This window comes from Antedon mediterranea, chromosome 7 (assembly GCF_964355755.1).
Source record: "Antedon mediterranea chromosome 7, ecAntMedi1.1, whole genome shotgun sequence".
In the NCBI taxonomy this organism is placed as follows: Eukaryota; Metazoa; Echinodermata; class Crinoidea; order Comatulida; family Antedonidae; genus Antedon; species Antedon mediterranea.
In genome coordinates this window covers 908,601-1,035,747 of record NC_092676.1, presented here as the reverse complement: position 1 = coordinate 1,035,747, position 127,147 = coordinate 908,601, and the positions used below count along the sequence as shown (strand labels likewise).

Below are 127,147 nucleotides of genomic sequence, written 5' to 3'. Positions count from 1 at the left end.
TTTTTACCTTTTTATTTTTCGATAAAACTGGTTACTATAGCACAATTGACAAGCGCAGAACCCATTATTCGTCTCTGCGCATGTTTATTATGCTATAGTAACCATTTATGTCAAAAAAATAAAAGGGTCGAAAATCGGTCATTTTTTGAAAATTTTCCTGTACTATAAGTACAGGGATTTTTTCAAAAAAATGGCAAATTTTCGACCTTTTTATTTTCGATACAACTGGTTACTATAGCATAATTGACATGCGCGGAACCCATTAGTCGCCTCAGCGCATGTTTATTATGTTATATTAACCATTTTATGTCAATACTGGTTACTATAGCACAATTGACATGCGCAGAACCCATTATTCGTCTCTGCGCATGTTTATTATGCTATAGTAACCATTTATGTCAAAAAATAAAAGGGTCGAAAATCGGTCATTTTTCGAAAATTTTCCTGTACTATAGTACAGGGATTTTTTCCAAAAATGCCCAATTTTCGACCTTTTTATTTTTCGATAAAACTGTTTACTATAGCACAATTGACATGCGCAGAACCCATTAGTCGCCTCTGCGCATGTTTATTATGCTATACTAACCATTTATGTCAAAACTGGTTACTATAGCACAATTGACATGCGAAGAACCCATTATTCGTCTCTGCGCATGTTTATTATGCTATAGTAACCATTTATGTCAAAAAATAAAAGGGTCGAAAATCGGTCATTTTTCGAAAATTTTCCTGTACTATAGTACAGGGATTTTTTCCAAAAATGCCCAATTTTCGACCTTTTTATTTTTCGATAAAACTGTTTACTATAGCACAATTGACATGCGCAGAACCCATTAGTCGCCTCTGCGCATGTTTATTATGCTATACTAACCATTTATGTCAAAACTGGTTACTATAGCACAATTGACATGCGAAGAACCCATTATTCGTCTCTGCGCATGTTTATTATGCTATAGTAACCATTTATGTCAAAAAATAAAAGGGTTGAAAATCGGTCATTTTTCGAATTTTTTCGTGTACTATAGTACAGGGAATTTTTCCAAAAAATGGCAAATTTTTTACCTTTTTATTTTTCGATAAAACTGGTTACTATAGCACAATTGACAAGCGCAGAACCCATTATTCGTCTCTGCGCATGTTTATTATGCTATATTAACCATTTATGTCAAAAAATAAAAGGGTCGAAAATCGGTCATTTTTTGAAAATTTTCCTGTACTATAGTACAGGGATTTTTTCCAAAAAATGGCAAATTTTCGACCTTTTTATTTTCGATAAAACTGGTTACTATAGCACAATTGACATGCGCAGAACCCATTAGTCGCCTCTGCACATGTTTATTATGCTATACTAACCATTTATGTCAAAACTGGTTACTATAGCACAATTGACATGCGCAGAACCCATTATTCGTTTCTGCGCATGTTTATTATGCTATAGTAACCATTTATGTCAAAAAATAAAAGGGTTGAAAATCGGTCATTTTTCGAATTTTTTCGTGTACTATAGTACAGGGAATTTTTCCAAAAAATGGCAAATTTTTTACCTTTTTATTTTTCGATAAAACTGGTTACTATAGCACAATTGACAAGCGCAGAACCCATTATTCGTCTCTGCGCATGTTTATTATGCTATATTAACCATTTATGTCAAAAAATAAAAGGGTCGAAAATCGGTCATTTTTTGAAAATTTTCCTGTACTATAGTACAGGGATTTTTTCCAAAAAATGGCAACTTTTCGACCTTTTTATTTTCGATAAAACTGGTTACTATAGCACAATTGACAAGCGCAGAACCCATTATTCGTCTCTGCGCATGTTTATTATGCCATATTAACCATTTATGTCAAAAAATAAAAGGGTCGAAAATCGGTCATTTTTTGAAAATTTTCCTGTACTATAGTACAGGGATTTTTTCCAAAAAATGGCAACTTTTCGACCTTTTTATTTTCGATAAAACTGGTTACTATAGCACAATTGACAAGCGCAGAACCCATTATTCGTCTCTGCGCATGTTTATTATGCTATATTAACCATTTATGTCAAAAAATAAAAGGGTCGAAAATCGGTCATTTTTTGAAAATTTTCCTGTACTATAGTACAGGGATTTTTTCAAAAAAATGGCCAATTTTCGACCTTTTTATTTTTCGATAAAACTGGTTACTATAGCACAATTGACATGCGAAGAACCCATTAGTCGCCTCTGCGCATGTTTATTATGCTATATTAACCATTTATGTCAAAACTGGTTACTATAGCACAATTGACATGCGCAGAACCCATTATTCGTCTATGCGCATGTTTATTATGCTATAGTAACCATTTATGTCAAAACTGGTTACTATAGAACAATTGACATGCGCAGAACCCATTATTCGTCTCTGCGCATGTTTATTATGCTATAGTAACCATTTATGTCAAAAAATAAAAGGGTCGAAAATCGGTTATTTTTCGAAAATTTTCCTGTACTATAGTACAGGGATTTTTTCAAAAAAATGTTCGACCTTTTTATTTTTCGATAAAACTGGTTACTATAGCACAATTAACATGCGCAGAACCAATTATTCGACTCTGCGCATGTTTATTATGCTATAGTAACCAGTTATGTCAAAACTGGTTACTATAGCACAATTGACATGCGCAGAACCCATTATTCGCCTCTGCGCATGTTTATTATGCAATAGTAACATATATGTAAAAAAGTAAAATCGGCCATTTTTCGGAAATTTCCCCGTACTAAGGGTACTATAGTACATGGATTTTTTCTAAAAAGGGCGAAAATTGCCACTTTTTAAAATTCAATTTTTATGCCATATATGCGCATATATTGTGTTATCATCATCTTATATAGCTGTAGTAACTAGTTATGTCAAAAATAAAAGGGTCAAAATTTGGTCATTTTTTGAAAATTTCCCTGAACTATATTACAGGGATTTTTTTCCAAAAATGCCCAAAATTTCCGCCACTTTTTAAATGGGTTTTCAGAAAAAATACCTATACTAATTAGGCCTATAGTACAGAAAAATTTTCGAAAAAATGACAAATTTTGACCTTTTTTTTTTTTGAAATAACTAGTTATTATATAATATTTTGACTTATGCATGTAATAAATGAGGTCATCAGAAAGGAGGTATGTATAACAGAAGGGTCAACGTTTTGGCGTGAAAAATCATGGGATTTTTTTTGTTTTGTAAAATGGCCAAAATATTTTTTCAATAATTGAATTTCAAATATCATAATAAATTGAATTTGACTCTGTTTAACATTAAACATAAGATGTAGGCCTACCGTAAGTAATTCATAATGTTGACCTATACGAACAAAATGAATGAAATGAACCTGAGACAATTATATAAATTCGATTAATATTCTGTTAAATAAACATGACATTGTTGTAATCCCTAGAAAGAGTTTTGATTGCGTCATTCATACCCTATTGATTGTAAAATGGTGACCGATATAATCTGAATCAATATATATTTCAAGTTCATTGGAATTCCCAATAGTTTTAGAATAATTAAAGCGAATATTGTTATGAACGAACGTTAATCATTAATGAATTTTATTTTAGATTGCAAAAGAGCAAATAATGCACAACACAATTATTTAAATGATTTTTAATGTCGGGATTTTTATGTCGATAAATCAGAAATTGGAAATCTGCAAAATTTTGGAATATATTAACAATGAAAACAACAACAACAATTTGACGCGTGCGTGCCAAAACGGATAGAAATGTACGCGCGCGTACGTATACAGGGAAGTATATTATTTATCTGTCCGTTGCGACGACTGTGCGTAATTTAGACTGTTTACAGTACGACATTTTGATATCTAAATAACCTTGATAGACATTAGACATTATACATGTTTGCTTCCTATTATGTTATGTTACCATGTAGGGCAATATAACGTTTAGGTATGCTCCTCGGAACGATAGTCATGTGATGCGATTTCGACCAATCACGTTTTCATATTTAAATAGGTTGTACTATGAAATGTAATTATAATGCATTCGTTTGCTGTGCAATAGTTTTCATTTGCATTTTTTTTAATGAATAGGTTAGATTTTATAATATACGATGACGTCATTGTATTACAAATATCAGGTCAATCGTATGGTATATTTATAGACATTTGACAATACTAAAATATTTGTAAATATGAGGATTATTGCGCTTTTAATATATTTTAAACTTTAGAAACTTCTGTTTTAAGTTCATTTATCAAAATGCAATGTTGAATACCGTACTTATGTAATCAAGTTCGTGATGTGACCTACTTTGGCAACTTACTCTGTAAATTTTAATTACACCTGGTCCAGGTGAAAAGATTACCATTAATTGGGTTATAATCACCCTTTAATGAAAGAAGGGTTTGATTGAAATACAAATATAATTTTCAATTTAAATTCATTTTATATTGACCATTATTAATCTAGAGTGCAATTATCAGTTTTTGAATTAGAAACACTCGCTCTTGACTGATTGCAACTTATATTGCTACTTAATTTGGTGCTAGGCCAACCGGAACTTTGCTACTTCAATTGGCAGACTTTCTAATATTTATATTGGAACGTGAATGTTACAAGTGGTACCAGTACTTAAATTGAAAATTAAATGAGTATATACTATTCGTATATTAATTTTTATATTGGTACTTAAATTGGAATATTTTGCGGTACTTAAATTGGAACTTATATTGATACATAAATTGGCATTCCTACTTGTATTGGAACCTATATTTATAATGGAATTTAAATGTGAACTTATAGTGGTACTGGTAGTTAAATTGAAACTTATATTAGTACTGTATACTATTATTATTGGTACCTAAATTTGAAGGGTAGATTGTAATTTGTTGATAATGTTGTTGTGCTTTCCTCCTCATATTACATCACAGGTACATTTTGTGGTAAAGTGTTTTTGCCATGAACCTAATAGTGACGTAGGCGCTACTATGATTGCCTCGAGTCCCAAACGTATAATGTAAATATTATATATACAGTTAATAACGCAAGCAAGGATTATACAGCATCACCAACACATTATATTACATACACTACGCTAAATTAATAGCCACTGCGGACGTCATAGGACAAAAGAATGAAATGCAATATCTTTCGACTATTCAACGCCGGGTGAATATTTGAAATTGATATAATAACATTTTGTGAAACTTCTTGCGTTATACATTAACAATAAGCGTTGGTGGGGGAGGAAAGGTTTTAAAGAAAACTAAATGAGGGATTTAATTTGTATCTCCTATTCGATAACAGATGACTAGTAATAATTCAATAGTGTCTATTATGAAAACCAACTCGTCAAAGCGACAAATATCCTAACATAATAGTATAAAACCTAACTTAGAATACAGTCCTATGATTTATGTTACTATAATCAGGAGTAGGCACTTATAAAAATCATAGTCAATGAAATTAGTAACATCTAAAATAACAATCCAAAAATAAAAATGACGATAACAAAAACGGCGACGATGCGGATGTAGGTAATAGATAATAAATAAATAAAAGACTGATATTGATAAATGAAAAATATTTACGTGCAACAATATAAACTTCATATTGAAGGATATAAATAATATTTCAATTCATTCATTTCATTTCATTTTATTTTTGATAGTACATTCATATACAAATCATACAAAACAAAAATAGAAAATTTCACCAGTAAATTAACAATAGCATCTTCCACAAAAACAACCTAAAATATCAATTTGTAGGCCTACCAACGTTGATGCAGGTTGGATTGTTTTAATTGGACTATTAAAATTAGTTAATTAAGAAAAAAGGACATACAGTGAAAATGAGAGAAAGACACTGGGATGGGGATCTTGGAACAAATCCAAGCCTTTGGCCAAAGACCGGGTTCACCACCGGAGAAACGATGTGCAGCCTTATTGGCCAAATCACCTGACAGGATAGGTAAGGCAGGTAAATAAGTTAATGAAATTGCACTCATGCGTAGACCACATGGTTTTAATGTTATGCAGAAATGTCGCTGATATGTGTGAACATAAATGTTAGGAAAGTTAAACAGAATATTAATTTAAAAAGAGAATGAATAGTTGGAATACTATGCTGAAATCGTCATAAAAAATGGGTGACTCGTTTATAGATTCTGGATTCTTAATCTCTTCTATCTCATTATAATTCAATATACATTCTTAGTAGTATTGACTGTTCTCCAACAATTGTTATTACTGTGAAATTACTGCATTATTGATCCTACACAAGCTAACATTGATCCGTCACTCAATTGTTACACTATATGAACACTATAAAGATTAAATAAATACCATTTATCTAATACTAAATGCCAATTCTGTTGATATTTATAACTCATTTGAATAGGCTATATGGTAGAGATGAGATATTTGGATTACACATTTTGGTGTCAAGAATCCAATCAGTCCAATCGTCTGCTGACACAGAACAGTTTTTTCCGTGACGTCATTTATATGAATTTGATGATGTTCTGGAGTTTTTAGAAACTTTGACATTTGAATTTTGTTCTATTCGAATTGAAAATGAAAACAATTTAACAACGAACAATTTCCAACCATTTTATTTTCGATTTCTATCGATAAACATAATTAATACTTCAGATGGAACAAAAAATATATGTAGGACTACCTCTCCATCAATGGAATAATCCAACGACTTTGTGATTTTAGATAAAATCCATCAGTTAAATACTGTATGTACTGCACTTCCAAATAGGCTAAATGGAAGAGCCCAACAACATTTTTAACTTTCATAAAAATCAATTATCAAATATACCTCTCTGCAAATGGAACAATCCGACACTATCGGCAATAGTTATAAAAGAATTAAATTCAAACAACCAAATACTTTTGTAAATATTCTTTCTTTTGAACACACGTCGTCGATTCAAACAACGTGGTAACAATTCGTTGAACGCGTTCAATTCGTTTGTTCGTCGTCTGTAAGATATTGATTTTCATTTCAGAAGAAACATTTGGAATTTATCAAGATATTTTATTTCATTAAAATTAATGTCAGTTTAAAAAGCTTGGAGGTTTTCTCTCTCTACTGTTATTTTCTGCAAGTTTTATTCTTCTGTATTTCTTACCGATACTGAAATGGGTTTCCTTGCATTTTTCTTCCTGATGATCGTTTTGCCTCTTTCAATGCAAGGTAAGCTAATGATCAACTTACGTTTTATGTTAATGTTAGTTAAAACTGGAAACTTTTCTTCCTGATAATTATATTATACATCATTCCATGCAAGGCAATATTAGTTGTCACGTTAATGTTAGTTAAAACTGGAAATTACTTAAATAAGATACATTTACGATCTTATATGTTAACTTGGAATTAACTTGTTTAAATACCTGTAATATCCAGATACTTAGGTGTTCCTATAAAGTACGTTTGCTAAAGAAATATTTTATAATTGTGATACACAAATATAAATATATCATTCTATATTTCCTCAGGTTTAAAAAATAATAATAAAATAATGTTTATACTAAGAATGTTATTTGTTCTTCATCATATTATCGTGTTATTTGTTCTTCATCATATTATCATGTTATTTGTTCTTCATCATATTATCATGTTATTTGTTCTTCATCATATTATCATGTTATTTGTTCTTCATCATATTATCATGTTATTTGTTCTTCATCATATTATCATGTAATTTGTTCTTCATCATATTATCATGTTATTTGTTCTTCATCATATTATCATGTTATTTGTTCTTCATCATATTATCATGTTATTTGTTCTTCATCATATTATCATGTTATTTGTTCTTCATTAGTTGTGCAAGTCTCGTATGGTGAGGAAGAGGTTGGGCTTTGTATCGGACAAAATGGTGGAGTTCATTCTTGCGCTAACCATTGTGGGAAAAGACAAGATGATACACATCAGTGTAACTGCGACTATCTTTGTACACAATATGGGGATTGTTGCTTAGACTTTGAATTGAGGTGCAATAACAACTTTCATCATAAAAACGCATCTTTGAACAAACTTTTAAGTCAAGAGTTGGATTTTATTTCTAATGAACTTAATATACGAAACTTGTACAGCTGCGAATCGAACCCAGAGACTTGGAATATGCCAGGGTTATTAGAGGGTGTTTTGATGATATCGAGTTGTCATTCCTGGTGGAAGGGAACCCGACTGGAGAAACGATGCATATATGAGTCAAATAGCACTCACCCAGCTGTGTATGTAACATCTAAAAAGACGTTTTTCAGGAATGAACATTGTGCTATCTGCAACGATGAATCATTACTGTTAATGCAGTCGGATTTCTCGCTATACGAACTTGAAATTGAGAACAACCTTTTTGACCGACTTAAGTTTACTTCTAACAACGCGCGCAGTCCTCCGTACATTCGGCCATGTGATCTAGATATTGTCAGTGATTGCCCAATACAGACACGTGATGATTTGAGGTTTTCTTGCAAAGGTTACTCAGCCGTTTTAAAAGTAGATGGAATCATCTATAAGAATCCGCATTGTGCTATGTGTAACTGGGTTTATCCGTTTTGGAATATGACATGTCCAAGGAACGAATCCTACGACCCTTGGGAGAAGCCTCTGATGCCGGCAACCGTACCACTAAGCGAGTTGTTTGCGTTTTCTGGCAGTGCGATTGCGTTATATCCTCCTCAGTTGATGATCTGCCAAAACAATACATTTTACGATGAAATACTTAATCAGTGCGTCAAATGTGAGAATGGTACAATGGTGAAACTTACCAAAGATATGTTGCAAGAAAACGGGACGTACATTACACTGCCTGCTGGTGAAGAAGGAACAGAATCAACCGAGGTATTTATAAACTTGAATAACTATTTCAGTGAAAGTTTCTCTTCATCGCTTTCCGAATCATCTGGATCAGACCCTTACAGCGATTCGTTATCTTCTAATGTCTTTTCAACAACTGGAAATGATAGGTTTATTTGTCTTCAAAGTTGTCAAACCAAGTCAAACGGAACAACTAGTAAAAGCAGCGATGGAAGAACTGAAAGAGAAAATGTTAGCCAGGTCACGTGTACAATTTTGAAACCATCTGGCCGAAGTTCTGCTGCTCCACCCTCGTCTAAGTTTGACGTCATCTTGTCTTACATCAGCAACGTGCTATTATCATTCTCCCTGTTTTGCTTACTTCTTTCCTTTATAAACTCTTGCATATTTCCATCTTTACGGAATCTCCCCGGAATCTGTCGAATGTGCATGGTAACAGCTCTGTTCTTTGCACAATTTATATTCATAGCGTTTGCTGACAGCACTGATACACCTACATTTTGTGAGATCATTGCCGCGATAGTGCATTATTTCTGGCTGTCGATTTTTACTTGGACAAACGTCTTGGCTTTCGATCTAGCCAGAGTGTTTGTTTTCGACACCAATCGTGTTCACCAATCAAGAAGCACCAAACTTCTTGTCATTTATTCGATGTACGGCTGGGGACTACCTCTACTCATTGTACTCTCATGTGTAAGCCTGCATATCACTTTTCCAAAACATTTTAGATATGGAGGCGATACTTTTTGCTGGATACAAGACAAACAGCAGTTATTTTACTCATTTGCTTTGCCCATTGCAGTGTGTCTATTGCTGAATTTTGGCATGTTTTTGTTCACATCTTATAAAATCATGGAAGCAAGAAGGATATCAAACTTCGCATTGGGAGTCAAAGTAAAGAAGTCAAGAAAATTCGACGACGTCTTGTTGTATATCAAGGTAAGACATTGTGACGTCATGACGTATTGAAATGTTTTCAACAAAAACGTTAATAAAACATCCATGTTAAACGTTAGTGTAGGCATAACATTTTTGCATTAACCACTAATATTTTGACAGGAACATAATGATTAATATTTTCAACTCAAGTTCCGATAATAAAACTAACTCGTAACTTAAGAATTGTAGGCCGATAATTGATAAACACGGTAACTTTAGAATTTTGCGTATAGGCCTACCAAATTTAGTACCAACAAAAACAGGTTAAAACCACCTAAAATGATATTCCTAAATCTTGTTTCTTAATGGCAATTTTGATTATCTATTTTCAGATATCTTGTTTGATGGGCTTTACATGGGGATTTGCATTCGTCGCTTCATACGCAAACGTCCCAGCTCTTTGGTACGTGTTCATCTTCTTAAATGGGTTACAGGGCTTCTTCATCTTTCTTGCATTTACGTGCAACCGCCACGTACTGAAGCTTTGGCGCGAACGTCTATCATTGGATAAGGAAAGTCAGACGCAGACAACACGATGCGCGCGATTTAATCCGCCAAGGGTCACCGTCAGGTCAGCATCTATTACGCGAGCAGATTTAAATGCAACGGAGTCCAAGTTGAGGCATTCCTCGCCATAACAGCACACTAGAAGGTGCGACTTGGAATATGGACACATACCGAATATATATGGACATTTATCTGTTGGACACTGGAATACTTGAGTAATATAACCGTATGTAGGTCAATGTATAATGGGCAATTTATGCTGCTAAATGGCCAAAGTGAAACAATATATACCTACTTACATTCACAAATTCATTACCTAACAACACGGTTCACCTATTGTCACTTACTATGGTAAAAACACACACTGCGTATTTAATTTTCTTTTTGGCATTTGCAAATGACAACATGTAGCCTACGTATCTGTAGAGTGTGTTGCTTTAAGCTATGGGCTGCTAATATATCACTATCGTCAGTTGCGTGGCTGATGCTACGTCGTATATGTAAAATAGTCCTACATTATTCGTATGTAAGAAACATTTTTACTTGTATGAATGTGTATAATGATATTTTAAATATTTATTTTAACATTGTAAATAATTATAGAGCAGTATAGTATATTTAATTAAAATGATGTGTAAGTTAGGTAACAATATTCTATATAATGTCTGATGAATAGATTACGTAATCAGACACACCAGCATTCAAATGTACGGCTTTTATGCGCACACGTAAACTTTATGTCACTTCATTCATATTATGTACGACTTTTATGCGCACGCGTAAACATTATGTCACTTCATTCATATGTACGGGTTTTGTGCACACGCATTTTATCCTCTCTTGGTTTGCATTAGGACGCAACGCAAGGACGTAGGAGCAGCGCAAGCGAGTTGACCAGTGACACACGACAGTTTGAACAATTTATCCGCTTGTGATTGGTTACAAGCAAGCTTTATGTACGGGTTTTGTGCACGCACTCGTAAACTTTATATTGTTTACTTGCTTGTTTCCCGTACACTTGCCCCTTCTCATAATGTACGTCTTTTGTGCGCACGCGTAAACGACGCGACGTTAACGACAGTGAATTCACCTCATATTTTTCGCCCCAGTCCCAACGTTTGTAATTGTTCACAAAGCCATGCTGTACATTTTACCCATACATGTATTTGAGTGGGCAAGTACGGATGTATACAAAATATCTGTGCTGTATTTACAATGTGGTTCTAGATATTGTTTTAGTTTTAGGTCCAAAAGGCAATTAATACCCAGTATGACGTGCGGAATGTGACAAAACGATATAAAATTTATGTGAACGTCTTTAATTACCAAATGACTTCAATACAAACAAGCTATTATTGTGGATTTATGGTAATAAAATATATTTGAATAAAGTTATTGAAACGTCACAGACATTGAGATTTTGTTCAGATTCAAGTTAGATATTGATCGTATAATTACACGTGGAACAATACATACAAAACGATTTATAGTATTACCGGATTTAGCTCTTAAACGATTATTATAAAGCCAGGACTAACATGCCGAAAATAAACCCTGATGCATGGTCTTAAGCACAACCCACGTTAAAAACTCACTCGCAATGGTTTAATATATTAATGCATGTCGTTTTGTACAATTATGGATTCGGATGAAAAACCGTAATAATTTATAAAGTTTCTGGTTGAATATCACTACATACAGCAGAAATAATATCTCCCGTCGAATTATGGAAAACCCCACAAAAATGCCTATTAGTGACGCGACCACCAATTGTTTTTTTTTAATAATATGCTATTGTTAGTGATTATTAAAATATTATAAATTTATAGAAATACAATACTTAACATCTGCTACGTATAGCATTATCATGAGATGGGACATTTATCCTAAATGTCAGATTGCTATAGTAATTTCTATTCATCTCATAATCTATTCCCCAGACCAATACAGCGTTATAAGCAGTTTTTAATGATGACATTCAACATTTTCCAGATCAGTTAATAAACACGGTAGCTGTTATACTGTAGCGTTGAAGCGATGTTGACAAATTATGTTATCTTTTATTATCATAAAGCAGTGTAGCTGAAGCGACAAATAGTTGTTTAATGTGCTTATCAACGGGTGTGTTAAATGTGCGTAAACTAACGCACGCTTAAAGTATGCGTGATCTTACGCACGCTTAAAGTGTGCGTGATATCTCACGTACGCTGTGATAATCTCACAATTATTATTACAAACCTTTGCTTTGGTTTGGTTTTATAGTTCATTAATTACCACTATTACCCTGTAGGTCAAATAAGTGACGATCCACAATTTTAAAATAATAAAGAAGTTTAAACACCATTGGATCTAGACGTGACAATTCAAATACTGTATTTCACTTCACGTTTCTTTCAAATTAGCCAGGAGCCAGAAATATTGACACTGTTGTACCGCACAAGAACTAGTAGCAAAATCAAATGATATTTGTATTTAATTTATTAACAATAAAAGTCGTCTAAATCTAGGCTATCACATGACATACAATATCTACAAAAATACGTAAATTTAGTAATTTAAAAAATAAAACAACCATCTGTATAATGTAAAATTATTTGGTTTGTGCTATTATCGACAATTTTGCGCGCACACATAATCACAAGCACATTTCCACGACTCCTATTTTATTTTGGAATGTTCATTAAAACCAGTGTACCGCCCTCTGTAAATTTATGACAGATGTCGATCGTACATACACGATATGTTCATTAAAAAGCGAGTAATTATACATCTCGTTACATGTAGTAATGCTTCTAGTTATACATAGTGAATTAAAGCTAAATTACCAGTGTACCTGTAACCAGACTGAAAAGGAAACCCTAAGCTAGGTATAAAATAGGAATGTATTATGGAATAACGAAAAAGATAGGATGAATAGAAACTGTGTAGGACATGATTGAGGAGCAACAAGCGTGTGCAACCATTTAACGTGAATTAAACAAAGGAATGTATATAAATGTTACCGTGTCTAAGAACAGTGTACTTAATAAAACTAATAAATATGGAAAAGAGATAAATATTAAATAGGGGCATCCATTATACTATATGAATATAGCTGACCGGCAGTATAGGCCTACGATGGCAATAAATAGCTTCATTTCTGTAAGTTGTATTTGTGCGATCTTTTTATAACGGCGTAGTATCGGTGGTTTCGCATATGATAGCGTCCAGGTTTATCTGTACCGATGTCTCGGACTTGATCCTTGACCGCCGATCGCCATTCGACTCGGCGGCATTTCCTGTTTCATCAATGAACTCTTTATCCTGAAATTCTGGTTTCTTTGGAGGATTATGTTTTCGAACGTATTCCGAGAGATAAGCGATGGTTGCTCTATACCCTTGCTGTTAAAACAAAGAAAAACATATTCATTTCTATTATTAATTTTAATTTTCAAAGAACTGAATTTCCTTTATTAATTATATAACATATGGCTACTCACCATGATATATTCAAGGTAATAGAATATTATTTTTATGAAAAGACTTGCGGTAAAAAATAATTTTCTTAGAAAAGGAAGTGGGTATGCCTAAATGTGACTGAATGTTTTCTTTAGCAGGGAAGTACTTGCGGTTCTTAAAATTACCAATTATTACTACCGGAATCTTTCTACCACAGGAAAATTTATTTTGTACAATAGAAATGAATAGAAGAAAGTAACCTTTCGTTTTGACGGCGCGACAATCGAAAAGCAGCCGTTACGTCGACACAAATTTATTCCGAGTATGCACGGAATGGCTCTTCAACTTGAAAGCTACGTTGTCGAATGGTGCGACGTGAAAACGAGAGGTCGCTATTATTACTTATATTGTATTGTTTCATATTTATGTCTCGTCATATTGTATTTTTGTGAGGGTCCCTATAATGATCAGCTTCGGCTGGATGGACCACCCTCGTAAAATATTGTTAAAATATATAAAAAATAACTAAATAAATATAATGACGATATGAAGAAAACTTACCTCAAACAAAAAGTCGCGGTCTTCTTTTTCGATCTTGAAGTCAGTGCCTCGAATGTAGTGAGAATCTACCCCTATTGTTCGCTCATAATCATCCTCCTAGCAACACAAGTGGAGAAAATATCAGATCCGGATGCGAATATTATGTAATCATACGCTAATGCACGGTTCTCAAAGTGCCCTAAAGATTTCCGAACCACGCAGTGCATAGTGCTTTACCGTTCCCGTTATTATGTTGTTACGGTTTCCGCGCATCTTCGGATCCAATCGCTACAATAACATGCTCAGAAATAATAAAGTATGCTCTGCGCGCTTTATTTCACACGCAAGTAGTGGGCAACTATATATAATACGGGGCGCCGTTGGGGACATTACTATTATTTTTTAAAAAATGCATTTATCACACATCGTAAATTATACGACAGTGCGGACGGTGACGGGATAGTGACGTATTTCAACTTACACTGACAAACTCCCTCATCGCATGATTGAATACACTGTTTTGAAGCGAAACTACGTAGTCTTTAAATGAATTGATCTCTTGTCGGTCGTAACCTAGGAAACGTGCCGTCAGATGAAGACCTTTCGACTCGCCATACCGCAGCAACTCTAATGTGTCAACCTGAACAAGATGATAGAAATAAAATTACAAAAACTACACGACGTATCATCCATGTGATATTGTTTGACAGGCAATGGCGTAACGGCTATAAGCGCTCACTGACTGAACACAGGGGCCCATGTGCTTATGGGGGCCCCTGAGCAGGTCCCAGAGGAAGAAAACAGGCATTAAAACATGTCTTAAGGCTAAAAACGTCAGAAAGGAGGAAGGGTCCCTAAACCATGGGTCTCACGTCTCTGCGTTACGCCACTGTTTACAGGCTGAATTTACTGGTAATATGAAAAGAATTTATAAAACACTGACTAAGGTGCTCAGTGACACATGGATTGAAAAGGGAAAGAAGTAGCTGCTCAACGGAAATGTTTTGAGCGTGTGTTTATTTTCATAAATTATTACCTATCGAACTATTACTGTTGAAGATTACTTACGGTTCCATTACCGTCTTCGTCCAATCGCTCAAATACGGTGTTGACGTCACTTCCTTTACCAAACAAAGTTTCAAAGTCTTCATCCGTAAACTTGTCTTTGTTCTGTAAACAAAAATAATTTCTTTGACCGTAGACCTTTGGAAAGGTGGGACTGTACTAGAGGGCACAATGGCGAGTGCTTGGTATTCAGCCTTGAAACTGATTCCATACAAAGCATAACAAATAACTAGTATTACTAGTCTTACGGATATAATCTTTATTTTCAAATTGACTGACCTCAAACTAATATTTTGTTATAAAAGATTCTTTATAGGTCCTTGATTTTCTTTTTGGCAATTAAGTATATTTATATAAAATGCATTCAAACAGATTAAACAGAATGTATTAAACAGAATGTACTAAACAACTCCATTTTAGTATTTAATAAATAAAATAAAATAAATAAAAACTTGCTCCAAGTCTTATTGCCTTTAATGTCTTATGTACTGTATTCACCAAATCGGCTTTTCGTCAGTAAACTAGATTCTAGCACGTATGAAACGCCATTTGTGCCAAAATATTCTCTTTTTAGCAATAATATTATTAAGAAATCGGCTAGCATGTTACCTGTTTGATAAGGTTTTTAAACTCTTTAAAGTCGAGCGTTCCACTATTGTCCACGTCGTGTTCTTCCAAGAGGTCAAAGAAGCGGCTGAACGTTGATATTAGTTTCGTGCTAACGGTATTCTCATCAAGTGCGTCTTGGACAGTCTTTCTCCTTTTCCTACAATATTAGGAATATAATCAAAATTATTAGGTGTAAATTATTGTAGATTTAACCGCGTGCAACCCAGTATTCATTTATTTATTTTATATTTTATTTCACCTTATTTATAGAGGGTGACCCTAAACAGCGTATGCTGGCATATCAAGGGGCCCTCTTGATGAGTTATGACCGTGGCTGTGTGTATACTAGTACACCAAGGTAACTCCCTAATCGTCTAAAAAGATGTATTAGGTTCTTCAAAGTGCACATCATCCAGATGTGTACACTGAATTCGGTTTATAGTCCTTATCCAAGAATACCATGGAGCGAGTGAGACTCGAACCCTTGCCGATGTTAATATGGCAGGGTATTACGGTTGCAGGGTATTACGGTTGCAGGGTATTACGGTTGCAGGGTATTACGGTTGCAGGGTATTACGGTTCCACTGTCTTAACCGCTTGGCCACACTCACTCATTGGTGGTAGATGATTTTTACGCGTCGATTCCGTTTTCTCTGCGTGTCGTCACATACGTTAAGATGAATCGAATTCTTTTCTTTGTCAAATTATTGAAATATTGTTGAATTGATTTTATGATTTAATACATTTGAATAATCTTCACATAATGAAATTACCTTGCTAGTTTTGTGTTTGGGATTTCCGCCATGTTTCCATTATACCGTTGCTTGAAGTAAAGTTGCATGAGACTTGATTCGTCTGCTGTGTACTAAATAATGTGCAAACATAGACGTTCCATTAGTTATCGTTGTACGAAAGTACAGTGTTAATGTTATATTATCAATGCATCATGCTAGGCCTGCTTTCCGTTAATCCTGGTTCTCACTAGAGATGTAACGAATTTATGCAACGTAATCGAGTTGACCAATGACAAGCGACAGTTCGGATAATCCATCACTTGTGATTGGTCATTAATCACTTACGTTACGCTTACGTTCTTGTTAGACTGTAGTTTTTATATCAATAAATTGGTTAAGTTTCTTACCAAACACACACCAAGCGTTTCGTTATTTGTAGGTTTAAATCGGTTGTTCGTTTCAAAAAGACGAGGTACTTCTGAAACGGGTCGAAGCCGTCTGAAGTAATTATCTTCCGGTGCCATCGATAACCACCAACCTGAAACATAACATTATTATTTATTTATTTCAATTCTGCCTAATGATTCTCCGCAACTGGTGGGCACATGGTATTAAAAATAAACAGTTAAACAGTGTAAATAAATGACCTTGTTGGTAGCCAGCAAAAACAGGACCAATTAAATGGCGTTCTAAGCAATCGATTGCGTCTAAAGCGTTTTATATAACACCTAAATAAATTCCTGTCATTTGATTGGACGATTGTGATTGATGAAAGGTTATTATTTTAACTCGGCTCGCACCTCGTTGAAATATAACCTTTCATTATTCACCTCATGCCATTATTTGTACCATTACACTCATAAACATTCATTTGTATAAAATCGTGCTACATACACGGTGGCAGACACAATGAAGTTTATCGTTTGATCGTTTTGACCGCGCTGACTCCTACCTACTTACCGTCGTAGACATGTATTGGGAAATTGCAGAGTATACCGCCATCTACGAACACGTCTTCCGTGTCACGGAGCTTATATTTCACAGCTCCAAGTAAAACTGGAAACAAAAGAAGATATAATGTTTAATTGTCATAGTGCTTCATCAGTATTGGCAAAGTTCCATATTGTGGTCTACTATAGTCTATAGTACTACTATTAATAGCTTAAATTAAATCCCCTTTGGATAAAATTCAAAAGAAGAACTTCGATCTACAATCATCTTTTGAAGTAATCAAACAAGAATATTTTCAGTCAAAATTTAAACTTTCGATTCAGTTACAAATTACAATAGGCCTAATTAATTAAGCAAAACGTACTGTGCACATTGATTGATTGATTAACATTGTTTCTTTTTTTTTTGTCCCTTTTTTATGGGTTGGTATATTCGTTTACTTCTATTTCCGATCTCTAAATCAGCTCATATTGTTACCATTTAACTTTTGGTAATCTAAACAAAATAATAAAGCCTTAATAGCGTATCATACCTGGTAAGGACATGGACATTCGTAATGCTAAGATGACAGGCATGTCAGGCGTGGTTTTTACGTGGCAATATTCGGCAGACATTTGGTTTAGATTGGTAGCAACCGTGCATAGCTCTTTTCCTGTTCGCTCGTAGAACTAAATTAAAACGGTAATATTATCATATAATTAGACAATTGTGAAATAAATGAAAGGCAAACATCATAACAAAATTATGTACGAAAGGCAAACACCGTCAAGTGGACAATTATGTCATCAAAAATAAATAAGTTGATAATGAAATGCATGGAAGGCACACAATAATAAGTAGACAAATGAATGTATGGAAGGCATACGCCGTCAAAAGTAAACAATGTAATTTATGGAAGGCAAACACTTCCAACAATACCACTCCATACACTCTTGCTTCCCGTTGAAAGTAAATCACAATAAATATAGTGGAGGCGTCCTCCGTGCGTGACGTGTAAGGTGATCGAATGATTGTATTGTTTAATACCTCTCTGAATGTGATATTCCTGGAGCCGGCATAATCCTCTAGGTTCACCTCTAACCACTCTTGATATGCTGTGGCTGGATGCCATCCAAACGAACGTTTAATATTCGGTAACAAACTTAGCAATCCAAACTTAGCGTCTATGTAAATTAAACGAATTTAGAGCAGATTTATGTTTAGTTTTTATCAATATTGAAATTTAAATATTTGGTTATACTGTACAATGCAAACAAATAGACAGAAATACGGCCTTGCTGGGAAATACGATTTTGAGAATATCGGAAAGGAAACAAAAATCTGTTGTGCACGACGTAAACAGGTCGAATTGGAATACGAGAAACGGTAAATATCGGCACAGATATAAATATCGGCACAGATATAAATATCGGCACAGATATAAATATCGGCACAGTAAATACCGGCACAGTAAATACCGACACAGTAAATACCGACACAGTGTATACCGACACAGTATAAATATCGACACAGTATAAATATCGGCACAGATATAAATATCGACACAGATATAAATATCATCACAGTATAAATATCGACACAGTATAAATACCGACACAGTATAAATACCGACACAGTATAAATACCGACACAGTATAAATACCGACACAGTAAATCGGCACAGATAAATACTGACACAGATAAATACCAGCACAGCAAATATCGGCACAGATAAACACCAGCACAGCAAATATCGGCACAGATAAATATCGGCACAGATAAATATCGGCACAGATAAATATCGGCACAGTAAAACGTGATACTAAAACAGAAACTAAAATGGCCGATTTTTTTAAATTATTATTAATGCAAATCCGTCTTATCTGAGCCATCTTTTCTGTATTGTATTAATATTAATACTAATACCAGGGAGTTGTTATTTCTAATACCAATACCTGCTAATACTGTAGTGTGTTACGGACCAATAAAAACTATTGCAAATAAATTCGTCAAATCCGTTAGAGATTAACACAAATGTGTTATTTGTTGCTATTCAAAAACCAAGGTTAATCGTCAAAAAAAGAAGAAAAGAATACCCGGATATATCTTATAAGTGTCTACTGAAAGAAATATATTAGTCATTTCTAACCAAACCTTTTTGTCGAAATTATCAAGAGTCGGGACCAACTTCTCTTATTAGGCCTACTTTGACGCACCTTTTCAAGTTGAAGTCACATTATTCTAACTTTACTAAACTAATTTTCACAAATTAATTTCTATACGCACCCAACAGCATGCTCTGGACATCTTTGCGGACCTTTTCTACCTCCACGATGATGTGTCTTGGGGGGATTCCGAGCGCGGCAAAACACGCTGTCAGGGCGCCTAGACTTGTCCCTGCGTAGCGAGTACATTGGTCCAAAATTCCTACTTCATGTAAAACCTATGAAAAATATAAACATTATGCTTTTAATTTCAAACAAATTATATACATATAGCTTGTGGTTTTCTATAAACCTAATGGATGTGGTTAAAATAACAATTGTATTTAAAATAAGATACCGAAAGAATTACTAACATCAAACAATTGTCAAGTGTGTGGTGTTATTTTAACCGAGGTCTAACTACCAATCCCATCCTGTACAAAGGATATATATAATATATTTGAACTGAAAAAAATGTTTTATGTGCAATTTTATATCTTCCTAATTTTACATTTAATAAAAATAGAATTTTTAAAAATGAATACTGTACATCGCAATTAAACATTATCCCAGTTAAAACAAAATTTAAAGTAATTGCTTAAAATCAGACGTTGTATAATAATATCTAATTAACTATCCATAATTCTACATTGTTTGTACCGTATTGTCATTTCCTCCATTGTATCATTTACGATTGACAAGTGGTGGTGTTAAATGCCGTGACGCGTACACATTACATGGCTGGCAGAGTTTTTTTAAATAAGCATGTTTAATAGCTAGTGTCGGATTGTTATGACGATAGATTACGTAAGAGTACAATAGTATGTGCAGGTCACCTAACACCTTAGCACCTTGATATTACGTAACATGCAGTAGGCTACAATCGTACGCAGGCAAGCCCAACACTTTTCACACCTCACAGTACAATCGTACGCAGGCTAGCCCAACACTTTTCACACCTCACAGTACAATCGTACGCAAGCTAGCCCAACACTTTTCACACCTCACAGTACAATCGTACGCAGGCTAGCCCAACACTTTCACACCTCATAGTACAATTGTACGCAGGCTAGCCCACCACTTTCACACCTCACAAGCAAGCCAAGTACTGTCGTTACAGTATTTTGTTTCCACATACATAGTTCATAAATTTATTTCCATTTTAATTTTCACCGTAAACCAACGGATAGAACACTTAATTTCTGTATGTTGATCTTTTCGGAAATAGTAGTTCGGAAACATGTATGCTCGTATCAACTACATAACATGTAACGGGGATATCCCATTATTCCCCAGAAAGAACAGACCGTCAAAACATAATAGAAAGTTAAAATTTACATGGCTGCCCACGATACAGTACAAATTACTGTTTATTAAAACATACTTAAATATATATATATCTGTCTGTCTGTAGTTTACATAGAACACTACCGCAATATTGGTCGGTCCTACTAAACACTAAACGGAACCAAACGAGATTAATGTTGCAAATATCTACCAAACGAGAGTAGATAATTGTTAATTAATTATGAAAACCCAACTTTTATAGCAGAAGTCGGTTCTGTTTTCTCCATGAAAAAAAAATAGAGTAAAAATAAAAAGCATTACCGCATGCATACCCTCACTTAGAACTAATCTAGTGTAAAAGATAGATCCATCTATACATTGCAGTGCCAGCCTCATGTTTACGGAATGTAGAATTCCCTCTTTTTATGAATTGTTAAGAATATCAATATATGGCCTGATGTGTAGACTTAATGCAAGCAAAAATATTTTAATCTCAACGATTATAAGAACGTCTTAGTTAAGTCGAAGATACTCTCCAGATGGAATGCCATCCTGAGATGAGTAGGCCTAGTAGTAATTTTGTTTATTTTATTTATTTCATTTATATGTAATTTACTTTCTATGGACCAGAGTTTCCGAAATAAAAGATTGAATGAATGAATGAATGAATGAATTACACAGGTTCACACCGTGTACCCATTGCTCTATGTTTACCCCCATACATAATAGTTTCTACAAAAATATTTCACACACATGCCTACCTCTAATGCACCCGTGTAAGCGAACAGCCTGTTTCCGCCGCCTCCAAACACTAAGTTATGAAATGGAAAATCATATTGAGCAAGTTCAAATAACTCTTCACGAAGATTAGGAGGAATGGTGCACTTTGGTACTTCTACTCCTCTTCGTTTAGCCAACGCCTCAAGTTCGTTCAAATTGGCTAATTTCGATTTGGAGTAAAACCTACTGCGAACATTTCGCCGTCTAGATACGTTCACACCCATGGTATCACACTCAATACAACTGAACTTTAGTAGTTGACAAAGTTTACGACTGAAGAATAGCCAGCTTAGTTCCGGTATTTATCCAAGGTCAGGAAATCGCCATAGAAAACAAAAAACTTGGCAAAACCTCCAGTAGGAAAGAGGGCAGTACATTCATTTCTTTCAATGAATACAATCTCAGTAAAAACTGAGCAACAACTCTGAATAATAATAATAATAATAATAATAATAATAATAATAATATATCGTGATTGATCATTGCTTTTGGATCAGTACACGTTCTTAAAAAATAACTATACGTAATATAATGTATTAGAATATATATTCGGGCACTGTGTTGTCAGTTGTATACCGTACGAGAAAAGTGGCATTTTGTAATGCTGTGTATATTTTATATGCAAATGACAATAAATGGAAGTAATTTTCCACTGATGAATGAATTACTGTGTCAATTAAGGACAGTCCATGTAGGCTTAGGCCTTGATTCACCAGGTGAATAAATAATATTACATCAAACAAGGGAATTAGTTTAGGTCATTCATCCATCAGCCAGGACGGTAGGCCTACAAAGATTTTTTTTTTATTAAGGAAATATTTCCTTCACTTTATTCCAAATCACAATTTTTTTACTTAACAATTTTAAAACAAATGCAATAATATGAAAAGGAATAGGGCAATCACGAACAAGCAAAGCTTTACAACTGTGGCACCCTTTAAAAATATAAAACAAATTATTTTAATAGTATGCATGAAAGAATCGAAATTTAAAAACAGTTTTTTTTATAGTACTGCAAGATAATAAATATGAAACTACTAACTTATATTGGACGGGGACAACGATGAAAGAACAATAATGCTGTTTGGTACGAAGGTAGACATTTACATTTAGGCCTATACATTAAAACAACAAAATAAAACTTACTAAACGATTAAGTAAATAATTATAATAAACCAAAATATAATTATTAACCCGAATATAAGAGCCATTTTATTTCACTTTACTAAAAAAAGTAAAAAAGTTTGAGAAGCCTAAATGAAAGCATCGCTTGCAATGAATAGGCTCCTCAAGTATTTATTCTAGATTACTACTGAAACTACTGGTATTATTATTTTTTATGTAATAAATTTACAATCATATGAATTACCAGATGAACCATAAAAATCTCGTAATGTTATTGACGAATGGAGTACTTGGCCACAAGTGACAAATAAACCAAGTTCGTTATAGTTTTAAACTCCAATGTGGCATTTTTGTGGAAAAATGTGGGTAAATTCCGATCTTCGACTTTGATCAGAACAAACATCGTATTTAACAGCTCTTTAAAAATGTTTATACGGTCGTCGCGAATATTAATTTTACATTAAGGATGAAGACTTGAACAAATGATGTATGTTGATTCGTCACTTCTAAAGCTCCCTAGAATATTCCCACCGATTTATTCTTTTGAGTTTTACCACCAAACAAGTGTTATCCGAAGGACCATTTTCAATGGATAAGTTATCGTCACAAAAGACTGAATGTATACTAGCATCGTTCTCCATGACAATAGTAAATAAAAAGTAATGTATTTGACCTTTCCAAAGGTCATTTACGGATATTGACCTCTGGTATACTGTAGAAGATTTTGGGGTTTTTTCTTTTGGTACAAAATAAGAAATAAATACCCTAAAACGTGCCACCGGCGGTTTATTGATGCGAACTGAGATAATTGTTCATGGAGTGAGCAGTGTTTAAACACAATTAATTTGGTACTGTATTCTAATAAAGTAAAACACTGAAGCAAGAAAAGGTGTGTAACCAACGTGCGCACAGAGGAAATGTTTTAATCTTTTGTATGTCATCTTTCGGAAATAGAATTTGGTGCTCAGGTAGGCCTACTCCAACTGGAGGTATAAAATTAATGAATGTTAATACCTCCCTTCTAGCATTCCACGAAAGAAGAGCAGAAGGTACGTTTCAAAGACCGTCTAGACGTACAACATCAGTGTCTGACAGGGTAGTAACAAAGTGCGAGGCAGCGAGGCACGCGAGGCAGGGAAGGCATGCGAGGCAAGTCAGAAATTTATGCGAGGCATCGTTTTACCATCATCAAAAAATGCGAGGCATCATTTTATCATTTCTCAAAATTGCAAGGCAGGAAATCACCGAAATTGAAGTAGCCTAGGCCTAGCTAGGCCCGCTAGGCTAGTTTCCTTTTGCACCTGCCTTGTATTTTAACCAAATTTATCCTGAATACCACAGCTTAGAATTAGTAGGCCTACTTTAATGAAGAAAAATCACATAAAAGTAACAATAAATCCATTAAATTGGTGATTTTACAGACGTTGTTTTTCTCGCATTTCGCACACTCAATGTTCAATATTTTGGTTTCTATGGAACGCAAAAAGAGCAAAATTAATTAGAGGGCTAAAAACTCTGTGGAATCAATTTATATTTAACGCATTATTTGGTGAAAATCAAGTACAATTTCAATAGATTTTGTCACTGTCAGTAAGGAAAAATGTTACTGTTCACCGGTGTACTGTTGATAATGTACACGGTTTCGGTAACCTTTTAAAGAATAAAATAGAAACATTCATCATAATATCCTTAGTAGGATGTCCTAGGTCTAGACTAGGTAGTGATGTTGATTTAGGATCGATTATTATTCTTGGAAAACAGAACAGTATCAGCAGTAACATATTATAGCATTTTTATTGACAAATTAACAAATATATTGAAATAAAACGTGTTTTTCACCAATAAATGCATGAGAAATTGACGCATTCCGCTGAGTTTTAGTCCTCTATTATCGTTGCTCTTTTGGCGCTCCATAGAAACAAAAATATTGAACATTGAATAAGTGAAATTCGCGAACAGTGTGCGAGAAACACGCCTGTAAAATCATTAATTTAAGGATTTATTTGTTACTTTTTATGTGATTCTTTCATTAAAGTACTCATGAGGTATACTTCTAAGGTGTGGTATTCACACGATAAAGTTAGTTATCAAATTTGGAGTAAAAATACAAGCGAAGGAAACTAGCGCCAGGTTTATTAGTACGTACATGGACAACAATAAATAAAAATCGTTCGTAATATACCTAGCTTACTAAAACAGGAATAGTGTATCATTATTAAATATTACACCAATTATTGTTATATCAAAATTGATTAAATTATCTTCTACATAGGCCTCTTATCTAGGTTAGGGCTAAGCATATTAGCTAAAGTTTAATTTTAGGCCTAGTATTACAATTGTCGGACGTAAGTCTTTTTTCACACGCGCTCCAGAATTCTGTCGCAATTTTTTTCTTTGCGGCATGTTATTGGATCGGCATATCAGTTACCTTTTATTCACCGCCAGTTAAGCCCCTTTCTCACAGAGCTGAGTGCCAGGAATATGGCGGGAATATACCATTACCATGCCGGTATGGATTTCTGTGAGAACGGGTCGTCTCGGCATCATGCCGGCACCGACATGACCTGCTTTAGACCTAGTAATATTCTAGGGATATTCCCCGCAATGCCAGACGGGCATTCTGTGAGAACGTAACGCCGTTATATTCCCGGGTTCCCTGTCGAGGCTTCAGACACCTTGCGCGGTAAAGTGTATGGTTGTATCACTTTGGCGCCGATTCAATTCAATTAACAATAATAATGTCGAACTGGAGGGATAATGAGATAAGAGAGAGAGAGGGACAAGAAGAAATTTGTAGCATAATCTATAGCAGGCCTTGGCCATATAGCTCTTTGTTGGTGCCTTACTAGCCTGACCCTTCGTCGCCTTGTAAATTGTACAGCCTTCTAAGGTGTTTTACAGATTGCCGATGACGACTAATTAATTGCTGTACCTGTATAATATATGCACAATATACTGTACATAGCATTTATTGCATAAATATGCTATAAAGGAAGATAATAATCTGTAACTTAACATTCGCCGCCATATATCCCTAGACAAAAATAATAACAATAAAGGACGCCCTCAATAATTATTTTGTCAGAGACTTTTTATTGGCCGAATATGCCCGACTCCTTTCTCACAGAAAGCCGGTATATACCGGTTATATTTCCGGCACGATAGTCCGATGAGAATGGGTATATGCCGGTAACGATACCAGCACGACGCCAGCACTGTACCGGTATATTGCAGACACATCTGTGAGAAAGGGGCTTTTATTGAACTTTTCCTGGCAATCGCTGTTCACCTTATTTGCGAGAGAGGTACACGTGTTGTTCCTAGAGAATGGAATGTCAAAAATGTCTTTGGCACGCCGCTCAGAGAGAAGTCTGTGCGTTGCTGCTGAAACCACGTGCTATAGGAGGGGAATGCACCACAATCCTCTGAGCTGAGGGCTGAATCATTCCGCTACCTGCTAAATAGTAAAGAGGGATTTTCCATCTCTCGGGTCTATAGTGTAGGCCACTATGTAATTTCGTGTCATTTTTTTGTTAAAAGCAAAATTCCAGCTGATTTAGTGTCTTTAGGATGTAAAGTAATGAAAAAAATATGTTGCCATTTTTTTTAAAAAGCTTAAGGGTGTCAAATCCAAGATGGCCGCCAATACGTAAAATATCCAATAAATGTACCATATTGGACAAAGTAACACCCATTATGAATAATATTTTAAGTTCATATGGGTTCTCTGCTATATAAGAATTATTATAAACCTATATTCATTAGTATTCTGACATTTTGAATTTCAAAATGGCCGCCATTTTTTAAAAATGGATTAGATTTCTTATTAAAACATGTGCAAGTTATGACGTGGATTGAAATCACATAAAATGATAGGCCTATGACAACAACATTGATGATTAACACAAAATGGCGGCCATTTTGAAATTCAAAATGGCCGCCATTTTTTAAAAATGGGTTACATTTCTTATTAAAACTTGTATAAGTTAAATAAAATTAGATTGAAATACACAAAATGATATGCTTATGACAACAACATGGTGATTAACACAAAATGTTGACCATCAGGAGCTCTACAGTACTGACAGTACACTTCTTCATATTAAAACATCTTATAAACTTCTTCAGTTAAATGACAACTAACTCTGCCAAAGTCCTTCAATGAAATATTTCTAATCTTGAATGCGATACAGTAAGTTGACCTTCCTTCGTTTTCTACTACTGTATCCATCAAACTTCCACAGACTGATCTGCGTTCCCAACAACCTTGTTCAGAAACAAATTGGCAAAATAACTGAAATACCTCATTTCACCGGCAAATAATCTCTATAGGAGTCCTCTTTTACTTTGATAAGTTTGTGACCTGTATTCACCGTCATATATATTTTTTGCCAATATTCGTCTTTTTATTAGGATACCATATAGACAGTTTGCCTTCTACAAGACTTTTACCAATGCCTCAAACATTTTCTGTCCAATTTCATCATGCCATGGCCAACAAACACCTGCAGCATTCTTCAATCGAGATATCATCTCTCTTTAAATGTTTAAATGATTTGCCAGCTCTGATGAAATCATTAATTTGTGTTATTCCAATTATACCACGCTCAATGACCCTGATCAATTGATGATGTAAATCCAGCAAGTCCCACACATACATGTCCTCTCATATACATATATAGGGATATAGTTTAACCACATCATTAGATTTCGTCGACTCTCAGTATTCAAGTTAATATCTTTATGATCGGCGTCTTTCAAACAAAATGATACTTAACTTAGAATCTCTTTCTCTGTCTGCATTTGTAGAAGCAAGTTGTAGAGAGAAAGCAGAATTAGTGTGCTTTTGTCCTTTACAGATGTTTTCCATTTAAGATATTTGTGGCATAGGTAATACAAGTTCAGTTTCAACAAAAGCACTTGCCTCAACACTATTTTCACAATGATACATGTCCAAAAGCCATATAGTTCACCGGGTCGACATAATAATTGCTTTTCGATGTCATCTCTGTCCACCTCCACTCATCTCGGGCAAGAGTCATCACCAGGCATTCTTGTCTTTCCCTAGTACATGAGTTTTTATACCACAACCATGTGCACTCATCAAACGAGTGTATAATGCTGGTCTGTCTGTAGGGGGTAGGCCTACATATCTAATGAAATTGGTTGAGATTGTAGAAGATGAGAAGTAGGAGTTCATTCATTTACAAGGTTATTTATAGGCAGAGCTGTATCTGTATTTCTTTCAAGCTTCTACCAAAAGTTGACAGGTTGAAAACTTACCAACCATACTGGTGACTATGGCCCTGAAGGTTCAGGCATTGAATTACATAGCAATAACGCATTTATTATTTAACATATTTATACAGGATTTCACAATAAGGTATAAATGCACTTGTTTTATATTGTGGTCCTGTCTCCTGTCAAGTTTCAGTTTCATGAAAAGAAATGAGATCTGCAATTTAGAATCTATATCTATATATAAATTTACGTAAGGGCAAAATTCGGTAAATCGCGCCTTACTTTTAGAATTTTTACTCGATGGTATGTAAAGTTGGTTCGTACTTTCGGTACTGATTTTAACCACCTGATGTAACCCTGTTTACTAATTAAATTAAGTTAGATAATTAGTTATTGACGATTAAAATATAAATTTACGTAAGGGCAAAATTCGGTAAATCGCGCCTTACTTTTAGAATTTTTACTCGATGGTATGTAAAGTTGGTTCGTACTTTCGGTACTGATTTTAACCACCTGATGTAACCCTGTTTACTAATTAAATTAAGTTAGATAATTAGTTATTGACGATTAAAACGAATTTAGGTTCAAAGATTTGCCCCAAATAGGGGTGTTTTCCGATCGTGGTATACACTGTCTAATGGATGTCCATCTTGAAAAATACCCGCCACAAAAATGCGAGGAGGCTTCGCATTTTTCTATCTCCTCCTACGATAATTGTTTTTAATAGCTGAAAACCGGTTGAACAGTTCGAGTACAGCATCATAATGTTGAAGACAGGCCGATTTTCTTTAAAAAATACTATTTTGATACATTTAATATACGTTTTTACAAATGTATTGATTTGTGATGAATGGAACATTCCAAATTATTTGGTTTAACCATACAGGTATAGATTTAGATTTATGGGCCTCCTTGGAGAATAAACATAAATAGTATTGCAATGCTGTACAATACTGTTAAGGTATTAACCACTTTTGATCGCAATTTGAATCGCAAATGTCTTACTGTGAGTGTTGGTACTGTTAGATGTAATATAAAAATATATACAAATAAACTTTATTACTGTGAGTGTGGGTAGGCCCTACTGTTAGATTATAAACATATAATATACAAATAAACATTCCAAATTATTTGGTTTAACCATAGAGGTATAGATTTAGATTTATGGGCCCCCTTGGAGAATAAACATAAATAGTATTGCAATGCTGTACAATACTGTTAAGGTATTAACCACTTTTGATCGCAATTTGAATCGCAAATTTCTTACTGTGAGTGTTGGTACTGTTAGATGTAATATAAAAATATATACAAATAAACTTTATTACTGTGAGTGTGGGTAGGCCCTACTGTTAGATTATAAACATATAATATACAAATAAATAAACGTTATTACTGACAGTTGCTTCTCAACGTTTGTATTAATTAATAATTTAAAAATATATAAACGTCGTAGTGGTGTATCGTTACATGTACTTTACTATTTCAATCGACTATGACAGTGAGAGTTTTAACAAAGTACCGTATTAAATCGTAAATGTTTTACTGTATTTAGTGGTATATTATTTATAGGCCTATAAAACATTAAAAACAATATTTCGTTACTGAGTGGATAAGAATAAATTTTAAAATGTTTCCTCTTTGTACCTATCTTCTTCCCCCATCCCTCAACCCTTAATGTTACATACAAAACACAAATTGGGTTTGTTTAAATGAGTCCAAATAAAAAAAATTGTTTCTCTCTCGGAAGTAATTCCCAGGGTGCTAATTTTGGTTGACTACATAAATCATTGTGTATATTTATTCGTTTCTGTAAACGACAATGTATTATAGTCCTGCGGTACGTACATTTGAAATCTCCATTTTTTTCTCGCTGGAAATACTGTGTATTCGAGAACCATCTGTGGGCACGACCTAGTATATATAAATTATGGTTAATTCTGACATAGGCGAGCACAATGGAAAAACTTTGGAACAAATGTCTGCCTTGGATACCTACCTGAACTATCTTAGGTGTACCGCAAAATGTAAAACAGTTTTCACTATTACGATATTGTTCCATATTTCTATCTTAGGAATATATTATAAAGAGTTTTAAAACAAAATTTCTGATTCATTGGTAGATTTTCAACTCAATTTCAATTGTACGTGGTCAAAGTAATTTCCGGATTCACGATGAGTTCACAGGTTCACCTTGCAACAACTACCTGGTTTCAGTTAAGTTGGTCGTTAGTGGCTATAGCTATTTTAGTTTTTTGTTTATTTTCGGATTGGACCGCGCGTGTGAAGGTACAGTAGTTAAAAAATAAAATCCCGATAGCCGAGTTTTATTGAGTAAGCTGGCAGGAATAACTGTAGGCTATCTGTGTCCCATTAGGGCCCATATTGCAAGCCGTCTAAACATCTTCTTTCTTGGGCCGAAACGGCCTACACTGTCGCGGAAGTTAGTTTCAAAAGATGTTTAAATTAAATAATGTATTATGATGGTATTTATTTGAATAAACGCCTCCCCAATAAAACATCACTTTGAATAATAATTGCCTACACCCCCCCCCCCTCCACCCCTCGGGTGTTAACTATAATTTACCAAGCATTTATTAAAATTTTTTACCACTTTTCATATCTATTAGAGGATTTTATTTGATTATAAATGTTACAATATTATTAAAACTAAAAAATCCCTTGAATAAGCATCTCCCTCAAATGAACTCTGCCTCCCCACCTCCACCCTATAAAACAATAAACACTATACTTTAAAATGTTATTAATCATCTAAGACACTGTGAAACAGAGTAGGTTTAGTTTTTCGAATGTCAAGCATTTTCAATAATGGTAACCGACAGAAAACGTACAAGGAGAACGTCCTTCTAAATCCTTTTTACCCGAGTCATTATCATTCCGAGAACCTTCGTTTACACTTCCTAGAGGGGAGCGAGCGAACTAGAGGTCTAACCCTCTAGTTAGACGTAATTGTTGTTGAATATTTGATATAAATTGTTAAGTTGTTCCATACTTTTGCAAATCCAACTTTGAACGATTATTTAATTTAATAGTCATAGTGGGGTATTATATATCTGTTATATAGAGGACATTGACAACTTTAGACAGTCTTATATTTACAATTTACAATCCTGTGAGAAGTGACAATTTTAGAACATTGTGTACAAACAACAATTTATGCACACATATTTAAAAAAAATTATTTAAAGAATTTAATTTTTAGTGGCGGCCATTTTGAAATCCAAGATGGCCGACAGATTATCGCTTTACATAGTTAGGATTGTATAATGGGTACAGTAATACCATCAAAACGGACTTGTTCCACATTCATAATTTGTATTATAGGTGATATTCTGATTTTTAATAGGGTTATTTGAATGTTGGCGGCCATCTTGAATTTGGTCCTTTAAATGTCCTTTGAAAAAATGGCAACATATTTTTTTTCATTCCTTATATTATCAAGATATGAAATAAAGTCAAAGTTTGCTTTTAACAAAAAATATACACGACATTCATATAAACGACATACCAGCCTACACTACTACTGGATCTAGGCGCAGGGGTGTGACCGTGTGACAAAATATTATTTTCACTCTGCTTTGTTCGAGAGACATGTGAGTGAACACGCTCGAAATGCCAACAAACATTGCAGTCATTTGATGAGTGTGTCGCTATAACAATTATTGTTTATCGAAAGTTGAAGACTGTCGTTCAGATTTTTGAACCGTAGTTTGGGCACTTTTGTAAAAGTAAAATTTGACACGATATGACTTGAATGAAAAAACAATCGTTACATAAAAATAAACAACATGATGAGTGTATACACGAATCTATTTAGATACGCTTGTATCGATTGATTATTAGGCCTATAATATAGCATAATAGCACGTTAAGATATGCCTCGCACCTTTTTGAAATTGTAAACTATATGCCTCGCATGCCTCGCACTTTTGGAAATGATAAAATGATGCCTCGCACAAATATTTGGCATGCCTCGCATGCCTCGCTGCCTCGCACTTTGTCAACACTCATCGATTGATTATTAGGCCTATAATATAGCATAATAGCACGTTAAGATATGCCTCGCACCTTTTTGAAATTGTAAACTATATGCCTCGCACTTTTGGAAATGATAAAATGATGCCTCGCACAAATATTTGGCATGCCTCGCTGCCTCGCACTTTGTCAACACTCTGTCTGACATGTAGGCCTACACAAGGTTAAGTATCGCATTTCATTTCATGAAGTGTTTCATGTACTGTACGTCTTGTTTAATAACAAAGCATTTTAGCCTTGATAAGAGGCCTACAGCACCTTTATACATAAAATTAATTGATATCTTTGCAACAATGAGTGGTGGTAGGGGTGCGTGTGGTGTTATTTTTGTGGAATTTGTATGTAAATAATTATTGTTTGAAAATCACAGTTTACGATGTGGAAATGCTGATTCCAGAGTAGAAAGAAAATTATGTTTAAACTTTCCTGCTGATTTGGTGATGTATGTGGCGGTACTGTACAGTACATTATTTCCACTCCCATGGTCAAGAAGTTTTAGCTGTAGTCCGAATAGGGATTTATCTTACTAGGCGAGTAATGTACATTGTGTTAACCAGTTCTCACAAGAGCATAATCCTATTATAAAACTGATACAAAAGTGTACTTAGTACCAAAAGAATGTAAGTCTACACTTTAAACAACACCCCACGATTATGCGTGCTAAATCGAATAAATGGACAAATTTGTTTAGTTTTCCGGGATGGGCTAAGTATTAAAAATCGATAAATAAACTGAAGTGGTACGTCAGTCAATGACATTCCTTTATTTGAAGTGCCAAATATACGCCTGTTCTAAGTATTAACTCAAAGTTTTCGGGGGAAACATACCTCAAGTGCGCCAGTGTAAGCAAATAACCTGTTTCCACCTCCACTGAAGGCTAAGTTCTTAAACGGGTACTGGTACTGAGCAAGTTCTTTAACTTCAGCTTGGAGATCTGGATGAACAGTAAAGTTAGGATCTTTAATTCCACGACGTTTAGCCAAAGCTGCTGTGGGACTTAAACCCGCCAAAGCACCGTCTTGTATTATTACACTACGTCTTCTATTCTTAAGTGGTTGACAGGTGTTCCCCATCGTGTAGACGGTACGTAAATAACCAATATAATAGTTGTTAGGATTGCGAGATGTCAGCTTACTGTAGCTGGACGAACTAAACAATGATAATCCTTTCTCCGAGTCGTGAGTCTTGACCTAGATAATAAGCACATGCTGGTATTGGGTTAGTAGGCCTACCACTGATGGCGCACTAACACAATACAGTCAACACTTTCACAAACCCTCTGTTTTACCATGGAGAAATAAGTATTTCTCCATGGTTTTACGGACAGACGTCCTCAATGATGTCATAATTGCTACATTTTGTCCAACATTTCTTTCGTAACTTATACGTTTTATGTGAACAAACTTCAGTTATAACCGTATTGAAGTCAGCTATTTAGCTATCGCAATCAATATAATTGAAATATTTACTTCTTAATCATGAATTAGTTATCCGCAACGAAATCACACTCAGGATAACTCCTTGTGATTGTACGAAATCATCATCATCTTTTTTTTCTTTATCTTCTTTCATTCTGTATTTGATTCATTATTATTGATTAAAATGTATTGATTAATTAATGTAATTTAATAATTGATAATACATGTTTTTCTTCTGAACATTTAGAAACTTTCTCAATTGCTTTCAGAGTAAATGAAAATGTCGTCTGTAATTTTACCAATCACTACGCGAGTGATAATTCCCCCAGCCTAGGAGGAGCAGTGTACACAAAGTGAATTTCGAATAAAGTAACTGTAAGATGTTTATGTTCTACGCATCTACAGTACGTTACGTCAGACGAAGATAACTTAAACTAAGCCAACTTAATGAATGCCTCCAGCACTCCGGTATATCCAAACAACCTGTTCCCTCTGCCACTCTGAATACTAGATTATTGAACGGGTATTCGTCAGGCCCGTAGCCAGAATGCATCAGAGGGGGGTTTTCTTGACACCAAGTATTTTGCGAGCGCAGCGAGCAACTGTAGGCTGGGGGCCAGGGGGCCGCCAAGGGCTCCCGGTCGGGGTCCAGGGGGCGAAGGCCCCTGGAAGCTTTGGCTCTCAGAGCAATTTCGGTTGTTTTAATAAGCTTACAGAGACATTTTTTACCTACTAAAATCTGAGTTATGCAGAGAAATTATATAGTACAGTATTATGGAAGTTAGTAGTACTGATCATGAAATACAGCTTTATTGTTGCAAAAAAGTATATTATATTAGGCCCTTAAATAATTTCTTATCCTATAAACATAAAAAACAAATAGTACCGTATATTCCTTTGTATAAGACGCACCCATAACGGAGACTAAAATATTAGTATTTTTTATGTAGTCGATGCATGTAATTTAAACATTTTACAATCAAAACAATGGTATTTTAATAATAAAACAACGATATTTGAGACATATTTATTAGAATCAAATGATATAATTTTGTTTGATTGCCTTTATTACATCGTAATCAGTCTCTACTTCAACTACTACTACTATACTACTTAAACTGAACATTCAATGAAAAGGGAAATCCCCATATTGTTTCAGTTACGATGCACTGTGTGGGTAGGGCTAGCCTATGTCATTTAAGTAACTTTAATTTCATATTATTTAAATATATACCTTCTTATTGTGTGTATGACCATTATAAAATCAATCCAAATGATGTTCAGTTTTTTGGGCTGATAATGAACCAGGAATATCATGTTGGGTAGGCCTATATGAAAATCTTTCCTATTTCCATGCATGCATTACAGCAATATGAGGAGAGGAGAGCACTAACCATGTGCTCCTTGCCTGGTGGCCAGCACTGTTGGCCATATACACTATGAGATTAGGGGAAGCTACTTAACACAATAACAACACACTCTTTTAGATATCGCTTAACATACGAACTATTGCCTACATGATTATAAAATTATGTGATTGTTGACATAGAGATGTAATAAAAATAAACCACCGTGATCAAGGGAAATAGTTATTGTGTAATTAAAATGTGACACCACCGTAATTAATGGACTCTTCCATAAATGTGTTGCGCTGTGATGCTGCTAGAATACACACCGGCGAATTCAGAGAGTATTACTAGGCCTGGCTAGAATATCTAATGCGTACTGTAATATTAATTAAAACAGTCGAGGATGACAATTTACCTTAACTAAAAATTCAATAAACTTGTTACCACACTGTGGTTAGACAGGAGTGAGTAACTAGCTAGGCCTACATTGCAGAGTAGTACACTATTTTTAAGTATTAGTAGGTAATTAAATTAATTAGGGTAATATTTAGAGGTCAAATTTGCGTGTCAAAAGTGCGTCTTATACACCGAAATATACGGTAGGCCTACGTACACGTACCAATTTAACTCAGCACCATTTTTATTCAAGTTTACACAGTGAAATTCCTTGGTTTAATGAAAAATATTTCCAGGAAAAAAATAAAAATCCCCAAAAAGATTGAACTGAACTGAACGTGATCTTGTGCGTTCCGAAAAGCCCGGCCGAAGCACGCGATTGGTCAGTCCATTTTTCTGTCATATTTATAACCATCATCTCTCAACAATCTCTCGATCTCACGCTCAGCAGTGACTTTGACATCGGACAATCTGTATATTCGATCGATTTAAACATAGTCAATAGAAGTAAAATGACCAAAAAATCTGCTATAATTGATAATTAATTGCACGATTTTGGAAGTGGGGCATTTGTTTTTCAAGGGGGGTTCGCGCAAAATGGGGGGTTCGCCCGAACCCCAAAAAACCCCCCCTGGCTACGGGCCTGTTCGTACTGTGCCAATATCCTAACTTTAGCCTGTAAGTCTGCACTAACGCTAAACTTTGTTGGTTCTCTGATTCCACGCCGTTTACATAATGCTGCTACATCGTCTAATCCATCTTAGGACCCTTTTGACAAGTTTACACTGCGCCTATTCCTCTGTTTCTTTAACTGTTTTGCAGTTGCATTTCCCATTTTGAATGAGTACAGTGTTTACAAGCGGCAAAGAATTGTGTTAAAATAAACGTATTAACATGAGTATTAAGTCGTGACGTGTACACACACCTGCTGACTGTAATTGGTCTGGTTGCATGAATAATAAGTAGACAAAACTATTTCACTTGGTTTGATATATTTATACAGTTCAAATGGTTATACAATCAAATGCCTCATTACATATGATTAACTTTAATTTGGCTTCATATCACAACCTTCTTAATGTTTAATTATATTATACCAGTCACCAATTATTATAAGTAAACGTTATTGTAATATAAATTAACTTCGGTAAAGTGGCTATTTTGAGTTTTTTAAAGGAGTTCACCAAACAGTGACGACGAGAGCGTAATCTGACGCGGTAACGGTTACGACTACTGCATCTCTTACACAGTAATCGTCACACTCAATTGTAATTGTCTTAACTCTCCTGTTCGTAAATTTCTGGAAAGTGCATATAGACAAATATTATTACTGATAAACATAAAAGATATATGTACCTTTAAAAATACAGTAACACCTGCTTAGGGACTCAACAAAGTGTACATTTAAAGGGGTCCCTTAATAGGGTTTAATCGTTCGGTCGTTTCATAGGAAAGTATCCCCTTAATAGAGGTATTCCCTAAACTTGACCAAACCCCGTTTTCTATTGTACAACTATTCTAACATTTTGGCCACTGAATGTTCGGACAAACGTCGGAGTGTGAATAGCTATAATACAAAAATTGTGTGAAACTCAGGAAAGTAAACGTTTGAGTTGCAGTATGTTTAATATGCCACACAATTAAATGTATAAAGACATAAGACAGATGAATGTATACCCTACAAACATGGTACAACATTAAATGTATAAAGACATAAGACAGATGAATGTATACCCTACAAACATGGTACAACATTAAATGTATAAAGACATAAGACAGATGAATGTATACCCTACAAACATGGTACAACATTAAATCTGCCCCCTCCCCCCACCCCGCCCAACATTCTATTACTATACTTTTGAAACACCCCTCCTCCTCAACCCTAATGGCCGCCCATACTCCTCAACCCTAATGGCCGCCCATACTCCTCAACCCCACAAGTGGAATATACACACTGACTTATCCAACCATCATTCCTCTAATGTGGCCAACTCATTGCTGTACTCCTTTACATCAGTGAATACTATGTGCGATTTTCTTTTTTCTGTTTGTCTTTTGCCGACTCTTTTTCTTCGTTTCTGCAAGTTCTGCATCGTAATGTACTCAATAAGGTAGCCGATGGTTGCACGGTAACCTTGCTGTAAAAGATAATTTAGAAATATTTGTAAGGTTTCACTAGGTCGACGTACTTTTTATTAATGCTTGTCTTGCTAACCGTTCTCATTATTTCATATTTTAGTATATTTTAATTGTTGTATTTTATGCCAAATTAGGATATGTTACGGATGAACGTTACTAATTTAGTTATTTCTTTCCCTGTTACGATTTTAATTATTGTCAATCGTTTTGCTAATACTTCCTATACCATCTCAGTTGAGTAATAATATAATATTTTTAAATGTATTTCCTTAAACAATAATAATGTATACTATTCCTGCTAACAAGATATCAACGTAGAATTTATTCATAACATTGCATAGTTTTTATCTTAGAAAAAGTCAGACTCCTGTATATGTTCGGTCACGGGGACAATATTAGTTTGCACATGATGAAAGATAACGATTTAACTTAATAAAAGGCTTAATAGTTTATACCTGGAAAATTTAAATGGCAAAGATATTTAATTTAAGAAACGGTGTCTTTCATCTAGATAAAGGAAGCTCGGATTTGCGACGAAGACCTAGGAACTAGTTACGTCATGCTGCGCATGCGAGGACAATGGAAAGTGCATCCTCCACCAATTCAAAAGTTGTAACTAGTTTTTGCGGTTCTAGGTTCAGGTATTAAGGTCATAGGTCATATAGTAAGGTCATAGGTAGTCGTTGCAAATAAAAGCTCCTTGATATTAAATCGTAATCAAACCTCAAATAAGAAATCTCTGTCTGCTATTTCTATGGTAAAATCAGTTCCTTGTACATAACATGTATCAATACCAATTGTACGGTCGTAGTCTGTATCCTGTAACCAAATTAGTATATGAATTATAATATATCAGGTGGATTTCATCTTTATCATCTTTCATCCATTATTATAAAAATAGTAGTAGGCCTACACTCGGAGAATTTATAAACTATACACATATGGCTATTTATATGCTTAACATATAAGATATTATCTTTATCGAATTGTATTCTTTATACAACTTTACAGATGCAAAGGAAAGAATTTTATGTTAAGTGTTTGTTATGTTGGTATGAACTTAAAACTCTCAAGAATACAATTGAAGTTGGTATGCCAGCAAACGAGATTATTTGGTACAATTCTTGCATTACATTTGAAAATAGGCAAATTTAAAAAATGGATAGAAAACGGGATCGTTTATATCAAAGATCTTTTTAATAAAGATGCAACATTAAAGTCTTTTTCACAACTTAAAGAAGTGGTGCAAAGAAAAGAATCCTTCACCATAGAATACTTTATGCTTTTTAAGGCAATTCCAAAAGAGTGGATTTATGGTAACTATAACAAAAATTGTGACCAAGCACTAAATTCCCCTGGATTTTACACAAAGAATCAATGTGTAACAATAGAGTCACTAACAAATCTATTAATAAGGTATGAACTTATACATAAATATTTCAAACCACCAAGCAGTCAAGTGTACTGGCAACATCGTTTCAAATTTTATGAATTTAATTGGGATGATATTTGGAACAATCTATGCATAGTCTCCCAATACCCTAGAGTATTCTCCACAAAATGGAAAATCCTGAATAATTGTTACCCAACAAACATTTTACTGAAAAAAAATGGGAATATTGTAACTTCTGTAATGCACACTGATAGATAATATAGAACATTATTTATATCTGTGTCCCAGAGTCTCCTGTTTATGGGATGAACTGAGACGAAATATAATGATAAATATAGAGTTAGAACATGTTATGTTTGGATTTTACGCACAAAGAATGAATTGTAAATATATAAATAAAATTATTTTTATTGCTAAATTCTCAATATGTAAATTTAAACACAGTAACCATAAAAACAATCTCATTAATGTCTTTCATAATGAACTAATCACAAGGAATGTGCAATATTTGTACTAAGATTGGGAACATAATATACGACATTTTATGTAGTTAAATATTTTATGGTTTTTATCCTATATCTTGGACTCACTAACTATTTCATGCAACATTCGCTATGTTTCAAGTAAATTTTATGTAACAATAAGGCAAAAGAAACTCTGTTGAAAAGTGAATTTATTTAAAATAAAAAGCAATGTTAATATTTTGTTAGTTTAAATAGCTAGTAAGTAGTAATTTACAGTTAAAAGAGAGAATATGCATTGTTAATTAAGTATATATATGTTTGATCGAAACAAATGCAACGGTAATAGTATACTATGATTGTAAATATCTAAAAAAAATGAAAAAAAAATGCTAAGAGAATGGGAAAGGGTTAGAATAGATTATATGTATACAAAAAAGAAATCAGTACTAGTAGAAATTATATAAGAATAGATTATGAAATGAATACAACTGATTGTTCTAATCAGAAGAAAAAAACAAACATTGTTAATTGAATATTAGATGTTAAGTAGGATGGATTTATTTAAAATAACATGTGTTAATAGAAAAAAAAGTAAAACTACTGAGGAAACGGAAATGTATTATATATTATATGAAATGAGAGTATATACAACAATTGTAATATATTTATTAAAGATTGAATGATGAATAAAGGTGGTGGCTACCACAAAAGATAAAAAAATCTTTATCGAATTGTTTATGTCCAAAATATTTTGTCGACAAAATTAGCATTATCCATTTTGTCTATAGTAAAAGAACCAATTTTGTTACCTTTACAAACTCTTTCATGGCGTGGTTGACTACACTATTGAACAGTGCTTGTACGTATCCTGACAGGCTACTGATGTCCTGTCGTTCGTAACCCAGCAGCTTTGAGTTTACGTGAATTCCTCTAGTTTCAGCAAAGCGAACCAAGTCATAAGCAGCGATCTATAGAATATATTTATATTTTATCTGTCGGTATATCTGTCGTAGGTTATTTTGTCAATTCGCTCTTTATCTTATTCGTCTCCTTTTGTTAGTTTTCGTCCGTTCGTATTTGTCATTCGTTTGTTTGTTTGTTCGTCTCTTTATGCTTACTCGTAATTCCGTTAGATTTTCGTCTGTTCTCTCTCTTTTATTTACTTGATTGTTCATCAATTCTTTTTCACTCAGTTTTCAATTTCAATGTGAACATACATGAAGGTGAATCGCTTACCTTGCCATTTCCATTTGTATCAATATGTTCAAAGGCTTCATCGATGGAGATATTCTTCCCAAAAAGAAGTTCAAAATCATTTGAAAATGACAACCTGTTAGTCTAAAGTACAAACATTAGGTTAAAAAAACATTTCAATCTCATACAAAAAAAGCTCTCAGCAAGTTGCGCTACGATGTTATTGAATAACACCATGGGAAGAGTAAAATTGAAAAATTGATGTCTCAGGTGTGTAAGAAGTGACACAATTTTTGATTCCACCCTCATTTGATTTTGTGGTAGAATAAATGTGCATCTTTCTCTTGATGCAGTTCATTTTGCTAACTATTCCGCGTACCCCACGACAACTCTGTACGTGAATAGTATACAGGATATGCTGTTTAAAAACGTACCGGTACCTTTTGGATAAAATGTTTAAATTCTTTGAAATTTAGGTATCCACTTGCATCCATGTCTTGATCTTTGAGAAGGCTAAAAAAGCGAGCGAATGCATCAACACGTCTTCTTGCGAGATTGTCTTCGGCCATATTTACTCTCCTTGACCTAGAGAAAGTAAGGGATAATTCTACGTAACAGGATGATGACTATGCAAACAAGAAAATAATTTTACGTTCAGCAAAATGTGTCGTCGCGCGTACATCTTTGCGTTGCGTGTCCCAGTTGAACCAATAGAGAGCTTTCGATTTGCGACGACCGCCGATTCATTGTGCGCATGGGAGGGGGATGGACGTGTCTTCGCTCCTCGCCTCAACACAGGTTTAATAGTTTCTATTTTTCTCATCGTGACCTGACCTGACCTAGGTCAGTCGTAGGTCGCCGCAAATCGAAAGCTTCCTAATGTTAAAATATGTGTTAAAAGTTTTCGTTTTTACGTACCTTGCTAATTTAGTATTTGGAACTTTGGCAAAGCTGCCACTATAGCGATCGTGTAACAAACTTTGCATCAAAGTCGACTCTGATGCCGTATACTATAAAATAAAAACATTATCCCAAAAGTTACCTCTAGGACGCATAAAAAAAAAGACGTAAGCGCAACGCAAGCAAGTTAGCAATTGACAAGTGACAGTTCAAAATAACCCATTTTATAGCGTGTGTAGTTGGTCAAATTACGTTCGGTTCAGTACGTTCGGTTCAGTACGGTACGGTTCGCTTTTACTCCTTTAGTGGGAAAAAGCCTAAGGAATAAATATTGGAGAGACATGTCTTTTGGCGATAGTTGTCTTTGACAGCTCTTGTCTCCCCTCAGTGCTCCCTTTTTTATGTTTCACTAAAAGGAATAAGTAAATAAAATAAATTCTTACACTGCAACCCATTATCTTACCAGAGATATACCAAGCGTTTTATCGTTTCGCGTTCCAAATCGCTCTTTCGTTTCCATCATCTTAAATGCGTTAACAAATGAGTTTAAACGAACAAATAAGTTATCACTCTTATCCATTGAAAGCCACCAACCTATAAAATACAAGAAATATGTTATTTCTTGAACATTATACTCATTGATTCAGTAAAATAATTTATATGATTTTTATGTTTGTTATTTGTTATATTTATTGTAACTTTAATTTGTAAATTATACAGAACTGTGGTATATTAACATACATACATAACACATACACACACACCTGCACGATCCTACTTTATAAGTATGGGGCCGGGCAAGTTTAAACGAATTATAAAGAGTTTTACCGTCAAAGACATGAATAGGGTAGTTACACAGGAGACCGCCATCTACGAAAACATCTTCTTCTCCATGCATTTGATGTTTTACAGCTTGTAAAAGTACTAAGGAAACAACAACAAACTAAGTGTTACATCCTACTAAGCTAGTTCCCAAGTTGAAAACGACGCAGCGATTAATCTATAGAACTTGTGATTGGTTAAATGAATTGCACTGCGCGTACGTTGTTATCATTTGGACACAACGCAAGGACGTGTGAAGCCCTGTCTACACTATCAAACTAGTTTGACAAAAAAAGTGTGATGTGCCCAAATATGGTAGTGATATACTCAAATTATGGTAGTGATATAACATCATCATGTCCATATATGGGCACATCACATTATTTTGTCACATGAAGTTTGATAGTGTAGACAGATCTTAAGCGCAACACAAGTAAGTTGACCAATCACAAAGTGACAGTTTTTATTATCCGTCGCAAGTAAATCTGCGTCGTTGTGTTTGCGTCATAGTGAGAACTACACTTCATGTGAGAACCAAGCTTTCAAAGGCTTACTTGTTTACTTGTTTCCCGTACACTTTCGTCTACGGGATCGAGGCGAATCACTCAGTGCTTAAAAGCCCCTCTAGCAATAAAATCATATTCTATATAGGGTGAAAACTTCAGCGGGTGGTTAGACCATGCGACGTTAAGTTTTGCTTTGAACAAGTTCACCGTAGCGCATGAAACTACATCCGCAGGCAGAGCATTCCATAAGAGAATAACTCTCCTGGAGAACGTGTCCCTCCTAATATTAAGACGAGAGCTTTTAAACTTGAGTTTATATAGCTTATCCGCGGGTGAATTGTGTAAGTTCTCAGTACAGTTACCTTTAATGGGTAAGATCAACAACTTTAACGGGTTAATAACTAATCCTGAACCCTACATAATTATGACTGGACTTACCGGGTAAAGACATTGACATTCTCAATGCGATGATAATTGGCATATCTGGTGTGGTTTTCACGTGACAATATTCAACAGACATCTGATTTAGATTCGTTGTCACACAGCACAACTCTTTTCCCGTCTTTTCGTAAAACTATTACAATATAATGAAATACAACATATAACGACTAATTCGTAACCGATTTTCAGCATTGCCTTTACTTACCTGGTTTCCGCTGTTTGCGCGAGTTTACGGACGCACCGCCGATTGTAGTCTAGGTTCTAGACCGATATTAGTAAAAAGATAAATATTGTTGGCACATATGGCGTTTAATACGTATAATGGTGAATACTTGAGCTTACATTTTATAGTTTTCAGACAAAAATCAAATATGCTGATAATTATGCCCAAATGTGCCTTGAGCACTCTTGAGTGGTATGTGCGCTATAAAAATCCTGTTATTATTTATTATTATTATCATCATGTCCATATATGGGCACATCACATGTGTTTGTCATATAAACTTTGATAGTATAGACAGAGCTGTACTCACCTCTCTAAACGTAATATCTGGCTTTCCTGCATAATCTGACAGATTCAACTCTAACCATCTCGCATAGACGTTGGCGGGATGCCAACCGTATCGTTTCAGCGTGTTTGGAATCAAGCTCAGGATACCCCATCTAGAATCTGTAAATAGTTCGCAAATTACAGCATCTGTCATTTGACAAAATACGACGCAACGTAACGCAACGCGGCGACGCAAAGTGCTACATTGCCGAAACGCAAACGACGTGCTGCAAACTTCATCGCGGGTTTGATTTCCCGTAGGTGGGGACAAACATAGTTATTGGAAGGGCATTTTCTTACGTTGCGTCACTACAAGACGTAACGCAAGGACGTCGCGCAATGCGCGTATAACATATTTGACCAATCACGACGCGATAGATAATGATTCATCGTGTCGTAATTGGTAAAGTTGCGTCTCAATGGGAACCAATAAATTATTTCCTTTTAACATGCGTGCGTCCTGGCGTTACGGTCCAGTGGACAAGCCTTGGCCGATAGGACATTTTCATAGATAGAAATATCGAAAAAAAAGCATTACCTTTTAACATTTTTCTAATGTCTCTTCGAACTTTTTCTACCTCTACTACCACCTCTCTAGGATGCACACCGAGGGCAGCAAAGCAAGCTGTAAGGGCGCCTAAACTTGTCCCAGCAAACCTTTTGATGTTCTTAAGAATCCCAGTTTCATGCAAAACCTATATATTTGTTAAACGTCACAACATTTTTAATGTTACTGTACTACGTTCAGGAAGTTGTAAAACATTTTACAAAATTCTCCTGTTGTGGGCTTAATAGAATTTGGTTCCCAATAGCGACGCAACACAATGACGTAACGCAACGTAAGTGATTTGACCAATCTCAAGCGATGGATTATTCGAACAGTGGCTTGTCATTGGTCAACTCGCTTGCGTTGCGCGTACGTCCTTGCGTTGCGCGTACGTCCTTGCGTTGCGTCTCTAGTGGGAAGCACGCTTTAAGCTTGGTTCCCACTAGAACGTAACGCAAGGACGTAAACGCAACGCAAGCGTTTTAACCAATGACAAGCGAAGTTATAGACAGTTAGCAATCACAAGCGAATAAGCCATCGCTTGTGACTAGTCAATTCACTTGCGTTGCGTTACGTCCTTGCGTTGCGTCGCTAGTGGGATGCACGCTTTACATGGGTTGCTGTACTTGTGACAGTACGTGTCATTGCCATACCGTAGGTATAAAACGTATTCAAAAACGAAATAATAAAAAGGAACAGTTTATTGTTTAACACACATCTTGCTTTGTGTTTTGATATTATTCATGGCTAAAAATGAGTGAAAAGCATACAATTATATTATTATTACAATGCCATTGTAAGTTAGATGTGGTTGTCCTACTCTGACGGAGTGTACAATGCCATAGTGCAACTACATTATTCTTAGTAGGTCTACAGAGTCACTCCGCTCCTATACAAGAGAGAATCTATTATTCGGTCTCATAAAGCCTAACAATTGAAATATAACAACTATATTATATAGTAATTATAGACATTTCATACTATGGGTTGGCCATCAAAAACTGTTCTCTGAAGCATATTTTCCTTATTGAAACATTTTATAGCGACACAATTCAGCTTGACAGTAGAGGAAATACAAATAGTAGTTATGTGAGGTCATGGCGCCCCATATCATTGTAACATTAATTTATGTTCACTTTATAGTAGCCTACTTAAAACACAAAACTGAACTCGTATAAGATATTGTTTAAAACTACCACAAACAGGAATTAAGTAAGTTGGTAAAGTGAATGGGAAAAGATTGCATAAATTGTCAGTATTTTAGGTTTCCTAGCTTTTTATTTTATTTCACCACCAATTATAATGTAAAAATATGTAAACAAAATCGCAAGCAAAGTTTCCGTATTGGTCAGATGTTTTTCCCTACTCTGACGTCATTGCACTTGCTGCTACTAAGCTATCTAGATAAATGTGATCAGTCTGTCTGTCTGTCTTACCTCTAAGGCCCCTGTATATGCGAACAGTCTGTTTCCTCCTCCGGCAAACACCAGGTTTTCAAAAGGATAATCATATTGGCCTAAATTATCAACTTGATCGGCCAGACTAGACGGAATTCTGAATAAGGGTGGGTTGATTCCTCGTCGCATTGCCAACACTACGTACGGGTCAAATCCACTTACTGTTCCCGTATAAGCCCTGCTTCTGTCTCTCATCAGATCAGCCGAGCTACGGTTTCCCATTTTGACGACGTACGTGCTACAATGTTCTCACTATTCAGCAGCAGTCTGTGTGATACAACGCGACTGTCTGTGTTGTTGCTATTGTTCGGCTACCTGTAATTCAATAATAAAAAAGGGTCAAACAGGACACGCTAATACATTAAACAAATATAACTACCTACGATCAGGAAACAATACGTTTTTAAACATTTTTGTGACAATACTATACATGGTACTAACCTTATACATCGGTTCTTTGAAATGTCGAAATATATGTTGTGCTTGGCCGGGTCAACATAAATGTTTAAGTGCACCCCTTTGCTTTTGGTATCGTTATTTGTTATTTTTGTTATGGTTCAGCAAATAAGTCAAATTCCTTCACATTTTTCAAGTCTGCTGTGAGTAGGCATAAAAGTCAACTCCTATAGGAATTATGGGGGCACACAACATTGCGTATTTGACCTTATTTTTTAAATATATTTATCAGGTCTGTTTAGGATAGAGTGAGGTTTATATTTTGCCACAGCCCCCTAGAAACATATTTTTTTGTACAATAAAATGTAATTTTCAATCTTGCAACAGACTGAAGTTTGTACTGTAGCCTACTATGTCAAAATAAGCCACAAAATGCGCACCTCCTATTGCCAGCGTTTTATGTATTTGCGCGTTTGTATTTTTCGGGTTTAAAGCGGGTTTAACGAAAAAGACAAAACAGGTGGAAAAACATTGTTTGGCATAATCCACAACCTGTTGTCCTGACTTGGTACGATGGTTCACGAAGGAATGACGTCAATGGTTAATGACGTCATAATGATATTTTTAAACAATCATTGAATTTAACTAATCAACCAAATTATACGTTCATATTATTCAGCTTAATCAGTTTGATGTAACTGGTTAAATTTAGCCCTGCTAATTTCAACTGTCATTTCCAAGTCCTTATAAGGTAAATTGAATAAAATTGAAATAAAACTGACTTGCAATTTAAAAGATAAAATAACACCCATGACGTACTCCAACGGGACTCCCAACTGTAAAGATTAAGAGCTCTTATATCATAGTGTATAACATGCAAGTGAAAACAATTAACTGTTTAGTATGACAAACAGACACACTGCAAAAAGAAATCATATTTTTACAGGATTTATTTGAAAATTCATGATGCAAAAATGATGATGAAATACCATACGGTAGCTACCATAGGCTGTTTCATTAAGACAGAAACTAAAGCACAATCAAACTTTATGTTAATGTATATAACTTCAAGATGATGCTGTCCCAGAGAGGTTGAGGAAAACAGCAAAAAGCGATAGACGAAAAGAAAAGATATGGCGAAGGAAACGAAATTGAACAAAGGAGTCAGTAATGCCTAAATATTTATAACAAATATTGAAAAACAAATGGTAGTTAGTGGGTTTACTGGCATACTTTGCCAATTCATTTTATATTGGTTTTTTTCATTAAGTGATCATCTTGGTGCATTGTTGCTGGTGTAATTAATCAATTGTATCACATTTACAATGAGTCGAATTATTTTGACATGATCCCTAGAAATTATGTGTTGACTTATGCTGACTTTATATTTGTTGTTTACTGTGTGAAGTTTTTGTGTATTTTGGATGCACCTTCCTCTTGGTCGAGTGCCACTGTTGTAAAAGTGTAAACTCCAAATAAATTATTATTATTATCATCATTTTATATTGAACACTCCTATGAATTCTTATTACAGTAGTAGTCAAATTATCATTCGGTTAACATCATATTATTTCACATTTTCTAAAATAAAAATTATCATAACTGTGACAATAATCATAAACATGGGATTTAGAAGTTAATCAGAGTTAATAATAATGAATCAGAAATATTAATTATTTTTTTGGGATGCTGTTTTATTTTTCTCCATTTTCGTCAGATGTATCAATCCCTTGATGGATATCAATTATGTTTTTTGAAAGCGTTCCATTCTTGTACTCAATATATCGCGTTCATAAGTGAAGTCTGCATATTTCTTCTGAAGTTCTTTTTCTCGTTCCGTTTGTCGCTGCGTGTCCTCTTTCAAAGACTGAAATATAAAAATATATAATAGTGTTAATAATGTATTTAAAAATTGAAATACAAAAATAAATAATTGTTAGGTTAAGCTCTGTCTACACATCAAACAACAAAATGTGATGTTCCCATATATAGACATGATGATGTCATATCACTACCATATTTAAGCATATCACTACTGTCATATTAAATGTTGTGATTCTCTGTGTTTAGAGAGGGATGCTTTAGACCAGGTCCGCCTTATTATTAGCCAATCAAAATCGTATAATTTTCGGAGGGAAAATGTTATCCTCCTCTGAAGCCTAAAATTTGCATATCCAGTATAAAAGTAGAATGTAATAGATATTAGAGGAGAAGAGAGAATAAGATCAGAGTAGATAAAAGAAGAGAGAATAAGATCAGAGTAGATAAAAGAAGAGAGAATAAGATCAGAGTAGATAAAAGAAGAGAGAATAAGATCAGAGTAGATAAAAGAAGAGAGAATAAGATCAGAGTAGATAAAAGAAGAGAGAATAAGATCAGAGTAGATAAAAGAAGAGAGAATAAGATCAGAGTAGATAAAAGAAGAGAGAATAAGATCAGAGTAGATAAAAGAAGAGAGAATAAGATCAGAGTAGATAAAAGAAGAGAGAATAAGATCAGAGTAGATAAAAGAAGAGAGAATAAGATCAGAGTAGATAAAAGAAGAGAGAATAAGATCAGAGTAGATAAAAGAAGAGAGAATAAGATCAGAGTAGATAAAAGAAGAGAGAATAAGATCAGAGTAGATAAACGAGAAGAGAGAATAAGATCAGAGTAGATAAACGAGAAGAGAGAATAAGATCAGAGTAGATAAACGGAAAGATGATAAAGAAAATATTAAGGCTTGACTGGTAGTGGTAGAAAGATGTATTAATCGAATTACGAGGAATAAAAGTTCTAGTTGAGTTAAATATACTTTTTGTATGAGTTATCATTCAGTGACAGCTGTGTACGTCGCGTGGAAATATATACGCCTGAGAAAGCTCGGAACCAACTAAGATAAATTCACTACAACTACCATATTTAAGCATATCACTACCATATTTGGGCACATCACAAAAATTAGTTTGATAGTGTAGACAGAGCTTTAGATTAGAAGCAGAACAAATGCAATACACACACATTTTATTTGCCATTGATTAAGTGATGAAAAGTTAATATAAGTTTTAGTGTATAGAGACCAAATCAAGAGTTTTATATAATCTACTAGGTTTAAATCTGGCAACAGCTAGGAGCTATATTCTGTGGTTACTTTTTGGGTTGTAATCAAATTGGAGTTTTTTAACTAATTTTTTTTAATTCAATATTTTACACAGAGGCTTCTCACAGGGTGAAACCACCTTAGAAAAATTGCAGTTCACTCTCTAGTTAAATATATAAGCTCTTTGGGCCTATTAAATGGATTTTAAAAAGTACAAAAGAAACAAGAATATAATGGTAACCTCAAGTCGACGAGGGATAGCAGTATTCTCATTTTTCTCAAGATCCTCAAATGTCTTGAGTTCAATCGTTGTTTGTTCGACAGAATCCCAGACATCGCCAAATTGTTTGATGAGACCAAGCGCCCTCGATTGGTAGCCGCCAAGTAACACCTTCAGCTTCTTTTCTAGCTTTGCTGCCCTCTTTGCTTCCTTTGTCATGAAACTGCGGTTAATCTGCAAACAAAATTATGAAGATAGATTTTTTGTACGTAGTTCACTTACAGCCTTATTAGCTTTGACAGTGGTGATGAACAGTGGCATAACACAGAGACCAGGAACCCCAAGTGGCCCTCCAACGCTGTTGGCCTCAAGTGTTTTTAGCCCCATTTTAAAGCCTGTTTTTTTCTCTGGGCACTGTTCAGGGGCCTCCATAAGCTCCAAAGCACCGGGGTTTAGCCAGTGAGCACGCATAGCCGTTATGCCGCTGGTGAAGACATTCTGATAAAGATAATGATAGCCTACCTCTAATTTCTTTTCTGAGGATTCAATTCTCTCCTTCTTACTGGCCAAGTTAGCCCTGGTGTATCTGTTCTGGGATGGTAGGAACAACACCTGTTTGTTACATTCTTCCCACACCTGTAAAAAAACAACAAAGATGCTGTTATAACCATAGTAACAAAATGTTTAAAAACCATACCAATATGCAATATCACCTCTATGGGTTGTCTATGCTATTTTTTAGTCTGACACGTACAGTAATACATTCTTTCAAGTTGAAAAATTGATAATGACCACTATACAAAAGAAATGATAGAATGACATGCAATTGATATCAATGTGTTTGGTACCTGGGAGTACGTGTCCAAGGTCAGGTCACCATGTCCCATTCCATTCTTTACTACTTCCATCTCCTTTTTCAAAAGCTCTTTAGCCTGTCAAAAATAAATGTTAAAAAAAAAGAAATGAAAGCATAAATATGTACACATTCACAAAATTGAAAACAAAATAATTTATTTAAACAAACTTTTTAAACAAAACAAACAAAAAAATCTTAAATCTGTCTAGTATACCACCCTTTCATCCTAAAAATTCTTTTTACTCTATTTGAGACTTTATATGAGGATGCCGCGCTCCAGCCTGAGATGCTAAAGAATAAAATTCAAGGTAACCCAAGGCAGTGATCAAATTCAATTCTATAACATTATTCATAAATGGTCTTTCACACCTGTTCCAGACGGTTCCGGCGCCGGCAAATCAAAAGGCAATGTTTCATTTTCATGCAGCTACATTCATAGCGATTGGTGCTTAGCCGCGTGGAGTGTCATGAAATCGAAACATTGACGATCGATTTGATTATCCGGACCAGAACCAGATGCTGGAATTTCTAACTTTTTGCTCTTCTTAACAAGTAAATGATTAACAACTAGCCAAAAAATCCCATTTTATAAAGTTAAATATTAGAATGCCCCTTGATTTTGTTATTTAAAAAAAAAATGTCATACACATCCAACAGCCAATTACAGGATGGATAAACTATTTTAAAATTTATAGTCCTTATAAACTAAGTCTCATTTGAGGCTTAGGGGGGGGGGGGGGGAGTTGAAAGAGTCGTGAGTTACAACACTGACACTAGGTCAGGATTGAACCCTAAAGCTTTGAATTGGAAGGCAAGCATGTTAACCACCAAGCTACATCTCCATTAATTCTAAAGTATCATTACCATCTCTATATCTTGTTCATCAATTTCTTTGTAAGGATGTGCCTGTAGGTAAGCCTGATGGGCAGCTTGCCCCATCTTAGTTCCTGTGATGCTTTTCCTATTTGATGTTGCTGCTGTGGTTTGATTGACAGTTGGTTGTTTCAAAGCATCACGATGCAGCATCACAATCATCTCCTCTTTTATCAGCTCCTCAGCCTATGGCCAAATGTACATTTATTAGAAAAAATAGATTTTGGCTTAGTTGGCTGTCCATACAACTATTTTAAAGCAATGGTTTATTTTATATTTTCACTCAATCTATTTAAAATGTATTCATTTATTTACTGGAGTGAATTAATATGTTAAATAGGAAATAAATATTATAGATGATAAATGTATTAATTTATTGGAGTACATACTATGCTAGTAGTAGAATCCCATTTTAGACACCCTCCCTTATGGAGATGATAGAAAACATTTTACACTGGTAGCCAAACACATAAGGGGTTACCCATCCTTACAAACACTTATAAAACAAAATGACTTAATATATTACACATGGCCATCATCATAAAGAGACACTGCTATTGAGAGGACAATTTTGGTGGTCTAAGATCTTAATAGTAAGTCTACTATTGACAAAACCAAAATAACATAAACAAACAAAATGCATATAGACACAAATAATGTACCCTCTGCATGTGCGTCAGTGGAGTATCGTAATCTTTAGGTCGTAGAATAGTGGCGTTTATTTCTGATGGTCTTGGTAAGTTCCGCTGCACAGATTGTGATTGTCGTCTCCATTCTCTTTGACCTAAAATAAAAAATATACGTAAGTATATGTTGTTAATGATAAACAATTGTAATGACCACCCAACATGATGTTCATAGCAACAATTATTGAATTAATCTTTTCTGTAGTTCGTCATTTATTTTGCCAACTTTCTTTCTATTTCTAATTTTGATAAGGATTTAAAAATTAAATTACCTTTAATACTTTGTTAATATTTTAACTTCCTAGTGGGTATGTAATTATCATTATAACAATGTTTAAAAATAATGATATTATAAAGAACAAATTTCAAAAACATAAATTGTCTACGGATATGGATAATGGATGAAAAGTAAAAATAAGGTTTGCAGTATCATCTGGTTCCAGGAGGATTCCAGAAAACATTCTTAATTATACTCCTCATTTAGGAATCGCTAATTTCCTAGTAAGCATGTGAACTTAAGAACGCGCTCTTACGTTGTTCTGCTCTTAGTGCTTGCTCAGTAGCATCAACATCTGATGCATCTGGTACAAAGTTAGGGTCTGTTTTACCCTCTTCTAGGGCATTGTCTTTGTTCTCTGGGATGACAATTTCAAAATCATTCTTTGGTGCGGGTAAACCAGCCAATCCTTGTCTCAAACTCTGCTTCATTTGACTCTAAAATTTAAATTAAAACAAAAGTGGTAAATGATAATAACATTATTAATACAAACAACATGCAGTGATAAAATCGATAATGATGAAAATAATGATAAATGATTTATGATAAAAATACAATAAAGACAATGATGATTGGTATGATGATAAAGATACTGATGATGATTAATATTAAATGTTAATATAACTTGATGGTAATATTGATTGTAATAGGTAATGTTGTTGATATCATTGATGATGGAATATATTAATATGATGAAAAAGAATGACAAATAAATTACTGAGTAAATTATCCAAGTAAATTAATCAATTTACATTAAATTAAAGGAAATATCAATATGATTGAGAGGGCGTATGGCACAGTGTGTTGGACGTTGGACTACTGATCTTGAGTTTGAATCCAAAGCTTCTCGCATTGCTTGTATCCACCCAGGTGTATAAATGGGTACCTGGCATATAGGTAAAAACACGAATGCGCTGATTACTGGCTGCAACATTATGGATGTATGTTTCCAGACGTGTTTGATCCAAACATGACTGGGGTAATAATGTGAAGGGCTTAGAGGCTTTGTGCATTAGGCGCTATATAAGATTGTTGTATTATTATTTGAAGATGGTGGTCAATTCTAATGTTTGAGCACGGCAATGCTCAAAATACCAATATTATAAACATTGATATACATACCAAATTATAATATAAATAGGACAACTGTTATAGGCCAATTGAAATCAATAGGATGTTAACAATGGATGTCGTTTTTGTTATACCAATCTAATTTGGATGCATGCCCAAAAAGCTGCTGTGATTTCAACATACACAAAATATTACCTAAAACCAAATTTAGATAAACCAATAAGGTTGCACTGCAACTACCTGAGGTCTCATTTTAAATCTGTTGGTTAGAGCATTACAATATCTATTTCAAAGATTGACAAAGTACCTGATGATTTTTGCCAAAATGTACATCATCTATGTCCTCCATTGCGTCTTCTGTGTTGATGTTGAGCCGATCACGTACCGGAGTCTGCTGTGGGGTTTGTCCCGACACCTTCCCTGATCTTGGAGTCATCCCCATCCTTGGAGTTCCACCTGACATAATTCATATTTGTACATTAATAAAATGCATATGCTTTAGAAAATAAAATAAATAAAAACTCAAAAACTGTATCAATTTTTATTTTTTACTTGATACGTGGTACAGGTTTAAAAATTATTATTCTTTTCGGGCAAATAAGCTACATTTTACAAAAAATAAACAATTAATAAAACAAATTAAAAAGACATTTTGTTTTCTTTTATCCCACTGAGTTGGTATCAATGTTACAATGTATAGGAATACCAATACTAATAGAAAACCATCGTTGTAAGCAGGCTATAGCAACATCTGTTTGGGCATTTCACTGTATGTAGATTATGACAAGAATAACAATGCAAATAGTAATACTAATTCACAAATAACTATATGAAAATTCCCAAATAAATCAATTAGTAACAAGTTCTTTTCTGGTACTGTACATAGAATCCTTCAACAATTTGTGTGTACACCTCAAGATACAGTAAGTAGTCATAAGCTATTCTACACCCCTTATCCATGCATTTCTATTTTCTAATTATGTAGCCTAAATGATAATACTATGTTCTGTTTTGTATTCATATGACCATTATGAAATAAATGTTATTGAACCTGAACTTCATAATTATATCATTGTAGTATTAAGGATAGTAGGAATGACAGCTTGAATTGTCTAATAAATCATTGAAATTAGCCAAGCTTGATCCACTTAGTTGTAACTTACTTTCCTATGTACAGTATTATTACCTACTTATCGTAAAATAAAGTATTTTCTTTTTAATTGTTTACAGATGACAGAAAAAAAAGAATTTCAATTTTTAGACAAAAATGATCTTGAATGTGCAATTTGTCTAGAAAGATTTACAGAACCAAAAACACTTGAGTGTCTCCATAGTTATTGTCTTCATTGCCTGCAGAGTTTGATTAAAACAAGCGGCAAAATAAAATGTCCAAAATGCTGTAAGATGTATGATGACCTAAATCAACTTGATTTGAAAGATCTTACAACAAATGAAATGTTAAGTGATCAAGTTGAGTATGTTGAGAAGATTGAAACTGAAAAATTTGCAACATGCTCAAGCTGTGATAACCAACCTGAATACTACTGCTCTGAATGTAAAATTTATCAATGTGGACAATGCATCAAACTGCATGAAATAATTCCTTCATTGAAAAACCATTCATTGTACACTTTGGATAAAGATTATTTGCCAAATAAATGTAAATTTCACAGAGACCGCATGCTTGAATTTTTCTGTAGAACTTGTTCCAAATATGGATGTAAAAGATGTGAACATGTTCTTTGTTGTTATCAAAATGAACATAATGTGATTCCATTCAAGACGGCTGTAGATGAGTTTAATCAAAATGTTACAGATGTTATGAATAGTGCTAAAGAAATTAAAGACAAACTAAAAGAAACATGCAATACAATCACTAAAGAAAGATCAGACATGGAATCTGAATTTAAATTATGCAGAACAGCGATTGAATTACAAGAAGAAAACATAAAAAAAAAAATTCAGGAAAAAAGCAGAGCTCTGATAAGAGATCTTGAAAAGATTTACAAAGAAAATAAAAAAGTGGTTGATGATCGAATTAGAAATATTGACTCTAAATTGATGAAGGTTAATGAGATGTTGCCAATAATTAACACAATGATGAACAGACAAGAAGAAAGAGGAACACTTAAATCTTATCAGACAAATGTTAAAGCTTTTAGAGAAGAAACTCTGGAATCAAACCTCGATGAATCAATATTCAAGAGGATTGTTACACCTAGTTTCATCCCTTCTAAAAAGTTGGATAGAATGATGAACTTAGAAGGTATTGGTAAAATTGGTGAATGTGTGTACGAGGTTGATAGACATAATGAGGATGATATTGATGAGATTTTTGGGGCTGTAACACCTACAGTCACAGAGGGACAGTCATATGAAGTGAAAGTTTTAAGTTCAGCAGGAAATGAGACTTCTCTGTTGTCTGCCATTTTGATTAACAAATCAGGTGAAGAATCAGCTGCTGAAGTGAAGCATATGGGAAGTGGAGAGTACAAAGTAACAGGAATATGCTTTAAAGAAGGAGTTTGGATGATGAAGATTACTGCAAGAGGAGAAGAAATCAAAGGATCACCAGTTTATATTAAGGTGGAAGCACCAGGACTTGTAAATACTATTGAAAATATAAACAACCTTAAAATGCACAACAAAAAGAAAAAAGTAAGAGACGTATTACTGGACAAAGATGGGGGTATATTAGTATCAAGTTGCAGTCAAGATTTGCTAAAGTTTAACAAAGAATACTCTTTTGTTGGCAGGATCTCAGTACAACATAAGATAAAAGTTGAATACATGCACCAAATGGGTGATGGCCACATTGTTTATAGTGACAGCTTTGGAAAAACTGTTATCATGTGTGACGATGGTTTCAACAAACTGCATACATTTGGTATAGGAACATTAAAAAATCCATGTGCCATGACAGCAAACACAAAAACTAGAATCTTGTTCATTGCAGACAGTGAATGTCATTGTGTCTTTAAATTCAATGTTGATAATGGTGAACTTCTTGGTAAAATAGGTTCACAAGGCAGTGAAGAAGGTCAAATAGATCAACCATATGGTGTCACACTAACAAAGGAGGGGAACTTGATTGTTGCAGACTGCGGAAATCACAGAATACAAATGTTTGATTCAAATGATAAGTTTATGAGAATTCTTGTGGATAGTGGTTGGAAAGATGGTTATGTTGTTGATCCTCATTATGTAATCATAGATTCTGAAGAAAACATACTGGTATCAAGTATTAATAAACTACAATTATTTAATAAAAATGGGGTTTTTATCAAAAGAATAGATGTTAATGGTGGCCTAACTACTCCTCTTGGAATTGCAATAATCTCTCATCAACCAAGAAGGGTAGCTGTAGCAAACAGTGGTGCAAACAATGTAACAATATACAACTATTAAAGATCATTTCACATTTTAAACTTTGGGCAAGTATATATTCAATTTTAATATTTACTTGACTTTCTTCTTTTTTTATTTTCCCAAAGTGGAGCTGTTGGTGGTTAACATGCTTGCCTTCCAATCCCAAGGTTCGGGGTTCAATCCTGACCTACAGTAGTGCCAGGGTTGTAACTCGCGGCTCTTTCAACTTCACTACCTAAGCCTCAAACTGAAACTTAGTTTATAAGCATGATAAAGTATTAAATAGTTTATCCATCCTGTAATTGGCGAGTTACTTGCTGTTAAATGGTACCAGTTGTGTTTTGATACAAATTCTATTGTATAACATATAACCATACATTATCTCTTGTAATAAACTTAACATTTAAAATTTGGTAAATGTTATGCACAGAAGGAGACCAAAGGCGAGCTAATGCTCATCTGGTCCACCTACCATAATATTTATATTAATTTTGTCTGTTTTTGTTATTATCATATATTTCTCTCACTATTAAATATACAGTGATTGGTGAAATAAAGAATACTGAGGAAACTGATGAGTACATTTAATTGTAATTTTTTTTTTAGAATGCAAACATCCTCACAACTGTGTTGATTTATTAACGTCGCTGGAAACGGTTAAATCTGTTCATACACTTCAGAGTCAGCTACTGTATTAAATCATAAATAGGGAGCTACTAAAGCCCGGCGCACACTAGAGCTTTCGGCTGAGCCAACTGCCACGAGTAACACCAAAGATTGTATAGCGCCGCGCAAGATAGGTAACTGTTGCCAAGCTCCTATCTTATAACACTACGCGCCCAGTAAATTCATGGACGTCATTCGGCCGGACAGGTTATTATTGTGATTTAAATGTAAATGGTTTAAATTTTGCGGTCCGCCTCGAAGTATCTGTGGTTAACCATCTTGATGATTGATTCATGGAAAAGGGAAGAAATTATGTAAACAAAGTAAAATAAAAGTTTCTTTGGGATCTGGACACTTTCCGATTAATTCTGTGTGTTTACATTGATATGTTTGGTTAGACAACTTCGTTCTTTAACCGAAACATCGTGGATATTGCCTTGACAACGACTTTATTCCGGTTCAAATTTGTCCGCCGGAATGGCGTCCATGGATTACAAAGGTCTCACCCAGTTTACCTATCTTGCGCCGCGTAGCGGCGCTATATAATCTTTGGTAACACTTGCCTCACAGTGTGCGCCGGGGATTTCGTGAGGAATTGGCCACGCGTGCCGCTGAGGAAAATATCTATCGTGCATGTTTAATATTTTTTGGCACGCGTGCCATTTTCCTCAAGTGTGCGCCAAACGTGAGCTTCCTGCTCACTAAAAAATTCCACTGCGCATGACATTTTCTGATTTATTATGATATTTCAGCGCGTGCCGTATAGCGTAGTAAGTAATTATCCAATCAGAAAATCGCGTACTGGAGGCGTTTAGTGTGCGTCCAATAGAACGCGATCACAGTTTGCGGCAAATCTTTTAGTGAGCCAAGTGTTACTCGTGCCAGTTGGCTCAGCCGAAAGCTCTAGTGTGCGCCGGGCTTTAGGAACCCTATTGTGTTGACAAATAGAATTACATTGTTGCCATAGCAACATCTGTTTGGGCAGCCATACTATATGTAGACTGTAATGTATAGGAATAACAATAGAAGCAAACGGCATTATAACTACAGTATATGGAAATTCCGTTCGACACCAAAATTAATAATACTGATACAGAAACATCCTCTTCACTGTAGCATTTTTCAACAATTTGTGTACAAATATTCTCAACAGTCAGGGAAAAAATGGCAAAAGGTTTCGTACTTTCTAGGATTTTTATCAGATAATCTATATTGTAATATGACGACAGTCCTGATTTTGCCATTGTTCCTTTAACTGACAATACAATACTGCCAAGATAAAGTTAGTACAGTAGTCATTATTCATACAATTACCAATCAATAAAGATATTCAAGACCTTGTAAATAGGCATTACCTACAGTATGAGTATTGTTATATTATGTAGCCTAGTATATATTCTGTAATGTATGATGTACTGTATGGATATGTCTTGCTTGCTAAGTATGTACAGAAATTACATCTGTTGGCTAAAGTGAATAAACATAATGTACAAATAATCCTAAGATAACTTCATCAATGTACACTGCACATTGAACTGACTATTATACAGAGTAGACTTTGACTTATTTGGACACCGACATTGTTTATGAAAGCATATTGAGAATTGAAGAAACCAAAAGGCAACTGTATAACAATTTCTTGACACCCTGGACCCGCTCCACTTTTTTTAAGGTAATAAATGTTGTCTAGCAATACCAATGGTGTACTTTTCTCCATATAATACAGTTAACTTTGCACCCATCCAAATTAAATCATGCATACAACTTAGTTATTAGGTTAAAATGATTCTGCACAATCTTAGTGACCTTTGCTTAGGAGCTGTCTATGGCCCTGTTTCTGCTGCCAACTAAATACCGTATATTATACGGTATTTTTTGAATACCGTATATATACGGTATATTTTTGGCAGCAGAAACTGCGCTCATAGAAAATATACTGTATTTTGTATACCGTATTTTCCCCACAAAATTTGTGGATAAAATACGGTATTTACAAATTTATACCGTATTTTTTGGACCCGTTTCTGCTGCCAATAAAAAATACCGTATTTTTTTTTACATGACAAAAGGTCACCATTCGTGTTTTTATTTTCTGTCGCTGTCAGCTGCTTTATACACGTGTATTATTCGGCGAAAATGTGGAGCGAAGACGTCACAGTTTTACTAAATAAATGTGTGTGGGGAAGCTAAAATGTCTGGCCAACTAAAAGGTAATAAAAGGGACAACCACATTTATAAAGACATTTCTAAAAAAATAAAGCAGGAGTATGGAATAGACTTGTCTCCAAAGCAAGTAAACTCAAAGCTGAAGAGCCTGCGAAAGCAGTACAACATTGCAAAATACAATAACTCGGGGAGGGAACGAATTAATTTTCCCCATTACGATGCTTTCTGTGCTCTCACAACATCTCTATCACTAGGGCTAGGCTGTTGAAAGTGAGACGTAAAACTTCCTTTATTGCGACTTTTAATTATCGATCAAATAAATGAATGGCAATTGGGGTAAAAAAGATGAAATTTAACACGACCACCCAAGAAGTATTGTTAGCAGAAACGGGGTACTAAAAAATACGGTATAAAAAATACCGTATTTTTATACCGTATTTTGAGCAGTTGCAGCAGAAACAGGCCCTATGTTTTTCTTCAAACATTTATAAACATTACTAGTTAAGATGATAAAGAAAATTTCAGGAAAAAAGATCTTGTAGTAAACTTGTCTGATTAAAGTTAACAAATTCAGTTGAAAAATTCTTAAAGAGTTTACCAACAAATAGTCAATCATTTTGATTTTTTTTACAGATGTCTGAACAAAAAGCATTTCAATTTTTAGACAAAAAGGATCTTGATTGTGCTATCTGTTTGGAAAGATTCACAGAACCAAAGACACTTGAATGTCTCCATAGTTACTGTTTTCATTGCCTGCAGAGTTTGATGAAAAAAAGCGGCAAAATAAAATGTCCAAAATGCTGTACACAGTATTATAGCATAAGTCAACAAGATTTGAACAATTTTACTATTAATGGAATGTTAAGTGATCAAGTTAAAAATGTTGAGAAGATTGAAACTGAAAAACCAGCAGAATGTTCAAGCTGTGACAATCAACCTGAATACTACTGTCCCGAATGTCAAATTTACCAATGTGGACAATGCATCAAATTACATAAGATAATCCAGGTATTGAAAAACCATTCATTGTACACTTTGGATAAAAATTATCTGCCAAATAAATGTAAAATTCATGGAGCCTACATGCTTAAGTATTATTGTAGAATTTGTTCTAAAAGTGGATGTAAGAAATGTGAACATGTTCTTAGTTGTTATGAAAATGAACATGACATCATTCCTTTTAAGACCGCTGTAGATGAGTTTAATCAAAATGCTACAGAAGTTATAAAGAGTGCTGTTGAAATAAAGACAAATATAAAAAGAACGCTTCATAAAATCACTAAAGAAAGGTCAGACATGGAATCTGAATTTAAATTATCGAGAACAGCGATTAAATTACAAGAAGACAAAATTATCAAAAAGGTTCAGGAGAAAACTAGAACTCTGATCACAGATCTGGAAAAGATTTACGAAGAAAACAAAGAAGTTGTTGATGATCGAGTTAGAAATATTGAATCAAAGTTGATGAAAGTTAATGAGATGTCACCATTCATTAACACAATGATGAACAAACCAGAAGAAAAAAAAACACTTAAATCTCACGAGGCAAATGCACATGTTATTAAAGATGAAGTCTTGGAACCGAATTTTGATGAATCCATTTTCAAGAGAATGATGATACCTAATTTCATTCCATTTAGAAACTTGGATAATGTGATCAATTTAGAAGGAATTGGTAAAATTGGCAAATGTGTGTATGAGGTTGCTGAAGGTGACAGACTTATTACAGTTACAAAAGGACAGCTGTTTGAAGTTAATGTTTTGTCAAATTTAGTAGGAAGTGAAACTTCTCTATTGCGTGCCACTTTATTTAATGAATCGGGTGAAGAATCGACCACGGAAGTAAAATACCAGGAAAGTGGAGACTACAAAATAACAGGAAGGTGCTCTAAAGAAGAAGGATGGAAGATGAAGATCACTGCTAGAGGAGAAGAAATCAAAGGATCGCCAGTCAATATCAAAGTTGAAGATCTAGGATTTGTACATACCGTGTTTAACATAGAAACGCTTAAAGTAGATAAGAACAAAGTAGTAGACGTAATATCAGATAAAGATAGATCTTTGATTGTATCTAGTTGTAGTAAATATTTATTGAAATTCAACCAAGAATATTCTTTCATTGATAAGATTGAAGTACCAGACAATGTACATGTATTTTGTATGCATCAAATGGGTGGTGGCCACTTTGTGTATAGTGACTTCAACAAAACTGTTGTCATGTGTGATGATCAATTTAAAAAGATCAGTACATTTGGTAAAGGTACTCTAAAAAGTCCCTGTGGACTGACAGTGAATAAGGAAACTAGAACCATGTATGTTGCAGATAGTGAAAATCATTGTGTGTTTAAATTCAATGTTGATAATGGTGAACTTCTTGGTAAAATAGGTTTACATGGTATCAAAGAAGGCCAAATGAATCAACCATATGGTGTTACACTGACAAAAGAGGGGAACTTAATTGTAGCAGACTGTGACAATAACAGAATACAAATGTTTGATGCAAATGATAAGTTTATGAGAATTCTTGTAAGCAGTGGTAAGAAAGATGGCCATGTTCATCATCCTCATCATGTAATCACAGATTATGAGGAAAACATACTGGTAACAAGTAATAACAAACTTCAACTAGATTTGAACTCGTCACTACGGACGAGTTAGGTTATCCGCAGCGCAAAGGCCACGTGCACGTCATACGTTAGAATTTTGCGCGCAGAAAAACGATTAAGGCATTGAAACAATTTCAGTGTGCTCTCTATTTTTCGTCACCTCTAAGTATATACGGTATACACTATATACTGTATACGTACTACATACAGTGCAGAATAGGTGAAAATAAGTGACCAAATTTTATTGACGCTTTTGAACATGATGACGTCATCACAATTTTAAAAATGGTGAATCGTGCGAAAGATAATTGATTGACCTAGACAACATAAAAAAATGGGGGGGAAATGGAATACAAATAAGTGGAGATGCGCTATATTAAATGTGACGAGCTACGAGGAAAGAGACAAAAATCCTATATTTTATATTCGAGTGGCCATACGATGACGTCAGAATGTCCGGTTAGCCATATTGATGCATTATTTGATATCTGCAACTCATCTACTACCAGAATATGTAATTATAAAAAAGTTCACCACGTAGTTTAGAATCTATGACTGTTTAAAAAAAGACATAATTTTGACAAATTTTTGAACTTTTTCATCAAAAATGCGCGTAAATTGTTTAATTCTACGTGCTCGTATGACGTGATTTTAAGTCGAAATTGTTTGAAAGCTGGTAAATTTTCTAAAAAAGACAGGAAAAACAAAAATCAATCAAAAAAATGATGTTTTTGCGCTACGTGCGCACGTGCGCGTAAAAAAATTGCGCACGCGTGGGAATTTTTGAAATGCTCAAAATGACATGAAACGCGTAGAAAGTTGATTAGATATTGATTTTTCGCATTTTGAAATTTTAAATACGCGTGCGCGCGTAACTTTTTATGAAACATGCCATTTCTAATCCATAGAAAGTTTGCGCATTATATGACTTAAATGTTCACCAAGTTTCAATACAAAATGACTTTTAGTTTTTATTCTATGATCAATCATTGAAATTCACAAAATCGCGCGTAACTTACGCTGCGCGACTCGAAATTTGAAAAAAAAAGTTTCTTGCACATCTACAGCTACATGGCAATCTTTTGACAAAGTTATACAATCATATGTTGGCCAGAATTAGAGATACGCTGCGCACAAAAAATGGGGGAGAAGGGTGGAAGGAAACAAATAAATACTAGATTTGAACTCGTCACTACGGACGAGTTAGGTTATCCGCAGTGCAAAAGCCACGTGCACGTCATACGTTAGAATAGTGCGCGCAAAAAAATAAAACGATTATGGCATTGAAAAATGTTAGTGCGCTCTCTATGTTGCGTCGCGTCTAAGTATATACGGTATAACACTATATACTGTATACGTACTACATACAGTGCAGAATAGGTGAAAATAAGTGACCAAAGTTATTGACGCATTTGAATATGATGACGTCATCACAATTTTTAAAATGGTGGATCATGCGAAAGGTAATTGATTGATCTAGACAATATAAAAAAATTGAGTGAAATGGAATAAGGATAAGTAGAGATGCGCTCTATTAAATTGACGAGCTATGACGAAAGAGAAAAAAATCCTATATTTTATATTCGGGTGGCCATACGATGACGTCACAATGTCTGGTTAGCCATATCAATGCATGATTCGAGAAAAACAACTCATCTACTTCCAGAATCTGAAATTTTAAATATTTTCACCTCGGAGTTTAGAATCTATGACTGTTTTAAAAAAGGCATAATTTTGACGAATTTTTGAACTTTTTCTTCAAAAACGCGCGCAAATTGTTCAATTCTACGTGCTCGTATGACGTGATTTTAAGTCGAAATTGATTGAAAATTGGTAAATGTACTAGAAAAGGCTGAAAAAACAAAAATCAAGCAAAAAAAAGATGTTTTTGCGCTACGTGCGCACGCGCGCGTAAAAAAATTGCGCACGTGTGGGAATTTTTGAAATGCTCAAAATGACATGAAACGCATAGAAAGTTGATTAGAAATTGATTTTTCGCATTTTGAAATTTCAAACGCGCGTGCGCGCGTAACTTTTTGTGAAACATGCCATTTTTAATCCATAGAAAGTTTGCGCATGATCTCACTTAAATTTTCACAAAGTTTCAATACAAAACAACTTTTAGTTTTTATTCTATGATCAATCATTGAAATTCATAAAATCGCGCGTAACTTACGCTGCGCAACTCCAAAATCGTCCAAAAGCTTGGCTGCACATCTACAGCTATAGGTCAACCTTATGACAAAGTTATACAATCTTATGTTGGCCACAAGATAGAGATGTGCTGCGAACAAAATTCGGGGAAAGAAAGAAGAATAACATAGAAAAAAAAAAAAAAAAAAAAAAAAAAAAAAAGATCCTGACAATAACAAGGGGTTATCCGCCAAGTGCGGATAACCAATTATTTGATAGAAACGGGGTTTTCATCAAACGAATAGATGCTTATGGTGGCCTAACTACTCCTCTTGGAATTGCAATAATCTCTAACCAACCAAGAAGGGTAGTTGTAGCAAACTATGATGCAAACAATGTAACAATATATAATTATTAAAACCAATGCATTCTAACCATGTTTAACTTTAGGAAAGTGAAAAATTTAACTTAAATTTTAACTAATTTTTACAAATAATGTCAATACTATTATTCTCAAATTAATATTAAATAACAATAAAGCTGTTAGATATTTTAAACATTCATAAATTCATTATCAATTTTCTAATTAATCATGTAAAGTGTTTGTATGTGTAATATTAATTGTTAGTATAGATGGCGACTTAATATTAGGAAAAAGATAAATATTTTGGCACATATGGCGTTTCATACATTTTGAGCTACAATTGGAAAAATTTGTGATGGCAGCTGATGTTATAATAAAACATAAAAAGCTGCTAGAGAATTGGGGCAAGTCTAATGTATTTGTACAATGTGTAATAACAGGTATGTTAATTATACACAATACTTGAATGATTTATCTGCAGATTCTGAGAAACCTTGTGGGACCCATTAAAGCAAAAGGTGGGGGAAATGGTCATAGAATACACAACTGTGAATATATGACACTTACCAGTGCCTAGCCCAAAGTTAAGATTTTCATCTCCTTCTGATTGGTTAGTAGGTAAGCGTATATTTTTACCTTTCTTCATTTTAGAATTGTTTGCTTTTAAAAAAACATGTTAATGGTTTTACTATACAGTAGTTAATAGTTTTTTGCTAGTTGTTTGTTACGCAATAGTAGCCTAGTGTCGTTAATGACTTGATTACTGATATGTTATTTTAAATAGTAACACTGTTTTTGTTATATCTCCTTCCGACTGGTTACTAGCTACAATAAAAGAATTTAACTTTTTCAAATCAAGAATTGTCTTTGTGGATGATTTTATTTAGTTTTTACAACTTAGTTGCAGATAACCTATGTGATTGTAAATATCTTTTTTTTTCTTCTTCTTTGTTATTCTTCTTTCTTTCCCAGATTTTTGTCCACAGCATATCCCATATTGCTTGTCAACATAACTTTGTATAACTTGGTAAAAAGATTGACATTGAAGTGTAGATGTGCAGCCAAGCTTTTTGACGATGTCAAAGTCGCGTTGCGTAAGATACGCGCGATTTTATGAATTTCTATAACTGATCATAACTTTAGAACCAACAAATATTGTTTCATGAAACTTAATGAAATTATAATTCATATCATGGGTCAATTTTCTATGGATTAAAAATGGCATGTTTTACAAGAAGTTACGCGCGCACGCGCATTTAAAATTTCAAAATGCGCAAAATTAATTTCTAATCAACTTTCTACGCTGATCATGACATTTTAAGCATGTCAAAAATTCCCACACGCGCGAAAAAAATTACGCGTAATGTGCGCACGGAGCATGAAAATCATGTGTTTTTCTCTTGATTTATGATTTTACAGCCTTTCTTAGTCATTTTAAAAAAGATTGACATCATTTCAAATTAAAATGACGTCATACGAACACGTTGATTTACACCATTTGCGCGCGTTTTAGTTGCAAAAGTGACAACATATTGTCAAAATTAAGCCTATTTTTAATCTATTATATCTCCTCAGGATCATCCACGACCCCCAATTTTTTTAATTTAATATGTAAGCAGATATGTTGTAGATATGAATTCATGCAGAACCTTTACCACTCGGATGTTATGACGTCATCGTATGGCCACATGAATGTAAAATATAGGATTTTTTACTCTTTTGTTATTGCTCATCACATTCAACAAAGCGCATCTCGCTTATACGTATTCCATTTCCCCCCGCAATTGTAATATTGTCTACGTCAATCAACTATCTTTCGCATGAATTAAAAATATTTTAATTTTTATGACGTCATCATGTCTAAAAACGTAAATAACTTGGGTCACTTATTTTCATCTTTACAGTAAATTTCAATCTGTTATAGCTCGTCAGATTAAAAAGTGATAATCATTATTAAAACGTTTCTGGAAGCTATTGGATTGTAGATACGAATTGATGTGAATATTTTGCCAATCAGATGTTGTGACGTCATCATATGGCCAGTTGAATTCAAAAAGTCATATTTTCATCTCTTGCGTAAAAGTTCATTGCGTTTAAACGAGAGCGCATCTCACTTTTACGTTCCCAAAATTCTTCAAATTTGTTTTAATGTAATTATTTAGATAATTATCTTCTAAAATTGTTATTTTTATATGTCAATTTGATGACGTCATCGTGTTAATAATTGGATTTAAAAGATGAGTCTCGTAATTTCTTCTATGCTACACTGCATATAAAATACAGTGTATTCTGTAAACACTGTAATATGCTGTATGCTACAAAATAGGTACAATTCAGCACTGTAAACACGTTTATTTCATGTCATAGGATGGCATAATAATTGTCGAGGTTCATATAGTTTAAAGTATGTGCATGTTGCGTTTGCGCGGATAACCCAAACTCGTCAAAGTGACGAGTTCAAATCTAGTTGTGTTTGTGTCAGTGGTGTACAGTAGCGCCGGAAAATACTACGCGATACAGCTATGACACTAGTAGTACGAACCTGTTACAATGGAGAAATATCTTGCTTAGCAGCCACTTGCAACTGCTAGAAATGTATTTGTATGTGTTTTGTTGTTGAATTAATATAGTGTGTACAAATAAGCAGCAGGTGGTTTTAATTATGTATTTCACATGAAAGCAACAGATCAACTTGGTGGCCTGGACACTTCTTGTTTGATGCAAAGTAGACTACAAAAAATCCTTCACTTATACATTTGGATTGAAGTACTATGGATATTCAAGAAAAACGAGCATAATATAGAAACGTAAGTACTGTAACAATACTAAAAATATACCTTTGCATGTGATAGTGCCCATATATGAACATGATGATGTCATATCACTACCATATTTGACCATATCACTACCATATTGGGGCACATGACACTTTTTTGTCACATAAAGCTTGATAGTGTCTAGACAATTCTTTAGAATACAAACATCCTCACTGCTGTGTTGATTTATTAACGTCCCTGTAAAGGGTTAAATCCATTCATACACTTCTGAGTAATCGTTCCATCAGCTATTGGATCATAATTGAGTTCAATATCCTCATGGACAAATAAACAGGGGGTAGAGTAGTAACCTATGTAATGATCATACGATGATGTGTAACAACAACTAAGTTACAACCAATCAAATCATGTGCAGTAAACATTATAGATTTGTAAAAAAATGAATGAAGCTGTTACTGATAATATATTGATTAAATTCAACTGTGTTTTACAAGGGTACTGAAACTCTAACAGATGTACTACACAGCTAAGAGGCCCTCTTAAAAACAATACAAAATTATATAAACAACATTCAAACTTAAAGATAAAAGTTAATAATTTATAAAAATGTTAAAATTCATTAAATTTAATTAAACTATAAAACTTTAAAGTTCATTGGTACCAACATATTGCTTATTTGATGTACATAATACTGTATACTACTATAGTTCTCTGTATTTCATTTTAAAGTTTACTTTTTTAGTTAATAAAAAGGATGGATGTTATCAGGCATAGAAATATCAAAGCTGAACACTCAATTAATCTACCGATTTTAGGAAACCAAATTGACACGTTTCAGTATATTTTCAAAACAAGTTTTTGTAAATAGCTTAAAACGTTAGTGTGGGTGTTGTTCGAAGGTTGCAATGCGTATGAATAACAAGAGATGCAAACTGCATTACTAATTCCTGGTGTGACATATCACGCACATTATTAACCAATAAAAAGCTTGTTTTGGAAAATCCCAAAGTAAACAATTCAAGTTAATAGTATGAACTTCCTTCCCATTTCCTTTATGATCAAGCACATAAGTACACACTTTAGTACAGTGCACTCTCAAGATAAAGTAAGTACTTCTAACCTTCACTTTTGTTAATATTTTTGAAATTTGCAGTTTTTATAAAACAGTTACTGTTTTTTGTAATGATTCTTTTATATTAGATATAGTAAACCAGGTTTGAAAACATTTAGTTGCAAATATGCCATGGATAAATTCTTCATGATAATACTAAAAAAAGGTAAATCTTAAGTAAAATACAATTTTTTCTTTCAATTTTAACAGATGTCAGGACAAAAAGTATTTCAATTTTTAGACAAAAAGGATCTTGAATGTGCAATCTGTCTAGAAAGATTCACAGAACCAAAAACACTTGAGTGTCTCCATAGTTACTGTCTTCATTGCCTGCAGAGTTTGATTAAAACAAGCGGCAATGTAAAATGTCCAAAATGCTGTACACAGTATGATGACATTAGTCAACAAGATTTGAACAATTTTACTATCAATGAAATGTTAAGTAATCAAGTTAAAAATGTTGAGAAAATTGAATCTGGAAAACCATCAGAATGCTCAAGCTGTGATAACCAACCTGAATACTACTGCCCTGAATGTCAAATTTATCAATGTGGACAATGCATCCAGCAGCATAAAATCATCAGTTTGTTGAAAGACCATTCATTGTACACTTTGGATAAAAATAATCTGCCGAATAAATGTAAAATTCATGGAGGTTGCATGCTTGAATTTTTTTGCAGAAGTTGCTCTAAAAGTGGATGTAAGAAATGTGAACATGTTCTTTGTTGTTATCAAAATAGCCATAATGTGATTCCATTCAAGACTGCTGTAGATGAGTTTAATCAAAATGCTAAAAAAGTTAAGAAATGTGCTGAAGAAATAAAAGAAAAACTTAAAGGAACACGAGATACAATCACTAGAGAAAAATCAGACATGGAATCTGAATTCAAATTATGCAGGACAGCGATTGAATCACAAGAACAAAACATTATCAAAAAGGTTCAGGAGAAAACTAGAACTCTGATCACAGATCTTGAAAAGATTTACAAAAAAAATATGGAGGTGGTTGATGAACGAGTTAAAAGAATGGACTCAAAGTTGATGAAAGTTAATGAGATGTCACCATTAATTAACACAATGATGAACAAACCAGAAGAAAGAGAAACACTTAAATCTCATGAGACAAATGTCAATGTTGTTAAAGATGAAGTTTTAAAACCAAACTTTGATGAATCAATATTCAAGGGGATTGTGACCCCAAGTTTCATTCCATCTAAAAACTTGGATAATGTGATCAATTTAGAAGGAATTGGTAAAATTGGTGAATGTTTGTATGAGGTTGCTGAAGGTGACAGACGTATTACAGTCATAAAGGGACAGACATTTGAAGTGAAAGTTTCAAGTGCAGAAGGAAGTGAGACATCACTATTGGCTGCAACTTTAATTGACATTGACAAATCAGGTAAAGAATCAGCCACAGTGAAACACCTGGGAAGTGGAGTGTATAAAATAACAGGAAGATGCCCTAAAGAAGGAGAATCGAAGATGAAGATAACTGCTAGAGGGAAACCAGTAAAAGGATCACCAGTGAATATCAAGGTGAATGCACAACTTGTACATACCATTGATAAAAAGCAGCTTAAAGTACTTAATAAAGAAAAAAAAGTAAAAGATGTACTACTAGATAAAGATGGGTGTATATTAATATCAAGTTGTAGTCAAGATTTGCTAAGGTTTAACGCAGCTTACTACTCTTTTGTTGGTAGGGTATTAGTAAATCATCGTGTGAATGTTGCTTTTTTGCATCAAATGGGCGATGGCCATATAGTTCATAGTGACACCTATGGAAAAACTGTTGTAATGTGTGATGATAAACTGAAGAAAATTCATGCGTTTGGTAAAGGATTATTAAAAAATCCATGTGCTATGACAGTGAATAAGGAAACTAGAACCATGTATGTTGCCGATAGTGAAAATCATTGTGTGTTTAAATTCAATGTTGATAATGGTAAACTTCTTGGTGAAATAGGTACATATGGTAGTGAGGGTCAAATGAATAGACCATATGGTGTTACACTGACAAAAGAAGGAAATCTGATTGTAGCAGACTGTGGAAATAACAGAATACAAATGTTTGATGCAAATGATAAGTTTATGAGAATTCTTGTAGACAGTGGTAAGAAAGATGGTCATGTTGTTAGTCCTCATTATGTAGCCATAGACTCCGATGAAAACATCTTAGTATCGAGTAATCACAAACTACAGTTATTTGATAAAAATGGGGTTTTCATCAAACGAATCGATGATGGTGGGTTAGACAATCCCCTTGGAATTACAATAATCTCTAACCAACCAAGAAGGGTAGCTGTAGCAAACTGGGGGACAAACAATGTAAAAATATATAATTATTAATTAACAATCTATACTGTAATACAGCAATAATACTAATAAAAAACAACTGTTTACAAACTAACATAATTTGCTAATGAATAAATACTGTACTGCACAGTAAATGATATCAAATATCAAAAATTGTTTCAAGAATAAATCTGTCAGTATAAAATGAGTGTAGTGTTTGGTACAACCGTCAGTTGGTTTCAATCTCAACAAATCAGAACATGGCTGGACTTACCCTGCTGATAATCTAGTAACAACAATCCTCAAACTTTGTCTTTGGAAAATAAATAAAAGATTAAAACTTATTCATCAGTACTTGTAAATAACTAATACATTGAAAAAATGTATATTCTGTACCGTAGTGCACATATCCACTAAAAGTGCTCCAATTAGTAGTTTAATAGTACACTGTATTTAGATTTAGAAAATCCTTATTGAGCATATATATCATAGACTTTTGAAGGTGTAATGTTAACCGGATTATACTTAATTATGTTGTACTACATTAGGAGAGTCTGTTTATAGCGATATTTTTATTGCTTTTTGACAATCTGCCAGAATGGGTTTTTGTATTGTTATTCATCATGTATAATTGGTTTTTTTTTGCGTGTGTTAATTATGTTTTACTGAGCATTTTAGTTAATTATATAGTTTTTAAAATGTTAAAATGATTAAAGTAAAGTTTTGCTGAAGAAAATAAACTTTTTTGATATTTCATACTTCCTTTTTATTTTGTGGGTGGGTTTTCGCGTTCGTTCTGTGTAGAAATTTCTCCAGACAAATCCGCATACTTATAATATCCTCCTAAAATGTCACCATCACGGACTCTGCCTGATTAATATTCTTCTATTGTCACATGGAAGTCCTTATTATGACTCTCGTAATTAGGCCCGTAGCCATGCAGGAAAGGTTTTACGAGCTAGGCCACGAACGATTCGTACAAAGTACACCGTCAGACAACCGCGACGATACGCAGCTCAAACACGTGCAGGTAGCCTTTCAGAACGTTTACTGTATATTAGTTTAGTAAATAAGACGACGTCCGTTTCCAGCCATGGAAAAAACGATCGTACGTCATTAATTTGACACACATAATGCATATTTTAACAACCAAGATTTTTCGTTAACTATCTCAACACTCAAAATACGCCGTTAAATAAGGGCCGGAAGGTTAAATCAACGGAAAAACTATATATACTCAATGGTAAAAGTCCCAACCGAATATGACATTGCTACCTCCCTGGTCAGAGTGGGTCCCTTGTACGATCCAATCTACTTTTCCCGGTTGAAAATGGCCATATTGAGTGGATTTTGACGATCTTCAATGCCCCGTTTAATTGAATTTCGGTACAAAATATTGTCGTAATGCCGTCTAGCCAGGGAGGTATAGCAAGTTTCTTTGAGGTGAAAAATGTTTTCACAAGAAAGCCCAAATTATAGGCCTAAACTTGTTTTTAACTGAAAAGTAATTTTAGTACGATTGCAGACATTGTTCAATTTACAAAATTTAATTGCGCTGGCTTCGCTAATCGGATGACTGTAAACAATTCAACGTACGACCGCATCCATCTGTCTGCTGGGTTCCCTGCTCTCTGGCTAGAAGTCACGTGAGGCCGGCCACCAACGCATGAAAGTCAAGTGAGTTTTAACCGCAGATGATTGATAGATGATAAGGAACCTAGGCTGGGCCTACTTTCGTTAGTAGTAACAATCGTAATCCAATCGTCGTGTAGTCTGTACTTCAGTTCATATAAAATTCACCGATTCACCTAATAATTCGGCGTATCAACATTCAATCTTGGTAGTTTTCAAAATATTATTTCATTATTTTTTTTTCATCATAAAATATTTTGAAAGCGGGACAATTCAAGGGTTGGGCGGGACAATTCAAGGGTTAGGCGGGACAGCGGGCCAGAGCATAAAAAAACGGGACAATCCCGCTGAATCTATGTAATACAAATAACTACTTTTTTATCGCACAGAATTAAAACTACTACGGTAAAAGAAAAATGATCATATTAAAATAAAAGAAATGTAAGAAAATTTTCAAAAAAAGTTGTTAAACATATTGACAAACTGAAACATGTCACAGCAGACCTAAAAAAGATCAGAACATAGAATCTGAATTTAAATTATTGAATTAGAAAAAGGCATACAGTAATTGTATATGGGAAAAATGTGTTATTCAGTAGACACTGGCAGACTAATAAAAATGTAATTGTATGTGTTTTGTTGTTGAATATTATAGTGTACAAATAATCAGCAGGTGGTTCTAATTATGTATTTCACATTGAAAGTAACGAATCAACTTGGTGGCCTGGACACTTGTTGTCTGATACAAATACAAACTAGACTTTAGACTACAAAAAATCCCCCACTTATGGCATTTGGATATTCAAGAAAAATGAGCACAATACAGAAATGTAATTATGAGTAATAACACTAAAAAAGCAACCACTTTAAATAAAAATTTGTATTTAACAATTTCCTTTTACTTTGTTAATACTGAAAACAGCTTGGATGTTGCAGGGAGATATGTTGTATCAATGTTGTACTGTATATGTTCTTATTTTAATTATGGAATAAAAATGTCGATGATTGATTGATGTTCTCATGCATAGAAATATCAAAGCTGCATCCTCCACTTATCTAGTACTGTACTTAGGAAACCAAATTGACAAGTTTTAGTACATTTAAAAAAAAAGTTTTTGTAAATAGCTTAAAACATTAGTGTGGGTGTTGTTTGAAGGTTGCAATGCGTAGGAATAACACAAGAATGATACAAACTGCATTTCCTAATATCTAGTGTGACAATGACATACACAATTATCAACCAATAAAAAGCTCAATTGTCTTGTAAAATCCCAAAGTAAACAATTCAAGTTAGTAACTTCCTTCCCATTTCATTTATGATACAGTAATGCACAAACACACACTTTGTACGTAATTTTAACCATCAATTTTGTTAAACATTAATATATTTCAATATTAAAGTTTTTATAAAACAGTTATTTTTTAAATGATTCTTTTATAGTAGAGAAAGTTCTGTAAACCAGGTTTGAAAACTTTTTTTTGTAAATATGCCATGGAGAAATTCTCCACGATAATATTAATTAAGTAAAGTTAAATCTAAAGTAAAATACGATTTTTTCTTTCAATTTTAACAGATGTTGGGACAAAAAGCATTTCAATTTAAATTAGAGAAAAATGATCTTGAATGTGCAATCTGTCTAGAAAGACTGACAGAACCAAAGACACTTGAGTGTCTCCATAGTTACTGTCTTCATTGCCTACAGAGTTTGCTTGAAACAAGCGGCAAAATAAAATGTCCAAAATGCTGTAAGATGTATGATGACCTAAACCAATTTGATTTTAAAGATCTTACTACCAATGAAATGTTAAGTTATCAACTTGAGTATGTTAAAAAGATTGAAAAAGAAAAACCATCAAAATGTTTAAGCTCTGATGATAACCAACCTGAATACTACTGCTCTGAATGTCAGCTATATCTATGTGGACAATGCATCAAGCTACATGAAATAATTCCTTCAACGAAAAACCATTCATTGTACACATTGGATAAAGATGATTTGCCAAATAAATGTAAATTTCATGGAACCTGCATGCTTGAATTTTATTGTAGAACTTGTTCTAAAAGTGGATGCAAGAAATGTGAATATGTTCTTCGTTGTTATCAAAATGAACATAATGTGATTCTATTCAAGACGGCTGTAGATGAGTTTAATCAAAATGTTACAGATGTTATGAAAAGTGCCAAAGAAATTAAAGAAAAACTAGAAGAAACATGCAATACAATCACTAAAGAAAGATCAGACATGGAATCTGAATTAACATTATCCAAAACAGCGATTAAATTACAAGAAGAAAACATTATCAAAAAGGTTCATGAGAACAGCAGAGCTCTGTTGACAGACCTTGAACAGATTTACAAAGAAAATAGAGAGGTGGTTGACGATCGAGTTAACAGAATGGACTCAAAGTTGATGAAAGTTAATAGGATGTCATCATTAATTAATACAATGATGAACAAACCAGAAGAAAGAGATACATTTAAATCTCACGAGGCAAAAGTCAATGTTGTTAAAGATGAGGTTTTAAAACCAAACTTTGATGAATCAATATTCAAGGGGATTGTGACCCCAAGTTTCATTCCATCTAAAAACTTGGATGTGATCAATTTAGAAGGAATTGGTAAAATTGGTGAATGTTTGTATGAGGTTGCTAAAGGTGACAGACGTATTACAGTCATAAAGGGACAGACATTTGAAGTGAAAGTTTCAAGTGCAGAAGGAAGTGAGACATCACTATTGGCTGCAACTTTATTTAATGAATCAGGTGAAGAATCAGACAATCAAGTGACACACCAGGGAAGTGGAGAGTACAAAATAACAGGAAGACCCAATAAAGAAGGAAAATGGAAGATGAACATCACCTGTAGAGCAAAAGAAATCGAAGGATCACCAGTGAAAATCAAGGTGAAAGCACCAGTGCTTGTACATACCATTGATAACATTGGACAGCTTAAAGTACACAACAACCATAAAGAAGTAAAAGATGTGTTAGTACAAGAAGACGGGTGTATATTAATATCAAGTTACAGTAAAGATTTACTAAAGTTTAACAAAGAATACTCTTTTATTGGTAGAATATCATTAGAACACCGTGTAAATGTTGCATATATGCACCAAATGGACGATGGCAAAATTCTTCATGGGGACACATTTGAAAAAACTGTTGTAATGTGTGATGACAAACTGAAGAAAATTTGTACATTTGGTGAAGGTACATTTAAACATCCATGTGGGCTGACAGTCAATAAGGAAACTAGAATCATGTATGTTGCAGATAGTGAAAATCATTGTGTGTTTAAATTTAATGTTGATAATGGTAAACTTCTTGGTCAAATTGGGTCATACGGTAGCAACGGTGGATATATGAATCAACCATATGGTGTTGCACTAACAAAAGAGGGAAACATAATTGTTGCAGACCGTGGAAATAACAGAATACAAATGTTTGATGCAAATGATGAGTTTATGAGAAATCTTGTGGGTGCAGGTTGCGTTGTTGAAAGTCCTCATTATGTCATAATTGATTCTAAGGAAAACATACTGGTATCAAGTAATCACAAACTTCAGTTATTTGATAAAAATGGGGTTTTTATAAAAAGAATAGATGATGGTGGGTTAAACACTCCTCTTGGAATTGCTATAATCTCTAACCAACCAAGAAGGGTAGCTGTAGCAAACTTTGGGTCAAACAATGTAAAAATATATAATTATTAAAAAATCACTTTGACAGAGCTTGAATTTCATTTTTGAAATTCAAAGTTGATAACAAATTAATAAAATATTCTTATTCTGGGGTGTACTGATCTTTTGAGTTCTTTAAAGTGCATGTGAGCCAAATGTGTATACTGGACTTCCAGTTAAGTCATTTTCTGAAAAAAACTTGTTCTACCAGAACCATGGTAGAGAAGAGTCTGTGCAAATTGTACTTCTACAGTTTGATTTGACTATAAAGAAATCACAATAATAACACTTTTGGAAAAATAAATATCATTACCTTCAGGGCCATGTGATGGTGTTCGGAATGGCGTCGTAAAGGCGGTGTTGGGGGTTTGCGTTGCACTACGTTGTGGAGTCACACCCCTAAAATCACTCTCATGTAATGGCGTATTGATACCTCCTTTTAAAGGAGTGTCAACATTTTGCAAAGCTAAAATATTTTGTGCTTCCTGTAATAAAAATAAAAACTTTAAAATATTAATTAATAGTATAAGAATTAATACAGTTAGTATAAATAGCAAATTATAATTTTATTTCATTTTCATTTCTTTATTCGAATTCATAAAATAACACAACATAAAAAAAAAATACAAAGAATGAATTCAGGGTTTCACAAAAAAGTAACCAAAGGTCAAACTTATTTCCAGTATAAATTTATATAATTATTTATAGTATAAATAGCAATTTATAGTAGTATAAATAGCAAATTATAATAGTATAAATAGCAAATTATAATAGTATAAATAGCAAATAATAATAGTATAAATAGCAAATTATAATAGTATAAATAGCAAATTATAATAGTATAAATAGCAATTTATAATAGTATAAATAGCAATTTATAATAGTATAAATAGCAAGTTATAATAGTATAAATAGCAAGTTATAATAGTATAAATAGCAATTTATAATAGTATAAATAGCAAATTATAATAGTATAAATAGCAAATTATAATAGTATAAATAGCAAATTATAATAGTATAAATAGCAAATTATAATAGTATAAATATTTTTTTTTCTTTTTTGTATATATAATGTTATATCTTGGGGTGGGTCAAACTCCCACATAATCACTTCATTGCATTTATGTATGTATTTTATTATATTGTGGAGATAAATTGAAATAGCAAATTATAATAGTATAAATAGCAATTTATAATAGTATAAATAGCAATTTATAATAGTATAACAATGTTTAAAAACTCTTTAGGTTTGACATATGTTTCGCATTGCATAAATTAGGGTCAGATCACAAGTGGAATTGAAAGAGTTGAGTGCCTACGATGTAAATAGCTTTTAAAAATCATCATTAAGCTTTGACCATGTATGTTATGAAAGCCTAGTCTATAAATTCAATTGAAATAAAATTATTTTACCACATGTTTAGTATATAAGTTTAATCTATTATCTTGTTTGTGATAAAAAGTAAAAACACTTTAAGAAGTAAGATTATTAAAATGATTAAACAAATGCTATGTTTATTTGTGTTTTTTTTTTGGATTTTGACTTAAACAAGGCTTTAAACTGGTATGGCTGATTTGACATTGCAACAAAACTAAACATTGGAGAAGTTTCTTAATTTTATTATAGTTTGCAATCTAAGCATTTACTTACCTGAAGCACATTGTCATGCTGAGCTGGAGTCTTTGGTGTTCTTAAGTTCCCAGGCCCAGGAGTCATAGAATAATCTGATAGCAAGGTCTTAGAAGCACCTCCTCCTTCCTCTGCTAGCTGTCTAGCTGCTTCGCTTGCTTGACCTAACTTGACAACCTGTAAAGAAAAGCCAATTACTTATACTTTTTATAAATCTACATAAGTAAACGTTGACTTTTTATATTACAAATTATTGTAACGAATGTTTATTTTGTTTGCATTTTCAAATAATTGTTATTAGACCTTTAACATATATAAATAGTAACATAGGCTGTGTTTGGACTCAATAAATCGGACTACAAACAATTCACACATTTAAACTGAAAAAATTTACCCAGCAAGGTCATATTTCATACACCACACACGACCATTACATGTGTAAATTTTAAAGTCCGAACAGGCTCTTATTGGCTCAGCATGATGATTTATAAGAGCTAAATAGACTCATTGATTTATGGCTCCTGCTGTTTGGCCATCCTCACAACAACTAGTATCTCCCAGCCCCTGTTCAGACTAGCCATAAATATAATTTGGCCATCCTCACAACTAGTATTTCTCAGCCCCTGTTCAGACTAGCCATAAATATAATTTGGCCATCTTCATTGTCAACAAACCTAGTATCTCTCAGCCCCTGTTCAGATTAGCCAGAAATAAGACATGCTTGTTGATGTTTGTCAACGTTTAAATACCATCATAATAAAGTTTAAATTTAAGCACAAACTAATCTTACTTCTTCCAATTCCTGGTCTGTTATTTGAGGCGATGGTAACACTAACTTACTTCGTTTCTTGACAGGTTCTACCATTCTGTCAAAAAAAACCATGTAAACAGTCTTAATAAACCAATCACAATAATAATAATATAATAATAATTTGCGGACTAAATCATCATAATGAACGGAAAACATGGTATTTGAAACAAAATGGGTTATGCAACGAGCCGAAACTCTTAAACACATTATCCTTTAAATAATATCTAATTAGCAAAAACAATAGTCCTTTACTGCACACCATTTTTATATTGCCTATATTTGTTCACTGCTATTGTGGTCTTTGGGCATGTAGTCTGGTGGCAGAAAGGGGGACCAGACAAAAACTCAACTTACTTATTTGTTGCTGCAATGGCTGCTGCCATATCGTTTTCTTTCTTTCTCTTTAGTTTCATTTTATCTTTCCTTCTTTCTTTCTATAAAACAAAAACACAAAATAAATTCTTTTGGATTTGATATTGTATATAATAATAATATAATAATATTGACATATTATTAAAATTGTATTTGTAGTACTTTTTTTAATGGGCAAAATATCTACATTTTAAAATATGTACTGAGGTAACAGTCCACACTATATGTTTCTGCGCATGTCAGTTATGATGTAGTAACCCTAACCATTTTTCAAATTTTTATTTTATATGTGCACAGACCCAGTCAAGACAACCATGACGGCCACCTTAGTTAAAAGAATTCAAAATCAATGACATCCATATTGGATGGTATTACACATCTATCTATCTACATTTTAAAATGTGCAAGGTAACATGTTCAGACCACCCTATATGTTTCTGTGCATGTCAATTATGATATAGTAACTCTAACCATTTTTTGAAATTTTATTTTATATGTGCACAGCCCCAGGCAAGAAAACCATGAGGGCCACCCCAACCCAATTGATCATATTTTACTGCACCTGTTCATCATCATCTCTTCTTGATTCATCCATGTCTTGTTGCCTCAACCTTTTAAAATTTGGATTTAAGGCCGCAACGTTTTCCTCCGAGACATCATAAAATCCTGGTGCCGGTTTCTTTTCAAACGGAATTTCCGCATTGTAATCTACCCCCCTCTTCTTGCGTCTTTTCTTTTTAACATCGATTCCAGCTGCTCTAAGTTCTCGTCGCTTTTGTAACGCTGCTAACCGTCGAGCCTCCTCAAGTTGTTTCTCTCGTGCTTTTCGTTTAGCTTTCTTTCCTTGCGTGTTGGCAAGACGAGCTCTGGCTTCAGAAAGCATTTCCAATTCTAAAAAAAAATTAAGGTAAAATTGTATGAAAATCAAAACTTACTTTGTTAGATTCTAAGTTAGTAAACTCTTTTGAAGGAGACCACATAAGATGGATAAAAATAAACTGAATGATATTAGTTAAGTATTATGTTATACCCCTTTCACAAAAGCAAACCCTGTAGATACTGCGGAGTGGAAAGGGGTATTATAGAGGCCTTGCAGAATACTGTAAATAAAAAATAAACTGGAAGGTCTACAAAAATTAGACCGTTATTACATACAGTATGTACATTTTCTTTGTAATCACTATTATTTCTTCATATTTTAAAATTGAACTTTATTATCTCAATTCATTTTACAAATAAATTGAAGTTGAAAAGTATTGTACTGCATATCGCTATTATTAATAAACTCAATCAATGAATATGCTATTTGAATCTACTTATCACAACCACAGGAATTGCTCTTACCATCTTCATCCATGTCTATAGGATCAGGTCTAGCAGGTTTTGTTTCTGGATTGGGGTCAATCTCTCCAGGTTTTAACTTTCTGGGGTCATTGTCTGGGTCTTCAGACTCTCTCTGCTGGGCTTGATCTCTAAAAAATAGTAGATCGAAATCATAACTTACAGTATCTTTGTCTTGTTTGTAATTGGGAGAATAGTAGAGACTATGAGAGCTCTGACATGGGTCATGTGATTGTAGAGCAAGAACCAGAGTTTATAGTTATTGGAAAATTGTACAAGTGACCTGAAGATATAATATATATAGGGATCTTTGAATTTGAGATTACCTAGGACCTAGTACATCATTCTGTTTTTTTTTTTTTTTTAACTTGCCAATTACAGGACCACAATGGAAATAAGTTTGCCGTCTCGGTACTTTTTTGTGTTTTTATCCTATTGATTTTATATCAGAATAAAGAAATAAATAAATTCATAACGTACAGGATGAATAAACCATTTGTGGTTTAGGGAGTGGAGTTGAAAGTGTTGTAAGTTAAAACCCTGGCACTAGGTCAGGATTGAACCTTGGGATTGGAAGGCAAGCATGTTAACCATCAAGCTACAGTTCCACTACAATTCGGGTAGATAGGTCTACTGGTTTATTACAGGATGGATAAACTATTTAATAATTTATCATGCTCATAAACTAAGTCTAATTTGAGGCTTAGGGAGTGGAGTTGAAATAGTTGTGAGTTAAAACACTGGCACTAGGTCAGGATTGAACCCTGGACCTTAGGATTGGATGGCAAGCCTGATAACCACCAACAGCTCCACTTTGGGACATTGGGATGTGCTTCCTTGATTCCTCTACACAGTTTTGGTGGATTTTTTATGTTCATATGACAACTAATAACATAATGAAGCCCTAGGTCATTGCAAATAAAATACTAACAGCAGCGTTTCATATCTTTCAAGACATTGTGCTGCTGTTCTGCCAATGATGGGTGCAATGGTTCTCCATTGTGTTGGCATCAGCTTGGCCATATGTAAAAGTCTTTCATCTTCTTCACGACTCCATTCAGTCTTTTTGATACTTGGATCCAACCACTCAAACCTTTAATAGATCAAATTAATCTAAATTTAAATTCCATTTCCTTATTCATAGAAACCAATAATACTGTATACAGAACTGCACAGCTGGTTTCTGTTTTACAATGAGAGAATCTATCGAATGCATTGAATATTTACATTTTAATAAAACTATTTCCTTGATTTAAATTAAAAAAATAGGGCTACAAATAGACAGTACTAGACTATACAGCATTAAACATATTGATCTTAAAATTGTACAAAAAATGTCGTAAAAATGTCATCTCGTAATACGTGGTTACAAGATTATTGTGAGAGCTGTGCGCATGCAAAGATCAGTATTGAAAATAGAGATGGCTACAGAGTATAATAAAGCATAGGCTATTTATTAAATAACTTATATGGGTCACCTGTATATGGGTGGGTGAGGACGGGCACATATTCTCTACCCACTACCATTACTTCATGAAAATCAAACCTCATACTTCATGTACGTTTAATCGTTCTAATTAGCAGAATTTACATCAATACTCGACATTGTTGAAATAAATTAGAATGCAAGATTCCACTTACCATCTTGCTTTGCACTGTTTGGCTGCTTTCCTGTGCAGCAGTGACGCGATACGAGACCACTGATTTTTGCCATATTTCATAACAGCTGCTTTGAGAATTTCATCCTGAATTAAAGAATTGTACAAAAACATTGCTATGTGCAAGTAATAATATCTCATATCGACGGGATAATCGTATACCAAAAATAAATGCATAACCAACTGCAGGGAACTGCAACCAATACATTATTTATTGTTGCCATCGTCGACGTATAAAAAATGTTTGAATCATGGAGGTATAAAATAGAAGGAGAGAGCTCGAATGTATTGTAGAGCGTTAACAGGATGTCGCCATGGTATTTTCAAAGCCAAAGCCTTGTGCCGACAGCGCGCTGCGCGGACTTTGTTACCAACGTCAGCCGCCGCCTCTAGTCAGCCCTCTATCACAGAGGAGGTGAGATCCTAAAAAATACACAAACAAACACATATACTTTTGGCATGCGCAGTGCTATTGTTTGTGTTATAATTGTTGCGCAATCAAATGTTTGCTTCCCTCTTAAAAAATCTCTAAATATTGATACCAAACACGTTTACATATGACATTTTAAGCAAATTTTATCAGGCTCCCCATTATAGTTGTTATTGTAATTTACTTGCTGTTTATGCAATCATATGTATTTCGATAAAATATTAATAGAGGTCGTCAGACAGCTGTAGTTTTGTGTGAAGAACACATGGTTATTACTTTACATTCTTACGTTAGTCGTTGGGCTGCCGATGATTGCTGGCCAAAGATATTGACGAAATACATTAGGCATATTTCGCGGGTTTGTTGACAATGGATGGGGGAGGTATTCGATTACGAAACCGTGACTAGGCCTATAGTTTTAGGCTAGGGCCAGAGTAGTCCTTGCATAATTATTATAATCTAGACTAAAAATATAATCATTGCTGTAGCAGCCATTTTATTTATCTCCTTTGCGAGTAAACAAGCATGTGACGTCACGTCGCTGATATCAGGAGGCATGCGCAGTGACTCGAAACGCGACTAGGAAGCGACAACGCGTGTAACATTGTGTAACATGCTGAGGCGGCGGACTACCGAGCTCTCTCCTTCTATTTTATACCTTCATGTTTGAATCATGGATGATGGAGTTAGTTATATAAATTGAATAGGCCTATAAATAATGCATTATATAATGTAATTTGTATTTATTAATTATTCATGAAAATTTAGCTTGTGGCCGCATACAGACAAGATAGATAAAGCATAAGACTAGGCCTATAACCCTTCCTACGCTAAACATGAGCCAAACCCCATCGTCCTATAGCTAGGCCTAGTCGTAGGCGGGCTAGTACTAGTAGGCCTGAATCATTACGTTTCGCCCGGTCAGTACAGTTGCCAGGTAGCTAGCTTAGTGCCTAGGCCTAGTCTAAATAAACTGATATTAGGCCTATTTATGCATATCCACAATGCCTACCTACAAAAACACTTAATAAAAAGCAATTATAATACCTCAGTGTTCCTCCACACACCACCTTTTATTTGTATTCGAGGCATAGTGGCATTAAATACTCAAGAAATGTAGTGAAATTATCAGTTTTCTGCCGGGGCTGGAAACACTTCGGCCGTGTACGTGTGTGTGTGTGGTGGTGGCGTCGTTCGCCTGGATTAGACTTCAATCAGCCGTTCGCTTATATTTCAGTAAACAAAATACATGCAAAAACAACGTAAGAAATGGCAATAAAAGATAGTCTAACTAACTGGTGGTGACCCCAAAATATTATACGGTACGTAACTATCTATACAGAATTAATTAACACATTTAAGAACGTAACTTTAGGTTACTTATTTGAGATTTAAGTGTTATATACCTGTTTATTGGGCTGATCATCATGCCTTGTGATTGGCTGGATCTTTTCTGATACGCATGAGTGCACATCACATGTGTGAGATGCATCGAGGGTATGTTTTTATTTTGTCAGAATAAATAAACTTAAATCACTATTTCGGTGGTATAAGATGTCTAAATACAAGATCAAAGAAGTAAGTTTGTCACTACGTCTATTCTAAGCTGGTAGTCTTATTCTGAACTATAGAGTAGGCTAGCTAGGCCTTGTTGTACTACTAACTAGAAAAAGAAAAGGGAGCCTAAATACTAATACTAGTATAGTTTAGGCTAGGCCTAAAACTCTAGAGTCTTAGTTAGTTAAGAGGACTACTACTACTACTACTATCTACTGGCTAGGAGGAGTGTACAAACTAGACGGATCCCCTACTAGTTATCCTAGGTAGGCAACAGTACACTACTTATACTAGTGTATGGCCTAAAGGCTAGCTAGAAGGAGGTCATCACCACGCATAATGAATAAGCTTGGGTTGTGAGGTGTGTCATTGTGATTGGCCCAACGTTACAGATACATTTGAAGTTAGTATTTCTTTTCAAATTCTAGATCATTAGGCAGTTAAAAGAAGGCAAATTATCAGCTAATAAACTTTACTCTCGCTGTCGAAAACGAGCACAAGTTTTCAGTGAATTGAATTTTTTTGTCACAACAACGTTTGATTCAGCCAAATACAACGTAGAAGAAACGGATCAACGCATTTCAAAAGGTTAAATATTTTGTTTTAAATGTTCACTTTTGAATACTTTTTCTGCTTGAATATCATCAATATCATATGATATAATATAACTCTCAACATACTAACTAACATTTTGTTACTTCAGAAGATGGTTGTTCTAGACAGACAAACAAACAATCTCAATTATCTCTTATTACTATTTTCTATTTCAGGAAACACATAATGTACCCACAAACATCTCTTTACATGTTCCTTAACCAGTCTTTTGAGGTGTAATCACTCGCCTAACACGCTCTTAAAATACCCCCAAAGAAGGCACACCTACAAGAACCCTGAATGTGTGAGGAGTGCAATTCTCAAAAGACAAGGCCTGCTTAACCATCACAAGTTTATTTATTTTTGTTTTTAGGTAAACTTTTAAAATTACTTGATGGAATTCCTGTTGCTGTGAAAGACAACTTCTCCACTAGAGATGTTACAACAACATGTGCTTCAAAAAGTCTCTCTGGTATGACATCATCATTCCATTTTACTGTAGGTTTATATACTTGTAAAACTAACCTAATACCAATATAACAAATATCAAGAAGGGATGGGGCTGCAGGATCATCTGATTTCTGCAGGATCATCTGGATTTCTACTGAATCATCAAGACAAAGATAAATACACAAACAACTAAGGAGCATTGAAAGGAATTCCAATCAAGATTCCTAAAATTGCTTAATTTATTAATTATATTTATCAATTTATCAAATGTTCTGTATATTTTTTTTAATATGTGTGAAACAATAAACTTGAAAGTAGTCCCCATTTAGATTAGTTCATTCAAATGTGAGTATGCTTTAAATGCCTATAGTATAATAGTTTGATTGTTTCTATAATGCTAAGAGACTATTCTATTATTAAGGCTATTCTTTATAATACATTTAAAATAATTATTTTATAGATGTTGTTAATGGGTTTTTTCTACAGGTTACAAGCCACCATACACTGCGACTGTTGTTAAACGAATGTTGAATGAGGGCGCTATCAGCATGGGAAAACTCAACCTGGATGAATTTGCAATGGGGTAAGTTTCAATAATATGCTAACAATTCAATTGTCACAGAAATTATGATTTATGACTTTTATTTCACTCAAACTTTAATTCTAAGATTACTTAAAAAATACCAAATGTATACTTTAAATATTTCATTAAAATGTATAATAATAATCTTTACTAATCCATTACAGTTAACATGTACTGTGGCGCCCTCTACATTAATTGCTTGTAAAACAAGGAATACTTTAATAAAGAGTTGTCTCACAATACAAAATGTTTTTATGCTACAATTTTTGTTTTGTTTGACATTTTATTTAAGGAGTTATTCAAACACCGGTGTTCATAGTGCAGTTAGAAACCCTTGGCGATATCCATTTGAACGTTCAGAAAAACTTACAAAAAGAAACCATCAGTCTGAGGCCGATCATACAGATCATGTGACCAGTATCGGGGATTCTGATTGGTTTACGACTGGCGGCAGTTCCGGTGGTAGCGCTGTGGCTGTTGCTGTTGGTGCTTGTTTTGCGTAAGTTAATTTTCTTCTAATTTTTAAGATTTGTTTATTTTTCTGCTAAATTTGCCAAATAAGTGATGATGCTTGTATTTTTATGACATTGCTGAATAAAGAAACTCAACCTAAAAAGTTTAGTATGTTTTTTTTTAAATGTAACTTTCTACTGTTCGGGTTTTAACGTCTCTTAAATTATTAACATCTCTTAAATTATTAACGTCTCTTATCTTTTTAATAATCTGTGACTTTTCAATGTTTTCAGTGCATTAGGTTCAGACACTTCAGGCTCTGTACGAGTACCTGCTGCTTTGTGTGGAGTAGTCGGCTACAAACCTACATATGGACTTTTATCACGATATGGTCTAATTCCATTAGTTCACTCTCTTGACTGTCCTGGTATATTGACAAGATATATAGATGATGCTGCTCTAGTTTTAAGTACATATCATTTTTACATTTATAATTGGTAATATGAATTAGCTACTGTGGGCTAATGCAAAATATTTAATAATAATAATACTGTAATAATTGTCTTTTGTACAGTATAGTGCTTAACCCAAAAAAAATGTTTTTCTCTAAAGCGCTATGACCCCACAAGGCTAGAAACAAGGTGGAAATTATGTCATTTCATATGCTATATACTGTAGTTGAGAAGTATACTGTAGGCTGTTGAGCATGTGTACATTAACCTGTAGAATAAATTCCTAGTATGGCAACGTACCACATGCATCCTGTGTGTGTCAACCATTTGGGAGCAATGTCTAGAAGACTGTGCTTTGTGATGTGTACTACAGTATACCTGCGCACCGATCACATTTAGGCCAAGTAAAACACCCTTAAGCTCTGTCTACACTATCAAACTAGTTTAACAAAAAAAAAGTGTGATGTGCCCGAATATAGTAGTGATATGACATCATCATGTCTATGTATGAGCACATTACATCTTTCTGTGACATAAAGTTTGATAGTGTAGACAGACCTTTACATTTTAAATTGTAACTTAAATATTGATTGAGTTACAGAATATTTTTTACAGAATAGACGTCTTACTATAACTTATTTTTAATAGTATTAATTCAACTTAAACTTAAGGAAATTCCTATTTAAAAGCCAACCAGAAACAGCAAGGTATTTGTTATTTGACACCTCTTCTTTCAGACGCCATTGGAGGTCATGATCCACTTGATTCCACATCTGATGCAAGACCATTTCCACACATTTCTCTACCAGAAGATATTTCTGTTCAGAAATTGCATATTGGAATCCCAAAGGTATTACAGTATATGTGATATACCTGTTATCTACAGTATAAGTTTGGAGTTCATTTCTTACTTAACTTTTGGGTTAGCCAAACTAAGTTTTCTGAAGTCGTCATAAAAATGTTGTTATATAAATAAATTAAAAACCTAAATATTCCAGTTCTTATTAGACAATTTATATATTTTTATTTGATATACAGTAAATAAATTATTAAAATTTTTTAATATTTATTAGGAATTCCGTTCACCCTACACAACAGATAAAGTTTTAGAGGCGTGGTCAAGGTGTATTGACATGTTTGAGGCGGGCGGAGCACGTGTGTCGCAAGTCTCACTGCCCAATCACCAATATGGGTTGTCATGTTACAATATCTTAAACAACGTAGAAGTGGCCTCTAATATGTCTATATATGATGGTGTAGAATTTGGTAAGTACAAGGTACCCTCTAACATACTGTTATTTGATTTATTTTTCATTGACATAAAACTTATTTCCCATGATGCAACACAAAGATGTAAGCTCAACATAAGTAACTTGACCAATCACAAGCAATGGACTGTTCCACTTGTCGCTTAACTTAACAATAATAAAATAATTATTACCTTGTCTTAACAATAAGTAAATGAAGAATGTAGTGAACTTAAGAATTTAGTTTTTTACTTGTTGCACCATGGAAGTATGGTTGCACTAATGTTATGTGACAGTGTATTGGATTTACATACACCCATCACTCACTGAATATTCTTAATTTTATTATTTTTTACTGTGATAAATGACTATAGGTCATCGTAGCGAAAAAGGTGAATCCGTAGATGACCTTTATGCCGAGACGAGACATGAAGGCTTCAATGATATTGTCAGAGGGCGCATTCTGACTGGGAACTACTTTTTATTAAAAGAGTAAGGCTTTTATATTAGTATAGATTAGCAATGGTCATAAATCATGGTAATAACAGTTTTAGTTTGGGCTGCAATATATCATTATGTATACACAAGGTTCACATGTAACCTTCATAGAGTATAATGTTGACCTTTGTGAAAATTATACAAAATGTATGATAACATTTCTTTATTTATTGAAGTTTTTTATTATTTACTTGTTTTCTTGTTTTTATTTTACAGCAAGTATGATAAATATTTTGAGCAAGCAATGAAGGTTAGACAATTAATTTGTAAAGACTTTGAAAGTGTTTTTGCAAGTGGAATCGACATTCTTTTGACACCCATAGTTGATTACCCAGGCTTAACTCAAGCTGAAGTTACTTCAAATAAGGACAGATATGCAATGGTGGATTGTGCTGCAACAACAGTTAATCTAGCAGGTAATATTGGTTAAACAGCAATATGCTGTTCCATTTTCTTTATATGCCAGCATTATTTCTGTTACCTATTTACATTACCTTTTCTACACTCTTACATGTGACTAACTTAAAAAATTTTTTTAAAAATAATGTTTATTTTTTTTCCATTTTAAAGTATACTTGATGGGGAATTAGTTATTTCACAAAAAAAAATATATAAATCACTGCTATATGTTATAGCAATGTATTGTCTTTTATTTTGTAGGGCTTCCTGCAGTATCTATACCAGTGTGTGTGTCATCTGATGGCCTACCGATTAGTCTGCAACTTATTGCATCACGTTTCTCGGATAAGAGTCTTTTAAGAACAGCAAAGTGGATTGAAAGTCAGTGTCCGTTTCCCTATCACATGCTTGATGAGAACTTAATGAGATATCAGAACATGCTTATCTCAGATACATGATGGTATCAAACCACTTTTAAAATTAATAATTTTTTAATGACTAAATCTTGATTTGCAGTATACAGCAGAACAAATGATTGGGTTACAATGTGCCTTGAACTTTAATGTTAGTTCAAATGTATGAGGCTTTACATAACTAATGTGGTCTATCATGATAACGTGGAGTCGCTGAAAGAGTAAGGTGTTACTACAGTGTGTACAGGTTCATCAGGTGTTACTACAGTGTGTACAGGTTCATCAGGTGTTACTACAGTGTGTACAGGTTCATCAGGTGTTACTACAGTGTGTACAGGTTCATCAGGTGTTACTACAGTGTGTACAGGTTCATCAGGTGTTACTACAGTGTGTACAGGTTCATCAGGTGTTACTACAGTGTGTACAGGTTCATCAGGTGTTACTACAGTGTGTACAGGTTCATCAGGTGTTACTACAGTGTGTACAGGTTCATCAGGTGTTACTACAGTGTGTACAGGTTCATCAGGTGTTACTACAGTGTGTACAGGTTCATCAGGTGTTACTACAGTGTGTACAGGTTCATCTCAACCCCTTGTAATGTAAATGGAAGAATGTACAGCGTTTGGTGGCACTTTGAAACAAAGAAAACTTAAATGAATGTTTCTGTATTGTAACTAGGCCACTTAGTTTTGAGATGTATGTAGCTTAACACAAAGAGACCCTAAAGCTCTGTCTACACTATCAAACTTTATGTGACAACAATATGTGATGTGCCTATATATGGACATGATGATGTCATATCACTCACTACCATATTTGAGTATATCACTACCATATTTGGGCACATCACACTTTTTTGGCAAACTAGTTTGATAATAGACAGATTTAAGAATCTAGTCCATTGTGCTTCGAGACGATTGGTCTATAAAAGTGCATTACAAATACATCCATTATTACTGGTGTTATGACTACGATATTGAAACAATAATTATATTAGCAGATAATAGGCCTATTGAAACAAACCATTTGAAATTACACGGAAAACATGTGATGAGAAACACCTTTGACCTCATGAGTCGTTTGTACAATACACAAGGAAGGATCTTGCAAAAATGTAACAATTAGGATACAACATACAGTATATACAAGTACAACAGCATGCTGATTATACATTAATACTATATTTAGTAAGAGATTCAATAGGAGAAACCATATTTGATAGGCCTACTCAATAGCTGTTTGCAAAAAACGCTCAAAGCTCAAAAACCATGTTTTAAAATATATTTATTTATTTTATTTCAACAATATTTTATGAGGGTGGTTCAGTCTGCCGAAGCTGATCATTAGGGACCCTCTCAGAAATACATCATGACAAGACATAAACATGAAACAATAAAAATTAAATTAAAATAAATAGAATTTATAAAGATAAAATAAAGAACAAACAATTTACTTATTTGTTGCTTATTTGTTATCCGTAATAAAAACTAACGATAAAAGTCATGACGTTTTGATAAATGACTAGCACGCTTAAAACGTTCACGGAGAGATTGTTAAAATGGCATTAACCAGTATTTAATTGTAAATCGTTATTGTAAATCATAAATCGATATTACTGTCTTAATTTTGGCTTGTTTACTTCAACAAAGTCAATAGTATCTTTATTTAGACGTCAAGTAATATAATATTAGTATTATGGCGAAATCAAAACAGCAACCAATATGCTATTATAGTATTGAGATGTATATGAGATTTCGTAAATCGATTAGATCATATACAATGTAAAAACAAACAAACTTCACCTGACTAATGGTTGTCATCAGCTTTTTAAAGATAAGATATCCATTAAATAAATTCCTGTCATTTGATTGGACGATTGTGAGTCACATGCCGTGCAATAGTAAGTACTATTTATTGAAGAAGCAAATTCGAATCATGTCTCTTGGTTGATCTTATTCACGACTCGTAGATTTTTATTTTCTCACCATTATTTTTTCGATTTTATTATAAAAAAACAGTTTCGTCATTATGTTGATTTCAAAGTCTATACAACCGTATTGATTCTAGACGGGTAATAACAAACTAATAAGACACATATTAAGTTTTACAAAAAAAAACACTTTTATTCAAAAAATGCGAATTGTGATGAAAAATGTATTGTACGAAGTGCATCATAACAGATAATGACTGCTACTAAACACGATATCATTGTCAGAGTCCTCATTTAATATTCTAGTTATTAGCATAATATCAGACTCTTATATCGAATTCAACCTTTGTGGTAATTGAATGTTGATATATACATTGCATCGTGTTCTTCCTGGGCTTGCAAGCATAGCATACCTACGTATGTTTGAGAAGTATACCTGGGCAGCATTACGTCAATATGGTTGATCGCAAATAGCTTGAATTCGCGAGGAACGTCATTTTACAATGCATGGTTGTGGAAAGGTTTGGCAGCAAACGTCACGACGCGTACGTACAAACAACAACGTACTTACGCGTCGTGACGTTTTCTCCCAACCCCTTCCCATCATGCGTCGCGCATGCTATTTGCGATAAACTTTATGACATAATAGCCATTTTTTTACTCTGATCAACAATAATTAGACAACAGGAAATGTCTTTGATGCACACTATTCATTTAAAACTAATGAGGATGGTAATAAGTGAGAATGTAAGCCAGCATATCGATTTTGTGGCTAGCTAAATATGAATGATATTTATTATTATTACATTTTAATAACACCAACAATAATAGTATTGTCTAATTACAAATTTGATGTGTTTTTTTTTTTATGTAACACAGTTTATAGTTATTATAATGAGATGGAATAATTTATATCTTGGTCTTCACGGCGAAAACTTTGTGGCAACAATTTTACATTGTTAAAATCATATACTGTACATTGTTTGCTGTTTGCAGTTAATCCGACACTAAACAATATTCCATTCATGATACAGAAGGGACAACCATGTGTCAACTATTCAACTATTTTGTTAAAACGGATTCATATATTCATATTCATTCCTTTTCCAACAAGCTTTCATTAATTTGAACATTTCCTCCTTTTATTTTTGATGTAAAGCGCATCGAGAGCTTGCTTATGCGCATGCGCTATAAGAACAGACTATTATTATTATTATTATTATTATATATAAAAATCTACGGAAAACGCATAATTTCAAGACAGCAATGTATCAATACAAGTAGGCCTTGCTTCTTCTTAAAATAATGTTGTCCTCTTCTTAAAACTATTTTTGGTTAATTCTACCAAATTTCCTATGCTAACATTAATTGTGGGTAGGAGTTAACAAAGTGTATGTTTAATGTGTATATATAACATTTTAAATTGATAATATAAAACCTTTGCGGGTTCATCTCTGTGAAGAATTGAATTAATACATTAAATAAAACTAATTCGATGTGGCTATTGTTGGTAGCCTATAGGCCTATTCAGTTTTGAAACTCAAAGCGTCTTGACTAGAAGTGTATTTAAAATGCATCCAGTAATGAAGAATAAACTACCAGAATATGATACAGAACCGCTTGCTGTGGTCATCTGAAACAGTTAAAAGAAGTTAATTCGTCAGTATTGAATGGACGCAACGCAAAGATATACGCGCAACGCAGGTAACTTAATTACCAATCACAAGTGATGGATTATCCTACGAACTTTCGCTTGTGCTGGTGGTACCCTCACTTGTAAACTCACTCGCTTACGTCCTTGCATTCGTGTTAAAGCGTGGTTCCCACTAGCGACGCAACACAAGGACGTAACGCAACTCAAGTGAATTGACCAATCACAAGCGATGGCTTATTCGCTTGTGATTGCTAAATGTCTATAACTTCGCTTGTCATTGGTTAAAACGCTTGCGTTGCGTTTACGTCCTTGCGTTACGTTCTAGTGGGAACCAAGCTTTAGCGTTGTTCCCACTCGCGCAACGCAATGCAATGCAACGACGTATTGACGAAAAGTGCTTTAATTGCGTGGGAACCGACGACGCAACGGTGCTACAAACATCACAGGTTTGATTTCACGCAGATGGGGTCAAACACAATTATTGAAAGGGCATTTTCATACGTTGCGTAGGTTGGTGGGTTGCGTCGCTAGTGGGAACCAAGCTTTTTTGATTGATTGATTGAGTATTTTTCATTTTTCACACAAAATTCTTAACTATATAAATCAAAAGAAGACAAGAAAGTTTCAATAAAGTGTGAAAAACAGCAAGCAAAGCTATTGATCTGTGGGGCACCCTTAACTTAAAATATAAATTTACAAATAAATTATACAAAAATGTTTTATTTAGGATTCGGGACTTCTTGAACTTTCTTGAATGCTATATACGGTATAGGTTCATGGCCTTTGCTCTTATGCGATTCCCTGCTAAATATATACAAGATCGGTTGAATTTATTGAACATTTTATAGACATGCTGACGTCGCTTACCTCCGGTTCACTCTAAAAGAAAAACAAATAACACGTAATGTTAGTATGTTGTTTTCATAAATCGAAAATAACAGGTTATATAAGTTGCAACATTAAAGGAGTGAAGATGAATTGTATGGTGATATTAATAATTGGCATACTTCAAAAGCTATTGTAACTGTTATTATGATATTGTTAATGTTCACTACTTATAAGGAACCAATCAATGAAAGTGTCATTTAGTATAAAGACATAAACTAAATGATGGAATATGAATAGCACCTGATTATAATGGCCGGCAACAATAACTGGGGATGAATTGTTGATGATGTTGATGATATTTATGATGATGGCTGGTTTGAGCTTGATAATAACGCTTTTAAAACGTATAGGTTCTTCTCACGACTGAACGCAACTAAAGGCGTAATTTTACTCATCTAAAGCATGGTTCCCACTAGAACGCAACGCGGTGACGTATTGAAGCAAAGTGTAATCGATGACGAACGCATAGTGCTGCAAACACAGCATGTTTGATTTCACGCAGGCGGGGGCAAATACCATTATTATAAGGACATTTGCTTACGTTGCGTAGATTGCGTTACGTTGCGTCGTTAGTGGGAACCAAGCTTTAAAGATAGCACTGATAATAGTCTATAACAATAGATGGCCAGTAGATTGTCTATGATAGATAGATAGGCTTAAGTACGAGTAAATGCAAAATGATTAGATATAACTTACTGTAACAGTAGCTTCTGGCTCAGCCTGAAAAACAACGATAATGATACTATTAGGCTTCGGTTCCATGATATTTACATAAAATCAATACATCCAGTAAATAAATTTTAAATAATTTAAAAAAAAATTAAATTCAGACAGAAAGAAGTGTAGATAACTAAATAAAGAACGATTATGAATAAATTATACAATTACAAGTACAGATAGAAATATAATTTAAGCATACACCAGATATGTTGATGTAAAGTTCTAAGTGGTCTTTCACACCTGTTACGGCACGGTTCCGGTCCGGCGAATGGAACAATGTGAGTCGTTTTCACGATGCTCCACGCGGCTATGCGACAATCGATATGCGCGTAGCCGCGTGAAAACGAAACATTGACGTTCAATTGGATTTTCCGGCGCCGGACCGGAACCGTGCCAGAACAGGTGTGAAAGACCCTAAGGGTAATATCATCAATATACATCGATCGTGCTCATACAACACCATTTTTTTTTATCTTTTGTTGTTAACCACCACCTTCATTCATTCAATGTTACATAAAAAAACAATTACAGAACTATTATATGTTTACATTATTTTCTGCATATTATGTTATCTATTGCATATTTAAGAAAAAAAGTTGTTTACTTATGAAACGTTTGTTATCATAATTTGTGTTTCTTTCAGTTTATATATTTGTATATAAATATAATATCAATACATTCACACGCATATATATAGAAATACAATTTCTTTTTTTTATTGTATAGTCTCAATTGAGTTGTTGTAATTATGAATTAATTTATTTTTATTCTAAGATGAACCTCATACGTCTTTCTACAATTGACATAAACTACACAAGATCACGACAACAAAATATTGATTAAATAAATCATGAATGATTCCACCGAACTTTCGAGTTAAAATAACTATAGCGATTGTCGCCATGCGAACGCAAATAAATGTACAAAACAATTGACCAATCACAAGCTACTTAATCCGTCGCGCTTGTATTGGTAAAATTCGTCAACGCGCGCGTAAGAAATATGTTAGTTGTTATCATCGTTTATACGCGCGTAAAATGACATTGTGTGTACATCCTTGCGTTGTGCGTTTATGAGATATCGCTACACAATGAATCAACATTATACAGTATTACGAAGACACGCTAAATAGTTAAATATCGTGTAATCTCACACGAATATTGCATGGGTGTATTAATGACGTCAAAAACTTATTATTATTTTATTAGCCTACGTACCTAATTATTAGTAGCTAGCATTTCATTACAATACTGTTTAAATGTCTGCATGCCAAATAAATATAATGATAAAGTTAGGTTTGTGGTATAACATCATGGGTTCCCAAAAGGAAATACATGGTAAGAATGTCTCGTGACGTGTTGGTTGTTGTTGTGCTATTGCCAACGCCGTCGTGGCCTAACGACCAAAATGTCGAGAAACTCTCAATTGTACTGTGTTTCCTTTTCGAAAAACGGCGTGCCACAAACAGCATAACTTTACTAATAGAATAGAATTCATAACTTTATCCGTGAGAACATAAAACACGTTTGTGTATTAAGCTCTGTCTACACTATCAAACTAGTTTCACAAAGAAAGTGTGCCCAAATATGGTGGTGATATGCCTAAATATGGTAGTGCTATGACATCATCATGTCCATATGAGCACATCACATTTTTTGTCACATAAAGTTTGATAGAGCTTAAGGCCTACATAACGCTATAGAAAAAGATTTTGCCTTCAGTTACTTTACTGTGTATTTAATATTAAACCAAACTTGTTTAATTGGAAAACAGAATTCTACATATTAAAACAATCATCAAGCTTTGCACATGCACAAGACGGTTTACTGCAACGTAATTCAAACACATTGAAACTGAATCACAAATAAAAGGAACAGCATAATTCAGACCATTCATCTAATTTAAAATGAATGAGCATACAATATCGCGTATAGAAGACATAAAGGGGTATTAAGACTCATCTTAATCTCTGTCAACACTATCAAACTAGTTTGACAAAAAAGTGTGATGTGCCCAAATATGGTAGTGATATGATCAAATATGGTAGTGGTATGACTAAATATGGTAGTGATATGACATCATCGTGTCCATATATGGGCACATCACATTTTTTTGTCACATAAAGTTTGATAGTGTAGACAAGGCTTAACGACATGCAAACACGACTATCACACTCAAATCAATGCACTAATACACGCCATGCCTATACTTACATTACCCCCTGGCTCTGCCTACAACATTAGTGCGGATTGAGAAAAAAAATTAACGCGCTATAAGTTTTATAACAATATTATATTCTTTTTTATATACAAGATTGGTTCCTTCTAGAACGAAGAGAGTATTATAATTTGCCCACCGCAATTCTTGGGATAACTGATCAAGTTCTACGCGCGCGCAAACCTTGCCTTGCGCGTATTATGTTATCATCATTGCGTTTCTCGCTGTAGGAACCAACCTCGTTATTAATGTAATCGTCACATACAAATTGAATAATAGTAGAATAGATTATAATCAGTTATCATGTAATAAGAATCATGGTTGTATTTATTATTATCATGTTCGTCAACGTGCGCGTAAGAATTATGTTAATTGTTATCATCGTTTGAACGCGCCCAAAACTTGTTTTGTTGATATAGAGGGCCTTCACCAACTGGTACTAATTATACAGATTATGATGTTTATAAGGTATGATTATATTTTAAGGATAGCATTTACTTACAGATGGAGTCGCTTCTGGTTCCGGCTAAAATTCCATTAAAAAAAAATAGAATATGAATAATTATAGTAAATAATAATTTATATTACAATAAACAATAGTAAAGTAATGGAATATCAATTTTGAATATTTTCTAAAATGCCGATAGTAATATTTGTTATCATTAAATTTTTGTTATAATGTTGAAAGGCCTACACAGTACATTGCATTGTCGATGCGCGGGGTCACACGTTTCTCTAATTCAGCAATCCATATCCATTTAATGATTATAAATTAGGAATGAATTTAAATGTGTATAAAATAAAATATATTTGAATATATAAGGATTCGCTCCCGCCTAATTTTCATCAAAAAGGAAAGCATAATAAGAATACATTATTATCTATATATAAATTTACGTAAGGGCAAAAATCGATAAATCGCGCGTTATTTCTAGAATGTTTACTCGATGGTATATAAAGTTGGTTCGTACTTTCGGTACTAATTTTAACCACCTGATGTAACCCTGTTTACTAATTAAATTGAGTTCGATAATTAGTTATTGACGATTAAAACGAATTTAGGTTCAACGATTTGCCCCAAATAGGGGTGTTTTCCGATCGTGGTATACACTGTCTAATGGATGTCAATTTGAAAAATACCCGCACACAATAATACGAGGACACTTCGCATTTTCCTATCTCCTCCTACGATAATTGTTTTTAATAGCTGAAAACTGGTTGAACAGTTCGAGTACAGCATCATAATGTTGAAGACAGGCCGATTTTCTTTAAAAAATGCTATTTTGATACATGTAATATACGTTTTTACAAATGTATTGATTTGTGATGAATGGAACATTCCAAATTATTTGGTTTAACTATAGAGGTATAGATTTAGATTTATGGGCCTCCTTGGAGAATAAACATAAATAGTATTGCAATGCTGTACAATACTGTTAAGGTATTAACCACTTTTGATCGCAATTTGAATCGCAAATTTCTTACTGTGAGTGTTGGTACTGTTAGATATAATATAAACAAATATACAAATAAACTTTATTACCGTGAGTGTGGGTAGGCCCTACTGTTAGATTATAAACATATAATATACAAATAAATAAACGTTATTACTGACAGTTGCTTCTCAACGTTTGTATTAATTAATAATTTAAAAATATATAAACGTACGTAGTGGTGTATCGTTACATGTACTTTAGTATTTCAATCGACTATGACAGTGAGAGTTTTAACAAAGTATTAAATCGTAAATGTTTTACTGTATTTAGTGGTATATTATTTATAGGCCTATAAAACATTAAAAACAATATTTCGTTACTGAGTGGATAAGAATATATTTTAAAATGTTTCCTCTTTGTACCTATCTTCTTCCCCCATCCCTCAACCCTTAATGTTACATACAAAACACAAATTTGGTTTGTTTAAATGAGTCCAAATAAAAAAAAATGACTCATTTTGTTTCTCTCTCGGAAGTAATTCCCAGGGTGCTAATTTTAGCTGACTACATAAATCATCGTGTATATTTATTCGTTTCTGTAAACGACAATGTATTATAGTCCTGCAGTACGTACTATTTGAAATCTCCATTTTTTTCTCGCTGGAAAATACTGTGTATTCGAGAACCATCTGTGGGCACGACCTAGATGGTACGCGAGCGAAGCGAGCGTGCCATCTAGTAATTATTAATTTTTACATGAATCATAATATTTTTTATATAACAATGTATTGACTTTAAAATAGAGTATTGCAAATGTGTTTTCGTCATAAAGACTAATCCTAAAAAAAACACCACAATGCTAACATTGCAATATATGCCTACCTGCAATGTTGTCTGTGCATTGACTACGAATATAGCAAAAACTGCTAACATAAATGACGACAGGATGAGGACATTGCGCATGTACATTGTTGCCTTCTTCAAGAGAGCTGCTACGGAATGTTGTATGTAGATGACGTAAAGAGACTGAGAATAGAAACATTATATCATCTAATAAATCTAACATACGTACGAATTCACCATATTTGGTGGAGTAAAAAGAAAATTCATTTGATGGGCTGAGACAATCGCTCGTTTCAATTTAAACGCCAGTTCAAAATATAAATATAATTTTCAATTTCCCCCACTCATTATTCGTCCTACGCTTCGATTAATATTTTAATAATTAATAAGCAGATGGTGATTTTCCATTTTAAAACAGGTTATTTCTTTTACATAATAATAATAATAATTATGAAATTTCATAAAAATCTGATTCTTATTTCTTAGTCTGCGTTCACACTCTGAGCCTGGATTCGGTCCGGTGGCTGGAGACCACCGGGCTGAATTACATTTTGTTAATCATACACTACAGATACGTTTTTATACACAATTTCGGAATAATGTAGTGTGAACGGGACCGGGGTCCAGTCTGCATTCATCCAGGCTCAGTGTGAACGTACCTTTAAAAAGTACTGTACTTTATTTCTGGTCCCTGGACAAAATCCAGATACGTACGTAAGAAGGTGTCTGATGCGGGTATTTGACTAGATTGTCGACGCGACACTATACGTAGGCGTAATGTATTACATACACTAAGGCGTGGCATGATGTAGTTTGTTAAACGATTACATAAAACGCCTTAAAATATAATATAAAAATAATAAAATATTGTATTTCTTTGAGATTTCAAGCGACAAGTTCTATCAATTCTTTTATACTGTCTGATTATATTTCTATAAAATAAGCCCATCTCTTTTGAGGCATGATACTCAGCATACTGATACATAATTGAATAAAGGAATACGTAATGTTTTATTACTAATAGGCCTATTAATCAAGCGCTAATTACGGTATGTATATTAATTAAGCTTTGATACTTACTGAGTTGTATTCGCTCCGAGTGATGCCTGCACAATGATTGACTTGACTTATGCAGGATACTCTTAAACTGCTTCGAAGCAAGATCTTTATGAATATTAATGAGGTAGGTGCGCATGGATGTATCCATGGAGTAAACTCCATGATGTATCGTATATTATTTTATGTGACACGCACGATTGTGAGGAAGTCAAACTGTGATCTTGCCGATATATTATAGCATAATAGCTAATGATAAAATAAGTTGAATTAGCAATAGCATGTCAAATAATAATATTTGAACAGTTCATTCTTATATAGCGTATATAATCAAGTTCTCATGATAATATGAATGTGAATAAAAGTTGTGTTTACGCCACAAAAGATGAAAAAAAAGCTCTCAATATGCTGCACATTTTTACCTGGTCATTTTGGATCAAAAACATAAGTTCAGGAATTTGATAGGCACGCCATAATTACAATAAGTGTAGCCTGTGCTCATTCAGACAGGCAGACAGACAGACAAACAGACAAACCATCCTGCAGTAGTAGCATTATATTTAGTAATTGTCATGGTGCAGAATAGGGTCTAAAATATAAACTCTAAATCGCCTTTATATGAAATTTTAAATATGGTATTAATTTTTATTAAATAATATATAATCAATATTTTAGAGAGGGTAAATCGCAATGTACTTAAAGAGAGGCACCTGTTGTTTATCGTCTCATACGGTAGGCTAATCTAGACTAGATTAATGTTATCAGGCACCTGGCAGTAATTCGATTCCACAAAATCAAAACGTGTGCTGTGATTGTTATATATGTAGACAATACGGAAAATATATTTAACCATCATCATCGTCACTTTCACACCACCATCGTACATTAATAATTATCATCCATATATTAGTCAGTAATTATTAGTTTATTACATTTTTATATAGGCTTACTACATATATAGGCTAACTTGGGCATGAAACATTCTACAAAACATTGAAACATGCTTTCATGTAACATAATGATGTAGGCCTATTGCCACTTTAATGTTTTTTTGAAAACAAATCATCATTACCCCCTGACAGTATAATAATACTGTTATGATAAAACAAGTTTTCATTCTAAATCAAGATGTTTGCAACATCTGAACATAGGCTTACGTTTAATAAAATTACTGGGTTTGTGTGACTGTACAAATACTAGGGGCCATCGTAAGTAATTTGACCAACCATGATGCAATGTATCCTCTGAACTGTAGGCTGTCGTCGCTTGTGATTGGTCAACTGACTTACGTTGAGCCTAGGTCGTTGCGCGTTGCGTCCACATATGGGGATCAACCTGTATGAGCAGTTTCTCTATTACTTGCAATACTATTAATTTGTAGATAACCATTTCATTAAACAATCAATATGACAGAATAGATTAAAATCGTGATGAGAGAGTTACATCGCTAACGAGTCAATTACACAACAGTTAATGTACTTTGAGCAGAAAATGAAGGTTAAAATTCGTTATAATTTAATTTTGATGATTTTGAGAAAAGCACATATGGGATTCATGCAGTGAGCAATTATATTGCTTTTAAAGAACATTAATATAGATGAATCTTTGGATATTATAAGCCTAACACTCTAGACATGGCAATGTTGGTTAAAACCAACTGTTAAGGTGGTTTTGAGAAAGGCACTAACGGGAGTCGTGCAGTGAACAATTATATTGCTTTTAACAAACATTAATAAAGATGAAGTTTTGGATACTATAAGCCTAAAATTCTACTACGATTTTTATGTTTATATTTTTCAACATTTGTAAATGAATCTCACAATTCAACTTGTTGGTTGCCACAATGCCGTGTCACTTATATTTTAAAATTGTATTCTATTTTTGACGTTTTATGGAAATAAAAGATACTGATATATACTAATTATATTATATAATATTTATCTATTTATCGTCGATCGTTATCGTCCTAGTGTAAATGGGCCTTTAACTGTGCACTTATCGTCCTAGTGTAAATGGGCCTTTAACTGTGCACTTATCGTCCTAGTGTAAATGGGCCTTTAACTGTGCACGGTTTTAAAGAAGGCACTGGTCCCTGCAGTGAAACATTTTATGAAACTATAATAATTGACTATCTATACAGATAATTGTAGGAAGTCCACGTTAAATTTAATTAGTTCTTTCAATAGTAAACCTCTTGTTGAGGAAATCCTGACATATTTTATTGATATTCACAGTACATGAGTTACATATAAAATGTCCACAAACATAAGAGTATGGTTAAAATAACATATATTTCCTGAAATGTGACCGCATTATCTAATTCTATAGAGAGTTCATATATTAATACAGGTGTATATAAATCATCTTACAAGTTTTGTAATGTCAGTTTTTTTCCTATAAAATAGTAAGCTTGGACGGTATTTATAAAGACAGTGAATGCACTTTGAGCAGATTTTAATTTAGTTTAACTAGGACATTATTAACTGCCTATTTGCTGTTAGTGAGTACAGTACAAGTATGGACTGTATTTTCCACAACTTAATGTATTTGATACTTTACATAATAAAAGTCTTTGTTTTGTTTCCCTTAGTTAAGTGTATAATAGTATAGGGATCTTTCGATTTGCAGGGATCAATCAACTCATTCTTGGTACTGTATCTAGAGATTTCTCAGTGTCAAAGGAAAATTCCATAACACAGCATCACATGTTTCCCACATTGTATCGCCTAGCATAATAGACTATAACCTAAAACATAACCTATAATACAGCAACACAAGGAATTTTCCTATGATACTGGGGTAATATGTGGAGATACAGCAGTGAGAATCGAGTAGATGATACTTGAACAGAGTTTGTTTTGATAATGCTTAGTTTCATAGTTTCTTTGTTCTTAGTATAACTGTAGCATTTGGTGTCAGGCCACATTGTTCAAGAGTAGCTAGTGGATCTGAGTATGTTCTTCTTGGAAATGTAGTGAGGATCTCATATTCTATGTTGCCCATAGACCTGTAAAAAATGAAACAACGCATTTAATTAATACGCTATACAACACTGTTCTTATGTTGTTTGAAGGTTTGCAAGGAGAAATCAAATGTTGATATAAAGTTTGCGGTACACCTCACTCCTGAGGACGATCCACAAGGGTCCATTTTGGGCCCATTATTATTTATAATTTATTTAAACGATATTGTTTCTATTTCCGATAATTTCTCATTTTATTTATACGCAGATGACACCAATATAGTAGTTTCTGATAAATTAAACAACTCATTACGACAGTAAATCAAGAACTAAATAAAGTTTCCTCCTGGCTTAAATCTAATAAATTATCACTTAATATACTTAAAACAAATTACATTATATTTAAAAATAAGCATAGTAGATGACAATATCACTATATTCAAATTATGATTGACAATACTACTATTTCACAGGTCTCTAATACTAAATTTTTAGGCGTAATTATAGATGAAACACTAACATGGTTTAATCACACAGAATATATATCCAATATTATTTCTAAATATACTGGCACTTTATTTAGACTCTCGCACCGAATATTTTATTTTCTTTATATCGCACATTCTAGTTCTCCCATACTTATATTATTGTAATCTTATTTGGGCAGATGCAAACAACTGCAATTTGAAAACTATTCATTTAAAACAAAAGAAAATAATTAGACTCTGTACAAACTCATCCTGGCTGGCCCATACTGCACCCTTATTTTTAAAATTAAAAACTTTAACAATCTATGATAATTATAAATTACAAAAAGCAATTTTTATGTTTAATTTTGTTAATAATAATCTACCAAGTAATTTCAATACTTTTTGGGCTAGGGTAAAAGAAACACATTTTCATAATACAAGAACATTAAATGATTTGCGTCCGCATAATTTCAGAACAGACCTGGGAATGAATACCATTAAACGGCAAGGACCTATATTGTGGAATGATATAAGCAATTTTATTAAGAACCAATGTACCTTAAGTTTATTTAAGAAGAAATTTATTCACAGTTTATTATCAACATATCAGTAATATTATGTTATATTTAAGTAACATTATTTAAGTTTACTTAAACAATATATATGTTATCCTTTGTTACAATTCTTTTCACCTGATGATGGGCTATGCCCGAAACATGTCGTTAAAATAAATCTATATTGAGGCAGTTTTAACTTATTTGATCTTGATTTTTTTCTATATCCTGCCTATGCAGCTCTTTGATTTATATATATATACATATATATGTGTGTGTATGTAAATCTATTACATTTTTTATCTAAAAGATGATATTCAGATTTTATTACCATGTACTAGTAAAAATAAAAATAACTATATGTAATCTTCATGTTAACCTTCTTCAGAAGTAAGTTAAAAATTATCATTTTATGATCAAAAAGAAATATAATAATTAATATCTAATTTTCTCCTTTATATAAATATATTTTTTATCCAAGGGGTTGCAAACACAAGTGTTCACATGTCTTGTTATGTATTGCACCTTTGTCTTGTCTTTATGTTGTCTGTAATGTCACTGCACTAACGGGTGACCGGCTAACGAGCTTCGCTCTTACGGTTATCCATCCATATAAGTTGTTTATCTTATGTTCATAAATTGAAATGGAAAATAAACTGAAACTGAAACTGATCAAAGCATATTGATCGAAACGTTGAGAAACTCAACAGTTCTTTTCGGAACTAATATACGTGGTGTACCGCAAACTTTATATCAACACTGTTCTTGACACTCGCACAACACTGTAGATTGACGCTCACTCATACAACACTGTATATTGACACTGTCTCATACAACACTGTCTCATACAAAACTGTATATTGACACTGACCCACACAACATTTGTAGATTGACACACACCGTACAACACTGTAGATTGACACTGACGTATACAACACTGTAGATTTACACACACTAATACAACACTGTAGATTGACACTGCTCATACAACACTGTAGATTGACACTGCTTATACAACACTGTAGATTGACACTGCTCATACAACACTGTAGATTGACACTGCTCATACAACACTGTAGATTGACACTGACTCATACAACCCTGTAGATTGACACTGACTCATACAACACTGTAGATTGACACTGACTCATACAACCCTGTAGATTGACACTGACTCATACAACACTGTACATTGACACTGACCCACACAACACTGTACATTGACACTGACCCACACAACACTGTATATTGACACACACTAATACAACACATTGCTTAATGTAGGGAGCTGTTAAGGGTGTAGTATAAAAATAAATAATAAGTAAAAGTTCAATAATGGTATTAGCAATTCATCTTTTTAATCAATACATCATTGAGAGAAGGTTACTACTTTTAGCCATAAAACACTGAATTAGTAATGAAGTTTTAATCAATATGGTTTATAGTAGCTATAATTAGAAAGTATACTGATGATTGCATATTGTTAATAGAATTTATTATACTGCTTCTTCATATAATTTTATGTTTGTGTGTTTGTTATTGTTTAATGCATGACAGTTATTAATATGCAAAATAATATTTGACAATTAAGAAAAAAGATGCAATGGAAGCAAGCTCGCATATAACATAATAATATTAATAGCTTGTCAGTTTCAACAATTTATATTAAAAAGTAGTTAATAATTTCATTTTAGCTGTTAGTATAAGAGGGGAACCACATGTCCAACAAGCAACCATGCTAGATCCCCTCTTGAAGACAATACTAACTGCATAGTTAAGAGAGGTGAAAATAAAGAATATCAAAGAAATCATTGACTATAAAGGTTAATGGAAAATGCATTACAGGGAAATAATAACTGCATATGAACTGCATAGTTGAGAGAAAAGGTGAAAATGGTTGCTAGTTGAGCAACAGTAACGAATATCAAATAAGTCAGTGACTATTATGGCCAATGAAGTATGCATAACATGGCAATGATAACTTGAGAAATGAGACTGAAGGACCATGTATTAGATTAGACAATGAGTACACAAGTCAATTAGACTAGGTACGCATATCAGCAACAAAGCACTACTGAAAGCAGACTAAGTTTAATCAATATGTAATTACCTATGTTCATCAATGTACTTCCTCACATCTCCTATTGTATCACCATATCCTAACTTGAGCACATAAGTTTCGTTACCGGCTTCAGATTTCACTCGCAATGTAGCAACGTTGCGTGCCGACAATGGACGAGTCGATGAGCGTGTGGTCTTTGCGTTCGCTGACGGGTGTCTGTTAACACGCTCCTTGATGGATTTAACTATAGGCGTATCAATGACTGTAATGTGAGCCTTTGAATTTGTAGAAGATAATTGGTTGCCTATTGAAGAACGCACATCTATTACCTTGCCATTTCTAACAACACTTTGAGGAAGCTTGTTTAAAAATTGATCCTTAGATAACTTTAGTCCTAAAACAAATAATTCAAATATTCATAAATAAATTAATTTCATACAAAATTAGTAAGTTTTGCCATTAACAAATACATAATATGGCATAAACCCATTAAAATTATCTTCCATTAGTTACCACATAGCAAATTATTAGAATTCATATTTATAATAATAAGTATTCGATTTCCTAAAAAAAAAAAGGTGAAATTAATTGAAGACACGGCCATAAAGTTAAAGCTTAGATTAAATGAAGTGAACTGCATAACAGGGAGTCTTTTCTCTAGTGCTAAAGAGAAATTAATAATGATCCATCACTCCAAGGGCATTTAAAAATTCAACTACAAAATAGAGATATAACAAAGCATCTGTGGCTATATAGTCATACATGCAGATGTGGAGATTTTTGCAAGGTAATTAGGAGCTATAGAAATGGCCTTATTTCCAAAGAGCAATTGGAAATCAATACAATCCCTGCTATTTCGTTTGTTATCATCTTCATTTCAAAGTTCACAAATGTAAAGAAACTATTCAATGGTAAATTAGCTGCTGTGTTGTCATGGAAACGTTATGCAGTTGTCATGGATACTGTTTGTAAACTTGTAGGGAATAGGTATGGTACGGAAATTCAAAAGTTAATCAATAATTTTGACCTTCAGTCAACCACCATTGATCAATAAAATTGATTATTCAACTGACCAGGGAACCACCCTATTAAAGTCCTTGTTTAGATTTATTATATATAAATAAAGGGCAACAGTAAAAAGAAAGTGCTTTGCAAATCCAATATACAATTTCCCTACATTTCATTGATCTTAAATTTCAAAAAAAAAAAGATGAATTGCTTGAAATAGTAGTCAACTTTTCCAATACCAGACACCCCTGAGATAACCTCAGCCTGGTTTTCTGGAAAGTCTCATATTCCAAAATGTGTCTCTTATGTAAAAAAGAAATGTGTGACTTTTTGGGATATTTTTAGAAGAGAGTATTATGAGAATTTACTGTACCCTTCTTTCATATTATATAATAATAATAATAAAATAAATAATTATAATAATTTCAGTTAAAGTGCAAGAAAGATGACATTGTCTATTTTCACAAAATTCATGAAATTATTTGTACCATTTCACTCATAAACATTCATTATTTGTATAATAATAAACTACCAAAAATTTAACTTAAGTTTTGTAAACCACAAAATCCTTTAATTTTACACAGAAATAAAATATTAAATATAAACTAATAAATAAAAATATATTAAAAAATAAATTAAAAACGATTTACCTGTAAAGTCATCTGTAAGTGAAACCACATTCTGGTGGTGTGTCATTGATGTTCCTCTATTAAGATTAGTTGGCACCAATTTACTTGGTACTTTATCCCCTCCCAGCGTCTGTCCTGATCCAGGAAAATTCTCCTTTCTTCGAGGGTCTTGGTAAAATACCTCTCTTTTATCTTTTACCTGATGAAAGAATTTTGAAAAAATCAAAAGTTTGGAAAATGTTACCTTCTTTTTAATTTCCTTCAATTGTTCATAGAATTTAATTTATAGAAAAACATATAGGAAATAAAAGTTTTAATTGATCTGTTTTTCATTTAAAACTCAGTATTTCCATTATTTTATGAGCAAACAATTATAAATACCGTAATATAATAACACACAAGGTAAGGTACACCCTGTGTATTTTTTTGAAAAAATAAATACCCAAATCTAAGAACAACCTGGTGAAAGTGGAATAGGAGAGAATAGCATTTGGATGGGAATCTCGGAACGAAGCCAAGTTTTTTTGCCAAAGATCGACTTGGTTCACTGGTAGACAACACTTTGCAGCCCTATGGGCCAAAGAACCCAAAGAGGAGATGTAGATAAATAAATAGCACAATAATATAGGTAGGTAAATACCACAATAATATAGTAGATAGGTAATACTACAATAATATAGGTAGGTAATACTACAATAAAAATAAAATAATAATAATGTAATAATGAATAATAATAATGATAGAAGATTGATTTACCAAAAATGGAGTTCCATCTGGATAACGTTTCTTTAATTCCGACGGGAAATACCCATCAGTAAAATCTTGAATACAAGCCTGAAATAATGAGGAAAATAAATGATGTCATTTTATGTTTATTTCTTGGAATACAATGACATAAAATCCTGCTTAAAGTTCAATGAACCCATAAAGAGTGTTGACAATTTATTAGACAAATTAGTTAATACAACATTGAAGCAATATCCTTGAATATGTACTTTATTTTTAATCATAATTTTTATGGACGTTTTCAATAATATATTACATGTTCAATCAAGTACAGCATGTTATTTGTAATGTAATGCAGCATTATGTATCAACTTCAATTATCAAATGGTAAAATTAAATTTCACAGTGGTGGTCTGTATAATTTACTATCACTATTCAAGAATTTGAAGTTAATTAAAATAATACAAGACATAATAGTACACTTTTTACAACAGTACTGCACTATATAGACAGTGCATAAAGCAGTTTGTAAAATAATTTACAAATTGCTTATGTATTTCAATAGCAATTGTAACAATCTAGGTTGATTATATGAACATATTTGTTTCTAATGACAAATCCTAAACATGGTGTAATTCATTGCTTCTAGTTTGTAGTTCATTAGCTTTCACTACAATTTGTCCCCAAAATCATGAAAAATAAACTTAAGATGAATAAAAAAAAAACTTTGAATAGGACATTTTGTAGTTTTAATAAAGTTATTCAATTTTGCCAAAAACACAAAACAATAATGATTTTAACTTTTAAAGATGGTCACTTTTTTTGGAAATCTGTTGTCTTCCAGGCAACATGGGCTTCCATGATAATTTTTATCTTTAAATTCTGGTTTTTATTTGGTAAATATTTTTTTAAAATGTTTTTGTTTGAATGAGGTGAATAACTATTACTTAACATTCACGGTAGATTAACCAATTGAAATTGTTTATTTTATCAAGTGGACTATATCTGAGTGTTACCTTAGTACTAGGTTCATCATAGCACCTGAAAGGTCCATTGAACATGAAGATACCATTAGCGTACAGGGTCAGTGGTACCTGCTCTTTAGTGTGTAATCTTGCACCTCCAGACGTATGTTTTATTTCTTTTAACCCTTCACCAGCAATGACGTTTAACTCTTTAATGTTTTCAATCACCCTGTCAAAATCAACTTTTTGATTTTGGTCTGAAGCCAGTGAAGCTGCTGTTGAAAACAATTACAACGATAATTTTATACTCAAACATTGTAACTTGATCATTTTATAAATCATATATTAATCACAAAACTGCAAGTACTTCTAGTTTGCATGTGCAATCTCTAAGCAGAAGAGCTCCCAACTTGGTAAAATTAAATATTGAGAGTTTGTCTTTATAAAACTATGGCAAAACCATAGATTGTGCTGTACTGTAAATGTAAAAATATCAACCAAGCATGGAGGGCGCAATTTCAGTAACTACTTAATACCTGGATTCCCCACTGTTGGTTTCTCTGTTTCATTTAACTCTTCATAAACATCATCATCATCTCCAACCCAAACCATACCATAATCTTCCAAGAATTCCTATAATATATTAATATGGTGATTAAAAGTGATAATTATCATTCTATATTTTAAGGTTTGAAAATCTAATTAAAAAAACTCTACCACAGAACAAATATTATTATTATAGTTGAAACTGAAACAGACAAATTAAACACATTATTGAAATTTTAATCGAACGAGAAATATCAGCACCATCAGCTGAGTACTAACTTGAATATCTTGGAGTTCTATTTCTAGTTTTTGACATTTTCTTTCCAATTCTTCAACTTTGTGACTTCTTGTACCACTTTCTTCATTACATCCTGTAAGAAAATAATAATTATATTTTTTTATTCTTTTTTATTCTTTATTACGTTCCAGACCAACAGCGAATCATCGCCACTAACAATAAACATTATGATAATTATTTTAACCTTAACAGAGAATAATTATGTGTTGGTTACACCATCATGGTTAAATGAGCATATTTGTCTATATACCTCCATCAATCAAATCTCAATCTTTTTTAAAATCGATAAAAAAAAAGCACAAAAGTAACAAAGAGAAAAAATATATATTTTGTTATATCAAAAGGCTTGCAAACACACAGGATTCAATTGGCAGGGTGTTTGACATTTATAATTGTATTCTCTTCATTCAATCAAAATAATACCTACCTACCTACCTGTACCTACCTGTACCTACCTACCTACCTGTACCTACCTGTACCTACCTACCTACCTACCTACCTACCTGTACCTACCTACCTACCTGTACCTACCTACCTACCTGTACCTACCTACCTACCTGTACCTACCTACCTACCTGTACCTACCTGTACCTACCTACCTACCTGTACCTACCTACCTACCTGTACCTACCTACCTACCTGTACCTACCTACCTACCTGTACCTACCTACCTGTACCTACCTACCTACCTGTACCTACCTGTACCTACCTACCTACCTGTACCTACCTACCTACCTGTACCTACCTACCTACCTGTACCTACCTACCTACCTGTACCTTTACCTGTACCTACCTGTACCTTTACCTGTACCTACCTGTACCTACCTGTACCTTTACCTGTACTTTTACCTGTACCTTTACCTGTACCTACCTGTACCTTTATATCTTTGTAAAAGATTAACCTTTTCTTCTAAAACATTTATTTTCTTATCCTGTAAACATTAAAATACAGAATAATTTATCAATAGAATAAAAATAGATAATGTTAAAATATTATTTTCTTTATTTAGGCTACGTATAAAAATGATTACCTACAACCAATTTATCACTACTGGTTCTGTACAGGAGTGGAACAGATTTTACAGGAGTGGAATTCAGATTTTACAGGAGTGGAATTCAGATTTTACAGGAGCGGAATTCAGATTTTACAGACTTTAAAATTATGGAAGGAGAATGAATTTAGTTTAAAACACATTTACCTTGTCAATAATTTCTTTAGTGTAATATTTCACTTGTAACTCCAACTGGGATATTTTACTCATCATACCACTCATCAGGTCCATATCAGTTGGAACCACTAAATAAAAAAGCAATAACAAAAATTAACCTTTTAGTATTTGATTTGATGTCTTACTTTTGCTTAATTTGTTGGGTTTTTTATGCTTATTTTTGCCCATTGAATGTTCTCAATTGTATTTGTATTGTGTCAATGAAACTGAAACTGTTTGACACGCTAAACGAGAGTACAAAACATTTTATGAGTAAAGAAAAACAAATCTATTAATCATAGCACTTTCACTTTTCACTATCACTATTTAAAATGATTCAGTTGTCTTGAGTTTAATGTAAAAGTAAAACTATTTATTTAAATTTGTTGAAATTATGTTAAACTAAAAAGGCACAGAGTAGAAAAGTTGGGACACCCCTATTTAGAGAACACACTTTGTTGGACCCCAAAGGAGACAACTTATTAATATGGTACTACTGTGGTCATATAAAGCGGAAAAATCTCAAATGATAATTATTAATTTAACTGTGGGAACGATGCGTCACATACACGTCAAGTCTCATGATTTGACCCGACCTCAAGCTCTCACATGGCGCGGTCATAATTGGAGAATCTCAAGCCAGCAGCAAACCCAAAACTTGACATGTATATTGTTACCAGGTGCTGAGTTCTTTCTTCCTGTTTGTGTTTTCTTATTAGAACCTGAAGCATCTTCAATGTATACTCCACTCTTTTCTTGCAACTCTAGCCTCTGTAACATCTCATCAAGAATTGTGTCTCCAGTAACTGGAACAGATCTGTAAGGTGCAGCGCGCTGTCTGTAAATACAAAAGTGTCTCTTTTACTAATTAAATTTTAATTTTATGGTTTTAAAAATTTTAATTTTTTATTTCTGTATTTTTATTTGTCTTCTTACCCTGGCAGTGGCATTTTCTTGTTCTTTTTTAAGTTGTTGTAAGGGCTTGTCATGATGATGGCTAAATCTGTAAAGTGCAAACAAAATATTCACTGTATATAGGGGTATGCATAGCCTAGGCCTGGGCCTACTTAGAGTAGACTACTAGTAGTAGTAGGCCTAAATAAATAGTCTCTATATCTCTAGCCCAGTGAGAGAGAGGAGAGTGTGGTGGAGAGACTCATCAGCCACCTAGTAGCTATAGGCTACACAGTACACAGAGTATATTATATTACAGTGCCTATTCATACCTAATATGTATACCTACTAACCCAATTTATTGAATTGATTGTTACTAAATAAATACTGTAGTTATAAATATATATTTGTTTTAACTTTTCATTGATAACTATATGCAAAAAGCGTCATGTATCTATGGAAAAAGTTCAACGGTAAATACGGAAGTACGACCTCAACGTAAAATTCCTGAAAGGTCAAGTTTCCCATCATTCTTAACAGCGATGTGTAGTTGTTGACTTCCGGCAAGAGAACTTTAATGTTTACAGGTTACAACTGATGAATAAATCAATAAAAGTCTTTAAATTTTACTTTTTTCAATGCAGCATCAATGGCGGGTGGTAGACGTGGCCCAGGAAGACAACCTGCGAACCGTCCAGTTCCAATAGCTTCAGCACAAACTGCTAGAAATTCGCCCCAAAGTGCAACACTTCGCCAACGGTAAGCGAGGCCGAGATAGATGTTTATGAATGAAGCCAGAAAATACTTTGTTGTCCCCACCAGTTGATACTGATGGTGATGCTGATAGACTGGGCGGCCTAGCATATTATTATGATGGTCCCTCAAATTTATAATCTTGAGATTGTGTTACTGTTAAGCTTTAGTTAAGCGTGTAGTCTAATTTTATAAATTTATTAATATTAATCATTATTTAATTGTAATTTAATTAATGTATTTTAATATATATATTTTTTTTAAAAATAATTATAATTATTAGGCTAGTCCTACTGACTATAGATAATAGATACTGTTTTGAAACGATAAAGATGACGAAATCTGTGAGAATGAGAAAAAGTCGCCCCAACCGAGACTCGAACTCGGACCGTCTGCTTGATATGCAGTTGCCCTAACCATTATACTGTTTATATACACAATAGTAAATCTTATATTTGGTAAACGTTTACTGGCCTGCCCATTGATTGAAATATATATTTATACTGGGTAACCTCTTCAGTCAAAGACTGGTCTCCCAGAGGGCCCATGTGTGTGTTCAAACCAGCCATGTATGGTGTAATAATGGTAACCCATGCTCATTATGATGATTGTGTACAAAAGCAAATCAACAATATTATTTTGATGCATTTCATATGTTTTAGTACGTTTATAAAGATAAAAATAATTGTTTGGTAAATTTTAGATTGGAAATCAATAAAATGTTTAATAAACATGAATTTATTTTATAACAGAAATGGACCAAATGTTGTTGGAAATAACCCATTGATGACCACGACCTTAATCACCATTACCCCGATACGCCATTTGGACATCCCGTCGCTGCCAGCCGATGGAAACCTCTTCTTTGAATCGATGATGTTCTTTTACCTGTTGATGGCGCTTTTCATCCAGTATATAAACATCTACAAAACTGTCTGGTGGCTGCCTGTACCGCCATCAAATACAGCTTTGGTTAGTTTGACTTGCATACTGTAATAACTGGACACAAAATGTATATATATATATATATAGGTAACTTTATTCCAAAAAATGTAACAAAACCACGCACTGTGGATTTACAAAATCTGATACGTTCTTATATGCATGCATCCTACAACAACAAAAAATATAAAATAACGTAAAAATAAAGATTCAAAATAACAAAAGCCACTTATTTCTGTTGCTGGCAATCTCACGCAAATTAATTAGGTCGTTTAAATTATTTATCTTAAAATTTCTGATAAATAAATCATTTCTAAGTGTACTTAACAGATTGGTTAGCAACATGCAAAGAGTGAAAGCTATTATTTGCACATTTTTTAATAACGTTTAGAAATAAATTGATTTCCTCTTATTTTTCAGAACTTTTACCTGATAAACCCATTTTTAGTGATCTTCATTACTGTTGTTTTGTCAAGAAGGCTCATTTGGAGTTTGGTGCGTGATGTAAGGGTTGCATTATTCTTTAAATTATTAAATTAAAATATCAAATTTTTAAAAACCCATCTTTTTAATTCTTTGTAATTCAATTTGTTTTCTCTCTCATCCCTTTTTTATTTTAAGAGCTTTTGGACAATCTGCATTTGCACATTAACATTAATTAAATTTTATAACAAATTAAATCTATTCAATTTTGTTACTATATAGGTATCATTTCAGGGTAACGTGATGTCTGTAAGCGTGTGCTTAATGCAGATGGTTAAGTTCATACTAGTAATTGGCTTCATCTTCTTAGCTGGCTATTCACTATGGAAACTGTTCTGTAATAATTCACCATTGAATATACTCTTCCTTGCATATCCGTAAGTGTTATATAGACAGATCACTTCCTTATAATTATTAAATATTACATGTGAGGAAGAAATGCTTTTTACTCTGATAAGAAATTACTAAAATGGTCAGTGTAGAATGTTATGTTGCTAGTAGGCCTAGCACTCATCTCAATAAATTGGAAAATTTATTGTGATTAAACATTTATCTCTTTAGACTTCTTTTTTAAGATTGAAACTTGTGAAGGATGAAATAAATACTTTTATATAACACCTATATAAATTCCTGTCATTTGATTGGACGAATGTGGGTCACATGGCGTGCAATAGTACGCACTATTCAACGATCGTTAAATAGTACTTTTTGAAACATTTTTGTGTACGAAAAAAAAAACGTCTAGATGTTATATAAAACAAATAATGAATGTTTTGTATTCGTGTAATGGTACAAATAATGGCACTTGGTGAATGATGAAAGGTTATATCAACTCGGCTTTGCCTCGTTGATATAACCTTTCATCATTCACCTCGTGCCATTATTTTTACCATTGCACTCATAAACATTCATTATTTGTATAATAGTTTATTAATAACACAGAATGGCATTATATATTCATTCACCAAAACTGCAAATTTAATATAATTGTTTTCATTTCAGTTTGGTATCTTATTTTCTTCTCTATGGTTTGACCTTTGACACCAGTACGCCAATATTTCAACTTCAGTCCACGTTAAAGTCAATGGAAGATGATTACAATAAAGTGGGATCACATGACCTTAACCGAATGATTCCAATGCATAAATGTACGCATTCGCCGTCGGATACTCGTCGAGAAGCTGATCTTTTAAAAGTCGATTTCAATATGAGAATTAAAAACGTGTTATTTAATTCAATGGTTTGCGCTTATTACGTTGGTTTTGTTCCGATCTGTTTTTTGCAGGTAAAAATTTATATTTTATTTTGTTTTTTTTTTTTGGTATTTGATAGAGTAATCTGTTATTTCCCTATGTTTAAAGTGGTACAAATTCAAGTAATCCACACTACTCTGGTGAAAACATTTCCTGTAGAGTACATCGTTTACCAAGAGTATTTTAATTGAATAACACTTAAAATAAAGAAATAAAGATAAAAAACAGAAAAAAAAAACCACAAGAAACTTAAAACCAAAGTAGAGAGATGCACTGCTACTTTGACCAAAATTTGTTAATTTATAATGTAATTCTATTATAATAATACATTTTTTAACAACTATGCCTTTAAAATTATTATTATTATTCAGGCAAAATATACATTTTACAAAATATAATACAAATCAACTAATTAAACAAACACGACGCAAGGAGAAAATATAAAATCATAGTCACTAGCTGCCAGGAAAGCACAAAAGCAGCCTAAGTCACAGTTTGTCACCAATTATGTGTGTACCTCCAACCAATGACTACTAAAGTTATGTAAATACATTTTTTTTTTACCCAGAGTTCAATATACTTGGATCTATGGTGGTCATGTCAACATATAGCGTTTGTATGGATTAACTCGTTTATCATGTTCAGTTCACATTTTTTACCACATAAGTATTGTGATGTTCTGCATCGTTGTGCACTACATCTTGGCTGCTGGCAGAAGATAGACCATGGCTACAGTAACACACCACAACATGTGTAAGTATAAACAGCTGGTATGTTTTCTAGCAAATTAGTTTACATAATTAATTTATGAGTTTTTTTTGTTTTTTTTTGGGGTTTTTTTGTATTCAATATTTTACACAGAGTTGCTACACAAGGTGTAACCACCTTAGCTTCAAAGTGCCTAAGATAACAAATACAAATATTCGTAAACAGCAAAGAAACTAAAAGAAACATCAATCAAATCTACCAGAATTAAAGAAATTGCTGTACATAATAAAACAACAAACCATTTATGAGTTGAATGGTGAAAATATGCCACAAATTATATATTCTCTTCATTCAATGAATACTAAACATTCATTAGAAAATGTCACTATCCTATTCAGTAGCACTATACTAAACATCAAGTTATACCAGGGAAGAGTGAAAGCACACTCTTCTTGGTTAGTGTAATTTCAATATTCCCTGGTTTACGTAACCCAATTAAATAGCAAGTATACACTCAGGTCAATGTACTTAAAAGCCCCATTGGTATAATGGTATAAATAAATATGTAATGTTTTTTTTAGCTGGTCTGACTTAACGGTATGGCCACAAGGAGTGCTTGTAAGATATCAGAAAGCTTTATACAAAGCAGTTGGACAACAAAATGTGGCACAGCCCTCTGATAGCTCTTATGCTAGATTTTATGTAAGTATCATCAATGTATTTGTATGCTGATATAAAATATTATCTAAAACAACTAAAATATTACAAATGGCAGATCAGTTCATTGCACCGTTTTCTGTGTCTGACATAATTCATATCACTGTTGCCATTGTCTTTTGCAATTTCCTTCCTGTCGTTTTTATTGAAAATATTAAAAATGGCAAAATGCAGTTCTTAAAAACAATAAATGTAAATTTCTTAACACTTTGACTGCCAGAGGTTTTTCCAATTAGAAACTGCCACCGCCAGCGTTTTTAGCCCAATTCGATGTTTTTATTAAAGCTGATTGAAACTATGTATGTGATCTGATTTATATTTAATTTAGACTAAAATAATCATAAAGATTTTAGCTTTACAATGGTACCAAGAACGATTTTTAAATCGCAATATGTAAATCGTAATAGTAAAATGAAAGTAACCCACTTTTTGAGTTTTTCGTAGTTTCGCGCAAGAAAGTCGAGATATTCGCGATTTTGTGCAAGACATCACAATATGAAAATATCGCCCGGTGAGATCAACAAACAACGAAAAAGTTACTTACACGGCACCGATAGGCCTATAAAAACAAGTTATCACTATCGAAAAATGTATTACATTTATAAATCATAAATCTTACATCAATGTTTCGCCAAAATCGACATAGTAAAGACACCAGGCCTAAAGTTGGTCCGGAACCGTTTTACGACTAGGCCTAGGCTAGCCTAGCCTAGATAGTAAACTGATGATAATATCCATACCATTTCAAAACAAGTTTGTTGCGTGAAACTCGGTCACTTTCAGTAAAACACCAAAACAATTAGGGTATACATACAATAATAAAATTAAAGACTTCATATGGAAAATGACTCCATTATTTTTTATTCAGATAACAAACAAACATGTCAGTCCACAAAAACCTTCGGCGGCATAGCTAGTGCGCGACCGATACACAATGCGCCAAGCCATCGCTCTACGCGCTACTGTGATGCGCGGTGTTTGTTATTTCGACAGGTACCATTTTCATATTTATAGTATATACCAATAATTAACCGATCTACCGGATTTCGTAAAAAAACGCGAAACACGAAGATCTTCGTGTTTGGCAGTCAAGCGTTGTGTTTTTAAACACGAAGATCTTCGTGTTTGGCAGTCAAAGTGTTAAGAGTCATTTGATTGAAAATTGGGCCTTTTTTATTTATAACCAGATTATAACAGCCTTCACTGAGTTCTCTATTAAATGTAATACTGATGTAATATGATTTTTGTATGTAATTGTTCTGGATCTGACAAATCATCATTGTAAATGTCTAACTTCCTTTCCTAGAACTAGTTATCAGCTCTCATTGTACAGAAAACACACTTTTTATTTATTTGTTTTCAGTTCATGTTCAGTCAGCCACTGCGTGTCCTCAATATAATGGTAACGTTGCAAATATTTGTCGTCCTGTACCAGTTGTACCTGCTAGCTCGTTACTCATACTGGAACTATGTCATATCAATCTCACTGTTACTATTCTCCAATTACTATGTGCTTTTTAAGCTTCTAAGAGATCGGTTCGTCCTCGGAAAAGCGTACGCTATCGATGACCCTGACAAATGACAGGTTCAGTTTCACTAGGTTGGCAGTCTGTTTCACGTTGATATTCTCACAACCTCCTCCCCCGCCGCAGGGAACTGGTTATTTTATTTAATATAGTGTACAATGTTAGCATGACATCATAGAAAGTATAAATTGAAGAATGCTTTGTTATTGATAGGATATCAAAAGAGTAACATCTTTACCTCAAAATATCATGAGACTGGAGAGTACTGTTGACACTGGGCGATGTCTAGCAGTTGACCCTGGGCGATGTCCAGCAGTTGACACTGGGCAATGTCCAGCTATTGACACTGGGCGAAGTCCAGCAGTTGACACTAAGCGATGTCCAAGTGTCCAGTTTAATGGTCAACATTCTTCATGTATATACTTTCTCTGGTTGCATGTTCATGTTGAATTACAGTAGATATTCACCTTTTGTAGTGAGAATTATTAAATGTTTTGCTTTCTTTACTTAATTCGTCCGCTTTCTTTCTACCAGTCATATAGATAATATAGCATAAATAGTTTTTGTTATTATTTTATAGTTAATTGTTTTCAAAAGTATTTAATTTTAGGCAAAAAGTTACTGTTTAATTTATAAAAGCATTTTCTTTGTTTTTATTTAGTCTAAAAATGTGGATTTTTTTTACTCTACTAGTTTTCAATTCATTAATAAATGAGTTGAAAATAAGATTTAAATTAAAAAATATTTTACTAAATTAGTAACCTTTACCTTTTTAGTTGTAGTGGTGGTATTATACAAATTACAAAAGGTTTTATACAAAAGTTTCTGTTGAAATTTTCTCTTCCTTTGACGTTTCTCAAGCATTCTATTTTTTTCTTACAAATCTACACTGTAAAAACATTCCAATGTATTTATCTATATGACTGGTAGAAATGTTTTTGTTTTAGAAAATTAGACGTCTAGTGTTTTAGACTTATTAATGATTAGCAGCAAATCTTTCCCTTCTTAGTTTTTTTCTATTTCAATAAATGACACTTACTTCAAGTTTCCCAACATTTTATACATAATTAAAAATCATTCACTTTTCTTATTACATTGTTACTTTTTTAGGGTAAAATAATTAGAAAGTCATAATTTTGAATTTTTTTCTTGTTTCTAAAAAATAATTTCATAATTTAATTTTAAAAATTATGTTAAAGCATTATATGAACATTCCATGTAAATGTTATTAATGTTTTATTACATTAATTTGTTTTCTTTTTAAAATAATTTTTAAATGGTGACATATTTTATACTTCCATGTTTGTGGTGCTGAAAGGCTTCGAATCAGGCTGGTTCATTTTGTTTACATTTATTAATTCATTTAAATCTAAAAAAGTCACTGTATTTCATATTTGTAATAAGTATGATCATTTCTTATTATGCCATACATTTTTAATCTGTCGTCATGCAGGGATGTACGCGCAACAACGCAGCACCTGTCGTTTGCGATTGGTCAAATTAATTGCGTGGCGCGCACATCATTGCGTACGTTGTGTCTTTATGGGGAGATTCAAGTACACTTGTCATTGTCATGTTCCAACTGTATAAGTCCTTTTTATGTCGTGTTTATGTCATTTGGACTTAAATTACATAAAACTCACGTCCCCAAACTCCCCTATATTTTACGACGGCTGCCAAATCACAGAAACTGAACCGTTAAAGGGCATTACTACCGGAAAGATTAAGAAGGGATGATGTTTTAACAAAAGTATTGTTGTAGTCGCTGAGTATCGACGATTAATATTTATATTATTAATTTGCTTGTAATAAATGCTACTTGCAAACCGATTATATTATCTTCTGTACTTTTGTATTGTGTGAATGTTTATATCAGCCAAGTCTATCATATCACATATACAATGTATAATTTGTTTAATACATGTGTTGCTTCATATTCGATGATTGGAAAACAGCAAAACACATTAAAAACGAAGTCTTACAGCTTTGCGTTTAGTCGATGACTAAAATCATCATCAGTTACAAAACGCCGACAAAACAAACATTATGGTTAGTTACATCTGCTTAGCTCTATAATTAAATTCGCTATTGTTTTTATTCGTTGTGATGTGAAATAAAATTTCCTTACATCACACATAAAAAAAAAACCGGCTAAAATATTGCTTGTCCAATATTTATTATTTTATATACATAATAAATAATGAATGTTAAGTTGTTAGTTCTTTCAGAAACCATGAAATCACGTAAGTACGCTCTTAGTCACAAGCGCGCGCGTGCCCGTACTCTAGAAACAATGTTGCGCACCTTCCTAGCAACTTTGTTTATATTCGATGTTCGATAGGCAATGCATCTTTAGATCATTTTGCGCTCGTCGAAAAAATAATTTCTCAACAAGAAAGTTGTATAAAATAGACAGAGTTTGTAAAAACAACAGTGAATTATGAGTGAATCTGTATATATACCCTGTAATTATTGGAGTTTTGTTCAAAAAGTAGTAGACTCTCAAGTTTGGAAGCCGATAGAAGATACACTAGATTCTCGATTAAAAACAATTGTGCAACGAACCGAAGAAACACAGAAACGCATTGAAACAACCACACTTTCTGATTTACTGTCTCGAATATGTAATAATGGAGATTCACAAGATGCTGCTAGCTGCAGGTATGATGAACTAAAATGTTATTATTAATAGCCTAGGCCTATTGTGTGTGGTAACAATCATAGGAGGTATAGGCCTAGGCCTATGCCTAATAACGTGGTAAATATTGATAATTGTTTAAAAAACGAAGATAGCCTAGGTCTAGGCTAGGCCTACTTATCATTCCTTGTTTTAGTTACTATGTTGTGAGTAAAAATGTAGAAATGCTAGCACCTTATACGCTCTTTATACACTTTCAGTAGCTCAGTTTTTAGTTCATTAAGTAGCGATTGTCATAGTCAAGAAGAGACAGAAAGCTATTCACCAATTGACTATAATAATAGTAGTGATAAGGATAACGATGTTACTTCCACAACAAGCAATGACACTGTCGACACCATCAATACAGTACTGACCGAACACGACATTGTACCAAGTCCGTCTGGACCCGATAACAGATATCAACAGGACAGGCCATTAAGATCATGGAAAAAGATACATGCGGTCTTTTTGAACCGACGTCGAAGGCGGTTTTGTGACCGCGGCAGTCCTCGATCGGAAACGTCTTCAAGTAGTGTTGAGTGGTGCTCTCTCGAAGAGTCCATGGAGGTAATTAATGTTCGTGTTTTTCAATTATCCAAGCATTAACAATAAATACATAAAAAGCTTTTCTAAAATATATTCTTTGAAATATATTTTTCTTTTAATGTAATAAGAAACGATAAGATTATTAAACTGTTTAACGTTTGTTTGTTACACAATTTATCATATTAGAAGGAGGGTTTATTACGTGGGCCATTCGAAATTGATTTTGTAAAACCTCAGTACGAAAATGCCTACATCAGAAGCACATGTGATCAAGAAGAAGCAGAGACAGTATCAAAGGCTAAGAAGAAGGTAGATCTTTCGAAACTCATTGCCGAATATGATCGACAGAACACGAACTTTTTGATCAAAATACCAACAGATATGTCTCCCAACATTCCAAAGACAAAGTTGAATTATTATGGAAAAAGACCAAAGTCACCCTCAGGTTCACCAGGTACCATTAATGTAATTGTGGATCAAAATATTAAGCTAGAAAGTGTTAGAAAATCTCCTCCAAAATTACTAGATAAAGAAATAAAGAATACGGAGCTGGAAATACATGTAACAGAACCACCTATGGGATTAAAAGTCAATCTAGAAAACTTTGTTATAGCTAAGCCGTTTGTACCAGGTAATGCTAAACAGCAATTGGAAATAACACAAATAGAAAACAACGGTAAAGACAATACTGGAGAGATAACAGAAAACCACAATGTTGCCGTTAACGAATTGCTAGATAATGCGATACATCTAGAAAATAAAATGACTAACGAAAAACACGAAGAACAACCGAAAACAAAGTTAACTGCGATGGCAAAAGAGTTTGTTCCAAGGAATGTCACTACTGATGTTGCTGCGTCGTCCAATCTTACAGAGGAAAAACAAGACGTTCCTTCTTTTTTCCAAGATTCTAGAAATTTGCAGAAAAGAGAGGATCCAAAGCTCTCTGAAATATTTAATAGCGCCTGTAAGTTTAATGACAGTGCATTACTAAATGAAAATAAAGACATTGACCACACACAACTTAATGGTCCAGTTACAACAAAACAGGCAGTTGAAAGTGACTTTTCCCACCAACAGCAATGTCCAGAACCTGATAAAAGATGTGGCACACTTGGTCAAACTGTTACTGACCACACACAGCCTCTTCCTCGTATTGGACTGCAGCCTCCATCTGGTTTGGCACAACTTAACAGGCATCATCAACCGATAATTTCTGCTCACCAGCCAGTTTACAGAGGAGGTGGGCCTACGATACAAAATATCTCAACCACTCAACAGCAGGTACATAACCAATATATGTTTCAAATGCACGCCAACAACAACTCAATGTTTTACCACCAACAAGCTCAGATGCAACAAGAGAATCAGGATTACGTAGCGTTTATGCACGCGATTTATCAACAACATCATCTGGAGATGACCAACCGGCAGCAAGCAGGCAATGTTTCAAGAATGCAAGATCCAAATTTGTTGCATCCTTATCATAACCATCTGTGAGTATCTTCTTTATTGAAAAATGTTGCGTGTTTCCATTTTGTCTTTTACATTACTTTTTTATTTGTGAGATAGGGCTTACAAATTATTGGTTTAATATAAATGACGTCATTGTTTTCTTTACATGAAATAACAGAATGTATCAAATGATGGCGGGTGGTGTATCACAAGTACAACCTAACGCTGAACAATCTCAGTTGCTGCAATATCAGGAACAGTTGGCACGAAACATCGCGAATGCTCATCAACCACCACAATCTACTATACCACCTTTACAACCACCCCAATCCACTGTACCTAGACCAACAGCATCACTTATGGACCGCTTTAAGTCACCGTCCATGGTTCCTGAGTTTATTCCAAGGAATAAGTGAATATTATTGGATTGGTAATCTTCAACAAACATAACTACGAGAGTACCTTCCGATGAACGTTAAGTTCAGTCCCAGCTGTATATTAAACATACTACCAGACCATATGAAACACATATTATATATTGTAATATGTCAATAATAATAAAAGATCGATAAACTAAGAAAAGTTCATTTTTCTTGCCCATAGATAAATTATAATATCTATTTTATGGCTTGCCTAATGAACAACTGTGCATGTGTTTTTGTAACGTCAAAACTTACTAAACTAGTTCATGTCTATCAAGAAAATGTCATATTTCTTTGAATTGTATTCTCAAGATTAGACTTAATTCATGTGATTTGCGCCCTCAGCATCAACATATTTCGTACAGCATGTGCAGGTTTATAAATCTCAAAACCGATGACGTAATTACCAGTTAATAAATGATTGAAAATACTTCAAAAGCAGTAAAGTCTAAAAAGAAGATACATAGCACCGGCCATTCATGTGTATCAATTTAACTTCACATTTTACGAAAAAGTCTATTGTTTGGTATGGTAGTTTTAAGATAATTTGAGATAAGTGTGTGTGACTTCATGTTGTGTTTATTTTTATGGGTTTTTTTTGCTACAAAAAATTGGTGATTTGTAAACGTTCCAAGTACTGCAGCCTTTATGTTTGACATGATCCTTGATTGCGGTATCTTTAATTTGTTATCATCTAAAGTATAAGATGATTCATCAAATGGTGGCGACAGTTTTATCCTTGATCTTCTGAATTTCAAAGTACCACTAATAATATTAACTTATTTGGTTTCTATTCAGCTGTTCTATTTACATAACATTAGATTGTATTGTGCAAATATGATTGTATTACTAATGTTCTGTCTACACTATCAAACTAGTTTGACAAAAAAGTATGTCCATGGGCACATCACATTTTTTGTCACATAGAGTTTGATAGTGTAGACGGAGCTTTAGAAGCAGAAAACCAAAACAAATAATAATATATAACTATTACTTATTATTGTGTGCGCATGCGTGCAAAGAGAAGGTTACAATACCTTGTTTAAAAGGTATAACGGTTCGACAATTGAATTTAGGTCTGTGCTGCCGGAAAAAGATCATTTGTTACGTAATAATAAATCACTGTTTGATAACAGTCATAATACATTTTTTTTTGTTATACAAAATATGACAATTAGGCACTGGATGATATCATGTAGATGAGTACATTTACCATTGCTTTTTTAACATAGAGAAAACGTTTTTTTTTAACTAATATGGATAAGGAGTCGTCTATTAAATGAGGTTCATAGAAATTATAGATCTATTTTTTATATACTAAAGCTTAATTTAAGCAGGGAAGAAGTTCTGGTTTAAGAAAGTTAGTTTCTCTTCTTAGGCTTAGATTTTTTTTCATCATGACTTCTAAATAAAAGATAAGATGTGAGAATTCAATATAAAAGTTGATAAAGCAGTAAATATTCTAGTCAACCACTTGTTAAAATAATCTTAATTTGTTTGGTAAATTTTAAGATCAATACACTCAAATAATATATATTTTTCTAAATATTATTAGTAGATATTTTAAGATGAAAACTTTTCATTTTGTTGTTAAAAAAAGTTTCGTCGTAGAAACGACCTTCAATTATGCTTTTAAGTATGGTGTGCAACAGAAGATGATTCATAATCTTATTAATACCCAATTATGGCCATTACATGCTAAAAATAATAATTAAATTTCCTGTATTTGTTCTCCACATGAATATGCATTAATTAGTCTTTCAGTTAATATATCATGTTGTTTAGAGCTGTTTACATTTTTGTAAAAAAAAAAACATTTTATACAAATATTATTATACTTAAGATTGTTCTTGTTGAAGGAATTTGTTAACGTGTATGTTTTTTTTTCTAGAATCTAAGTTCAGGTATAGGAACTTAAATACTGTAAGTAAATCTGCAGTTCAGTTTTAGTTTAGTTAGATAAGGAATCTGATACGGCGACCCCAACCCTGTTTTGTCTTACTACCATTCATTAAAATATATTTCTATATTCGTGATTATTTAAGGGATAATGTAGTTTAGTTTGATGACCTTTGGTATAACTTGTAAAGGAACTATGGTCTATGGTTTAACTTATTTTTATTGATTTACTTATGCTTATCGTTGACCAATATACATTATGAAGGTCAAGATTAATTAATAATACCACAATTATATAGGTTTTGCCCATCGGTTTAAAAATGCTAAAACCTAGTGTTGAAGATGTTAATTGTTAACAAATGTGTTAGTTGGCTCATAACATAACCCTACTCATTATCTCGCAATCTCTCAAGGAGCTAGTTCGAAACAATTCATACTTTCACGGAAACCTTCAAAATATCCCAGAATCACAAAACGAACGTGGGATTTGTTAATTGTCGTAATATTAATTTAAACTAAAATGCCACCTCGAACATTATCAGTTTTCTACAGTTCTTCCAACTAATTAAACATTCCCTTTGAGGGTTTCAAAGTTTAAAACGGTATTTTCGTTTCAATGTTTGCTGAAATAAACTGATTCAGCATAATTGTGTGTGGCCCAAAGTAACCGAAAAGTGCCACTAAAGCTTGGTTCCCATTAGAAACGTAACGCAACGACGTAAACGCAACGCAAGCGTTTTAACCAATGACAAGCGAAGTTATAAACAGTTAGCAATAACAAGCGAATAAGACATCGCTTGTGATAGGTCAATTCACTTGTGTTGCGTTACGTCCTTGCGTTGCGTCGCTAGTGGGAACCACGCTTTAGAGACCACCACGCAACGCATCGGCGTATACGCGACGCAAGACGCAAGTTGACCTTTGAGGCAAGCGACAGTTTGAATAATCCATCGCTTGTGATTGGTCAACTCGCTTGCACGTCCTAGTGGGAACCAAGCTTTAATGAGAACCAAACCTAATGTGTCTTTTATACACAACTCAATTGACATTGCATTATGCCACTCTATGCCTATAGCATAACTAAACGGGTTGCAATGACTTGCTAAATTAAATATAAAAAGTCGTTATACGATTTTGATATGTCTATAACTTTATTGATATTTCATGCTTAATTTACAGTAAATCTGAAGAGAATGTATTAAGATAATTGTTTTAAAGTTTCGTTTTGAATAATTTTGTTGACATAAAATTAATTTTTAAGAAAGGTAACAGCTGTGTTAAGATGTTTTTTTTTATGTCTGAAAGTGCTTTCAGACAACAAACTATCATAGATGATCAAATAGTGGTAGACATTAACATCATTTGTTGTGTAAGAAATATGACATCTATTAGACGTTTTAAAAGTCAAGAACAATTACTTGATAATTCGATCACTTGGCAATAAAATTTAACGCTAGCGTATTTTGTTGCGTGCAGACAACAGACCGGGTTGATTTAGGAAATGTTAAAGATGTTGTGAATAGGGGCGTGCCAGAGGGCAAGCGGGAAGGAATATGTCCATCATTTTATATTGGGTTTTTAAGGTAATTACCTTATCCTGTGTGAACGATGATCTGTCTACTAAAATCTTAATGACATCTTCCGTACGATCTGTTAACGAATACTGTAGCAATAGTGACTTTAATTCTGTAAGATTTTGACATTAGATGTAAA

General features: G+C 33.6%; 10 protein-coding genes across 15 annotated transcripts; 5 read left to right on the top strand and 5 right to left on the bottom strand.

Moving 5' to 3' along the window:
* Positions 1-7,092: 7,092 nt before the first annotated feature.
* On the top strand, positions 7,093-11,610 carry LOC140054219 (uncharacterized). Its single transcript, XM_072099134.1, has 3 exons — positions 7,093-7,177; positions 7,809-9,745; positions 10,078-11,610. Exons 1-3 carry the CDS (start codon positions 7,123-7,125, stop codon positions 10,381-10,383), a joined length of 2,298 nt encoding a protein of 765 aa, XP_071955235.1. The 5' UTR covers positions 7,093-7,122; the 3' UTR covers positions 10,384-11,610.
* Positions 11,611-12,798: 1,188 nt separating this feature from the next.
* LOC140054220 (uncharacterized) lies at positions 12,799-33,387 on the bottom strand. Of its 2 annotated transcripts, none has more exons than XM_072099135.1 (12): positions 33,086-33,387; positions 19,855-20,011; positions 18,616-18,752; positions 18,122-18,257; positions 17,599-17,694; positions 17,046-17,176; positions 16,678-16,769; positions 15,905-16,061; positions 15,299-15,400; positions 14,712-14,870; positions 14,252-14,347; positions 12,799-13,633 (listed from the first exon to the last, which is right to left on the bottom strand). In XM_072099135.1, exons 1-12 carry the CDS (start codon positions 33,329-33,331, stop codon positions 13,418-13,420), a joined length of 1,725 nt encoding a protein of 574 aa, XP_071955236.1. In that variant the 5' UTR covers positions 33,332-33,387; the 3' UTR covers positions 12,799-13,417. The 2 variants fall into 2 exon arrangements, with proteins under 2 accessions (XP_071955236.1, XP_071955237.1); XM_072099136.1 differs by lacking the exon at positions 33,086-33,387 and adding an exon at positions 21,821-22,122.
* A 3,873-nt stretch (positions 33,388-37,260) lies between these two features.
* On the bottom strand, positions 37,261-46,373 carry LOC140055613 (uncharacterized). Its single transcript, XM_072100951.1, has 13 exons — positions 46,279-46,373; positions 45,817-46,152; positions 44,372-44,528; positions 43,817-43,953; positions 43,281-43,416; positions 42,343-42,438; positions 41,978-42,108; positions 41,533-41,624; positions 41,055-41,199; positions 40,657-40,758; positions 40,230-40,388; positions 38,287-38,382; positions 37,261-37,562 (listed from the first exon to the last, which is right to left on the bottom strand). Exons 2-13 carry the CDS (start codon positions 46,057-46,059, stop codon positions 37,395-37,397), a joined length of 1,662 nt encoding a protein of 553 aa, XP_071957052.1. The 5' UTR covers positions 46,060-46,152; positions 46,279-46,373; the 3' UTR covers positions 37,261-37,394.
* Positions 46,374-47,817: 1,444 nt separating this feature from the next.
* On the bottom strand, positions 47,818-83,767 carry LOC140055696 (cell division cycle 5-like protein). The gene is made up of 18 exons (XM_072101066.1): positions 83,746-83,767; positions 83,387-83,564; positions 81,893-81,996; positions 81,183-81,344; positions 80,255-80,382; positions 79,473-79,801; positions 78,893-78,972; positions 78,518-78,593; positions 77,749-77,904; positions 76,411-76,582; positions 53,603-53,751; positions 52,481-52,661; positions 51,924-52,045; positions 51,253-51,447; positions 50,381-50,464; positions 50,055-50,168; positions 49,554-49,766; positions 47,818-48,100 (listed from the first exon to the last, which is right to left on the bottom strand). The coding sequence occupies exons 2-18, from the start codon at positions 83,429-83,431 to the stop codon at positions 47,978-47,980; spliced, it is 2,433 nt and encodes an 810-aa protein (XP_071957167.1). The 5' UTR covers positions 83,432-83,564; positions 83,746-83,767; the 3' UTR covers positions 47,818-47,977.
* LOC140054786 (uncharacterized) lies at positions 68,450-76,380 on the top strand. The gene is made up of 4 exons (XM_072099877.1): positions 68,450-68,481; positions 68,698-70,836; positions 73,992-76,109; positions 76,309-76,380. The coding sequence occupies exons 2-4, from the start codon at positions 68,698-68,700 to the stop codon at positions 76,378-76,380; spliced, it is 4,329 nt and encodes a 1,442-aa protein (XP_071955978.1). The 5' UTR covers positions 68,450-68,481.
* Positions 83,768-83,864: 97 nt separating the features above from the next.
* LOC140054149 (glutamyl-tRNA(Gln) amidotransferase subunit A, mitochondrial-like) lies at positions 83,865-90,418 on the top strand. The gene is made up of 11 exons (XM_072099035.1): positions 83,865-83,917; positions 84,325-84,484; positions 84,864-84,962; positions 85,427-85,523; positions 85,816-86,022; positions 86,270-86,445; positions 87,166-87,278; positions 87,502-87,694; positions 88,050-88,167; positions 88,390-88,589; positions 88,834-90,418. The coding sequence occupies exons 1-11, from the start codon at positions 83,894-83,896 to the stop codon at positions 89,028-89,030; spliced, it is 1,584 nt and encodes a 527-aa protein (XP_071955136.1). The 5' UTR covers positions 83,865-83,893; the 3' UTR covers positions 89,031-90,418.
* Positions 90,419-91,082: 664 nt separating this feature from the next.
* Positions 91,083-99,893, bottom strand: LOC140054867 (uncharacterized). Its single transcript, XM_072099965.1, has 7 exons — positions 99,753-99,893; positions 98,712-98,855; positions 96,897-96,920; positions 96,391-96,408; positions 94,154-94,177; positions 93,437-93,448; positions 91,083-92,548 (listed from the first exon to the last, which is right to left on the bottom strand). Exons 1-7 carry the CDS (start codon positions 99,891-99,893, stop codon positions 92,456-92,458), a joined length of 456 nt encoding a protein of 151 aa, XP_071956066.1. The 3' UTR covers positions 91,083-92,455.
* A 795-nt stretch (positions 99,894-100,688) lies between these two features.
* LOC140054979 (UBX domain-containing protein 11-like) lies at positions 100,689-112,507 on the bottom strand. 2 transcript variants are annotated; one of them, XM_072100124.1, is made up of 12 exons: positions 112,404-112,507; positions 112,093-112,159; positions 111,834-111,994; positions 111,148-111,245; positions 110,820-110,880; positions 109,930-110,021; positions 109,641-109,737; positions 109,156-109,376; positions 108,170-108,247; positions 107,435-107,612; positions 105,825-106,170; positions 100,689-102,735 (listed from the first exon to the last, which is right to left on the bottom strand). In XM_072100124.1, exons 2-12 carry the CDS (start codon positions 112,143-112,145, stop codon positions 102,603-102,605), a joined length of 1,518 nt encoding a protein of 505 aa, XP_071956225.1. In that variant the 5' UTR covers positions 112,146-112,159; positions 112,404-112,507; the 3' UTR covers positions 100,689-102,602. The 2 variants fall into 2 exon arrangements, with proteins under 2 accessions (XP_071956225.1, XP_071956224.1); XM_072100123.1 differs by having other exon boundaries at positions 100,690-102,735; positions 109,156-109,379.
* Positions 112,508-112,606: 99 nt separating this feature from the next.
* On the top strand, positions 112,607-120,262 carry LOC140054829 (transmembrane protein 39A-like). 3 transcript variants are annotated; one of them, XM_072099924.1, is made up of 8 exons: positions 112,607-112,809; positions 113,556-113,775; positions 114,166-114,240; positions 114,463-114,605; positions 115,231-115,513; positions 116,050-116,234; positions 116,771-116,891; positions 118,270-120,262. In XM_072099924.1, exons 1-8 carry the CDS (start codon positions 112,700-112,702, stop codon positions 118,486-118,488), a joined length of 1,356 nt encoding a protein of 451 aa, XP_071956025.1. In that variant the 5' UTR covers positions 112,607-112,699; the 3' UTR covers positions 118,489-120,262. The 3 variants fall into 3 exon arrangements, with proteins under 3 accessions (XP_071956025.1, XP_071956024.1, XP_071956023.1); XM_072099923.1 differs by having other exon boundaries at positions 114,166-114,249; XM_072099922.1 differs by having other exon boundaries at positions 114,166-114,249; positions 114,451-114,605.
* A 577-nt stretch (positions 120,263-120,839) lies between these two features.
* Positions 120,840-123,695, top strand: LOC140054469 (uncharacterized). 2 transcript variants are annotated; one of them, XM_072099472.1, is made up of 4 exons: positions 120,840-121,093; positions 121,334-121,679; positions 121,845-123,154; positions 123,292-123,695. In XM_072099472.1, the coding sequence occupies exons 1-4, from the start codon at positions 120,873-120,875 to the stop codon at positions 123,527-123,529; spliced, it is 2,115 nt and encodes a 704-aa protein (XP_071955573.1). In that variant the 5' UTR covers positions 120,840-120,872; the 3' UTR covers positions 123,530-123,695. The 2 variants fall into 2 exon arrangements, with proteins under 2 accessions (XP_071955573.1, XP_071955571.1); XM_072099470.1 differs by having other exon boundaries at positions 121,331-121,679.
* Positions 123,696-127,147: the final 3,452 nt, after the last annotated feature.

Excerpts from the sequence above, each read along its gene's own strand:
- LOC140054867 (XM_072099965.1), bottom strand. The coding sequence starts at position 99,893 with ATGGAGTTTACTCCATGGATACATCCATGCGCACCTACCTCATTAATA. Across the intron at positions 98,856-99,752 it reads CTCGGAGCGAATACAACTCA|TCTCTTTACGTCATCTACAT; the intron begins GTAAGTATCAAA and ends TTCTATTCTCAG. Across the intron at positions 96,921-98,711 it reads ATGCACAGACAACATTGCAG|CCGGAACCAGAAGCGACTCC; the intron begins GTAGGCATATAT and ends ATGGAATTTTAG.
- LOC140054829 (XM_072099922.1), top strand. The coding sequence starts at position 112,700 with ATGGCGGGTGGTAGACGTGGCCCAGGAAGACAACCTGCGAACCGTCCA. Across the intron at positions 113,776-114,165 it reads CGCCATCAAATACAGCTTTG|AACTTTTACCTGATAAACCC; the intron begins GTTAGTTTGACT and ends CTTATTTTTCAG. Across the intron at positions 116,892-118,269 it reads GCTCTTATGCTAGATTTTAT|TTCATGTTCAGTCAGCCACT; the intron begins GTAAGTATCATC and ends ATTTGTTTTCAG.
- LOC140055696 (XM_072101066.1), bottom strand. The coding sequence starts at position 83,431 with ATGCCTCGAATACAAATAAAAGGTGGTGTGTGGAGGAACACTGAG. Across the intron at positions 52,662-53,602 it reads ATTTTGGCAAAAATCATCAG|AGTCAAATGAAGCAGAGTTT; the intron begins GTACTTTGTCAA and ends TTTAAATTTTAG. Across the intron at positions 52,046-52,480 it reads AGCACTAAGAGCAGAACAAC|GTCAAAGAGAATGGAGACGA; the intron begins GTAAGAGCGCGT and ends TTTTTATTTTAG.
- LOC140055613 (XM_072100951.1), bottom strand. The coding sequence starts at position 46,059 with ATGGGAAACCGTAGCTCGGCTGATCTGATGAGAGACAGAAGCAGGGCT. Across the intron at positions 41,200-41,532 it reads CCAAATACTAAATTAGCAAG|GTCAAGGAGAGTAAATATGG; the intron begins GTACGTAAAAAC and ends TACTTTCTCTAG. Across the intron at positions 40,389-40,656 it reads ATACAAATGGAAATGGCAAG|ATCGCTGCTTATGACTTGGT; the intron begins GTAAGCGATTCA and ends TATATTCTATAG.
- LOC140054786 (XM_072099877.1), top strand. The coding sequence starts at position 68,698 with ATGTCAGGACAAAAAGTATTTCAATTTTTAGACAAAAAGGATCTTGAA. Across the intron at positions 70,837-73,991 it reads ATGTAAAAATATATAATTAT|ATGTTGGGACAAAAAGCATT; the intron begins TAATTAACAATC and ends CAATTTTAACAG. Across the intron at positions 76,110-76,308 it reads CAAACTTTGGGTCAAACAAT|AACCATGGTAGAGAAGAGTC; the intron begins GTAAAAATATAT and ends TTGTTCTACCAG.
- LOC140054149 (XM_072099035.1), top strand. The coding sequence starts at position 83,894 with ATGTCTAAATACAAGATCAAAGAA. Across the intron at positions 83,918-84,324 it reads CTAAATACAAGATCAAAGAA|ATCATTAGGCAGTTAAAAGA; the intron begins GTAAGTTTGTCA and ends TTCAAATTCTAG. Across the intron at positions 87,279-87,501 it reads TGCATATTGGAATCCCAAAG|GAATTCCGTTCACCCTACAC; the intron begins GTATTACAGTAT and ends AATATTTATTAG.
- LOC140054219 (XM_072099134.1), top strand. The coding sequence starts at position 7,123 with ATGGGTTTCCTTGCATTTTTCTTCCTGATGATCGTTTTGCCTCTTTCA. Across the intron at positions 7,178-7,808 it reads TTTGCCTCTTTCAATGCAAG|TTGTGCAAGTCTCGTATGGT; the intron begins GTAAGCTAATGA and ends GTTCTTCATTAG. Across the intron at positions 9,746-10,077 it reads ACGTCTTGTTGTATATCAAG|ATATCTTGTTTGATGGGCTT; the intron begins GTAAGACATTGT and ends ATCTATTTTCAG.
- LOC140054220 (XM_072099135.1), bottom strand. The coding sequence starts at position 33,331 with ATGGGGAACACCTGTCAACCACTTAAGAATAGAAGACGTAGTGTAATA. Across the intron at positions 17,695-18,121 it reads AATGTCCATGTCCTTACCAG|TTTTACTTGGAGCTGTGAAA; the intron begins GTATGATACGCT and ends TTTTGTTTCCAG. Across the intron at positions 13,634-14,251 it reads ACCGCGACTTTTTGTTTGAG|CAAGGGTATAGAGCAACCAT; the intron begins GTAAGTTTTCTT and ends TTGTTTTAACAG.
- LOC140054979 (XM_072100123.1), bottom strand. The coding sequence starts at position 112,145 with ATGACAAGCCCTTACAACAACTTAAAAAAGAACAAGAAAATGCCACTG. Across the intron at positions 108,248-109,155 it reads ATGATGAACCTAGTACTAAG|GCTTGTATTCAAGATTTTAC; the intron begins GTAACACTCAGA and ends TCATTATTTCAG. Across the intron at positions 102,736-105,824 it reads AAGTACATTGATGAACATAG|GTCTATGGGCAACATAGAAT; the intron begins GTAATTACATAT and ends CATTTTTTACAG.
- LOC140054469 (XM_072099470.1), top strand. The coding sequence starts at position 120,873 with ATGAGTGAATCTGTATATATACCCTGTAATTATTGGAGTTTTGTTCAA. Across the intron at positions 121,094-121,330 it reads CAAGATGCTGCTAGCTGCAG|TAGCTCAGTTTTTAGTTCAT; the intron begins GTATGATGAACT and ends ATACACTTTCAG. Across the intron at positions 121,680-121,844 it reads CTCTCGAAGAGTCCATGGAG|AAGGAGGGTTTATTACGTGG; the intron begins GTAATTAATGTT and ends TTATCATATTAG.